At 37.1% G+C, this 144,179-nt stretch overlaps 1 long non-coding RNA gene across 1 annotated transcript; it reads right to left on the bottom strand.

The window, feature by feature from the left end:
- Positions 1-22,830: 22,830 nt before the first annotated feature.
- LOC311079740 lies at positions 22,831-24,287 on the bottom strand. Its single transcript, XR_014605445.1, has 3 exons — positions 23,913-24,287; positions 23,371-23,445; positions 22,831-23,081 (listed from the first exon to the last, which is right to left on the bottom strand). It is a non-coding gene; the product is annotated as an uncharacterized lncRNA (long non-coding RNA).
- Positions 24,288-144,179: the final 119,892 nt, after the last annotated feature.

Here is a 144,179-nt window from a genome sequence, read left to right on the forward strand (position 1 = left end):
TATAATGAGACACGCGCGGGCAAGTGACGTATGTACGCAATTTCCCACAAAAACCCTCCCAACAGGTCTAAAATATATACACGGCTTACCATAGTGAATGAGGAGGTGCTTCTCAATACTCAGATTGATACTTTCTCGTTTCCTTGCTCCTCCCAAGCCCGTGACTCGTAAACTGATCGTACTACTCAGCCATCTTGAAGGACATCTCCATTCTCTAATTGCACCGCGAGGAGGCGAGGAAGTCATGAGCGAGGATACACAGGTGTATCCTTCCCTAAAGCATCATAAGGGGGTGGAGCTGAGATGCAAGGAGAGGAAGCAAGGGAAGGAAACAAGGATGCACAAATAAGAAATGAGAAGCACAAAGAGTAAGACAGAAACACATTTTGGAAGAAGAATTCGTCATGTATTGACTCATGAATTAAATTTAGTTAATTTTGAACAAATAAAATGTCACAGTGTATACATTGGATACATTACTGTGGTCGTCATTACAATAGGCCGTCATTACATTACGTTGTTACATAAAATACATTTATGTCTTTCAAATGCCTATTTCAGTGTGAAATAAACATTGTTTGTAAAATGTTTATTTGTCCACTCAAATTCTCCACTTGAAGTAATGACATCTGTTCTGACCTTATGCATTCTGGCAGTTATTATGAGATATTAAGTTTTATCCAATGCTTTCTGCAGCACTTCCCGTAGTTGTGATTATCTTTTCAGGGATCAAACCTTGTCAAACAGTTCCCAAAATGGTTTAACACCTCAAATTGTATTTATCACTCCTCAGAGGAAAGAAAAATCTAAAATAAGATTCTTTAAGCCCAGCTCACTCCAAAGTCCCCACTACAAAGGGAGAAGTGCTTTACGTTGAGCTCTCTCGGCCACCGTAGAAACATCTGAAATGCTATTGATACAACAATGAGTCCCCAGAGTCCGCAGAGCATAGGAAAAGCAACCACTGAGCAATACATTTTTCCTCTGGGTCTTTTCTAAACGCTTTTTTGTCCAATTTTTAAGCTCTTGTGCCCATTCTATCTTTTTCTTCTTATTTTCCAGAGACAGATATATATTTATTTTTTTCTTTGAACCATTTCTAAAAGATTCTTCTCTTCACTGCTGCAGATGAAATAGTTTTTAGCATGTACTGTTCAATGAAACTTCCAGCTGAGTTCCAGTGAGAGTCTGTTTCTCAAACTAGAGGCTGTGATGAAGGCCTTCGTGTTCTCTTGGTGGTGTGCATCTGGGTCGGCTACTTCTCTCTATGCCCTGTTTAGATCCAGTTTGCTTTCTTTTATCAAGACAGCATGGAAAAGTCTTTATCTCTCAAAAGAAGAATAGACTGATGTGTTTATAGAAAAATGTGTTTGTCTACAAAATTTGAGTGTAAAGTGACCTTTTAAAAAAAACCTGCATACATATTTTGTAATGCTCATTTCCACACTTCTATTTTCAACTCGCTCAGACAAGACATCGGCAGAGACTGGATGGGTCTGGCCAGGGACCGAAAAGCCTGGCGAAGTTGTTGTGGCCTGCGTCAAAGACCGAAATACAGGCCGATTGAAGATTCACTTTCTTGCTTTTTTTTGTTTTTGTTCATTTTGTTGCCTTTTGTTGCATATTTAGTTATTTTTATATACACTCACCTAAAGGCGGGCGTACACGGTGCCAGTTCGGACCAGGTTCGGACACTCGGGAGGTTGTGAGATATTGCACACGTTGCAAGTCATTTTAACTGATAATCGCGTCAAAGCAGCTGGTACATGGCACGACTGTCCTGCACGAATTTTATCCCGAGCCAGCAGCAATCACGTGAGCTTTCACGCTAAACACAGAGACCGTCAATGTTGCATGCAGGCAAAGCTTCAGATAGAAAAAATGACAGAAATGTGTGTGCAAATGATTTGTTGTAAAGCAGAGAACAGTAGCCATTCCTTTCAACATAAAAACTTTGAGAGAGAGAGAGAGAGAGAGAGAAAGAGAGAGAGGTGTGTGTGTGTGTGTGTGTGTGTGTGTGAGTGTGAGAGAGAGGCAGTGTATGCGCACGCTGTATGGTTGCTGCCACTGAGGTATAGCCCCATCAACGTGGTTGTGTATGATTTAGCAATAGGGGACAGCTGGTGAAAATCGGGCCGGCTCCCCGAATTTTTTAAACATGTTTAAAAATTATCGGGAGGTCGGGGAGGTGCTCATAACGTGCTCGGCTCGGCTCGTAATTCCTCTCACACGCTGCGAGCCGCGACCATGCGAGCATCACCGATTCCACTCGATTTCTCCCGAGTGAAAAAAATCATCTGCGAGCTCGTAAAAACAGCAAAAATCGCACCGTGTATGCCCGCCTTAAAGGATTATTAGGAACACCTGTTCAATTTCTCATTAATGCAATTATCTAATCAACCAATCACATGGCAGTTGCTTCAATGCATTTAGGGGTGTGGTCCTGGTCAAGACAATCTCCTGAACTCCAAACTGAATGTCAGAATGGGAAAGAAAGGTGATTTAAGCAATTTTGAGCGTGGCATGGTTGTTTGTGCCAGACGGGCCGGTCTGAGTATTTCACAATCTGCTCAGTTACTGGGATTTTCACGCACAACCATTTCTAGGGTTTACAAAGAATGGTGTGAAAAGGGAAAAACATCCAGTATGCGGCAGTCCTGTGGGCGAAAATGCCTTGTTGATGCTAGAGGTCAGAGGAGAATGGGCCGACTGATTCAAGCTGATAGAAGAGCAACTTTGACTGAAATAACCACTCGTTACAACCGGGGTATGCAGCAAAGCATTTGTGAACCCACAACACGCACAACCTTGAGGTGGATGGGCTACAACAGCAGAAGACCCCACCGGGTACCACTCATCTCCACTACAAATAGGAAAAAGAGGCTACAATTTGCACGAGCTCACCAAAATTGGACAGTTGAAGACTGGAAATATGTTGCCTGGTCTGATGAGTCTCGATTTCTGTTGAGACATTCAGATGGTAGAGTCAGAATTTGGCGTAAACAGAATGAGAACATGGATCCATCATGCCTTGTTACCACTGTGCAGGCTGGTGGTGGTGGTGTAATGGTGTGGGGGATGTTTTCTTGGCACACTTTAGGCCCCTTAGTGGCAATTGGGCATCGTTTAAATGTCACGGCCTACCTGAGCATTGTTTCTGACCATGTCCATCCCTTTATGACCACCATGTACCCATCCTCTGATGGCTACTTCCAGCAGCATAATGCACCATGTCACAAAGCTTGAATCATTTCAAATTGGTTTCTTGAACATGACAATGAGTTCACTGTACTAAAATGGCCCCCACAGTCACCAGATCTCAACCCAATAGAGCATCTTTGGGATGTGGTGGAACGGGTGCTTCGTGCCCTGGATGTGCATCCCACAAATCTCCATCAACTGCAAGATGCTATCCTATCAATATGGGCCAACATTTCTAAAGAATGCTTTCAGCACCTTGTTGAATCAATGCCACGTAGAATTAAGGCAGTTCTGAAGGCGAAAGGGGGTCAAACACAGTATTAGTATGGTGTTCCTAATAATCCTTTTGTCACGGAATAGTTGAACGTGAGACGAGGATTCAAATGCAGAGGAAATTTATTAGTGACTGGCAGACAAGGTACAAAACTCAAAAACTCAGATAACAAGCGGGAAGGAAACACCAGGAACGAGTAACTTGGACAAACGAACCAGCACAGGACTACAAACACAGGGAGGCTAAATAGGGGAACAAACAAAGGAGGGTAACGAGAAAGACAGGTGGGACAAATTAACCAATAATCAGATAACAAGATGGGAGGGGCTAGACAATAGACAGGAGAGCACATGGCACAAGGAAATAACATGACAGCCATGTGCTCACAACAGACCAGACTAACACAAACACATGACAAACCGGGAGTGTCACAGCTCTGTCACTAAACCAAGAGAAAACCCAGACAAGGGTGACAGAACTGTGACACCTTTAGGTGAGTGTATATACATTGCAGATGTTTATTTTTCATTTTATATGTGCAGATGTACAGTTTCATTTTTTGCATCTTGAAATAAATATTTCTATGTTCTGTATCACTGTTGTGATCGATTCCTTTTTCTGTTTAGAAGATAACTGAGCCTTTAAATCTCCTTTGTAAAAGCTTTACAAGGCATGAATAGTCCTCACTTCAGATGAGCTCAAAAATAGTTAACTGACAACTACTAAATGTTTTATAACTACCTGAATTAATCATGAATTACAGTATGAATACTTGTAAATAAAGCATTTATTAACACACTAAGCAACTATTACTATATGTCTAAATAATAACATGAATAAATGTACATTTAAATAGTTTATTAATAATTTACTTACACTTTCTTAATGATATTATGAACCACTGACAACTCCTAAAGAACTGGTTTGTTAATAATGTAACACTTAATTTAGAAATGATAAATTGATCATTAATAAAGTATGAAAATACAATTATTATAAACATTATAGACATGCTTATAAATCAAGAATAAAGCATTTATAGCTGTATTTATAAACTGCTTACCAATGTCTATTAATGTAGGGACAATGCTTTATAAGTGATTAATTAACTATTTAGCCTACTAATGCTTAGCTAATGATAGAGTGCAGTTATTATAAAGTGTTACCATACTTTCTTACAAAGTTTTTACAAATGGACAATGCCAAAACCAAATGAATCACAATTTCAGAGCAACTGTCACAAAAGGTGCCATCTACATCAATAGTATCTTTAAATTTCACAAATGAATGTTTTGCTGGCTATATACTGTGTATATTGACAACTCTTTGAAATAAAACATGTAGGTTATGTATTTGTTAGGAGTTAAAAGAAAGACAAATATCACCTACATAAACACTTATTATATTAGACAGGGACCATTGTTGAATATTAATTCTTGTCTGATGTCTAAATAGCATACAAACGAAGATGTTGCAAAGATGTTGCATCAAAATGTTTTGCATAGTCTCCTGGTGTTATGGAGACATTCACCATAAGTGAAAAAATCCCTTTAAATTAAATAACTGGTCTACCATGCACATGCATTTGTGAATATAAGAATGAGTAGAGTATCTCGTCATCTTTCATCACTGTGAAACATTGAGGGTGCTTTCACATCTGTAGTTCGGTTCATTTGGTCCGGACCAAGGGAGAAAAATTATACTTTGTAGCATTTTTCAGGCGTTTTGGTTTCTTTTCACACCACACTTATCGCTCTGGTCCGGATCAGTTTATGAAACGAACCAAAATGCAGTCATGTGACAACATCCACATCACTCGTTGGCCAGATGGGTCTTGAACGTATTTTCATAACTGCACTTCGATTGTCAGAATTAACGTGCGGGAAAATTCCAACAGAACTCCCGGAATTAAACAAAGAGGAGGAAAATCCGGCAGACAACACGCCACTTTTTACTATGGAGAGACGACTGCGTGGGCTGATTGTATCCCTATCATAGTTTATTATATAGTTTGTCCAAAGCGAGGATGCGGCTTAAAAAAATGTTTTATACAATGCACGCGGCGAGTCACTTCAGGAGGAGGCGACGCGTGCATAACACGCCACTGTTTACTATGGAGAGACGACTGCGTGGGCTGATTGTATCCTTGGTCATATGTTATTATAGTTTACACCACTTTAGACAAACAATAATATTTGAGAATGAAGCGAGGACGCGGCTGTTAATAATTTCTCATAAAAGTTTGTGCTGATGTGTGATCTTGTATTATTGATGAAGTTTCTTATGGAAAACTCAGAGTCAAATTGCAGTGGACTACATCTTATTGTTTCAATGACCTGCTAAAGCCACATCATCTATTGTGAATGTGCAGCAGGTGGCCTATGTACATGCTCTTTGTTGTTTGTGAACTTGAGCTGCTTTGGCACATTAGTAGTCCCATGGGATGGCTGATGGGATACATGATGCTAGCCTAGTTCCATCTTGAACTTTAACAAGGCTGATGGGAGAGGTCCTCTCTGTTTTCTTTGTGTTTATATATAGAAAATAGTCATGAATATATATATATATATATGCTTATTATTACTCAGTACTTAAATATATAATTACACCATAACAAGGACACCTTAAAATAAAGTGTAACCAAAAAAAAAACGTAATGTCTGTTAAATTGGAACAACTAATTTTGTACTTAATGCACTTTAGATATCCGGAAATGGTGCTGAGGTCCAACTAAAGATATACTTATATTTGACTGTGCTAAAGTGGAACTATTTAAAGTATATTTATAGGTATACTTTAAATATCTTGCATTTAAAAACTGGTATTATATAGAAATAATACTGTCCATACTAATAGTGACATTAAACTAATTTTAGGGTTAATATTAAGAAATGTGCATTGTGCAATAAAGAGGTACTCCAAACAAAGTTTAATTATAATATTTATATCAGTAAGTCTCAAGCAATATGTCAGTAAATATGTTATTTGTAGTATACTTAGTATGAAATAAATGCATATTTATCATATAAATCATATAAATATTTTTTATACATTTTGGTATAGGTTTTTTTTTTTCCACTAGGGTATTTTGTCCACTTTTTTTTGACCATCACTGTTGAAATGTATTGGGAAGTCAGAATGTTCCCAGACAGGAGATTTATATGATGCATCATGCAGGTAGTGGCTCTATCAGCGGCTTGTCTCCTTCGCGTGCCATGATCACACCAACATGCAAGAACTGTAATGTCAGCAACAGATTTACATGCTAACTGTAATGATTTGGTTGTGGTGGTAAGACAGCATTCAGCAGAGAGAGTGAGAATCCAAACGCAGTTTATTAATAAATATAATCCAAGGTCATAGACCATACCAGGTAGAGGGTCAAGCACATGTAATCAGTCCAAACACAAATACAATCCACTGAGGCAGACGGGAACAAGAAATTCAAAACTCAGGAACAAATAAATATAAATAAACCAGGAACTGCTCAAAATGCTGACAGAAAGTGTGAACCAAATTAAACAAACAAACAAGACTTCATACTGAATGAAGGCAAAAGGCATTTAAATAGACAGGAAACAGATAAACTAATAATGAGTGAGGGACTAGGGTGCCAACATGGCAGCTGACAGATGTGGGAGTAAGTCACACATGTGCAAGTCACAAGCAAGTCTCAAGTCTTAACCTTCGAGTCTCAAGCAAGTCCAAGTCAATTTTGTGAAAAGCAAGTCAAGTCAAGTCAAGTCACTGCTTTATGTCAAGCAAGTCAAGTCAAGTCGTAGCTTGGGTCACAAGTCACTGGCAAGTCATACAAACGTTTGATGATTTCACTGAATTTATATATTAAAATAAGTTAAAACTACAGAAGTTGTGGACTATGGTTTTATTTGCAACATTTTTTTTTAAATATGCATTTCCACATACAGTGGTTACTAGCCTACAATAAAAATCTAAAAAAATAAATACAATTTCAAACTACATAGCCTAAAATATAAATGTAACTGAAATTAGGCCAACATTAAAGCGTGAAAAAATAAATATGCCTCAAACATTGCAGAAGACCATTAAAAGGTATTAAACAATTCACAATTCAAGTATAATGGTTCCTATGCCACCAAATGGCATTCTTCAAACTGGCATCCCCTTTATAGTTATATATTTTTAATTATGAAGTTAAAACCGCCAATAGGTGGCGCCAAATCACCGTCCTAATGTACGAGTCATAGAAGCATTCATTCAACTGATTTGTTCAAAACAGCAGATTCGTTCTGGAACTAAGCATCTATGGTCACTGAATCACAAATATGCATAACTCTTTCTGTGGCTTGTTTGGAACTATTGTCATTGGAGAAATAGAGCAAAAACAGAGAATATTTGGAATATTATGTCTAAAATGTCACATCACAATATTCACTCTTTGTTTACTTAACTGTTTTATAAAATCATTATCACATTTGCAATCGCGCCAATATTCTGGAAATATTTTTGAATATCTTAAGTTATAATTATAAAAATAACCCCCTGATAACATCTAACCCTGCTTTAAGAGAAACATAAAACACGACAAAACATTAACAGTTTTCTATGTTGTTTTTTGTCATTGGAAAGAACGACATATTTGGCTTTAAAGCATGATTTGAAAGAAATGTGGCAAATGTTATACAAAACATATGCCATCATTAATTATCATTTGAATATTGACAACATTAAGCTATATTTGAAAACATAATTGTTTATAAAGAGGCATGCTGTTTTGACCAATATTCTCTCTAGATTTAAAGATAGTCAAATTAACTATAACAAACAGGTTAAACAAGCCATAGCTTACTTTTAGACGTGGTTAATGAAGTTCGACTGTTCGAGGTTGTGATGGTCGTCCGATATCCCTTGCCAGTTATTATGCGTAGGCTACAGCAAATCTTCTTGTATGAATATGGTCAATTTCTAGTGTTTATATCCAAAAAGAAACGATGCTGGGAGATGTTTTTGTATTTAGCGAGCTGCCGCGCTCACCGCGATGTATGTTTTTTTCTGGGCTTGTGCAGCGTCACGCAATCGCGCAGAATCTGATGACTGGCGTCAATGGTTCCGTTGCTTTCATTTTGTTCATCAATTGATGTTGCGATGATTTATATAAAAATGTATATCAAGTCATTCTCGAGTCATACAGTTCAAGTCAAGTCAAGTCTCGAGTCATTGGATCTCAAGTCAAAGTCAAGTCAGTCATTTTCTTAATTTAGTCAACCAAGTCTCAAGTCCTTAAATTTGCGACTCGAGTCATGTCATGTGACTCGAGTCCCCCATCTCTGGATATAACACTAACAGTTGATTGGACAGCTACTCTCACGTGAAATGCATGCGGAGCGTATCCATCGACTGAACATTAGCGAACTCTGTCTGTCTGTTTTACGCGTTGTTTTTTTAAACAAACTATTCTATATATGCATCGTCAGATTTGAGATTAAACGCGGTGCAAGTGTGTGCCGAACCATGGGTGGAGACTGGTTCCATTTTTTACAGAGGACCGTTACACACACACACACACACACACACACACACACACACCTCAAAAAAATGAAATATGGCTGTTGTTGATCCAAAGAATGTTAACTATGTTCAAATTAAATAATGCTCTTATGTTTGTGCATTAAAACTAAAACAGCTGTGTTGACAGAATTAGAAAAAAAGTAATTTCTCAAATTTACACAACTCACTTAAGTTAAATGAAACGAAATGCAGTTGTTACCTCTGCAGTACAGCACTTTGGTCAACATGTGGAGCTATATTTGCGCATGCGCAATTATTTCAAAGCACGTTCAATGCATCGCTCATCTTTTAGTACTCCTCCATTTTGTGGGAATCAAATCATGCTGAAATGGAGGATGCAATCAACATTTTGTATTTATCTGGACAAACAGGTGAGTTTTTTTTTTACTTCCTATCCTTTAATATTGAGGCTGTCTGTAAATTAGAATCGTCAATCGCTGTTTTTGTTGGTATTTTATTGAAGTTGCTGTATTCCTCAAGTGGTTCTGACCTTGTTGTTAGTGTTTTTTTAGCTCTTATGTGATCATATTTAAATTCACCCATACAAAAAAAAAAAAAAAAGGCAAATTACCTTATTTTTTTATTAAATTGCTAGTTAAGAAGAGTTTCTCCATGTTGTGCCCCAAGCAGTTTTATCAAGTTTTAGTATCAAATTTAATAACCGCCTTAATGTTGAGCATTTTTATTTAATGTCAAATAATAACTGAAACTTTTGAAGAACAGAATAACACATAGGCCTATGGCAATAAGCATGTTTGACACTGACTTGAATAAGATGGCATCTAGCATCTGGTAAGCTTGTTAGGTTATCCAAAATAATTTTACTACAGTTTAGTAGTCGGCAACCTAGATTTTCTTTTGTATTATTATTATTATTATTTGATGACTCACATCTTCATTTTTTGTTTCCTCAGAATTTTGGAGTCCTGAAATGTGCAGAGATTGTGGCTCTTCTCACACATCCAGATCTAAGCTTTTAAAACACTTCAGGTTGGTACATGGACACAGACAGTTTTAAAACATGGAATTCGCTGTTGTCCCACTTATGCTCGATACTTATGCAGGTTGTCAAGGTGCGGATGGACAGAACAGATGATCTAAGATGATCGAAGATTTGCATTTCATCGCTGAATTTAAAAACAGACAGCCAGCACTCTTTAGAGGTAAGTCCTAATAATGTAATGTCTGCTGTGATTAATTACTTGGATGGTTATGCAATTCAAAATTATAAATTGAAGTCCTTTAGATGTAATTCAGGTAAATGCTGTTAAAGAAATACTGTAAGTGTTGATGGTGTATGATATTGTAAAGACTCACAAATTTATCAGCAACCAACTTGATTTGTCCTTTCTGAACCCAGCTCCTCAAAAATTTCAAAAAGACAGAAGGAACAGCGGCACAGAAGATCATAAGCATCCTATCAGTTATGGATCTGCTGTGTTCTGCTAAATTCATCATCATTTTAAATCTGACAATAATTCACTATAGATTCAAATAGTATACCCAAAGATGAAAATTCAGTCATTATTTACTCAGCTTCATGTCACCGAATCCCTTTTGTTTTTCGCTTTTCTAACTAAAAAGGTGAATTATGGCCAGTTTGTCCTGCTCATTTCTGTCCATACAGTAAAAGTCAATGGTGAGTTCCTGTTCTGAAGCTTCAAAAGTCACATGGAATTGTTTGATGCTACTGAACCTTCGGAAGAAGAACTCACCATTGACTGTCATTGTAATGACAGAAATGAGCAGGAAAAACAGGTCAAATTCAATTTCCTAGGAAGAAAAAAAAAGACTTTGGGAATTTGAATGACATAAGTGTCAGTAAAAAAATACTGAATTTTTGGGTGAAGAATCCCTTAAAGTTTGGTATATAAGCTCTGTAATGTTAATATGTACATGATTAATTCTGTTTTAATTTCAGAGCTTCATCGCTTTACCCTATTTCTCAACAGCATCAGATTTGTGATTTATGCACCTACAATTGGATCGGCTCTTACATCCAAGATTATTTAATAGCTTTTCTGTAGCAAAGCTTTTGGTTTAGAACCACTTATTTGTTTTCTTGTACTGGTTCTCTGAATTTTGAGGCCCTCACAGATACAGTTGCAGATAATATTTTTTTGGGCTCTTGTAGAAATAACTTTGGGATCATTTGTGTTAATTCTTCTGAGCACTGCTTATGTGTGAAAGTGAATGCATTCATTGAATAAGCTTATTATGAAACTGGATTATTTGTTTTGGTTGAATGTAAAAATATTAATTTTAGGATAATTGAATTTAATTGTTTTGGACAAAATTAACACTGTTAACCTTATTCAACTAAACGGTATTGGATTAACCTTATGTAATTAACTTAAGTTTATTGAAATAAATAATGTTACATAAATCCACCTGTTGACATAAAAAAGTTAATTAAAGCCAACATATAATTTTTTATATATATATATATATATATATATATATATATATGACCATTTTCCACCCTCTATTTTACTCTACATAAACTGGCCATTTCATTCTGCTGTGCCTTTAAGATTTTAGGCAAAGATTTCAGAACATACTGATTTTGCAGTTATTTATTTTTTTTGTACTGGGGAGAACATTTGAGTTATGAAAATTATGTTTCTCTTAAAGTAAACTCTTTTATCTCAAAGTATCAATGAAGATTTGATTCTGCATAATATGACAACTTTAATATAAACTTAAGTGAGCCTTTGCTCATTAGCTTAATAGATAAAAAATGAACTCTCCTTTTCCTTCAAATTATGAATAGGTTTTCCTGATTTTTTTTTATTTATTTTCAAACAGATTTTAAGAACTTGTAAATTAGCTTAAACATGTGACATTTTAAGAAAAAAGCACCACGAGATTTTCAATTTTAATAACCTTAAAAAAAAAAAAATAATAATCATTGGTTTCACATCATTGCCACATAAATGTCTTTTCAGAATAATTTAATGTTTAAATGAACTGCCCGGTTCTGACTGATTCAAACATGATGGGAAGGCTCAAAGGGATGTTAGGTCAGTGTTCATTATCCAAAACTCGAAAGCCAACAGAAGCTTTCGCTAGATCAGACAGACATGCAAATATCTCTCTGAACTTGACCAGGCTTGTAATTAAAGAAAATGTTGGCTGATATTGAGTCAGACAAGAGTAACAAAGACATACTGACATGAGCCTGTTGCATGTCTCTCTTTAAGTGGCAGTGTGTGATCACTCCTATTACTGCAGGCTGTTGTGCTGCAGAGGCCCTGGGGCAGACAAACAGCTTTAGATAGGGCCGGCTGAAGGGTTGCTATTTAACTGATAGAACACTGGATAGAACAGGGAAAAGACCCCAGCTGAGTCTCCTTTGCCTTAGGCTCTGCCACTAAGTTCAAATCATTTCTGTGATACAAGATAGAAGGAGAGAAAGAGATGGGGAAAGACAAACAGACAAATGCAAGGCCCTTATCGATACATTTTAGCTGAGTATTGTATTTTTTCTCCTTATGAGTGTCAGTGCTGTCCTGACTGCTGCCTAAAATATTAATATCTGTTCAATGAGGAGGTTTATTTGTGAAGAGGAAAACTAGGGCAGGAAATATATAGTCATGGGTATTTGTAAGAAATAACAATAATAATAATAATAATAAAAACATTTGTAGTAAATACTCTTGAGGTAAACACTGTCTGTCTGATAATGAGTCAAACTCTGAACACGAACATACTAGATGCTTCTATGTTCCATAATAATCGCCTACCTCTAAGTAAAGCATAGTGTGTTGAACTGTGTTTCATTATACATAGCCTACTGTAAGGCCAGCCAAATACCTTTTTAAATGTTTATTTTTACAATGTTTGGTTTTGTCAATGCATTCAATATCAAATACAGATTTGTTTACTAGTGGACTGTGTGATTTATTATTTTTTTTTTCATGTCTGTTAAATGTCATTTTCATATTTAATCCCTATGGCTGTCATGAAAACATGGTGGCAGCAGACTCTTCTATTCAGTGTTTTTCAGTAGAAATTCTATTGGCCAATTTTATTAGACACATTTCTACCATTGCATAGTTGTAACAATTATATCTTAGAAACACAGTTTTAACCCAAAACAAAATAAATCACTCATATACTTCTAAGATTCCACTAGATCTTTCTCACATATAAGCAATGAGTGCTGGTACAGTTCAAAGGATTTCCCCCCTCCTCTCTCTTAAGATTTAGAGAAACTAGGTCACTCACTAGTTGCTCTGTCAACATGCAAAAATGAGAAAAAGACATTTTACTGTGAGCTGTTGCCAGACTGACAGCATGCTTGTAATGGCAATCTTCTAATCAAAGTTTTACTGAAGCCTCTTATAAAGAACACTTTAAATACTCTCTCATTTATTTGTTCAGGCTACATTTAAATCAATAACATGGTTTGGTGATAACAGTTATCATACAAAAAAAAAAAAAAAAAAAAACCTGATTTAATATACAGGCAACATATTATGTGGAGGATTAACAAACTATTTAGCTTTTCATAGGCAAATGGTGTGTAGCTTGAAACTAAGTAACATGAAAAGGGACATAGCCTACTGATGAAGGATTCTTCTCTGATATTCGGATTGATAATCTTTTGAGATTAGCACATCTATAAATCATGGTTTAGTAATGCATATTTGGTAATCTGCATCTGCATTACCACCATGCATGCACACTGTATTCAGACAGCACTGAGAAACCCAAAAGGAAGCTAAAAATGAGAGAAGGGGAAATGTAATTGTAAGCCTGGTGTGCACTTTGTCTTGTATACCTGATATTGTTTATACCTGCAATAATTCCATGAACACTTATTAGAGGCAGGACACCATTGTGTTCCTATATAAATCTTTTTCTCTTTCTTTCCCCAAAGACTATCTGAGGCATTTTCAGAAGACTTACAACATGCTTCAGTATACTGTTATTCCTCTTTGCGTTTTTATCTAATTTTGTTCTTTTTAATGGAAATGCATTCAGTATGTGTTATAGTGTTAAACATGTAAAAAAAAAAATATATATATATCTTTGTCATTTTATTCAAAAACATTCTCCTTTGTGTATTTTGGTGTAATTAAGATGCATATAAAACACTTTAAATTATCTTGTTTTATTCAATGTTTGAAAAATAAATAAATAATTATTTATATTTATATATATATATATATATATATATATACACACTTTGAAGGACCAAAGTGCCATTCACAGAATTTAAACTAGTTGTGTTCGTCATTATTATTCCTATCACAGCAATCAATGGAATTTAATAGCAGGACACAGGTTTTAATTAACCTATGCAAATGAATTGTATGCACACAATTTATAATAGTTTATTTAACATAGCATGTTCCTCTTGATAAGGATTAGCGTTTTTATAACGAAAAAACTGTGAACTCATTCTTGTAACCCCCTCTGTCTGCACCAATCTGTCGAGAGAACATTGACATTGACATTGTAAGATGTTCTGTGCTTTGTAGCCAGAGCCGAAAATGTTTACCATTCAGCAGAGTTTAATTGGAACAGCCTTGTCAGGTAACAGAGAAGAGGAGACAACAACAAAGAGCAAGAAAACAGTTTTCATGTGTGAAAATACATTTCGCAAAAAAATTCTGTATACAATAAAATTGCATTGTAGGCTATATTTTGATCCTGAAAAGGTAAAAGTTGCAAAATACTGTGATATTGCCATTTTTTGATTTGCCATTAACTGAGCTCTCAGTGTGTCATTTCCAAAATTCATCAACAACCTTGTCAATGGATAATGTAAAATTTCTCTTTTCAAATATTGTGAGTACATTTCAAATAAATTTTGTGTAAAAATGTATATTTCCACACCTGAAAAATCCTTCAGTGTTGAAAGCTGAACACCGTGAATAAAATGTACAAGAATTCTGAAATGTGTAAGTATGTTTTTTAATTAGTGTAAAAATGCTTTACATACAGATTTGTACATAATGTGCACATAACAAAGAAAAAGATAGTAGTGGTTGTTTGCTCATAGTGTTCTAAATATATAGCCTTATAAGTAAATATAGAAGTCAGAATAGAACACTTAAGTACAGTATAGTAATACAAATGAAAATTGCTTTTGCAATTTTTAAAATCATCTATTTTATATGGACTTGTATCTGTAATTGGCTGCAATGTATTTTCTCATTTGTTTGTGCTGTGCATAGGTCTTTAAGAGGCCTTTGGGGACTGCAGTATCTGTGAAGCTGCTGGTAAATGTGTGGCTAATCCCAAAGCATCTAAACAATTAGCTGAGTCTAGGTAAACATGGTTATTAATACAGGCAGCTGTCACCCTGCTCTGCCTCTGTTTAGGGATTTGATCTCAATTCTGGCTCTGTACTACCATATTTTTCTCTTAGGACTGGAAAATGAAGATAATCACTTGTGATAATTTAAGTATTTACTACAAATGCACAGTAGCTGTTTATTCTTTCTCATGCTATCAAACGTAATTGTGTACAAAAGATTTGCCAGACAATATTTGCATCCTTAACTTTGTGATTATTCGTATTATCACGGACTACTCCATTTTGTGAAATATTGTCTGAGTGAGTTTTTTTTTTTTTGTCAGTTGGGAATACTGTATGCTCAAAGAAACAAAAAAGCTCTCCAGCCAGTTTGCCATTATTTTGCAGTATTTTGAGACTCCCAGCCTTTTTCTAATAAAGGCTCTACATTCCCCACTGTGAATAAACATTGCCCTGGCGTTTCAGAGTATATGGGTTCAAAATGAAAGACAAACAGCTGGACAGCAGAGCAGTCATTTACACCGCCACTCCTGCATAGACATCATTATAGGTTGCAACATGTCAGCATGCGGTACATCCTGATTTCATCTCTCACCACAGAGACACAATGAGCAAAGAAGCTCAGGGACCAATGAGTAGGGTTTCAGGATCATTGTATGAAGCATTGGATGTGGCCTTGTTTCAAAATACTGGTTTTGATTTAGCTGCCAAAAATCTTTCCTGTGGATTGCAAGGCCTGAAGCTGGATGGTTATAATAATAATTGTGGGCCTTTACGAGACCCGCTCCTTAGATACTTCCCTTTGTGCCCAAACAACAACCCTTCCCAAAAGAGACATACAGATTATTCCTTAGCAACAGTCTGGTTTATTGCACTTCCTGACTGAAATCATTTTGACAATCTGTTGTTTGCGGGAATGGTGACACAAATGCATTTCCAATCCTTGGCTCTGGGATTTCTATTAAGATGAGTACAAGAGTTGTCATGAAAAGCACAAGTCAAGTGTAAGATTATGTCTAGATTGCTTTGTTTTGTTCAGGGGGTGTGAAAGAGAGGAAGCTAAGTTTTATGTGTAAGCTGTCCAGCTTGATTCCTCTGGGCAAACTTTGGCTTCCAATTTCATTTCCTATACCTACAGTACTCAACAAATTCCTGCTATTGAAAAGATTCACTTTCACAAGAAATTGCATCAAAAAGTCCTCAAGTATCCATAGATCCATCAAATTGCTACATTTTACACTGGAATAGTTCAGAGCAAGTTTTACATTTTGTTTCATTTTCAAAACCCTCTATCTATGTCTGCTATGCACGACACTAAATAGGAATGTAATAAAAAACTGCATAAAACAGAGCAAATGAATATAGTGAAAGTTCTCACACCAGAGATCAGACTTTGATTGGATTTTATAAGGTAAATGTACATGAAAATGTTTTCAGAATTGCATAATGCATATGCATGCCTATACATTTCTAAAAATTCTTTGGTGCATTGAAATTAGCTCTATGCCTGTAATCACTTAGGGCATGGTTGAAAACAGCCATCTCAGGCTACGTCTACATTAATCCGGATACATTTGAAAACGGCGTTTTCGTTTATAAACACTCTCCGTCCACACTAGTGTTTTCAGGCGTTTTCGGACGTTTCAGTGTGGAAAAACGCCTGAAAACGCTAAATTCACCTTACTGCGCATGCGTAAAACCCCACAAAAGATCACTGATATGATTCAGATGGAAAAATAAATAATGAAGTTATCGCGCAATTCTTCTGACAGGATCATTTTATTTAGTAAAATATCTCACATTCACTGCGGTCCAGGTCGCACGCAGTCACCATATGTTTGGTCTAAAACGCTAAAACTGCTCTCATGTATTGCCGCAGGACAGCAAATGTGAGTAAATTCTGTCATCTTTGCAGGACTGTGATATGAACAGTGTGCAATGTAGAATATTTTTAGCAACAGTGTGAAAGTGAATAACACATAACAGGCACAATACTGGTGTATAAACATGAATATCTATTGGTACAATATGCGTCACATGACTAAATTTACGTCATCGTTTTTAATTACCACTGGTTTCACAGTCCACACTACAACGTGAAAACGGCGTTGTCAAATGTATCCACTTTGGAGTGCGTTTTCAAAAAAGCTTTGTTTTCATTAATAAAAACGGCGTCTCAGTGTGGACGGAAGGCCAAAACGGAGAGAAAAATATACATTTTCAAACGAAAACGTATTAGTGTGGACATGGCCTCAGAGTTGTTTAAGGATTAACAGGTGACTCTCATGATTACTGAATGAGAGTCAGTACATACTGTTGTAATCAGAATAATTGTGGCATCGAGTAGAGCAAAGTGGTGGGAGCTGGTTCTAGTATCACTTTTGCTCTTTCACAATCAGACATTTAATACAATTCCCTCTCTGTAGTCAATGAAAAGTTAGCACACACACTGTCAACGGAATTTCATTGGCATGCAAAACGCACTACTGAGCAAACATTTACAATGTGTTCCTCTTGTGAACAAATGAGTGAGACTAATGATACACAGCCCATGTGTACCACTCTGGTCCTTTTAACACTGACCCAATTTTACTTTTCTCACAACTTAGCAGATGGAACAAGCTTTGGCTACAATTAATTAAGGATAATAAGGAGCATTAATTAGAACAGAAATGACGAGGAACTCATTAGTCTGATATGGATAACACAGAAAAGCAATGGGGAGAGAGAGGCAATTGAACCCCTGATGATAAATAGTGTTGAGCTAACAGAGGAAGGGGAAAACATTCTCATTACAGCTAAATTGACTGAGCAGAGGACCCACTTTATTTTTCCAGAATTTTTCACATTTAAATTACAACCCCATTTCCAGAATAGTTGGGACATTTTGTAAAATGCAATAAAAATCAAGATTCTGTGATTTGTTAATTCTCTTGCACCTTTATTTAACTGACAAAAGTACAAAGAAAATATTTCTAATGTTTTCACTGACCAACTTAATTTTATTTTGTAAATATATATATATTTTTTTTTTTTTGATGGCTGCTACACACTGCAGAAAAGTTGGGACAGAGGCATGTTTACCTCTGTGTCACATCACCTTTCCTTTTAATTACACTTTTTTATTCATTTGGGAATTGAGGATACTAATTGTTGAAGTGTTGCAAGTGGAATATTTGCCCAATCTTGTCTGATACAAGACAACTGCTCAACAGTCCGTGGTCGTCACTGTCCGATTCTCCTTTTCATGATGGGTCATACATTTTCAATAGGAGACAGATCTGAACTGCAGGCAGGCAATCAGGCACATCCCTTCTATGGTGCAGAGTGTCTATGAACCACACAGTTTTAGCATGTGCAGAATGAGGCCTGGCATTGTCTTGCTTCTATAGGAAAGATGTCATCTTGATGGCAGTTTATGTCTCTGTACAATCCAAATATATGCCTCCACGTCAGTGGTACCTTCCCACATATGCAAGTCACTCAAGCCGTTTGCATGATGCCCCCCAATACCAGGACATTTGTTTGCTTTTGCACCTGTCACTGATGAAAGTCTGGTTGGACCATTTGGGACCGAGAACTTGATGTCTTTTTCCCAAAAAACAAGCTGAAACATGGTCTCATCTAACCACAGCACACATTTCCACTGTGTTTTAGACCATCTGAGATGAGCTTGGGCCCAGGGAACTCGCCAGCATCTCTGCATAGAACTGATGTATAGCTTTCTCCTTGCGTAACTTGCGAGATTCAAGTGGCATTTCTTGATGCAGCGTCAGATTGTTAAGTGAAAACGGTTTTATAAAGTACTCCTGAGCACATGTGGCTGTATTTAACAGAGTAGCATGACGGTTTCTCACGCAATGCCATCTGAGGGCTCGAAGGTCATGCACATTCAACAGAAGTCTCCTGCCTTGCCCTACACAGACTGAGATTTATCTGGATTCCCTGAATCTTTTCATAATATTATGCATGGTAGATGGTGAAAGACACATTCTTTGCAATCTTGCATTGAGAAATGTGATTTTTGAATTGTTTAACAATTCTCTCATGATATTTGGCACAAAGTGGTGAGCCATGACCCATGTTTTCTTGCAAAGACTGAGAAGCTCTTTTACACTCAAACACGAATCCCTCATCTATTACCAATTCACCTGCTCATTGTGGACTGTTTCAAAAGAGTTGGATAATCTTACTTGGATATCTTTTCACTTTTATTTTGCCTCTGTCCCAACTTTTTTGGAGTGTGTTGTAGCCATCAAAATCTAAATTTGTTTATATTTACAAAATACAATTATGTTGGCCAGTGGACATTTTTTAAAAACTTTTCTTTGTATTTTTGTCAGTAAAAAAAAGGTTCAAGAGAATTAATCAATCACAGATTCTTGATTTTATCGCATTTTACATAATGTCCCAATTTTTCTGGAAATGGGGTTGCACAAGACAGCTGATTTTAGTGTTAGTAGCCTATAGTATGTTTAGTATGCTGTTTATGTCATTAGTTCAGCAAATGAATATAAATTTAGACAGTGTTGTTGAAGTATTTATATAATTCATTGCTGATCTAGTCCTACCATTTACTATTTGTAGCATGGTAAAGCTAGCATTCTTCTTATAAATAGATTCTTATAAAACATGAGACTCCTTGAAGAACTTAGCAGAAACCACATGTGTAGTATAGCCTAGTGTATTTATTGGCTTCATGATTCATCAGTAAAGATATTTTTCGCTCTTCCCTGTTCATCTGTATGAATGCAAACATCCTGCTATCTCTAAATAGCACTGTGCGAATATCTGCATGCCATCATGTGACATTGTGTCGCTCTTCGCTCTTCTGACTTTGCGTACGAATGGAAAACATCATAACTGTCACGTGTTAAGTGTGTTTTGATTCATGTTTGTATTTCATTTCTAGTTTTTGCTGTCAGTTTGTTAACTAGTTTAGTTCTCTCAGTTTCCCTACCTGTTTGTCTCCATAGTAACAGATTGAGTTGAGTATAAGTTTATGTGTCTTGTCAATTAACTCGTTAGTCACTGTGTATGTAGTCCTGTTTTTTCCTTTGTTCTTTTGTTAGTCTTCTTTAAATATTGTTGCCTTGTTCTGTTCGTGTTTAGTCTGCTCTAGTTATCAGAGTATCTTGTTATTTTGAGTTTTGTTCTATTAAAAGTATTGCTGCAGCTAGATCCTGACTTTATCATCATTTCCTGCAACCAACACTGACAATAACACAGAACGCAAGTTGGTTTGATTGACAGGCGATCTGACCAATCATCAGTCAGGAGAGATAGTAGATTAACGTTGGAAGATTTGAACTTGAAAAACGGAGTGTACTGACGTCTTTCTGCGATTAAAACTACATTCCTTCTTATGTTCATTCATATTTATTTGATGCTATAAATTAACAAGAAGGAAGAGATGATCGGTTCACGAGCAGCTTTAACTGAGGCTCTACAGCGATCTGTCAGACACATTAAACAGCCACAAAACGGTATTTATTGTTTACATTTCTTTAAAAAATTACCAAATTTGAAAGTATCAAAATAGTATTCATATCAAAAAGTAACCTGGTCTGTCCTGTCTGTCAGTGCGTTGTCAGTGTCCTCTCTGCTCCGCGATGTATTTTTCACTGTGTGAGAACATGGTGGGGCGTGAGAGTGGCGTGGCTTGTCGGACATAGCAACAGTAACTAAAGGGGGCGGCTCTTTGCAAATGGTCAATTTGCACGACAGGTATGATTCAGTTTACGGTACTTCTCATTAATATCTATGGTATCCGCAAACAGTGATTGACTGTCGCACAACAAAATCCAATGTTGTAATGTGATTAGTTAAAGACACCCCGCAGATGTTATCCAAGTTAGCTGTTACGCTTTCTCAATCGGTGGAGCTACAGACCCTCTTATCTCCCAATAATAATAATAATCATTGCTGCGTCCCACTTCACATACTATCCGTCCTAAATGGTATTCGAAATTAGAATTAGTGTGTCCCAAATCATAGTATCTTGAAATGAGTATTCCAAAGATACCTGGATGGTCTACTTTTTTTCTGGTTAAAATCCAAAGTGCAGATCGATGCACACAATCCATTGCGCATTGGACGGGGATTCGATTAGAACTACAAACATGACAGATGTACGAGTCAGACAGTTAAGTAGAGAGGTTTAGATAAAGGGGTTTGAATGATTAATAATCAGTATCTAACCTGGTGAAAAGAATATGTTTCATCTGCAACAGCATTGTGAATTTTTGTTAAGATATGTTTGGTCATTAACTTTTAAATGCATCATGATGAGAGTTCTCCATGAAAGACCCACGACTGGCAGATCAATGTTTCTCTCCGAAACAGTAGGAAATTAAATTAAATTGAATGTGGAGGATTTTAACTTTGACAAGATGATAGATAGGGCAGTTTAAACAGTGACAGGATACACGTAACTAAGTGTTCTGCCTCTGTTAGAGGCTGTTTATAATTTACAATGGACATCTACGTTTATAAATATTATAATTTCGTGATTGTTTAATATTCTGTGTAAGTTTTATTTAACTGCCGCTATTATGTAAGTTCCTATGTGAGGACTTTTATTTTGACGCGTTTCCACAATGCGCATTGGGTAACAGGAAACGGCGAGCTCATGGTGCAGTGAACGCTTGAGATATGTTTGGCTGCGTCCGAAACCGCATACTCAATGAGTAGGTACTTAATTTCAATGAGTACTTACTTAACGAGCGCTAAAAGAGTAAATACTTTATAGCCAAATCTCGTTGAGTATGAATGCGAACCGGACATCTGATGATCTGCCATGTTGACGTTATCATGTGACCTACGACGCGTTATCACACGCGCAACAACTTAAAATATTTGAACGACACGTTTAATTCATCTATCTGTAAATATCTTGATATTGAAAAAATATATTAAGATATTTAACCTTGTACTAGGTTCTTTTTTCCTGTGTAAAAAATCTCATATTATGTATGCAAACCCATGATATATATATATATATATATATATATATATATATATATATATATATATATACCTCATAACATCAGTAACTCAACAGCCCTACCTAGAATGGTTTTCCTCAGCGTTTGTAATGTCTGCACAAAGGGCAGCTGTGCGAAGATTTGCCTTTGGAGAAAACTGTTGATTTTATACTCAAAAAATGTAAGTATCATTAATATTAAAAATTAATATTACCCCAGAATGACTTGCATTGCTATCCCACCCCAAAACATACAATAATAACAACGATAAATGCTGACCAATACTTAATTATATTACTTTTTACTGAAAATATTCAATTCAATAAAACAAACAAAATGTAATGTATGTCATATGACATAGCTATGCAGGATTGAATACACTCTACATGTGTATATAGTGAACATATCTACATTTGCATTCAAACAATTAAATAAAGCATTAATTAAATAATTATATTGTATTTACTGACAACAATGAGAAATATTAATAAATTAGTAAAAGAATGAATGAAAGTCACCATCACACAATAAACAAATGCATATACAAGTCAACACATGAAACAAAGCTTTATTCAAACTACAATCATGTATGTAGGCTGAAGGCGCTAAGGTTGTTGCGTGATGTGTTGTGCTTCACAATCTGAGGCAATAAGGGCAGGTGGAGTGATGGAGGGTCTCGTAAGGGCTGGTCTCGTAAGGGCAGGTGGAGTGATGGAGGGACTCATCCATGGCACCATCTCCAGGATTCAGCTCTGGGCTCTTCATCCTCAGCACTCACACCAGCCTACTGACATTTCAGATCCTACAAAATGCACAAACATAACACAAAAGCAGTCATTTTAACCGCACAATGTCATTTGATTTCAGTATTATTTAGAAGACAAAACCGCTTTTTTTTCACAAACGCCGCCATCATCTTCCCTTGCAGGTCCTGCTCCACCACAAAAGCTGTGCAGCTAATGCACAGAAATCAAGAATCAGAAAAGTGCTGTAATAGCTCTGTTTGAAATTACAATAATTAATAATAATTATAATAAACTACAACTTAAGATTTAAATAGTTGTAGTTATTCATTTCTGTAATATACTCACTCAAAGCCTTTGATGGCAGCATTCAGCTTCATGAGCCACTCTCCACTGGATAAACACACATCTGTTCATCTGTCCCTGTAACATCCAGACAAGATTCACAAGCTTGTTTTAACTTTTTATCCAACATAAATGTTCCTCAATTTATCAACAGTACTAATGGACAAATAAAATAGATAACTTATGTTTAGTTACTTTATAGATTTGTTCTACGTAATAGCACACATTCATCACTCAGATGTCTACGGTATTTCGTGTTGTGATGTGCTCTTATTGAAGATTTTCCTGTCAGATGTAAATGTACATTTAAAATAAGCGTCTTTAGGATGTATATGGTTTATGTAAATCCACTTTAGAGACGTAACTTACGTGTCCTTACTGGAGCTCCCCTGTTAGCTAACGTTATACATAATAAAACGTGTTTTTACAGCAGAATCACAACTATACTATACTGTGTAACGTCTTTACACCTTCAACAATTCAACAGTTTACTCTACAGTAGTTCAACACATGCAATTTTAACACAAGGACCCGTGTTTACTCACATTTGAAAGCACCCGCGTCGCTGATCTCTGCGATGTTTGATAATGACGTATCCTCTCGCGTGGCCTCCTGGGATAGAAGAGTATCCATCGGTCGAGCACTCGAAAATCTGTCCGGAAGCAGTAAACCATCCGGGAACTTCTCGTCTACTCTTTTATGAATACTGATGTTTCGAACGTACTGCTTCCTTCACGTACTGTTTTCGCCTACTATATAGTAGGAAAGTAGGCATATTCGGACGCACTTAAGTCCGAATCTCGCGATAATTAGTACGTCACCCAGGTAATTCTCGCCTACTCTTTTGGATTCGTACATACTTTTTCGCTCGCCTACTCTTTTTCCCATACTAAATAGTAGGGAAGTATGCGGTTTCGGACGCAGCCTTTGTGTTGCATCAATCCTTCTAATCCCCGACGAAAGCACTGGCTGTAAGTTTATCTGAATAATTTATCTGTCTAGTGTATACTGCAGGAGTTTAAAAGTGCTATAATTGAAGATGTTTATGTTATTGTCGTTCAACGCTGGTGCGTTGTATTGATAATGCTTCTAACCCGAGTTAGCAATGTATCTGTATACATTTTACTTGTTACATTGTTAATAAGTATGTCATTTTGATTTCTAATACGTTTTTTATATTTCTTTCATTTTATTTACAGTTTTACTCGGTTCAATGGCCGGTGTTTTTGCCCGTGTAAATTGCACTACATGATGTACCATTAAAGGAGCAAGACGCTCATATCCTGGCTCTTGAACAGAGTTTGGCTTGCTGTTTGTCTATGTACACGCTTCGAAAGCAAACACGTAGAGAGAACAGTACAGTAAAAAGCCATGGATCAGCGGATGCAAGAAGTTACAGATGTAATCATGGAAAGTGGAGGAAAAGAAAAGGCATCTTCAGAGGTTAGTTCTAAACGCTCATCATCTTCCTCCAAGTGTTCTGTTGCCAGTGCTGCCGCTAAAGCTAGAGCCAAGCTAGAGCCACGTGCCAAGATGGCGTTTGCAAAAAGACAGCTTGAAATGAAGCAGGAGAAAGCCAGGCTGGAACAGGAGAGAGCTATGGTGGAAGCGAGTTTAGAAGCATTGGAAATTGAAAAGGAAGCTGCCGCTGCTCTGGCCGAAGCTGAAGTGTTAGAGACTGCAGTAGCAATGGAACGTGATGACAATCGCAGTGAAAAGAGCATACTTTCATCAAATGTGATTTCAATGAGAACAGAAGAGTATGTGAAACACCAGTCTCAGGTGAGCTCTGACTTTGCTACCTTACCTCTGAATAACTCTCTGTTAACCTGTGTAAAGGAATCGACTCCACATGCGATAGGAAAGTCTGAGAGCATGACCGCTGCATACGACGGCGGCGCAGATACCGTTCAGGAGCGGAGCAGAATTTATCATGGTGATTGTCAGCAGCGAGCAAGATATCCAGAGTTACTGTACAATCTGCCTCATTCCATACCGAATACTGCATCTAAAGCATCTCCATGTCAAGATCCTGCTTCACAAAGGTACGCAGTCCATCCAGATATGCAGCATTTCTCTCAAAGTCAAGCCGTGCCTATGTTAGATTTTGCTAGATTTGTAGCGCGTAGAGAGCTAGTCACCACAGGACTTACTAAGTTTGATGATAACCCAGAGAACTTCAGAGCATGGGAGTCTTCATTTGTTAATGCTACACAAGACTTACAGCTCTCAGCCGGTGAAGAATTAGACTTATTAGTCAAGTGGCTGGGGAAGGAATCGTCAGATCATGTGAGGAGGATTCGAGCTGTGTATGTTACTAATCCACAAGCTGCTCTTTCACTGTCTTGGATGAGACTTCAAGAATGTTATGCCACTCCTGAAGTGATAGAAAGTGCTTTATTTAAGCGCTTGGATAACTTTCCACGTCTATCTCCAAAAGACAACATACAGTGAGGAAAATAAGTATTTGAACACCCTGCTATTTTGCAAGTTCTCCCACTTAGAAATCATGGAGGGGTCTGAAATTGTCATCGCAGGTGCATGTCCACTGTGAGAGACATAATCTAAAAAAAAAATCCAGAAATCACAATGTATGATTTTTTAACTATTTATTTGTATGATACAGCTGCAAATAAGTATTTGAACACCTGAGAAAATCAATGTTAATATTTGGTACAGTAGCCTTTGTTTGCAATTACAGAGGTCAAACGTTTCCTGTAGTTTTTCACCAGGTTTGCACACACTGTAGGAGGGATTTTGGCCCACTCCTCCACACAGATCTTCTCTAGATCAGTCAGGTTTCAATCAGTTTGAGCTCCCTCCAAAGATTCTCTATTGGGTTTAGGTCTGGAGACTGGCTAGGCCACGCCAGAACCTTGATATGCTTCTTACAGAGCCACTCCTTGGTTATCCTGGCTGTGTGCTTCGGGTCATTGTCATGTTGGAAGACCCAGCCTCGACCCATCTTCAATGCTCTAACTGAGGGAAAGAGGTTGTTCCCCAAAATCTCGCAATACATGGCCCCGGTCATCCTCTCCTTAATACAGTGCAGTCGCCCTGTCCCATGTGCAGAAAAACACCCCCAAAGCATGATGCTACCACCCCCATGCTTCACAGTAGGGATGGTGTTCTTGGGATGGTACTCATCATTCTTCTTCCTCCAAACACGTTTAGTGGAATTATGACCAAAAAGTTCTATTTTGGTCTCATCTGACCACATGACTTTCTCCCATGACTCCTCTGGATCATCCAAATGGTCATTGGCAAACTTAAGACGGGCCTTGACATGTGCTGGTTTAAGCAGGGGAACCTTCCGTGCCATGCATGATTTCAAACCATGACGTCTTAGTGTATTACCAACAGTAACCTTGGAAACGGTGGTCTCAGCTCTTTTCAGGTCATTGACCAGCTCCTCCCGTGTAGTTCTGGGCTGATTTCTCACCTTTCTTAGGATCATTGAGACCCCACGAGGTGAGATCTTGCATGGAGCCCCAGTCCGAGGGAGATTGACAGTCATGTTTAGCTTCTTCCATTTTCTAATGATTGCTCGAACAGTGGACCTTTTTTCACCAAGCTGCTTGGCAATTTCCCCGTAGCCCTTTCCAGCCTTGTGGAGGTGTACAATTTTATCTCTAGTGTCTTTGGACAGCTCTTTGGTCTTGGCCATGTTAGTAGTTGGATTCTTACTGATTGTATGGGGTGGACAGGTGTCTTTATGCAGCTAACGACCTCAAACAGGTGCATCTAATTTAAGATAATAAATGGAGTGGAGGTGGACATTTTAAAGGCAGACTAACAGGTCTTTGAGGGTCAGAATTCTAGCTGATAGACAGGTGTTCAAATACTTATTTGCAGCTGTATCATACAAATAAATAGTTAAAAAAATCATATATTGTGATTTCTGGATTTTTTTTTTTTTGATTATGTCTCTCACAGTGGACATGCACCTACGATGACAATTTCAGACCCCTCCATGATTTCCAAGTGGGAGAACTTGCAAAATAGCAGGGTGTTCAAATACTTATTTTCCTCACTGTAAAACTCAGGGAACTCGCAGACCTGCTCATGGAGCTCCTTGCAGCTAAAGGAGACTCATACTTACCGGGGTTAGCTTATCTCAATACCCCTCGTGGTATCAATCCTATAGTGGAGAAGTTACCAGTAAGTTTGCAAGAAAAATGGCTGTTCGCTGGTTCACGTTTCAAAGAAGAGAAAAAGGTCAGTTTTCCCCCATTCTCGTTCTTCACTTACTTCATTTGCAGTGAAGCTAAAGCCAGGAATGATCCTAGTTTTAAGCTCTCAAACAGTAGTTATACCGTCATCAGAAACGAAAAACCTCTCTATAAACATGGTGCTAGCAGAGTTCCTGTATCAGTGCACAAGACAGATGTGTCCACAAATGACGAGTCGTATTCAGTGAATGTGAAGGACACTATCAAGAGAGACTTGACGAAGTACTGTCCTATTCATAACAAACTGCATCCTCTGTCAAAATGCAGAGCCTTCAGAAAAAGATCGTTGATGAAACGCAAGAACCTCCTGAAAGAACATAAAATATGTTTCAGGTGTTGCTCTCCAAATCATGTAGCCAGAGAATGTCTCATGATCCTCAAATGCTCCGAGTGTGATTCTGACAGACATTGCACAGTTATGCATCCTGATATAGCCCCACCCCTCTCTACACCTCAGATGAAAGAACCAAGCACGGAACAACAGGTCACCACAACCCCAGAGGTAACTTCAAGGTGCACAGAAGTTTGTGGAGAAAGTACTCCAATGCGATCCTGTGCAAAAATGTGCTTGGTGCGTGTATTTCCTCAAGGACAGCAGGGACGAGCCATCAAGATGTATGTCATCATTGATGACCAGAGCAACCGCTGTCTGGCCAAAGGAGAGTTCTTTCGTCTATTTGGAATCCAGAGTAACCCCTCTCCATATTTGTTGAGAACATGCGCTGGTTCCGTAGAAATGTCTGGAAGAAAAGCAGTCGGCTTCCAAATAGAGACCCTGGATGGTCAGATGTGTCTTGATCTCCCACCACTAATAGAGTGTAACGAGATAATGAGCAGCAGATCTGAAATTCCCACTCCAGAGGTCGCCCTTGCTCATCCACATTTAAAACCTTTGGCACAGTTCATCCCAAAGCTAGATCCTGATGCTCAGATCTTAATACTGCTGGGAAGAGACATGATCCGTGTCCACAAAGTGAGACAACAAATTAATGGGCCTCACAATGCACCCTTCGCACAGCAGTTGGATTTAGGTTGGGTTATTGTAGGTGATGTCTGCATTGACAAAGCCCATAGGCCGATGGTGAGTGTCTTTAAAACTAACATCCTGGAGAATGGTCGCCCATCTCTTCTTACTCCATGCAAGAGCCACCTCAAACTGATAGAGAAATTGTGCCATGGTGGGGAGCATAAGTCTGTCATTTTTTCCCATTCGTTCAATGACGCTACTCATTGCATGCAAGACAAAGATGAACTTGGTCTCAAGGTGTTTGAGAGAACCAAAAATGATAACAAACCTGCCATGTCCTTTGAGGATGAGATCTTCTTGAAAATCATGCAAACAGAGTTTCAACAAGATGAACAGAAAAACTGGGTCGCTCCTTTGCCATTTCGGTCACCCAGACCATTACTCCCAGATAATCGGGAACAAGATTTGTCTCGCCTTAATTCTTTGTGTCGCACACTGAGCAGAAAAACTGAGATGAAGGAACAGTTTTCTGCCTTCATGGAGATCATGCAGAAAGAGCACCACCTATCCACGAGGATGAAGAATGCTGGTACTTACCCATCTTTGGAGTGTATCATCCGCAAAAACCGGGACAGATACGGGTGGTATTTGATTCCAGCGCGCAACACCAAGGTATTTCTCTGAACAATGTGCTCCTCTCAGGCCCTGACCTAAACAACTCCCTGTTAGGTGTGCTGCTACGGTTCAGGAAAGATCTCATTGCAATTATGGCGGACATCCAACAAATGTTCTATGGTTTCCTGGTGAGAGAAGATCACAGACACTATTTGAGATTCCTCTGGTACAGAGACAATGACTTGAGCAAAGAAGTGGTAGAATACCGTATGAGAGTACATGTTTTCGGGAATAGCCCTTCTCCGGCAGTGGCCATATACGGTCTACGGTTAGCTGCACAGCAAAGTGAGCAGGAGTACGGAACTGACACTTCACACTTTGTCAACAGACATTTCTACGTGGATGATGGGCTCATGTCCTTTCCCACAGAAGCTGAAGCGATCGACCTGCTCAAGCGCACTCAAGAATCGCTTTCCAAGTTGAATCTTAAGCTCCATAAGATAGCTTCAAACAGTGTCAAAGTGATGCAAGCTTTCCCACCAGAAGACCTGGCTTCTGGCCTCCAAGATCTGAATTTTGGAAATGAGACTTGGCCCACTCAAAGAAGTCTGGGTTTATACTGGGACATAAAGACAGATACCTTCACCTTCAAAGTTGCAACTAACGAACAGCCCTACACTCACCGTGGAGTGCTCTCCGCCGTGAACAGCATCTTCGACCCTTTGGGCTTGGTGGCACCAGTGACGATCCAAGGCAGAGCGCTAGTACGTGAGCTGACTAAAGAGGTGCATGACTGGGACATAGCCCTTCCTGAAGAGAAAAGAAACAAGTGGGAAGAATGGAGAACCTCACTTCAAAAGCTAAGTAACATTCACATCACACGCACATACCTACGTCATTCACTCTCTAACACTTCATACACCGAGTTGTGTGTCTTTTCAGATGCCTCGAACTGGGCCATAGGGGCAGTGGCTTACATTCGAGCTCTGACTGATGAAGGCGAGGCCAAAGTGGGATTTGTGCTGGGCAAGGCAAAGCTATCACCCCGTCCTGAGCCTTCCATCCCTCGCCTAGAGTTGTGTGGAGCGGTGCTGGCTGTAGAGATGGCTGAACATATCCTTGACGAATTAGACTACAAGCCGAATGCTGTGAAATTCTGTTGTGACAGCAAAGTAGTCCTGGGATATATCTACAATGAGTCCAGACGCTTCTTCGTTTATGTGCACAACCGTGTTCAACGGATACGCCAGTCGACTTCTCCAGATCAGTGGAATTATGTGCCTACGGATCAGAATCCAGCTGATCTAGCGTCGAGATCTGTGGTCGCATCACAGCTTAATGACACTATATGGTTCACAGGACCCAGCTTTCTCTACAACCTGTCCCAAGCGCAAGAATGTGAGTTCTTTGAACTGGTGAATTCCTTGTGTGACCAGCTTTGTTACTCAAATTGACAGAAGCCACTTTTCAGAACGGTTTCAACGCTTTTCAACCTGGGAATCTTTGCTAAGAGCCGTTTCCTTTCTGATTCATCAAGCACGTTCTCACACGTCAAGTTCCATCAGCACATCACATGCGTGCAAAGGATGGCATCAGTGCAGCGAAATACGCACTCCTGAAGAGCAGACAACTGCAAAGAGATTAATCCTTCTGCATGTCCAGAAAGATCTATATCCAGAGGAGTATGCTGCTCTGCAGAGGAACGAACAAGTTTTCCGTTCAAGTGGGCTGCGGAATCTCGACCCCAACATCCACGACGATCTTTTGAGGGTTGGTGGACGTCTGAGACACTCTTCTCTTGAATCAGAGGGGAAGAATCCAATCATCCTCCCAAAGCAAAGTCATGTTGCCAAACTGTTGGTGAGTTACTACCATTCCAAAGTGCACCATCAAGGCCGACAGATTACGGAGGGAGCAATTAGATCGGCTGGCTTGTGGATTGTTGGAGGGAAAAGACTGATAAACTCCATTCTTCATCATTGTGTGACATGCCTCAGACTCAGAGGAAAGCAGGAAGTTCAGAAGATGGCAGATGTACCTCCTGAGCGCCTCAGTACATCTCCTCCATTTACCTACGTGGGGTTAGATGTTTTTGGTCCATGGACAGTGGTCACTCGACGCACCAGAGGTGGGGTAGCTGAAAACAAAAGGTGGGCTATACTCTTCACGTGTATGAGTATACGAGCAGTACACATAGAAGTTATAGAATCCATGAACACTGCCAGTTGCATCAACGCTCTGCAACGTTTTTTTTTGCTGTGAGGGGACCAGCAAAACAGCTCAGATCGGACAGAGGTACCAACTTTGTCGGAGCTAGCCAGGAATTGGGCATGCAGCCAACAAAAGAGAACCAGACTAGTCTTCTGAAATACCTCCATGAGAATGGCTGTACGTGGGAATTCAATCCTCCACACGCTTCCCACATGGGGGGAGCGTGGGAACGCATGATCGGCGTGAGCCGCAGGATTCTAGACGCAATGCTGTTGCAGAAGAAACATGCTCACTTGACTCATGAGGTACTTTGCACTCTGATGGCAGAGGTGTCCGCAATCATAAACGCTAGACCTCTGGTTCCCGTCTCATCGGATCCCTATTCTCCATGCGTACTCACTCCAGCCATGCTCCTTACCCAAAAGCCAGGAGTACCTGCCCCAATTGAGAACTGCACTGAGAAGGATCTCCTAAGATGTCAGTGGAGACAAGTACAAGCATTGGCCAACGAGTTCTGGAGCCGATGGCGAAAAGAATACATCAGTACACTCCAACCTCGACGCAAGTGGCACGAAACTCACCGAAACTTGCACATTGGAGATGTTGTGTTGTTGAAACAAGCTCAGTTCCCAAGGAATGACTGGCCTTTGGGCTTAATCACATCCGTCTTTCCAAACAGTGACGGAAAGGTCCACAAGATAGAAGTTAAAACAACCTCAGGTGGTAACGTGAAAACATTCTTGCGACCTATTTCTGATGTGATATTACTCCTAGCTAAAGAGGACTAAGTAAGACTAACCACGGACTGTTATAGTGGCATTAATAATGCCAGGTGGGGAGTGTTCTGCCTCTGTTAGAGGCTGTGTATAATTTACAATGGACATCTACGTTTATAAATATTATAATTTCGTGATTGTTTAATTTTCTGTGTAAGTTTTATTTAACTGCCGCTATTATGTAAGTTCCTATGTGAGGACTTTTATTTTGACACGTTTCCACAATGCGCATTGGGTAACAGGAAACGGCGAGCTCATGGTGCAGTGAACGTTTGAGATATGTTTGTGTTGCATCAATCCTTCTAATCCCCGACGAAAGCATTGGCTGTAAGTTTATCTGAATAATTTATCTGTCTAGTGTATACTGCAGGAGTTTAAAAGTGCTATAATTGAAGATGTTTATGTTATTGCCGTTCGACGCTGGTGCGTTGTATTGATAATGCTTCTAACCCGAGTTAGCAATGTATCTGTATACATTTTACTTGTTACACTGTTAATAAGTATGTCATTTTGATTTCTAATAAGTTTTTTATATTTCTTTCATTTTATTTACAGTTTTACTCGGTTCAATGGCCGGTGTTTTTGCCCGTGTAAATTGCACTACATGATGTACCATTAAAGGAGCAAGACGCTCATATCCTGGCTCTTGAACAGAGTTTGGCTTGCTGTTTGTCTATGTACATGCTTCAAAAGCAAACACGTAGAGAGAACAGTACACTAAGTGACAGAGCTGTCCGTTAAAGACGCAACTATGACTAAGTATGTCCCAGAAAGCTTACCTACTCTTCTGCTACACACTTAAAAGTATGTAATTTTTTCCCCCCACAAAAACAGTAGATACTTTTAGGGCGTAGTATAAGTAGGCGAATTGGGACGCTGCATATCTCTGGCAGCACGAGCTTCAAGCAAGACCCAATAAGGTTTGTTTTTGTGCTTCAAGCAAGTAGGGTTGAGCTTCTGTCCTGTTTATGTTCGCTGATCAATATTTATATGTGAATAAAAGCCTAGATTCAATCTTTTTGACGTGTCTCTTCAGAAATTTTTTACTAAACCATTCAATTAATATGGATTAGTTTTACGATCTCTTTATTAACTTTTGGAAGCATCAAAGTGGTAGGTGAGTAGACTGTCAATGGAGGGAAAGAAATCTCTCAGATTTAATTAAAAAAAATCTTCATTTGTGTTCCGAGGATGAACAAAAGTCTTCCGGGTTTGAAACGACATGAGGGTGAGTAAATGATCACAGAATAAAATTTTTTGAGAGAACCAACCCTTTAAGTCAAATCAATTAAATGCGAATAACACATTCGCTTTTTTACACGTTGCTTCTTGATGAATGCCAGTAGTGTGCTTTTTCCGTTTATTCTTTAATGGAATTTATCGGTAGAAAACAGATATAAACTTGTGACTGTCGATCTGTAAGCTCTTGATAAATTACTGTCTCTGAGCTGATAATTGAGCTAGCCTATTTGTTGTCACTCACTAGTTAAAGTGATTTGCTTAAGTGATTGTCTCAAATACAGATTGGAAAGATTAAAATAGTTGTTTTTGTTACTGTGTTTGTTTACTATGTCTGTTTTGACCATTTTTACATAGTAAGAGGCCAATATGGAAGAAGAAAAAAGGGAGGTTAATGTTCAGGAATCAGGATTTAATCTGCAATTTCATGTCTCAACTTTGTTTAGCTTTAACAGATGTATTGCAATGTTGGGGAAGCTACTTTGAAACTGTATCTTACCAAGCCAAACTTGCAAGCTCAAGTCTGGACTATCTAATAAAATGGTGATGATTTTCTTGTACACAATCAATCAAACTCAGTAGTGTTCCAGAAGTACAAATTCTATAGTTAAGTGTGCTTGCTGAAAGCTAATAATAATTTCTTCTTATTATTATTATTAATATTCCCGAGAGAGAAATTTTGGCCAGCTCCTGCGCCTAGGCCCTTTGAGACAGAGACACCGTTCCAACTTTAAAACGTATGGTCAGTACCGGTGTAAGTTGCTCGCGAAGATGACATCACGAGTCCATGTCGTTCGTCCGCCATAGCGGATTGAACAGAAAGCGAAACTAAATTTTCACAGGTCACAAATTTGGTCCGAACTTCACGAAACTGGACGTACATGATCCTTGGACCAAGCCTCACAAAAGTTACTAGAAGGATTTTTGATTTTCGGAAACACGTTTGCCCGTCACAGCCAAACGAAATCAGCGGCGTAGTCGCCAAACCGGAAGTTGTCCATATCTCAGGAACTCTGTCATGTATCGAAACCAAACGTTGTACATGAACTCGGGACTCCAATGTGAGGATGCACAAGATCTGAATTTTTTTTTTTTTTTTTTATTTCAGGCTAATTGACAAACCCATTTACCTATGTCTATGCAAAAGTTTCACCTCACACTTTTAATGTTAATGCATTTAGACAGTAGGTGGCACTGTTGTATTACATTTCACAGAGCTGCCAAGTCAGTGTATAGACTGCATTCGTTTTTACTAGGTTTGTCTTAATAAATGCAGGGCCTGAATTTCATTTTTGCATTGGTCTAATTTAATCATCTTCATTTATTAAAATATACATATTTGTATGCATGAATTGTGCATTTCCAGTTCTCAAAACAGTTAATAACAAAAAACAAAAAAAACTTTATACAAAATACATCATGCTCTACTTCGCTAACCGAACAAACAATTCATTGTCTGTGGCTGTGTTTGTGCGCACGGGAAATATGCTGCGCATAACAATAGAAAACAAGGAGAAATGCGCAGTCACATGCTCAAACAATCAACAACGTCGCTCTAGAGGTGCGTTGTGGACTGCGAAGTGGACTTCACAGGGTTTTCCGCCATCTTAAGTGAGATTCCAATCCGAAGGGAGCGAACATGTTCAGTTCGAAGGGCACGGCATAGGGAATAAGGGAACATCGATACATCACTTCACAGGAAGTGGAGAGCGATGATCACCCAACTGTCATTTCGCGCACCACGCCATCACCAGTCAGAACGGTCATAACTATTCATACATTTCGCCATTGTTACAAATGACAGTATTTTAACGGTTATTGTTGTGAATATTACATATACTACTTTTGATGATTATAATTTACCTCAGTGAATGCAGCCAGCTTAGCTAGTTTGTGAAGTAAAGTGATTTTATTTTAGGTAGTTGTAAAATAGTGCAATTTAATTGTAAATATATAATATAATAATAAAAATTTAAATATCAATGTAGTCCTATATATATTTATGTTATATCATAATCTGCGCGACCCCGTCGTTGACTTTCATTGATGACGTTTGCAGGGCGTTTCAAATGAGCGGTTATTGTCAGTGAAGTCCACCTCAACTGATATACCGTGCTCAGGGAGTAGGGGAGCAGTGAACACTGCGTATGGACCCTGTCGAATGGAACGCACCTTAGATGTGGTTCGCGAGCGCGCCACTCTCAGCGCTTGCTGTCCCGTGGTGTCTGTCGTTGCTATGCAACCATGAACTGCGCTCTCCATGATGACAAGGAAGTATCAGCAAAAGATGAATTGATTTCTAGCCCTTGCATTAGCTTTACTACTAGATATATTTATGGAGATGAAAAATAATAAGGCGCCCTGTACAGCTATGATCAGCTGTTCGGCTGAACATTCAATGTTGTTATGCTGCAAGCTGAACAGTTGGTTCGTTGCTGCCGCGCTCTATCACTCGCACACCATAAAGAGCAAATTGTTTTTTAATGTTTCAATTTAGTGATTAAAATGACATAATTTGGAAGTGGATAATTTCTTCACAAACAGCTCATTATGACTCAATGTTAGAATGCTGCACCTACACTCAGTGTGAATAAGATCATCGCAACGCAGACCACTGCATTGACAGCGTGAAACATGATCTGTCTACAGCCAGGGCTCAGCAGAAGACAGAAAATGCCGGTCCAGCGCTGATTGAAGAATTAAATTCGAAAATAAAAGACAGTTTGACATCTTTTTTCTTGCATCTGTGAATTTATTTTTTAATCATTTGCTCTGAGATGAAGCGAATATATTTGTGCGGGAATTTCTCGCACTATAAAAGCTAACCTTGCTTTAAATTATGCGCAATCCCCACATTCCCGCACCAAAATTCAAGCCCTGAAATGGCAGCAGGATGTGTAACTCTAGCATATGGCGCATATGTCATATAAAGTTAGGCAAGGCCAAACAGCGTTATCCATGTTGTTGCGATTGCATTGCTAGAATAAGCTAATAGTGAAACTGATAGCGTTTTTCATTTAATTACAATATGAGGACTGACGGTAGGCTATAAAAATCAGCGTTTCTTTGTAGGTGATGACAACCATCTTGACAGCAGCAATTAAAGCATCGCTAATTACGGTAGACCTTAATTTGAGATAGTAAATTTGTTCCAAATCAAAGGGAACACTCAACCACAGAACAGCTGGGTGAGTTTTGTATTGGCTTATTGGATACAGTAAATTAAGACTGTCAACTTCTTTTCAATAGGCTACTATTTCATCACCCAAAACAGTCCCACTCTCTGCTGTATATTCATAACCAATTATTTCAAAACCAACAACCAAGCCACATAAACAATGCCATTGGCACTAGTCTACATTGCAGACATGTCTCTTAATGCACATAACTTTTCACCTTTTTGCACAATCTTGAAAAAAGTACTATTGTTGAAATTCTCAGATCAAGCAAACTTCAACGCACCCTTATCCACTACCTGCTAACGTTAGTGCACTGCACCCGAGCAAGCACACTTTGCAGTTCCCCCGGAAATGCATTTTTCTTAGTTTTTTTTATAGACTTTTCAAGACAGACCTATTGTGAGCTATGAGGTTATTAATCTATGATATATGCTTTTGTTGAAGCCAGACAGTGTGAATTCAACTTCAACATTGTATTTAATAGCCAAATTTTAGGTGAAGAACTACACTAATCAGGGAATCATGAAAAACAGTTCAGGCTGAAAAAGCTCAACCATAGCCAGCTGTCCACTCTCTCATCAAGCCTAATTGTGAGATTGTTTTTTGTGATTAATAAGCTACTTGATTTTTCCAGGTACACCCCTTTTGCAGTTTATCTGCACTTTGGAAAACCGGTTCTATGTAAAGATCTGAAGGGACAGATGCATACACATTCACAGGGTTAAAGCCCATATGAATTGCTTACTAATTCAGTCTATCACAATTGTTTATGTTTGCGCAGTGCTCCTGTTCTCATTTTGGTGAGCGTCATGTTGATTTGCTGCCAAAATGGGGTGTTGCAGTACATGACAGGGAATTGGAAAGAAATGTCAGATGTACTCGTTAAATCTTTCACCTCTGTTCCATTCTTAATCATTGAGTGTGACAGACCTCCATCAGAGGAGGGTGAGATTTCAGCAACAGCAGCTGCAGTAGGTGTTGAGTTGGCTAGTGTGACAACAGTTTAAAGGGATAGTTCACCCAAAAATGAAAATTCGGTCATCATTTACTCACCCTGAAATCTGATGTTAAAATAACACTTATTTCTTATTTACTACAGTAAGTTCACTTTCAGAAGTTGTATATGTTTTCTTGTCACAAAAAGAATGTGAAACACGCATGTAGGTTCATTTTAAATATATTTTAAAGATAATTTAAGTTTATTTATTTAGGTTTAGGGTTTAAGGTATAGGCCTACATTAGGTTTATTTAACAACAGAAACTGAATAATCAAATGTAAAATAAAACACTGCTTAGTTTTCACTGTATGAATTAAATATATATACTGATTCTTATTAAAGCTACAAAAGTTATTCAGTCAAGAGCAGTGAGTGATTTTCTCTTTGTCTTTTGACCCCAGTTATTGCAAGCTGTTGCGATATGCATATAATGATATATACATTTGCGATATTTTGATATATTGTGCTGCCCTAATACACATTCAACTATGGGTGTAGCAGGTTTTATTATTTGTTGTACAGACAACATCGATGAAATTACCAAAAACAGTGTACATGATAAGATTTTCTATATAGAAGTTTGTTTTCAGCTTCCAGGAATTGTGTACAGATCCTTGCAACATGGGGCCGTGCATTATCATGCTGCAACATGAGGTGATGGTCATGGATGAATGGCACAACAATGGGCCTCAGGATCTCGTCACGGTATCTCTGTGCATTTAAAATGCCATCAATAAAATGCACCTGTGTTCGTTGTCCATAACATATGCCTGCCCATAACCCCACCGCCACCATGGGCCACTCGATCCACAATGCTGACATCAGCAAACCGCTCACCCACACGACGCCATACACGCTGTCTGCCATCTGCCCTGTACAGTGAAAACCGGGATTCATCCGTGAAGAGAACACCTCTCCAAAGTGCCAGACGCCATCGAATGTGAGTATTTGCCCACTCAAGTCGGTTATGACGACAAACTGCAGGTCAAGACCCCGAAGAGGACGACGAGCATGCAGATGAGCTTCCCTGAGACAGTTTCTGACAGTTGTGCAGAAATTCTTTGGTTATGCAAACCGATTGTTGCAGCAGCTGTCCGGGTGGCATTCCACTATATCTCTATTTATGGATGGGATTACAAACTTGAATAGAAGAACTGCAAATGTATAGTTATATTATATGGTTTTATATATATATATATATATATATATATATATATATAAAAACAAATCAACCAACCATCTAGTTCTGATGCTGGGCAATGTGTTCTGTGAAATGTTCTCAGCTTTTTTAATGTCAAAAGAATTTTATTCCTTTTTGACATACCTGTTTTCTCTTATAGAATTGGATATCTTTTTGATATACCGTACTTAGTTTATGGCAAGTAAGAGAAATGGAATCCATACTTTCACCAGTTTGCTCATTCATGGTTTTTTATGCTGATTTGTGGCTGATTTTTTTTTTTTTGACGTCTGCACAACATCTGTTTCTGCAAGCGTTTATTTCTGTAGCGATTTCAGCTGACAGCGCAGACTAAATGCCAAACATGTCTTTTCATTACCTGCTACCCTCTCCATTTCCCTCATGCTCTGAAGGACTACGATTGTTTTCTGACTGTAAGTTAAATATGGAGAGCATTGATTGTTTTGGATGGTGAAACATCCGAATTAGATTATTGACTTCAGTTGGGGGGTGGGGGGGGAGCACTTTACTGCTGTTCCTGGCAAATACAAGTGAATCAGACTCTGAGCCAAAAGTGTCTGTATACATGATTGTTTTGCTAGCTGTGTCACTTACTAAAATCAGACTGTACCCAAGACCAAAGGGAAAGGCAGAAAAAATGTAGTAGCATCATTCTAGACTGTAGACTGCAGTGATTTTTGATATGGGTTACTGCAGTTAAATTATTGATTGTTTGTAATTATGTTTTTTTGTGATTACAGTGACAAGGGTTTGATTAAAATCAATCAAGCAAGATGTCATTTTTTAAAATATGCCATCTTCATAAATGTACATCTATTCCATTATTGCAAGAATGATTGAACATAGATCAATTGCTTTACACATTACAACGAGAATTATCTACACTAGGCTATAAATGTACAAATCTGAAGACAGTCTATTGAATTCCATTGAAATGTATTAAAAAAAAAAAAACAAAAAAAAAAAAACAAGAGACAATTTTCTTCAGAGGAAATAGGTCACAGATTCAATTACAGTCACTGAAGCGTGCACCCAATCTATCATGCCAAATTAAGTGCATTTTAGCAGCCTACTTTTCTCTGAATTGTATAGACGCATTTACTCTAGTGAAGATTCTGCAAAAAAATAAATTACTGGCTTTGTTCCCCCTTTAATATATAGCTGTTTTAAATGCTATGCACACTGGAGAAATATTTTTCCTCTGAAGGTAAAAAAACTTGTTAAATCTGGCTTCAGGCTTTATATGTTTTGGAAGCAAAAACACTTTCACCTTTTCTTGTTTCTCATTATACGTTTCAAAATTGCTTCTACACTGATGCAATTCAACTGTATCACCTCAACAACTGCTGAGCGCTTAAGTGAGAGAGAATGAATAAAATTTAAAGCAATGTTGAGAGCTAACTTTATGGTAAAGAGTAAAATGACTTGAATTTACAATTAGTGCATATAGGAGTAATGTTAATTAATGAATAAATTAAAATTGCCATATTTAATATAAATGGTTTATTAACACAACTAAAGGTCAGCGTGAATACAAGGACAGCCCGAGGGGGAATCATGGGCTTTGTTGGATGATTCGAGTTATGAATTCCTCCCCATCGGCTGCCTGTCATTAACTGTGTTGCTGTACATGGCTGAAGAGTTTTCTCGTAGACCCCGTACACTGTTGGATCTCTGGTGTTGCTACATTACCTCAGGGCTCATAAGAGGCCAATTCTCATATTGTTTTTCCCGATGACTGATAGTACAAGACTTCCTTGCTGTGTGAGTAGGGAAAAATCCAACCAGACATCAACTTGTCATCTAATCTCATCCTGTTAACTTTTTCATTTCCCTGTGTAGTTTCTCGTATAGGTGGTTGTCCATGGACATTACTAACACTGACCATCTCAAGAGGGCCTAATCTTTGTGCCTTGTCTTCACACTTTGACATCTCTTACCCTTGCAAGTTCATTTTTCATTAAAACTGAGTGTACACCAGTTTGAACTTTTTTTTTTCTACTAGAAACTACTTTTAGCATTAAATTTAGCTCTTATTATCCAAGGTTGTGTTTGATCTTAGGCTTGTACAGAGCTTCATATTCAGCAGTGGAGAAAGCTCCATAAAGAGTCTTCAATAATTCATGACACCAGATTTAGATTTGTGAGCTTCGCTGTTCAGAAACTGCAAAATTCCACAGTACATTACTTTGTGGAATTGGCATGGTTCTGCGATTTAAGCTTTGCTACACTTCAGCAAGTTTGACATTTTTCTTCTTTTTTTCCTTGTAGTAACACGGTTTTGTACTGGTATAAATATATTTGTGTTCATTTAGCTTTAATGAAAAAGGAAGAATGTGTAGGAATAATTTTGACATATTTAATCTGAGCATAAAGAGCATTATGTCCCTTTAAACATTGAATGAATTTAAAAATATCAAAGGAACACTTGCCTCTGTGGGTTAATGGTTATATGCTGTATTATATACTTATTCCATATCATACAATGCACAGAAAGTTATTCTTGAATGTTAACCGCAGATAGCATGAAATATGTCCTGTCCACCATTCTGTCTTCTGCTGGTGTACATTAAGGACTGTTGGCTTGTCCCAGTTCCATTTTAATGGGACAGACATGAGTGACGAATGGAAACAGCCATCTGAGTGCTCTAAACACTAATGCAATGCAAATGGAGCAACATAATGTGCTGTGAGTAGCATCTTTTTACATTTTCATCATGTTTATTGTATTCACATGCAAATGTTAAGCCTGGGTAATAGATTTTACTCAGTTCAGTTGTTGTAATTTGTCTCACCTAAACATGAAAGGTGATGATAAATTGTTGCTTATTCTGTTTTGTCTCTTTTAGTATGCATGTCTGTTGATGTACATTATGCTGGAAGTGAATAATCAAAAACAAAATAGACAACAGAGGTATTTTGGAAAACTTGATTGTATAATATAAACAAGCATGAATTGCTTTTATATTATTTGAGAGATGAAAATTCATTTGCAACACTGGCAAAATGACAAGCAGGTTAATGGAATAAATTAAAGGGAGTAATAACCAAGGAGCTCTAGAAAAGATATCTGGTAGCATTCCCCATCATCTCAACGGCAGCTACTTGGCTGGAGCAGGACACCTCGGAATTGTCACAGGAAAACCATGTCCTGATACTGCTGATTGGCTCATGGTGCCATGAATCTCAAGGCCTTCATCGTGACTATTCTGAGCTGTGACATCCAAGGCAGCAGAAAGAGAAAAATATATAAGTCTTGACATGGAGTAGGCTAATGTGGGCTAACAAAGAAGTCATAATTTGTTACAGTTGCCTACTTAAGTAATTTTTTGGAGAATCTGTACTTTAGGCCTACTTGAGTTGTATATCTGTAAAATTTCACTTCTACTCCTACATTTCCCCAAAGCATATTATGGTGCATTCAAGTCATGTCGTAAATCGTTACGAGCTTGAACGCACTTAGAACACCACCACAATGTCGTAATTACGAGTGGGAAGCTCGGGATTTTCTTTAAGCCCCGATCTTTATGAGTTGGGGGCGTATCGGAATATAGGTATAACAGTAAGGCTTTTCTATTTACAGCGAAGTAGCCTAAGCTAATTAGCATTTACATAGCATTAATATAACAATATGTAATGAAAAAGTTACTGTGGCAGCATCATAAATTATTAATGAAAAAAAGCAAAAACACACCCGATGCACATTCCTTGTTCTTCATTTTCTAAAAGTATAGTTTAAGAACCTTAGAACCGTATTTGTGTGCAATAAATTAAGAGAAAGTAGCCTACACCACCATCTTACTACGAAAGTGACTTGAACGCACCTGCCGTAGTAAACACGATCTCCCACCTCGTAAATTCGAACTTCCTAGGAGGACCTGAATGCACCATTACTAAATAACGTCGGAAGAACACAGACTGCAAGCAAGCAGGTTTGATGAATCGGTGGTCTGTGCTTGCAAGGTAAATCATTATGGAATTCCAAAGCTGCCAATATTAAAAATAAATAAATACATAAATAAATATACAAATAAATGTAAAAAATAAAAAATAAATAAATAAATGTATAAATAAATATAAACAGAAAAGCAAAAAAACGAAAATAAATAATTATTTATTCATTTATTTCCTTATTTATGTATATATTTATTTTTTCCCATATTTATTTATTTATTCTTTTATTTATTTAGACATTTATTCATTTCTACATTTATTTATTTATACATTTATTTATTTATACATTTATTTATTTATACATTTATTTATTTCTACATTTATGTATTATTACATTTATTTATTTCTTCATTTATTTCTTCCTGCGTAGGGTAATGAGGAGGGCGTGGTTTACCTCAGACATAGCAATCAAGCTCAGAGTAAGCAAAGGTGAAGGGTTGAGGCCACAGTGACACCCTGTGGCGAAATACAATAATAGCTCACTGACGTTGATACGGTCTGTGACTGCGAGGTATATGGTCAAAATCCTAAATCTTACTGTGTGACATGGATAGGCTACTCTTTATTCCGGACATGGCCGTAAAACATCGTTTGGTCTGGATTTGTAAAATGTCCTAAAACAGGGACTCTGAAACGGAAGCGCTTGATATTTTCCATTTTTCGGTCAGAACTCACGGAAAGGAAGCAGGGCACATATAGGCTACAGTGAAGTTGTTTAATTCCTTAAAATATTAATGCATTCATAATTTCCATTTCTGAATAGTTGCTATGGTCACGCAGGTTTGCGCATTAAACTCATGGCCCCGAAAAATAGCCTATCAACAATTGTTTCCCCGAACATGACACTGCTCTGCCAACTTTTTGAACATTTGGTAATTTATTTATTATTATTATTATTATTATTATTATTATATTTAAATAACGCATAGGCCTAAATAGAAAGGATCAGAAACAAATCCACAGCTGAACCGCTTCAACACGTCGAGTTGTTTTTGATTCGGTGTATTTTAAGGAATCAAACGAGTGGATTGAACTCACTCATTAAGACAGTGACTTTCTGCCACCTGGTGTCTGTTATAGTTTCATATTAAATGTAGGCATATAACTTCATTGATTCCATCATGTCATATTTATGTCTTCAAAATGTAAAACACTTCATAATATTTGTATGCACTTAGGCTAATTGCTGTGTAAATGCATTAAGATCTCTTCTGTATTGATGGCTCTGATGAAGCTCTGGTTGGATTTTAGTGGTAGGCTAACTGCTCTACAGTCTTATCCTCTAACTGAATTTATCGATGTGGATTAACGTGACGTTCATACATTAAGGTTGCCCCTGGACATGAGTTTATGGAGGTAGGCTAAAGACTACCACCGCTTAATAGAATAAAAAAAAAAATGTTTCTGTTGCTGTCAGTATTGTTTTTGGAAATTAGGCAACATTAAAATGCAATGGTCTCGTTTCAAAAGCATTGGTCAATATGCTTGCGTCGACTTCACTGTAGCCTATATGTGCCCTGCTTCCTTTCCGTGAGTTCTGACCAAAAATGGAAAATATCAAGCGCTTCCGTTTCAGAGTCCCTGTTTTAGGACATTTTACAAAACCAGACCAAACGATGTTTTACGGCCATGTCCGGAATAAAGAGTAACCTATACCAATGTCAGTGAGCTATAGCCTACTTATTGTATTTCGCCACAGGGTGTCACTGTGGCCTCAACCCTTCGCCTTCACTTACTCTGAGCTCGATTGCTATGTCTGAGGTAAACCACGCCCTCCTCATTACCCTACACAGGAAGAAATGTAGGAAGAAATAAATGAATAAATAAATAAATGTAATAATACATAAATGTATAAATAAATAAATGTAAAAATAAATAAATGTATAAATAAATAAATGAAGAAATGAATAAATGTATAAATAAATAAAAAATAAAATAAATAAATATGGGAAAAAATAAATATATAAATAAATAAATAAATAAATGTATAAATAATTATTTATTTTCGTTTTTTTGCTTTTCTATGTATATTTATTTATACATTTATTTATTTATTCTTTTTTACATTTATTTGTATATTTATTTATGTATTTATTTATTTTTAATATTGGCAGCTTTGGAATTCCATAAATCATTAGTTAAATTCCTTTGCGCATGTACAAACAAGTGCTCGCACAACCGCGGTTGATTTTATTTTCCGGGTTGCGTCCATTGCTGGAGTACGAGAGCGGTCTCTAGAGGCGAAATAAAAACTATCACTGACACCGTGCAGTTTGTTTTGACACGCGATCCGAGGCTGCACAGAGCTGGACACCTCAGAAACGGATTTAAAACATTGACAACAAAACGGTATGAATACAGTACACGTGTTTTCATGTCATTATAAAGTAATTAATTTGTTGCAATGCTGCATTAGTGCAGAAATCAGTATGTTTGCCATTGATGCTGAGAAGATGCTAACATTAGCATTACCTCAAGCAGTTAAAACAATGTGACAAAAAAATACACGCAAGTACAACCCAAATATTTAATGTTACGATTGTTACGATTGTGAGAGTAGGCCTACATACAATGTCTAGGCCTAATGTCAATGCAATGGCATTTGTGTAGATATTTAAATATGGCCATCTTTGCATGTCTTTTTGGATTTATTTGAAATGGTAACTATTTACAATAAGAGTACATTTGTAACAATTAATTTCAACATTTACTAATACATTTTTACATTTTAAAGTTGGATCTCTTAGCATTAGCTAATGCACTAGGAATTAACATAAATGAGCAATGTATAGCCTAATTATTCATATTTTTTATATTTAAAATGTAGGCTACTATTCATTTTTTTTGGTACAATGCTGTTTTTCCCCCAAATGTTTTTTTTATATAGTTCAGCACTTTTTAATGTGTTATGTTTGTTTTCAATCAGTATCCATTTTACAAACTATTGGTTGATTAATTGGTTATCGGTCAGCGTGGTCCAACCTAGTTATTGTTATCGGTCCACATTGTTAAATTGTTATCGGTCGACCTCTAGCGGCAGCACCTGTATTTACTTGCACTTTTACTTTCAACACTTAAATGGATAGTTCACCCAAAAATGAAAATTAGCCCATGATTTACTCAAGTCATCCTAGGTGTATGACATTCTTCTTTCAGACGAATACAATCAGAGTCGGGAGGGGTAGGTCGACTTGCGTATGGCCGTCTTTTGATGGTCTTCCAAAAAAATATACCCATTGACTCCCATTATAAGGCTTGGAAGAGCCAGGACATTTTTTAAAATAACTCTGATTGTATTCATCTGAATACACCCTGATGGCTTCAGGGTGAGTAAATCATGGGCTAATTTTCATTTTTGGGTGAACTATCCCTTTAAGTATGTTTAATGTATATAAAAAATATGTTTAATACTTAGTACAATTTATATCACAGGCTACTTTAAAACTTTTTTAATAACGCAAGTAATATTCTAAATGGTGACTAACTTCTACTAAAGTAATTTTCTGGTAAGATATTACTCAAGTCTGGCTTTCAGGTACTTTATCTACCACTGAGTCTTGTAGAGAGTAGAGAGTTCACTATATTTTAGTGAAATAATCGGGAGTTATATATACCTGGTCAGAATACACATTACTTTTGAATGACCGACAAAGGAGAAAGATGGTGTTTTATAACAGAAAACTGTAATTATGGCATCTACCGGCAGGGAAACTGATCCATGCTAATTAGACAAATCTTGACCCCTTGTAATGATAGCATTGCTCTCTAGCACTACTTCTGTTGGGTCTAGACCTGCTAAATGGCAGTGACATCTTACAGTAGAGTACATTAGATGGATCACAGAACAGTTATGCCCCTGAACTCTTAATCTCTAGGTCTCTGTGGGTGACCATGACAGAGATAGAGATGGGATATAAAGACAAGTGTGCACACTGCAAAAAATGCTTTTCTTACCTAGCATTTTTGTCTGGTTATCCAGTCCAAATATCTAAAAATTCTTAAATCAAGATGCATTTACTAGATAGGTAAAATTAGATAAGATATTATGTCTTGTTTTCCAGGGGAATTAATCAAAATTAAGTGAGTTTTTGCTTAAAACAAGCAAAATTATCTGTCCATGGTGTAAGAAAAATAATCTTATTTCAAACAGAAACAAGATTATTTTTCTTACCCCATGGACAGATAATTTTGCTAGTTTTAAGCAAAAACTTTAATTTTGATTTATTTCCCCAGAAAACAAGACATAATATCTTATGGCATTTTACTACTTTAGTAAATGCATCTTGATTTAAGAATTCTTTTGATATTTGGACTGGAAACCAGACAAAAATATTAAGTAAGAAAAGCTTTTTTTTTTTTCTTTTTTTTTTGCAGTGCAGGGCATTTAGAGCTCACGAATGTCATTATTTATAAGTTCTGTACCTTTTTTGCTTCAAATAAGTTTACATTAAGCATCTATATTTCCTTATGTCAATGTCTAGTGTAATATTCCCCAGTGCTATTATGACAATACATGAGGAAGATAGCTCAAATATAATATAAATATAAAGTATCTGTCAAATATCCCATTAGCTTTACTATTTGTCTTTTCTTTACTGTTTTTTTTTTTTTTTTTTTTTTTTTTTTAAACACACAAACGAGAGGAATGAAGATCATGCATATGGTGTGTGTTTGTATGGGGCTTTTCCCAGGAAAAAAAATAACCACACATCACTTAATGCGAACATGCTTCATATCAGGGCCTTTGGGTGCGAGCAAATCTTGTGGTTTTTTTTTATGTGCATGTACATGTGCTATTAGAGCTTTTGTAATTGGGGTTTGCACATGTATACAATCTCTGTACTGATGTTGTATCTTAGCAGATCACACTTATTAATTGAACCTTGAGAACATGGGTAACATGGCAATGCAGGGGTTGCACGGGTTACTGTGGTACATTTGACTTCAGCCTTTGAGCATCGTTTTGCCTTTTGTGTGTCATGCGGGCATAATTATCCATATCAGAGCAGCCAACTCCATGATGTGATCATTATACAGCTCAGCTCATTATCAAAGACTCACACTATCTTTGCTATTTACTGGGTTAGTGTTGGTAAGGCTAAAATAATGCAGTTTTTAATTGAAACACTGAATATTCTGTGACACATAGAAGCTGGATACATGTGACACACCAAACACTTATGATCTCTCTCTCTCTCTCTCTCTCTCTCTCTCTCTCTCTCTCTAAAACACACACATCTTTACGGGTTTAATGAACATTACTAGGTTCATGTGTAGGTCACAATCAATTTGCCAGACTACTGACATAGTCGCGCACACACAAACACATCATTGTGTACATAACCATAGCCTTTGTCGACCACGGCTAGCCCACTGTTTAGTGTTGTTTTCCAGTGTAAGTAGTTTGAGTGACTTTTGGCTGTACTGTGGCTTCTCTGGTGTTTTAAGCTGTAGGAGGTTCTTGTGGAGCTGGTCATCACAGTGGGAGAGGCGCCCGCTCTCTTTTATCTGTTCTCACTTTCTCCAAGACTACAGAGGACTGAACTTAAAAAAGAGATTTGGATTCAATCATAGGCGTAGATTACGCGGGGGACGTGTCCCCCCCACTTTTTATAAAATGTAAATTCGTCCCCCGCACTTTTTCATAGGGCAAGTGTGTCCACGACAAGCTGAGGTTTTCGCGGGTGTGTATAGCCTACAGCGAGATTTAAAATCCAAAGAGTCAAGGATAGTCTACATACGTGACTTTCACGTTTCCATGGTAATCAGTCACTCGTGCATCACGACACGCCCATGCTCGCACCCGCGTGGCCGCGCCCAATCCATTTTTTTCATAGAGGTCGCAATGAGTTCAAAACGGCAAAAAACTCTTCAATCCTTTTTCACGAAAAAGTCAAGCACTGTAAGTAAGTTGTCATGTGGTATCCGAATTGTTTTGCACAATGATGAATAACTCTGGCTATTTCTCTTGTTGAATAATTAACAAGTTTTGTTGTAAATTGAAAATATTCACTACCCGCACAAACGTGCACTTACTTTCAATCTTTTTTTATTCGTAATGTCTATTATTTTCACAGATGTTATCAAAGCCCTTCAAATTAGAATGAACATGGTGATTGCGAGTTTGTATTTTCATGCATTAGGCTAACAGCCTGCTTGAATCAGGCAGCGTTGTAACGTGATGACAAACTTTAAGTTCTCTTGAAAAAGCCTAACCAGAAAGTTTTAAAAGCTTGAAGTTTGAAGGTTTTCAATTGGAAAGTTTTATTTTATAAAGACAGACAGATAGATAGATAGATAGATAGATAGATAGATAGATAGATAGATATTAATAATAAATAGGGAATCACAGATAATGCAAGGATGATTCTGATTTAATTTCATTTAATGTTAAGTGGCGATTGATAGCCTATAGTTGATAATACACTGATGGTAACAAAGTTTCACTGTTTCAATTTGAAATGAAAGATGGAGCATAGGCTACATTTAATAAAATTAAGGAAAAAAATGCCCTTTATAAAGGTAAAAAAAACGTATTTCTGATAAGAGTGTTTTCCAACAGTGATGTAATGAAACATTGACAATTTAAGTTTGAAGGGAGCCTATGTTTAGTCTATAGGAAATGTAATTTTGCCAAAAGAAGAACTTTTATTTTAAATAAATGTTATTTTTAAAGCAGCCTACTTCAGTGTGATATTTTACCATATTATCATGCTTAACACTGAGAATTTGAATAATTGTAATCTGATGATCAAATATCATAGGTTTGGGTGGTTGGCGCCTTGGCGGGTGGATTATTTATTTTTAACAGCAGATTCGGGTGACTCAAAGTGCACCAGATTAATGAATTTATCTTTAAAATGTAAAAAAAAAATTCCAGGGGGGCATGCCCCCGGACCCCCCTAGAGGTACCGAGTTCCACCCACAAACACAGTAGGCTATATGATGGTCTACGAAACATACAAATTTAATTATCTTATTATTAAAATACATGATCAGGATTTTACCACCTCCGCCTAGTTTTGAGCCAGGAAAAACTCTGCATGTGCAATATAAAGTAATGAACATCTTTCTTTCTTTCTTTCTTTCTTTCTTTCTTTCTTTCTTTCTTTCTTTCTTTCTTTCTTTCTTTCTTTCTTTCTTTCTTTCTTTCTTTCTTTCTGTTTTATTGCTTTAAAAATAAATAGCATATTAAGCCAATTAAGCAAAAATCTGTCAACAAAAGTTGGAAAAAAACTGGTATTACACTTGACATTCTGTCCCCCTCACTTTTGAAATGATGGCTACGCCCCTGGATTCAATATAGACATCCATTGAGAGTCACTCTTATGGTGTTAGTGAAGCAGCTATTTCTAAGTTTTTGTGAACTCAAAGGACAGCTGTCCCGGTTGTGTATGTTCTACCTTGCTATAGTGTGTGGTATTCCAGGCATGGAAATATACTTCTGTTCAAAAATACCTTTATTTTATGTGTCTATGTTTTTTGTTTTTTTTAAATGCCCAATTTATTGGTTATCAGATAATAACCTATATCAGACTTTTTTATTATTATTGGTAACTTATTATTGGTGAATATTGGATATATATATCCATGCTCCTTTTCAATGTGTGCATTTTTTTTAACATAACCTTTTTTTTTCTTTTTTTTTTTAATCCCTTTTAATCCTTACCTTTTTTTATTCCATTATTATTATTATTATTAAGTAAAAAAAAAACTACAATAGAACAAAGCAGGTTTATTAGGCTGCTGTCACTTGTAAGAGCGAATGCACTGATCTGATATAGCCTACTGATACTAAGCGCTTTCTTTCCATTTACGTTCACTTAAAGCTGCAGTCGGCAAGTCTGGCAGGTTGAGGGGCCTTAGCCAAAATTTTTAATGTTTACAACTCTCATGCCCCTCCCCCACTACCAGCGAGCACCCTCCCATCGAGTTTGTGCTCGTCAGTGCGTGTGCACCAGATTTTCTGTGAACGCATCCGTCTCTTCAGCATCGATCAACACCATGGACTCTGAGGTAGGCTGCACTGACTAATCTACCGATAGCAATAACCGAGGAATTGGAAGCTTGTTAGTAGATTTTCTCTCCGCCATCACGCTTCGTACAATCCAACACACTTGCGAACTTCAGGCGTGTGCATGTGATATTGTAATGTGCGCGGGGGAGGGGGGATCTGTGGCGTGTGCACGAACTGTGATTGACACTCAGATCTCACACAGCCCTGCACTGATTGGACCAGAAGAACCGGGAGCGGTGGATTTTTGCAAAACAAATAACAGGCTCCAGGTGGAGGTAGAAGCGCTTTTTTTTTTTTTTCTAAAACCGACTGATTTATGTTGTTCTGTCGGAGCATGTCGGTTTCAGTGAATATGATCAACAAAATCTTGCCGACTGCATCTTTAAGACATAAACGACTGTGTTTATAAAGATACTCGCAAAGACGGGCATTTTGACATATAAGTGTTGTGTGTGTATTTGACTGTTCAAGCCCAGTAAGGCGCAAAAAAAACTTTGGTTACTAAGTTCAGTACTCGTGCTGTATGAGCAGCGGCTTTATTGCGCAGGTCTAGACAGTCTCAGACAGTGTGTTCATGTGCTAAAATGAGTCCTCTTTCACTGCGTACTGCGCTTGAACGGTTTAAAATCACTTATTTTTAAACAGCAAGGCTTAAAAACCCATTCAAACATTAAGCTTTGAGACACAGAATGGCAATGTTATGTGAGTGTAACCGCGATATATAGACGGTAGTCCAAAATTTGTCTACGGGTATATTGCCCACTCCTAATTGAAATTGCGATGAACAACAATTTGCATATTTAGAAACATATTGATGGTAGGCCTAAATGATAACAGTGTAACACTTCGCTATGAAATACAAAGAGCTTTAGACTTTATATGCAAACCCAAAAAAAAACCTATATGGAAACCTAAACAAACAGCACACGCAGAGACTAAGTTTGTGTGGACTGTGGAGCAGCATCACTGTGAATAGAGTTGCTGCATGCATGTAAATAAAGCGTCTAGCTTCACTCTGAAATACGCAGGGCATATATTTATTTCATTAAAGTGCAGCCTTTGCGATTTCACAAAAGCACTATGCTATATTATGATGGTTTTAATATATCATGCAGCCTTAGAAAATTGATTTTATTTTAAAAAAATCAAGTACTTGAATTTAAGCAAGGAATCATGACAGCCCTAAATAACACTGTTTAATGTAATCTTTAGGTGAGTCCAAATGTTCTGATGCCTAAATTCACTTTTATTATTTCAAATGATTCGTTTTTAAATTCTTCTTTGACAAAAATAATACAGACTTTGTATGCTTGCCATTTATTTGTTATTGGCCATAAATTGAAAGTAGTTATGAGCTCAATGATAGAATATGTGGAAATGTTAACATACTACTTTGCAGTAATATTCTTGAGTTTTCCACAAAAGCAGTGTGGAACTGAGAATTAATAGAAAGATTGAGTTTTATTCTGTGTTCTGAATGTGAACACATCTGTGCAATGCTAAGAAAATTAATTCTAATGCCTTCCAATTTGAGGCAGTCATATTCTTTATTATAGCCATCAAGAAGCAATGAGCTATTGCAAATATTTTATTGGAAAATTTAATGAAGCTGTGTTTCCCTGAAATTGTTGCAAAAACGGCTCTTCAGTTGATCACACTGGAAGAGCATTAGCACCATTTCTAAGTTTATTTTAGTTTTTTCTTAAATGTTTTTGCTGGACATCCTTTAGCAAATGGTCCATAGAGGCAGACTATAAAAATGAGCAATCGCTAGCGTGCGTGTATGAATATGTGTATTTAACGACTTAAATGATACTGTTTTCACTGCCATTCATCAGCATTTTCCATTATTTGTTTGACCACATTTCAAGTTCTGCCAATAAATTACTCCGAAACAATCTGATATGTTGCTGTTTTCTCATTAAAAGGCAGGTCACTCTTCTGTTTTGCAGCTGGTACGTTGTTTCAGAACATGGTGCATAAACAACAAAAATTGAATCATTTTTGATTCGCACACATCGCAAAAACAATCATTCTTAATGTCTTTAAATAATACACTTGAAACAAACAAACCATTAAAAATCCTCCATCTAGCGAAAACACGGCTCATATGATGTCTTATCATTTTTCCTCTTTCACCAAATAAAGCAATCAGTCTGTCTGTTGCTGGCACAGTTATGTACTAACAATTAATTATCATGCCATCCTATTTCCCAGCACGGGATTGTGATTAGAATAATGATGTTTGTTGTTTGAATGAGGACATCAGCTCAATGTCTCTATAGACTGTGGCTGCGCTTCCTGCTGTGCTACAACAGTGCCATCTAGAGCATATGGCCTTCAGGACCCAAAATGGCTGTGTTTGTGATATTAATTTGTTTTTCGTACAGAATGTGCATATTTATCTCCTGTCATTATACAGTACAATTGTTGAAAAGAGTTCAATTAGGTTAGAATACTGAAATATTCTTTCCATTCACTTAATCCATGTTTTTGTTGGACCATATTTAATGTCATCTCAGCTCATACATTTTTAGATTCATTATATTAATTGTAATCATTGTGTTGGAGGTTTGTATGGATATGTTAAAAGGAATTATGCTTTATTGATCTGAAAAAGGAGGTATATAATACCTAGAGAAAGCTACCGTATCTGTTTGCATTCCCATTTATCTCAATGGCAATTTTTCAGTTAGTCCATAGCCTGTGACCTGAAGGTTGTCGTTATTTTGGTCATTGGTGCTCGGTTTCAGGAACATTTGTAATGTGAAAGATTACTTGTCATAGGCAGCAGATGGGGAAAATACTTCCATTAACTTAACGTGTGTTGCTTGAAAATAAAAATGTCAGAATGCATACTTTTGATCGGCCATCACTGGAGAAAGATGCTCATAATACAACACAATCTTGCGGCAATTCAAAACCTTTTTAGATTTTTGGCAAATTTGTGTCTAATTCGTATGAATTCATATAATCTCATTCATACGTTTTCTGACAAACTGTGCTTCCCCACCCCAGTGACTGTTTTCTAAAAATTTTACGTTTTCGTATCACCTTGTACAAATTCATATGAAATCGCCACCTTGTAAAATAGTTTTTTCTGTGAGATCAGGTTGTCATAATGGTATAGTTGCAGCATTTACCAGCAGAGGCTACCAGATACATGTAGCCAGTTAAAAAAAAATCACTTTAATGAAAATATAACTAAGTGGTTTCTTAAGATGCTTACTATATTTATTGTCCTCTGAGACTGATCCCCACAATTTAGATGATTTGCAGTGTAACTGTTCTTGTAAGGACATGTGATGTGAATAACTAAAAACTATTTTATTTTATTTTATTTTATTCTTTTGTATTAATTTATAACACTCTGTAAAACTTTATTTTAAGGTGACATAGTGGCACGTTACTACATGTACTTACTATAGCAATAACAGTAAATTATGCATAATTACAAGTAACTAACCCAAATTAATTGTAGTTAATTAATATTACTCACTTATTTGAGTAAGTACAATGTAACTACGTCACCTTCAAATAAAATTTAACCTAACACTAACCCTATTATATTTAATACACCAAGTACACCTCATTTTATACATAATTCCAGTGTGTGTTCACTTGAATGCCACATTGGAAAATTTTGATCAAATAGCTTCACCCAGTGGTAATCTGTAGGTATTACACTTGAGTGTATAGGCAGTTTTTTGTTATTGTTGTGAAGATGTATGCATAGTTTTGCATTAATTTGGTCTTTACAGCCTCAAACTGTTTTAAGAGAACGGACTGACACACTGAGTACACTAAATGCAATGTCCATTTAATGTGTGGTGTATTATAATTGTTACTAATTGTAGGCACTGTCTTACATAAATAGTGTACAATATGTACTTGTAGAGTTACAGTGTGTGTGCTTGTACTGAAACTTGTCTTTTATTAATAATTAATTTCCTTTGGTAACTTTTTTTTCTCTAAAGCTCCAGTGTGTTGTTTGGCACAAATAATGTCAAATCAAAGTCAGTTCCTCCCACACACACACTACATGAATTTTTAAACATGTTTGTAATGTAGTTGTGTTGTTAGCAGTCAATGCGCTTTTTACAGTTAATTTAACATGAGTTTAGATGTTTTTTAGCTTTAAAGAGTCATGAAACCCCAAAACATATATATATATATTTTAGATGTGAACAGATACAGACTGCACATCACTGAAAACACTAAAAGCACTCATTAACAAGTGACATTTTTTATATTTTTTTGAGCAATTTCGTTCTTCCGGGTTGAAAGCAAAGTCGAAGCAACGTCACGGAAATTGAGGTAGAAGCGTGCTTTCGGAGTGTGTGACTGGCTGCTGGCACGATTCTATGTGGTTTCTAAGTATGAAATCGCATTACAGTGGAGAATTCAAACAACATGCGGAGCTAGCATGAGAGCGGTTTCTGCGCGGAACGCCGCGATGAGTCTAACAACGCTCGCAATGTTGATCATGTGACCATGGATCACAAAACCAGTCACAAGTCGCACGGGTAAATTTGTGGCAATAGCCAACAATGCATTGTATGGGTCAAAGTTATCGATTTATCTTTTATGCCAAAAATCATTAGGATATTAAGTAAAGATCATGTTCCATGAAGATATTTTGTCAATTTCCTCCCGTAAATATATAAAACATTTATTTTTGTGAGGTGAATGCAGCACATTTGCGAACATAAATGGACAACTTTAGCCTAAAGTTGTCCATTTATGTCCATATCATTTATAAGTCTTTAGGCGATTTTTAGGCGATTTTCTCAATGTTTAGCTTTATCAAAAGCTTATTTATTCTAAATCTCAATTTAAAAAAATTGACCCATGTGACTGGTTTTGTGGTCCAGGGTCACATATAGATCATACAGACCAAGGCAAGCGCGTTTCAAGGTTTTATAGACATATTTCATATACTCTAGAGAAGTGGTCCCCAACCGCATTCCTGGAGGCCCCCCAACACTGCATATTTTGCATGTCTCTCTCTGCAAACACACCTGATTCAGGTCGTCAGCTCATTAGTAGTGACTCAAAAATCTGAAATGGGTGTGAGACGTAGGAGACGTGCAAAATGTTCAGTGTTGGGGGGCCTCCAGGAACGTGGTTTGGAACCACATGCTCTAGAGCTCTAAACATGAACAATGGACAAAAAGTAACTATGTCTTCATGACACTTTAATTGTGTACTTTTTAACAAACTGAATACTGAGTTCAAAATAAAGACAATACTGGAAGTAATGACATAATATTACTTAAGTACATGCAGGTAGCCTTCCAGAAATGCATTTGAGTGCATTTGTGGGAAAAGACTAATTTAACTTGGATAGATGAAATAAAACTACGTCTTAATACCTTGTGTAACAACTAGCTCGTCTCAGGTGTGTATGGGGCAAAAGCACAACCCAATAGCATCAGTCCTGTGTACAGCAATAAACCCCACAATCGGATGTTATCAAAAGAGGCAGACAAATCCACTAATCCTGAAGCCTTCTGTGAAAATGCTTAAATGCTGACCTTAGGGAGACTGATTGCCAGCGTTTGCATTTCAAATCTCCCTTCTCATGTGGCCAGTCAATTACCAGAGATGGAAAGTGATCTCAAACTAATGAGAGACTGAGAGGTTTTCCAAGCCCCCACACTTCAAACAAAGTGCACAGGGATGGTAGGATTATTCATGTTTTAATTGGCAAGAGATTAATTAAAACTGTTTTTCACCAGGAAGAATGTTTTTGTTTCCTATTGGTGTTTTAGGCCTACTGGGTGCATTTACTGTATACAGCATGAAACAATTCAATAACCCAACCCTGAATTCCCAGTTCAACAGCAAGCAAGGGAGTGTTGTAATATTTTTGGTCTTGATTAGGTACTAATTCCTTGCACACCACCAGTCAGAATTTTGGACACACCTACTCATTGTTTATTACTATTTTAGATCAATAAAATAAAATAAAAAAAGATCAATCAAAATGGTCTTATTTTAGCTTTTTTAGAGCAGTATGAATACTGCATTGTACACTTTGGATATTTTCTAAACCAATCATATTGCAGAAGTGACTATTTATATTTGTCTACAAAGTAATCAAGGATTTTTTTTATTAAACAAAATTAAACAAAAATGAGCTTAAACTGTCTGACTGTATGTTTTACACACAAATCAAAACTTTTGTGAAACACTATTTACTTGGCTGTTCACAGTGAGTGACAAAATAGATTTAATTTGATTTGATTGTATTGTATTGAGTGGATTGTTTGGCAATTACAGCTGTAAATTAGTAGTTGGCATGCATAGTATCACAGTATTTGAATAAAAGTGTCTGCCAAATATGTAAATGTTAAAAGAATGAGGCAGAGGTTTTCATATAACAACTTAATTTATGATATGTACAGGTCAATCAAGTTGTTTTCTTTAACAACTTTTATTTTAGATTATTCAAGAAGATTATTCAACATAAAATAGCTAAAACAAGCTCTTCTAAGCTGCATGAGCTGGTTGAATTAATATTTATAATTACTGAACCTGAAGAACTATGATGTTCGATTATTCACACAGTTTACATGCTGTGGCCATTGTGAAATGAATTCAAATGGTTGCTTCCAAGACTATTGACAAGAGTAACATGAGAGAATGGAGAGTGAGTTTATTACGGGTCTTTAGGTTTATATTTACTCTGTGAAAAAGTTAAAGCCTGCACTTTATCATTACTGTTTAAAGGAAGAAAGTGTGGCGGCTGTGTACCTGATAGTCTTATATTTCACCAAATAAAACATTGATGCAGCCTCTAAAGGTGCCATCCTTCTTACGAGCCAATTCTCAGACAATAGCACTTTGCGGGTAATTTGTTTCAGCCAAGATTTATGGCATTGTAAATATTTAAAATCAAATTTGGCAAAAAGACAGAGATGAATGTCATACCCTAGGGGTGCTGTGGAAGCCTCTCTCTTTTTTCCCCCTCCCTCCATCTTTCGCTCCCTTCCCATTCAGCATCACAGCTTCCGATCCGGTTCAGTGTGCTACTCTTTTTGTTGCCTCTAGGTGGCAGCACAGCCTTAGCACTGATTTAATTTCGTTTTTTTGTTTGTTTTGTTTTTTGCTGGCATGTTCAGACAGTGTGTCATGGGATGACAGAACAGGGAAGACATCCAAACATACCCACTGTGTGTGTTTATGAGTGGCCACCACACTCCAGTGCAACCTCTCTCTGGCTCTGTGTTTGTTGGTGTTTGTGTTGGAAGATGCATTGGGAGAATTTAGAAAACAAGGCAGTCAAAAGGGGATTTGGGCCATTGATTCCAGCCTCTCTGGAATGCAGACACAGGGATACGTTACCTGAAATACAAGGGAAAAAAAGCAGTTCTTGGATAAATATATGTCTGTATTTAGTATGTGCAGAGCTTTGTGTCTGTAGAGAGCTACAGCTAGAATAAAGGTAAAGAAGCCAAAACCACAATCGGATATCATTGTAAGTGACGTAACACTGCAAGAATGGTAATATCAAGACCAGACACATGGCTTCCTGGAAGCTAGATGTTTGAAAATCTGATGTGTTTGATGTATGGCCACAGAAATGCTTCCTCATCTATCTCAGGCCAATAGTAAATGTTGAATTTTGGGGCTTGCCCCCTGGCCTGCTGTGATGGATGGCCTCCGTTAAGATGGAGGATAATGGTAGTGTATGAGTAATGTGCATCAGAGTGCACTGTAAGCCTGTGCAGTTTCTGCTCACCCCTTTATGGTGACCAACACACACACACGTCACTAGAGACTAAAGTGAACTGGTCTTGCACTGGAATGAGTAAAACAACTCCTTTGTTATAAATCAGTGTAATGCTGTCTGTCTGTGTGTGTTGTGTATTCCCTAAATGAAAGTTATGTGTGTTTTTAGTGGTGAAGAATGCACCCCTCTTTGGTAAAGTCCTGCTTCAATATTTAATGTGTCATAACAGGTTTCTTACTTCTAGATGAGACTTCTTATGTGGTGAAACATACATAATGAAAATGTACTTTTTTCTTTTAATGTCTTTTTTTTTTTTTTTGGCGGTTATAATTGATTGTTTTAAAGGGATAGTCCACTCTTCCGTTAAACACAAAATAAGATATTTTGAAGAATGTACATGAAAATACATTTTGAAATACATTGGACCCCTTTGACTTTCATTGTTAGGACAAAAAAAAACAAAAACCCTGAAAATAAAAACTTGTACAGTTTTGAAATTAATGTTTGAAAATAAGACACACACACACACACACACACACACACTATCATCGAGCATTTTGGTCTCTTTATAAGGATGTTACCAATGGGGAGGGGATGCCATGTTGTAGATCTTTTTCTACTTATTCGCATTCTCGATTTTTTTTTTTTGAAGCAACTCAAGCTAGATTAAATGGTTCCATGATGTGTTAGGCATTTGGTAAACAACAGAGTAAAGGAGGGAATGGCACGTGTTTGACTCCCCGAGAGTGGGCACACTGTGCTGGGGACCAGGTTTAGCTCTGCCCCCTGTAATTAAACCCAGCCCTGGAGCTCTAGCAGGGCCATGTTGGAGACATTAAGGATCTATGACGTGGTAATCAAATTGCATAAGGCCTTGTGATTAAAATTTGTCTGTGCCGTCTTTGAATGTGCATTAGGAAATGTGTGGACTGTATGTCGTGTATACTACTACTACTACTACTATTTTTATTATTATTGTATGCACTATATACAATGAACTGATTAAAAGAACAGGGTTGAATTATTTTTTTTTTAATGATTTTGTCTTTCTTGAATTAAACAAATATAAAAAAGAGCCTTTATAAGCCTATGTAAGCCTTTCATTCATAATATATTTCCTGATAGAATGTTCTTTAAACATTTTAATCATCATAAGACAGGATTATGATGATATCCACAAAAAAAAAAAAAACCCCAACAACAACAGACAAACAGTACTGCTAGTACATTGGATGTATTACAGTGCAACTTCACATATATCCAAGAAAATCAATGACTGCTTAAGGTATAAATAAAAAAAGTACTAGCCATAAGCCTGCCATGATGCATTCGATTTGACCGATCTCAGGCCATGTGACTTCTCCACTTGGCCTCTCTTGAATACTTTTGACTTGACTAAGGACATGAAGTAGGTTCAACACACACACACACACACACACACACACACACACACACACACACACACACACACACACACACACACACACTGTGCCGTGACAGTTTGTGTGTTATGTAGCCATCCTTCTTCTGCAGATAAAATCAGAGAGAGCACACACACACTTACCCAGACGACCTCGTCTTTGAGACGAGAACGCTTTATTAAAGTAGTTTGTGACACAGGACACAGGAAATGGATGCCAGACACGATAGTTCCCTGACCTTATCATGACCTCTGCTCTGGCCTGTGTGTGCATATATATATATATATATATATATATATATATATATATATATATATATTTATGTAGCGCCTCTGAATTAATTTAGGTCAAAGTGAATATCTCTAAGCAAACTTGTTTAAATGTATTTAACACTCAATATACTTGTTTATATGGCTGAAGTAAAGTATTGTTTTTCAGTAAAAACAATTCAAACATTCAAGTTTGGTAAATGTATTAGAGTAGCAAATTTGGTAAGACGATATTCTATATCGAGAGATTTACAGTATATTCTGCCATTTTCTTTTTAATAATAATTTCACAGAGGTTTATGCTTAAAATGAGAGAACCAATTTTCAGTTGATTTTAAAGTTTAAATTAAAAATTAATAAATCGGATTTAAAAATTCATGAGTATTCAAAAGTTAGTTAGGATGTTTCATTGGAGGTATTGAGTGGCAGTAAAAATGGCCTTAAACATTTGATACATAAAAATATAGCTATTTTATATTTTATTTTATATAGATTAAATTATGGATACATCAAATAATTTCACCTCCAATCAATATTTTATGTTCCTGTATTTATTAACAGTTAGCTGGTTATTTTTTACAGAATAATCCCTTCTTCATGTTGGTTTCACCCTCAGGTTTTTTTTTTTTTTTCTTAATTAATATCTGACTATATACTCATTAAGACATCACTTTTTTTGCAGTGATGGCCACTGAAACCAAATGGAAAAGAATTTGGTGATGTAATGATTGTAATGGAATGAATTTGCTGTAACATCATTTATGAGAATGAGCTGTTTTATTACATGTGAGTGGCCGATGCGCAGGCTCCAGTCTCAGAGTCTCCAGTGAGAGGTCAGGATGCTCTAGGATGGTTTATCTCTACGTGAGCTTTCCACTTTAATCTCACAACATCAGAACATTATGCTCCTCTTAAAATACAAATTCTGTCATCATTTACTCACTGTCATGTAGAATGACTTTCTTTCTTCCAGGGAATATAAAAAGACGTTTTGAAGGGATGTTCTTTTCCATTTGCAGATACAATAAATGTGGACTAAAGCTTTGAAGTATCAAAAAGGACACACAAGTCAAATAAAATGATCATAAAAAAGGAGTCAATACGACGCATGCGGCACGCATTCCAAGTCTTTAGAGACTTATGTGAAATATAACATAAGTATAACAATAACTCTCTATAACAGTACCAGCATAGTCTTCATAATTTATCCTATTGTGTTTCACAGTACAAAAAAATAAGTCATACAGGTTTGGAACAACGTGAGGGTGAATAAATGATTTCAGAATGAAAATTTTTTGGATGAACTATTCTTTTATGTATGTTAAGGTTTTATTAGGGGCTACAAAAGTGAACACGGGTTAATCAAAAGAAGGAGAGGGGTAGAAAGAAAGAGAAGAGAGGAGGAAAAAGGTGAGAGCGAAAAACAGGGAGGAGGGGTAGAGGAGAAGAAGAGCTTTTAAAGCAAGCTGAGCTCTCCGCCGCATCTCTCCTCTTATCTTAATAAGTAATGAGACTGCCATGGGCTGACAATGAAGTATTCTGAGAATAGTTGTAATGTATGGATGTGAATAGAGCGGCCAGGCAGTGATATATAGAGCAAACAGGGATGGAAACAAGTGAGATATTAATGACCCGTTTCCCTGCCAGTTAATGTGGGAGTTACCTGATTACTGGTGTGGGAGGGGAGGGGCTGGAAGTAGGAGGGTCATGGATGGCTGGAAGGTGAGATAGAGAAGTTTAGTGTGTGTGTGTGTGTGTGTGTGTGTGTGTGTGTACAAGGATACCTGATCTGCTCCCAGCCTGCTTGGTTTAACCTGCTCTACCACGCTCCATATAAAACCTGGCATGAAACAATATACTAACATTACCTGCAATTAGCACGAGCTGTTCATCATTATGTGTGTGCTGAAGCAACTGGTGACTTTTGTGTGCTTCCTGAGTAAGCTGGCCAGATATGTACATGATAAAAATCATCTTGGGATATTAGGTGGATTAAGCAGATACTGAGTTATTGATGCAGGTAATTCAATGGTTTTCATCATTGGTAACCGAGTTATTGTCTAGAAATATGTTACTCCCTACCCCCGACTGTGTCCTGCCATGTGTGTCGCTCTGTCAAAGTCCTGTAAAGAAGTGTTTTGGGACCTTTGGTGGTCGAGGTGGGCAGCAGTTTTACAAATGTTTTTGAAAACTTGGTGGCCAGAGGAGGAAGTGAATAGGCAAGCTGGTGGTGTCATGATAGCTAGATGAGGAGCAGTGCCGGTGTGGTGCTGGAGATGAAGAACAACAAGACTAAAAGATTGTGAGTGACCTGTGTATGGCAGGCGATTAAACATGGTCTGATCAATTAAAATGTACTGAGTTATCAAAACATTGATGTGAAGCTTGAGCCATGTTGGCAACATCAGAGCCATTGTTCTCTTATTTTTATTAAAGTATTTTATGTGTAATTGTGCGTGTACATAATTTCAATATATTTTTAAAAAAATGCATTAAATTCAGTATATGATTTGTATGAATGATTGGCTTGATGTGATAGGGTTTGTGGAGGCCTTAAGTGAAATGCTTGTAAAAATATACCACAGGAGGGCAGCAGTGTGACAGGTTGCAAGAATGTATTTATCAAATGTAGAGTAATGCAGCATCTTAAGATCTCTCTCTCTCTCTCTCTCTCTCTCTCTCTCTCTCTCTCTCTCTCTCTCTCTCTCTCTCTCTCTCTCTCTCTCTCTCTCTATCTATCTATCTCTCTATCTCTCTCTATCTCTCTCTCTCTCTCTCTCTCTCTCTCTCTCACACACATTTGAAATATATATATACATACTATTCCACTTTCAACCAAACTGTATTTCAAATGTATTTTCTTTGTCTTTGTGTTGCTTCATTGTTACACTTCTCTCTTTTTCTTTCTCGTGTTCCTTAAATGTGGTCTTTGTATTTGCTGTTTTGATTCATGTGTGCTCTGTATCAGCAATTAACTTGTCTTTTCTTTGTCTCTGCTGTTGTGTCAGTATAGCACAGAACAGATTTGAATATGGTTTCTTCATATAGATAAGTGGTTCCCCAACATTTCAAACTGCACATCATATTATATTCCTCTCAATAGTTGTCAAACATCCCCTCACCTAAACATTATGCATGTTTTTTGCAAAAAAAAGACAAATCAAGTTTTTTCCTGTAGTATATTAGAACATATTTATACATTTTCAGTTATAAATAACAATGAATATATATATATATATATATATATATATATATATATATATATATATATATATATATATATAAATATATATAAATTATTATTATTATTAATAATAATAATAATAATAATAATAATAATAATAATAATAATAATATTTTCTAAATGATGTAGTGCAGCATGAAATCTGGCTTTTGCTCACAATTTGGTTGTTTGTCTTCATTTTAATAGTTTTTCCTGCCCTCTAGAACTTTCACACCCAGTGTCTCTTGATAGTACAAGCTTGATATACACATTATTTTGAGTACAATATATAATCATTATCATTATCAAGAACCATATGTAAATATTGTAACTATTCAGATTTACTATTGAAACCTGATATTGTGACACTTCTCATTTTTTTTTTTTTTTTTGATAAATTGCTTGTGGTTTTCCTAATTTTAAGTCAATTTGGATGAAAGTATCTGCTTATTGAATAAATGTAAATTGTTTAAAAAAAAATGCTGTAGTAGTAAGTGGATTTACACTGTAATGGAATATTGACAAAAGCAATTAACCAGTTTTTAAATTCATAGGCTCAGGAATTGTATTTTGGATAGTGAATGCATAATACATTGGGTATTATTATAGTAATTATAATCAATATTAATTCTGTTATATATGCATTGAATTTCCTTTGTCAGATTGATAGATTGTGATGATCAGATTATATATTAGATGCAACTGTTTGAAAGTGTTTATATAAAAAAAAAAAAAAAGTGTTTATAATCATGCTGAGATGAATGCTACTTTGGCGCTTGAATGGCTGCTGCCAGTAAAACCTCAATAGAACCCTGACTTGTGACATTGAGTAGCCTATGTCAAATTGCTTAATTTATATTGAGACATACTTTCTGCGGGTTTTTTTCTTGCACAATCCTAGAGGACACTCTGCACATCTCTAGAAGTGTTTTCATCAGAGTTTGTGAACCACTGATGTAGATGGATAGCTGCATATGCATGGAATATGGAACATGAGGTTTAGAACAGCAGTGACGTTCTGGATTAAAAAGTTCCGTTCCATAATAACAGTGGCACACGGGATGCTTGGAAATGCCATTCAAGCACTGGAGAGGTCAATAGTTACAATAACTTTCTCTGTGAAAAAGAAGAAAAAAAAAAAGAAGAAAAAAAAGGAGTAAAGAGACTTGGCCGCATTATCACAAATTGCTTCCAGATTCTTTCTCAAAGCAAATTATTTCTGAAATTAAGTGCAGACTCTAACACTGTTCCTGCGGAATCAAACAGAGGACTTTGAAGTGCAGAATACAGACTCGTCCATGGAATCGGAGAGCTACACAAGCCCTTAAAGTTCTGCCTCATTTGCACTATCATTCGCTTACCCTCCTTAACTCCCCGTTTTAGTTTGCTTTAATTTTCAACAACAAAGGGAAGATCAGGAATGATTTTTGATCATGGAAAATTTGGGGAATGCTATAAAAATCACTCCTGCTTTTTTCTGCCATTCTACGCGGAAGCGTAGAGGGAGACTGATTCACTCCATATTTGGGTGGATTGTCTGATAAAACACACTTTTATCAAAATACAGAAAGGGCTGTTAGTTGAAGTCACTGTCTGCAAGTTAAATCTTTCCACATGATGAAGTCTACATTCAAGAAAGCCTTTGTGTGTATGTGTGTGTGTGTGCTTGAGATTGGGGAGTTGGTGGGACATCTGTAAAGAAAATTAATTGTAAACTGCATGTTCCATACAATAGTTTGCTCTATACTTTCCTAAAACATTCTTGGAATTTGTCAAATTTAATTTGAGCAGCATTTAACATGGTATGACTGATCCAGTTACATGCTTATGTATGACAACATCTTACAGATTTAACAGATTATCTTTTCAAAAGTACTATGGCACAGACTGACCACTTTAAGTACTATAAGCTTGTATTTTAATAGTAAGTGTGGGCTTCTGTTTTGTTATGTGTGTGTTTTTTAATGGTCTTTTTAGTTTCAAACCTTGTAAGATTGTCACAAGTGAATCTCCTAAATGCCATACCCTATAAACACTACATTTATAGAAATATGTCCCGCTTTCTCTCTAGTCATCACGTGGTAGCGGCCTTAACTGTCTGAAATTAACAGAGGAAAAACAAATTCAAGGGTGCTAAAAAAAAGGCAGTGCAACACCCGAAACTTTGACAAACGTCTGAAGAGGAGGAATCGTCTGTGTTTGTGTTTCAGTGCTTTATCTCCTCTAAATGCGAACAGAAAAGTTGCTAACACCACACTCTACTCCTTCATGATGATGTCTGTGTGTATGAGAGCGAATCCTGCCATGTTTTCTCTGTCATGCTCACAGAACTGCCCTCCTCAAGCATCATCATCAAATTAATGTACATTAAATAGGAGCAGCTTAATCAAATAACAACAGCTCAATGTGTTCACCTGCGTGGGCTGTACACATTTCAGCTGTAATATCCTGCTCCGGGGTCATGCTAACTATGAAAGAACACACTCCTGCCCCGTGTTGTGCCCGTGGCTAAAATGAAAAGCAAATATTAATAACGGCTTGTGCTTGGGAGTTCAACAACTAATTTCTCCCTGCTACTGCAGTAAATATATTATAAATGCTGAACAGACACTTCAAAGTGCTGAGGATATGGATGGGAGTCTTCATAGAGGCACATTTTTTTGGATGGAAGAGTGCAACTATTCAGCGTTGAATTGCAAATTCAGGTTTACATTAGAAATAAATTGTTTGTCATTTGTTTAATATTGTTTCTATTAAACAACATTTGATAAATGTGTAGCTTAATAATTAGACCTATCAAAAAACAAAGACTTAAAGTACATTTTCGGCTAATTAAATCCGCAAAAACAACTTTGCACAAATATGCTTTTTATATTGATAATGATGCATAGTATCTGGTGGTGATTGTGGTCTAATGATCATTTAGTTACTGCTGTGACTTTTAAACTAATTTTCTGTATCAGTATAATTCATAAAGGCAATTTTGGTCCTTTTCTGGTTAAAAATGTGATTCTTTATTGATTTTATGTATTATTTTTAGTGCATTGATACAATACAATTGTACATTGACGTGATACAGACAATGTGGTAAAAAAAAAAAAAAAAAAGATTTGGAAAGGAAAAAAGACACTGCTCAGAGTTCACTGCTGTTGTTTCTAGGTACATTTTTCAGAGTTTCCTTTGTAACAATCGGGGACCATTGCAATGGAAAACTAGCCGCAATACATTTATTTAGACCAGTTGCCATTGTAATACAACAGTTTATCTTCCCTGTGTTTTTCCAAGTAATTTTTACACAGTTCGGAAGAAAGATGAACCGTTCACCGAATAGATGTACCTAGGCAGCTCTAAGCGGTAATCTCCTAGGGCAGAAAGTGGGTTAGTATTGGACTGTATTTATGAGGGAGAGGGCAGTATGTAATCTTGGATCCAATAGATGGTCCTCACTTCAGTGCTCCCACATTACTACACCAATTACTATGTCTCTATGTGTGTGTTATTAATGGAGATAACCTGCTGGATTGAGAGGGCTCCATATTACCCAATCTGTCTGTGTCCATGGAGACAGAATTAACCCTGCTGAGGTTGAACGGGTCAAAGAGTCAGAATAACCACTAACCACTTTCATTGCCAGTGTGTGGGTGTGAGTGTTTGTGTGCCTGTTGAACACTGACCCCTTACACCCCTTGGCCTTTGCATGCAATTGCCAATCATTAACAAAACGGAACAATTATGGTAATGGTGTACAGAAAAAGCTTCCACAACAGAAATAAATTGGTTATGCAATGATTAGTGCTGTAGTAAGATTACTGGTCGTGACTGTGTTGGTCAGTTTTGTTTGTGTTGTCTTGTATGTTTTTTATTTATTAATTTTTTTTCATAATGATTTGTTAAATCACACCCATAACTGCTCTTAAAGGGATAGTTTACCCAAAAATGAAAATTTGTCATTCACTCACCCTCATGTCGTGCCAAATCTCAATGACATTGTTTCTTCTTGTGAGAAACAAGACAAAAGATGTCGTTTTGAAAAATGTCTGGGTTGTTTTCTACCCCATTGACATTCACTGTTTGCACAAACAGCTGAAATATCCTTTAAAATATCTTTCCAGAAGAAAGTCAGTCATATTGGTCTAAAACAATATGGGATGAGTAAATGATGACAGAAATGTTATATTTTTGAGCTATCCCGTTAAGTTTTCATATGCTTTAACATAACATTTTGTAATATTGATTTATGTATTTTGGTTACTATAAACTGATATCATAGGAACACGGCTTTCTTGACTTCTGTTCTCTTTTACATGCCAGTCACTCTTCTTCAGTCTGTTCTAACCTACCAGTTAATAGTGACCGGATTGGCTGTAACAAAGTTTAGTCATATTAGCATGGCTACGGGGTCCACGTCCTGTCAGCATGCCTTGAGTTATAACCCTCACTCTCTCCCTTTGTGGTTTTTAAGTTTTGCCATCCAGTTTTAAAAACATATTGGTGTTTATGCAATGCACTCTATAATGATCCATCATATGGTTAGAGTCTGTGTTTAAGTGTCTGTATGTGTGTGTGTGTCCCCGACAACACATAAATAAGAAGCAATAGGGCCATCTGTTTGAATTTCTCTCTGTCTCCCAGGAGATACCCATCTGCTTTTACATTATCCATTACAGTTCACACACACACACACACACACACACACACACACACACACACACACACACACACACACACACATACACACACACACACACACATACACACACACACACACACACACACACACACACACACACACACACACACACACACACACACACACACACACACACACACACACACTACCCTCACTGTGACTGGCAACATTGCAGCTCTGCTAACACCCCACAACCTCCCAGACACCCTCCACCTCTCTCGATCTCCTTCACACACATAAACACATACACACAAATCATTCTATCTTCCCTATTTGAGAACACGACACTCATCTCACCCTCCCTGTGTGGAGCATGTTCATTTGAAAGCAGATGTCTGGCTTCCTGCTGGCATGCTCGGTGAATTTTCTCTGTTGGCAAAAAAGAAAGTAAAAGGCATTGTGGTGTTATTTTACCGTAGTCGCTTCTGATTTGAGGTGTCACCCATATCAGCACGCTGTACACAATGTTTTCAAAGCTGTATTTGCACAGTTCTTGATTAAAGAACTTGTTATTGAGAGGGAGCATTCTCTGTATGTACACAATGGGGTCTATGAGCACTTGTCAGGGTTCCTGCGGGGCTTAAAAAGTTGTAAAAGTCTGAAAACCTTTTTTTTTTTTTTTTTTTTTCTGTGGAAAAAATATATCATCAGCATAACAATTTAAATTAAAATTTGTAATGAGAACTCAGGGCTCAACAGTGAGTCTGGCCCAGGGCCAGTGTTAAAGAGTTGATGGAACATTGTTACTGTATGTTACATTTGTTGTTTATTTTATATGTATTCTTGTCTTGCAAACCTGCAAACATTTAGTTTTCTATGACATTTGGTTGTGCATTCTGATGTTATTATTACAAATTATTGGCTTATATAGATATAGTTATATGGATATGTATGGAAGTAAAATAATGTCAAATGTTTTTGAAATAAAAAGCCTGTTGAATTGCACTACTTGAAAAAAAATAGGCATTGCATTAACCATGCTTGCATTTTAATGCATTGTATTTTTAGGGCTTGCATTTTTATGGGCTGAAATTCAACATGGTTGTATATTTAAGCTGTGAATATTTCAATTTCATTATTAAAAATTCAATAATCCATATTCACCTTTTATATTTCACTTCCAAAATATTCAAACTGTTTTAAAATACAACCTATAATATTCAACAGGCAATTTTCGGTCCATTTTATTTCGCTTTGCAAATTCGCTTCCACAAATTCAGTGGTTCAAATTTGACAGTAAATTCAACATTGACGTCCAGGAACTGCAGGAAAAGCAATAGATTGCCGAGCATACTCTCCATCTGCTGTTAGTCAACCTCACCAGTAGGTGGTGCAAAAGCGCGTGTTGTTGACGAAGACCAGCAACAGTTAGAGCAAGCCATTCATTCATTAAATGAAAATGATTATGTGTCAGTATATATGCGGAAAAGATGATAAAGACACAAAAGCTGTGTTTATGTTTCATTCAATAACTTCATTGTTACTTTCCCTGTGTAGCCTACATGTTATCAGCTTTCTCTACCATGAGAAGGATTATTTATCGGTTTCCCTCAATACCTCATTCCGTCGGGACAAAACGCTTGACGTAGCTTATGGACTAATACAGTGATATAAAAGTCCAAACTCGCACCTTATTGGGGATGTAGGCTGTAGGCTACTATATAGGCTAGATGGACTAAGAATATGAACTATATATATATATATATATATATATATATGTATAGTATAGTAGACTATGCCTACGTGTATTAGCTTAAACTGGGAAGAGTCATAGCACTTGCATATTGTTGTCCTCCTATTGTTAGTTTAACTGTAAATCGCTTTGGATAAAAGCATCTGCTAAATATATGACTAAATGTAGCCTAATGTAAAATTGGCTTGACATTGGACATTCGCACATTTAGGGACCGTCTCAAAAGTTGCATACAACATTGACATACACGTTTCTAACTTCAATAGCAAACTTTAATTTATTTGAATAAATATCAAAAATCCAAAGGGTGCGCATTATGCCTGACACCTACATGAACACTTTACAGTTGTTTTTATGACTGTAAGTCGTTCTATTCAAATGCTATTGAAGTTAGAAACGTGTATACCAAAGTCGTATACACTTTAGAGACGGTCCCTAAATGTGTGAATGTCCAACATCAAGCCATCTTTATGCCAGTCTATCACTGGGAAACGTTTAGCATTAAACTTTGTGCGTTATTTTGAGTCCATCTGCTTGCCTGCGAGTTTGGTCTTTTACATCACTGTAGTCCATTAAGCCACGTTGAGCGTTGTATATGTCCAGCAGGGGAATCCTGAAGTATTGAGGGAAACCCTAATAGCCTGCATGCAGCACATCGCCACAATATAAAGTTAAGGCAACTAAACAACCAAGAGAAATATATGTCAACCTCAAAAATGTAACATTGGATCTGTATATCCGCATCGGGGAATAACATTATAATCTTGTTCACGGTAGAGAAAGATGCATGTAGGCTACACAGAAAAAGTAACCATGAAGACACTGAATTTAACATAAAACCGCCGTCATAATAATCACAAATACACTTGCATTGGTGTTAAATGAGTTTTATGAATGAATGGCTTGCTCTAACTGTTGCTGGTCTTCGTCAACAACACGCGCTTTTGCACCTCCTGCTGGTGAGATCGACTAACAGCAGATGGAGAGTATGCTCGGTAATCTATTGCTTTTCCTGCAGTTCCGTTGAATTTACTGTCGAATTTGAACCACTGAATTTGTGGAAGCGAATTTGCAAAGCGAAATAAAACGGACCGAAAATTGCCTGTTGAATATTATAGATTGTATTTTTAAACAGTTTGAATATTTTGGAAGTGAAATATGAAAGGTGAACATGGATTATTGAATTTTTAATAATGGAAATGTGTTTGAAATGTTTTTAATTGAAATATTCACAGCTTAAATATACAACCATGTTGAATTTCAGCCCATAAAAATGCAAGCCCTAAAAATACAATGCATTAAAATGCAAGCATGGTTAATGCAATGCCTATTTTTTTTCAAGTAGTGCAATTCAACAGGCTTTTTGTTTCAAAAACATTTGACATTATTTTACTTCCATAGATATGGCTGATGCATATGGGGAAAACTATTTTTGTCTCTGAATACTGAAGCCTGATGGATTTTCAGCCCACCAAAACGAGTGGGGCCGTCTGCCTATTTAAGTTGCTCCATATCCATCAGAATTTGTCTCCTTTAAGCGTGTAGATCATCTCCTCTCTGACTCCGCAGAGAAGATAGAAGTCTCAAGCAGCGCTTTCTTTAAAGTGAGCGATCCCTTCTTGCACGCTCTCCCGTTCTCTTCCCCTCTCAAGCTGAGATGGAAAAACAGCAGAGCTGTGGGGTGAAGCACCAGTGCTCATCACCCGCGAAGACCAATGCCCCTCATCTGGTGCGAGCGGCATGGTTTCATTTGGCGGCTCCGAGGAGGACTTTGATGATGCTGTCTCTGGCTTCCTCTGAAGCGGAGGACTGGGCGAACTCCAGCGATGACTCCCACCCAGCGGCGTCATTCAGAGTTGGGGACAGCCATCCCCTAAAATTGTTTAACAAGCTACTAAATCTTATGGCAACAGCCTCCTCAGTAGTTCCCTTGGGGCTATTACATATGCAGCCACTACAACAATGCTTGAGGTCCGCCTCATTCTCAGGGTGACCCACTGTTGTACCAAAGCCCTTGTTCCCTGAAAATTGCCCCATCTGTATCAGCTGGGGGTAGTACTGGGCTTGGTATCCAGAAGAAAAGTAGTCGTGAGGGGCAGAATATTATGAACGATGGCAGGCCAGCCTTTGGGTCCTGGATGGAGCAGATGACGAACTGGCACATCAACTCCCTGGAAATGGTGGCAGTACTTCTGTCCTTCAATGAGTTCCAGTCAGAGCTCAGAGGGCACCATGTCCTGGTCTGATCAGACAGCATGACATATAAATCACCAAGGGGGTCTCAGGTCTCGCCCGCTGAACAAGTTGGTGTGCCGCCTCCGTCTGTGGGCAGAATATTATGAACAAAAATCGACAAGCTAAAGAACACTTAAGCAAGGAACGTTTGTCTGTGGTTTAAAAATGACATATATAAACAACTAGCCTAACTAATATACATTTCAAGCATTATTAAAGATAAGTAAACACTGTAATTAAAAAAATAAAAAATAAAACATTTGCAATCACAACAAATAGATACAACTAAACAGTGTTTTAAGATTTTCAGGTATTCAGGTACAGAAACTGTAATCAAATGTAAAATAGCACTGCACTTTATAAATAAAATATACATTACAAATATAGTTACAAAAGTTATTCAGTCAAGAACGAGTGAATTTTCTCTTTGTCTTTTGTTGTTTGATTAGTGTTATTATAGAGATGGCAGCAGGAATATTAGGCTGCTATAACTTTGCACTGATCCAAAATAGTTACGCATCGCCTTGTGCTTGTATGGCTTAAAATCACATTAAAATAAAATTTTCTGTGAGCGCGCTTTGGATGTGTGCACGTAATGCGAGTTGACCATATTGAAAGGGAATGTTTTCGTTTACAAATGTAACCATAGTTCACTGAGATAACGGGAACGAGCATTGCGTAGCTTGCCGTGCTACTGCGCCTGCACATGGGTTGACACTGCCGCTCCTCAGGTGAAAAAACATTCTGATAAAAATGTCTTTCAGCGCAACTTAAATAGGCCTCTGGCATGCCCGATTTGGCGGGCTGAAAAGCTATTTGTCTGTGCAGGTACACAGACGTGAACCAATCAGGCTTCAGTATTTGGAGAAATTTGCAGTATACGGAGTTTTCCCCATACGTGTCAGTTACTGAAGCAATGCTTACGTTAGTGAACGAAAACCTATCAAGAATCACTTATGAAGTATGGAATAATTTTTCAGCAAAAGTGTTTATGTACTTGTGGCTGTTTTTGAAGTTGGCTGTATAATTATAATACCTGTATATAATATTCGATGAAACGGAACATAATATTTGATGAAAAGTTTTATAATACAGTACTGTGCATAAGCATGTTAGTATTTTCACCCAAAAAAAATTGTTTAAGCCAGTTATTTATATATTTTGCTTTAGTGTGTCAGTTGGAAATATCAGTTTACATTTCCAAACATTCATTTAGCCATTTATTATAATAATCCAGAGAGATTTTTGTACACACAATGGGTCTCATTAATGAAACATTCGTAAATATACGAGTAAATATGTGTGATTTGCGCATAAAGAGACCTTCCCGAAAACTCTTCTCCTGATTCACAAATACTTCGTAAACGTCAGATGTGAATGTGATAGTGAAATGTGTGTGTTAATGAATTCCAATCAGTCGTAAATGGGACGCGCTTGCACGCTCATTCTCAATTACCATAAATCCCGCCCATTAAATCCGACTGACAACTATATATGGGCATCATGTTATGACACCAAACGAAGGATTTCAACATGTCTTCTCAAAAGCGAATGAAAAAGAGAAATTTCTCAGATGCAGAAATTGAAGTTTTATTATCAGAAGTTCATTCAAAACGCCACATTTTATTTTCAAGCGTACATAGTGGCGTATCAGGTCCTAAAAGAAAGGAAGCTTGGCAGCATATTACAGATGCAGTTAATGGAGTTTCATCTGTTAATCGAACAGTCCCAGAAGTGAAAAGAAAATGGTTCGACATGTAACCCCGTCAAATAAACCTGATTAAAATGCAGCCTTATTAATGAGCAAAACGTTCGGATGTTAAACGCACTATTTATGCGTGGCTGGGAGCAGGTGTAGATTTCTTTCGTACCAACTAACATTTGGAAAATACGAACATTTTAATGAATCCGAAAATTTACGCCAGAACCACTTTAAACACGATTTACACACAAATTCGTTCTGCTCGTGTTTCATGAATGAGACCAAATGAGTCTGACGACAGCCGGTGTGCTCCACACGGAGATATGATCTCACCATCATCGAATCCCTCTGGGATTACATGAAGAAACTAAATCCAGAAGAACTGCAGCACCGTCTCCAAGATACTTGAAGAAACCTACCTGCAAAGCTAACTGAAAAACTATTTGTTTTATTATTATTATTATTATTATTATTATTATTATTATTATTATTATTACAATTAATGGAAAAATGTATGTTTGGAAATGTAAACTTATATTACCTACTGACATACTACAGCAAAATATATAAATAACTGGCTTAAAACCATTTTTTTGGGTGAAAATACTAACGTGCCTAAGACTTTTGCACAGTGTATACGTGTGATTTATATAGAAAATATATAATAATTTTAAAATAAAAATGATCATTTTAATGTTTTAAAGAATAAAATCAAAAGTTAATCAAATAACAAAAATGTATTGAAAAGATATGTGAATTTGAGGATTTCTTAGTATTTGTCATTTATACTTTTTACTTTAATGACAGCAGCACACAAGATTTGGGTCATCTCATGATCTGAGATGATCATGCTCTAAGAAGAGCATGTTGTGCTTCAATGGAAGAAAGGACATTTGGTCATCTTTGCAATCATCACGTGTACCTCACTGCTGTTCCTGTGTGCGTACAGATATGCTCTATATGTGTGTGTGGGAAACAAATCTCAGCCAGTGGACTTTGACACCCATTCAGAAGTCCACAGGTGCTTTTTGTGAAGAGTTCATGAGCAGTTCAGAATCTGTGTGGAAACAGCAGTTCTTTGCAACACTTCTCACAGATCCCGTAGATCTAACGCATCTCAGCAAGCCAATAATCCCCTTTTCTCCATCCCTGCTTCTCCACCTAGATCAATCCCCGATCGAAACATCAAATAGAACTGTGCTCTCTTACTTGGTTTTTAGCCTCCTTCCCATTCTCCCTCATGCCATTCCAAAAAAAATCACTTACTAGGTGGTATTAGACAGGCTCGCAAAAGTGTCATTACCAGAGGGACCTTGGGAAAGGGAGGCAAGATAGATTCCTGTCGGTTTGTGGAATATTTCCCGTGTACTAAGCCCCTGCGTTAAGAGTGTGGTATTATTGATAAGACCATCTTCTCCGGACCGTCCCACTGCCTGGGGACTTGGAGGAGAGCAATCCACCCGAGAGCTCTTTTATGTCCTTCTGTGCAGCAGAACAAAGCGAGGATTAAAGCACTTTCTTTCATCCAGGAGTGGAAGTGTCAGAATAGGCATCCGGGAAAAGAGGCAGCAGTGGCAGAGACAGTGTCTGGGATGAAGTGGCATAGCGAAGATGATCTTGTGAGATCTGGGCCCCTGGCAGTATGGACTGGTGGCTGAAATGACATTCTGAGAGAGGGAACTAAAAATGCATTCACACACGACCGATCTAGAAAGGCTTGAATGGCCTCTTTTTTTTTGTCTTTTTTTTTTAATGTTGTACAATGTTTGGGTGCTGCAGAGGTAAAAAGTGACCCCATTTCAACAAATGGCCTTACACATTTAAAAATAACTTTTGACATATCAAATTTGGAATACGATGTAATTTGTTATTTGGGATTCCACATATGATTAACTTGAAAAATTGGAGCTTGTGGATAAAACATTTGTGAATTTTGGTAGATGTTTTTATCCAAAGCAATTTACAATGCAATCGAAATATACTAGGTTCAAAAGTTTGAGGACAGAATTTTTTTTTAATACTTTTATTCAGCCGTGATATATTAAATGGATCAAAAGTGACAGTTGAGAAATGTATAATGTTACAAAAGATTTCCATTTTAAATACATGTTCTTTTGAACTTTCTGTTCACACACCCATTTTCTGAAGGATCATGTGACACTGAAGACTGGAGTAATGATGCTGAAAAATTCAGCTTTACCATCAAATTAATAAATTACATTTTAAGATCTATTCCAATAGAAAGGTTATTTAAAATTGTAGTAATATTTCTCAGTATTACTGATTTTGCCTTGGTGAGCATAAGAGACTTCCTTCATAAACACTGAACCACATTGTGCGCAAATGGAAACATCAAATAACACATCATTGTTGACTGATAGTTTGTGTGTATTTTTAGTCATATATTTATGTTAGTTTTCTACAGGTGTTTATCGGATGGTCAGTAACTGGTATTTTCAACTCTAGGCCTTGATACCTGCGTTGGAAACGCAGTGCACACCTTGTGATCTTTGGGTGTATTTCGGCTTCAGTCTTGTCAGTCAACATGCATCGACAAAGTAAATTGTTTCTAAAGGCAAATCCTGGTCTGATTCTGAGTGGAAGCACAGATATGGAGGAAATCATGCCTCATCCATACGGCGGTTCATAAGTAGATTACCTTTTGTAATTCGTTTTGTTACAGCAGTCAATAAGCGCCCAATGCAAATGCGGTTCATTTGTATCTGAATTGATGTCCTGTCCCCATTAGCTTATGCCTTTAATGCATTCTGCTACATTAGTGAATAGACCTTAGCCGGATTAATCACAAGTTCATTGGGATCATTTGCTTTCCTGCTGCCTAATCGAATCTCTGACATTGGTAATAAGGGCAAATCTCACCTGTCTCCTCAGCCTCTCACAAACAAACAAGAGTGATTCTGACTGCCGACTCCCGATCCGTTTCCATTATTCCCTTCCAACAACATTTTAACATTGATTTTTGACACGCAGACACAAAGAATGATATGAGAGTATGACTTAAGTGATTCCTGCAGCTGTTTGTCATTAGTTTGTGTTGTCGTGCTTCATTCTGAATTTGATATTCAGGTGGACATGTGCTGCCTAGAGTTGAAGTAGCACTTAGTGTCTCTTATCAGACTCTCTTGCGCCGAGTGTTATAATTAATGACTTTTATGTCTGGAGAATAAAAACCTCTAAATAGGCTGCTCCCACATTATTTATTTAGGGCTAATTAATTAAAGTGGACCTGTATTGAATTCAACAAGGCAAGAAAAAAAAAAAGAAAAAAATAAGGGTGGGAGAAAAAGAATTGGAAAGAGAGGAAGAAAGAAGGTCTCAACCCTTCTCTCACTAAAAAGAAGCATTTTAGTTTGTGAAGGTGGCGTGACTCTTATAGCACTCGCAAAGGTGCTCTGGACAACCACTGGGGACAAAGTACATTTGAAAGTGGACCTCAATATGTCCTGCTCACTCCAAACCGTGAATACTCCTGAGGCTGCAGGGCATTATTGTCTCAAATTCATACTTGGTGTACCCTGAACTAATCTATAATGTTACTTTGATAATGAATAAATAAATAAAATAAAAAATAAATGTGTGTGAGTGTGTGTGTGTGTATATGTGTATATATGTATATATATATATATATATATATATATTCGCTGATCAATTTTGGGTGTAAGAGCATTTAGTATCAGGAATCTGATCTTAAAATATCTTAAATAACTTACCTCAGGTCCATCGTATGGACACTTTATTTGTGAAGGGATTCAGTTGTTCACTTTCATTTTGGACATTTTCATTTCTTCTTGAAATTCTTGGCGCTTTTATCAGTTCTGCACAGCTTAAATAAATTGTTTTTATTTTTGACATTACCACAAATGTTTAGGCCATTTTAAATCATCATATTCACAGCAGCACAGATTTTCCAAAACTGTCCCACACACAATAGTGCTAATACGACAATTTGCTAGTGTGCGTTGAGATGCGTGTCGTGAATTATTCGGGTCATTTCAGTGCGTGATGTGGACTAAGCAGTTGAATCAATGAGCCTCTATCTGATGCTCTCTGTGAGGCCTGCTCTCTAATGGCAGTTATAATGGCCGAGCTGTGGAGCCAGGCAGCAGTGTTTTATGCGTTATGGTCATGCTTGGTGGATGCTTTTGGGCAGGGAGAGAGTGTGTCTGGAATAAAAAAGTCTGCGTATTGTAACTCACAAGGCCATTGAGAACATGACCAGGAATAACTACAAAACCTCTTGCTTCTTGCCAATTACCACCCCACCCCCCAGACTTTTGCATTGCCGTTCACTGACAGTTAATAACCAATCAGAATCAAAGGATCAATGACAGTATTTTCATAGGGGATGACAATTTAATTAGCTAATGAGATGTTCTTATATCTCAGAAGAATTTTCTCCTTGGAATTTCAGGAAATCTGTATCAAACTTCTGCTTTGCAAAATATCATGGAAATGCCATGCATATATAGGCTACAGTATGTTTGAGTTTGACCTCACTTTACAACATTTTATTAAGACTTCCAATTTTCAGAATATTATTACAGTACTGGCCTTGATTGAATGTGAAATAGATACCACTGCAGAATTTAACCGCAGTCATGACATTCTTCTGGTCAATGGCTACTTTGTGTAATGCAGAGACAATATAAGCCTTGTTTTTCTTCTTTTTTAATTTTTCAGTACTTAAATACTATTTTTTTTTTATTTTTTTTTTTTATGTTATCAATTCTGCCCATTCTGAATTTGTGTGTATGTGTGCGAGTTGGAGAAGTGGTGTCATCTGCATCTTTTTCATATTGTGTGGTTTCAGACTGTTATGCTGTGTGTGTGGTATCTTTTCAACTTCCTTTACAACGTCGTCCATTGTAAAAGCAGCCTTAACCCTCCAATCAGTGCTGTGGGTTCCCTTTGTTTTAAAACCAGTCGACCATCTCCCTTCTCTCTGACCTGCATGCCTTCCACATCCATCAGCCTAATGGAGGCATGGGAGAAGCTCACAGTCTAGGAGCAGCATAGGAGAAGTGCAAAGAAAACAAGACCACTTTGACCCTCTAAAAATCACCATCAATAACCCCTAGTCAAATGATGTCATAGTTAAGCGTTTGGTGTTGTTGACACTCACCGGCATGAATGTCCGACACACACAGAAATGTGCATGCAGGTCTGTTTGATGAAGGATGGAACCGGAAAATCCTGACACTAATGCATCGGTCAGCGGAAAATATTTCAAATGAATCTTTACACGCATATGTACATGCACATAGCCAGATGAAAGTAACACAGACATACAGGCACTATCAAGCCCTGCTATTTTGACATTAATACAAAGGCATTGCAAGTTAGAATAATGAAGACATTTCCTTTTCTGTTTTTTTATTTTGTCATTTAGAGTATTTATTTGGATTTTATATGTACACTACTCTGTGTGTAAATATATTACACACACACACACACACACACACACACACACGTGTACATATATTTTACACACACACAAAAAATTGTACACACATTATTAGGGGTTTATATATAAAATGATTTTATAAATAAATATAGGCCCTATGTAATATATAATAAGATTTGTTTTTTATTTTTTTTATATTAAAAAAATTATACCTTTCACATTCTCTTTTTCTCTTTCTTGGTTCACAGAGAAAATGAAGAAAATGATAATGAGATGTTTTAATGATGGTTGACTTTGACTCAAGCTATGTATAATTCATAATAATTGATTGCCCTGTTTTTAAGGGATACCTTTTCCCTTGAAAAATGATCCCATTAGCGAGTGTTTAATCCAATCAAAGCTGTCAAAACACACAGGTTCAATTCTATTCTCCGCTCTGTTCATCGTCATAAGCGCCTTAGATTGATCACCCTCATTTAACCATTGCATTTGGATGTGACATTTCATTCATAATTTTGGCGTTTTTCCCCTGTTGATCCATTTTTTACATTTTAGTAGCTTGAGGGAGATTTTAGCTAAATCACTTCTGAAGATACATTTTCATGAAGAAAGGTGCTATTCATCTTAAATTTGCTGAATCTTTGCTTGGCTTGAAATGATTTATAACATTTTGTGGACCATGCAAACAGGTATTACTATTTCCCATTAGAGGTAAAGAGAATTTCAAATGTTAATCTAATTCACTTTTTTTTTTTTTGTTAAAATGGAAAAATTGAGCATCGCTTTTATTTAAAAAAGAAAATAATGGTACCATGATAAATCTCAAAGAGCTTAATTAGTTTCTTGTCTCTGAGAGTATGTTATTAGATGTGAAACTTTCTCTAGGTTTCCTTTTGTGTGTGTGTGTGTTAGCGCTTAGGCCTTTGTCTTTATTGCCTTTGATCGCGCTCTTCCCTCTATCAAATCTCACCCGTGCTGTCTTTTAACAATGCAACCTATATTTCAAGCACACCCCATGATCAATACCTGTTAAGAGAGGTGTGGGAATGTAATAACACTGTGATTCATGTGTTTTAGACTCTAGCTTTATTTACTATCCTCCATCTATGTCCTTTGTTTGGTGCTGGTGTTTTAACTCACTCAGAAATTGATTGGTGCACAAGGTAATCAGGCACGTATGATCAGATGGAAACTAATGTTTCCCTGTTCATCAGCCTGTATTGTGGGCAAATTACAGCTTAGTCCTGACCTTTGGGCTTAAAATTTTTGACACGAACATGTTTACAATTTGTGTGTTGCCGTTTCTCGGTAAATGTGTTACGTGAATGCCTCCCAGACAGACAGCAGGGAACAAACTATTCCGTTTACATGTGATTTAATATTGCTAATAAATTCTAAACCGTTTTTGACCCGGTCATAATTGTTTTAACCCGTTTACCTGGTCTTACATTGGAGTTGAAGATCATTACTTATTTGATTGAGTCCAAGATCACATCATATTAGAACATGGCAATAATGCTGGATTTGTTTTTAAGTCAATCATCTTGGCACCCGCGATGAAGAAGTGTTGCGTTGGATTAGGACCGTGAGTTATCGTATAGTTTGCGTGAAGATTTGTGACGGTTGTGCGTGGCGCTCTGTCCGACCGGGCAATTCTGATAAATAAGAATTGAGTTTAGTAGCAGCTTTGACACGTTGATTGATAAAAAAGCTCATGGCTAAAGCCTCCCCTCTCTCCCATCTTATTCAGCTCGCGTCAAATGGTTTAAAAATCAATACTGGCCTTGTACACAAGCATCTGTGTTGCTGCTCTGGGGAGGGGAAAGAAAAGAAAAGCAGGGAAAGAAAAACACCTGCTCTCACCATGATGATTACTAATTTTTCCTGTCAGAGATGTTTGAAGACAAAATAATCATTGTGCGTATGGTTTGAGGGCAGGAGAGATTATTGTGTGATCCATTCAGATATCCGGTGAGAGAGGAAATCGCCCCAAAGCAGATGGATTGAGCGGTTGGGTAATATGTCAGAGAGCTGAGGAAATAACTCAATGAATAGACACAATAGAAACCACACAAACCCAACGTTTTATTTCTGCACGAAGCTGAGCAAGATGCTTTTTTTATTGTTGAAATCGTAAAAAGGCCAAGTTGGCCAGCACGGAAATACTTGCATATTTCAGGACGTGCTCAAATACATTTTAGAATGATTTTGCTTCAGTATTTTGACTTGGAAATGTTTTATCCGTAAGTACTAGGTTTCCACTTTTTTCATTATTTAGGATTTTTTTTATTTCTATGGCGTTAACATTTTGTCAATAAACCTCATTGGTAACAATTGCAGCTAAGAAACAAAAAACTTGTGTTATTTTAATTAAATTACAGTAATAATCTGGCACAATGGTATTGTGCTGCCAAGACACATATACACCAAAGTGGTTGGATTTAAAAACTGTGTACAGCCTGACGGGAGACATGGGTTAAAGGTTTAACCCTGCATCTGTTTTGACCACTTGATGACACATATGGCTCGTTGTGGTAGAGAGGTCTTCCAGGGTCTAGTCAAACCCCACTCTCACTGCTGGACCTGGGTCCTCAGGGGCCGGGGGGTTGGAGCCTGTGGATAGAGAGATGAGTTGTGGATTATGTGTGAATGTAATGGATGGGCCTGTCTGAAGGAGAATGGCTTCAATCACGAGTGACTTAATGATGATGGGCTGCTTGGTTTTGACAGTGACACACAATCGATCCCCTCAGTGTTAGATGACAAACTGTTTTTGTGAATTTCAGTGCTTGGCTCCTATTAATTTAAGAAACCTGACGTTATAATATGTGAATGACAGTGCTCTGCCCTCTGAATAAGAACTTGCTCTACGTGCGTCTGTTCTTCCCTCCTCCAGCTTTCTTTGAGATGAAATGCATATGACTTCTTTAGAAAGAAGAAGGTATATGTATATGTGTATGTGTATGTGTATGTGTATATGTATATACATATACATATACATATACATATACATACATATACATGCTTATCGGGCTGATGCTACTCTGAATAATGCCTGAACTTCGTATTTTGAGCACTTCTTGCGTTGTTTTTGCCTCTTCACTATGACTCGCTTAACTTAGTCCTAATTTGTAAGTCGCTTTGGACAAAAGCGTCTGCTAAATGACTAAATGTAAAATGTAAATGTATATGTGTGTGTATATGTGTGTCTATGTGTCCTCTACCCACTCAGTAAATAACTCTTCTGCTCAATAAATAATTTTGATGATGTTTATGAAAAGTAATGGCTATTTATGAGGGGGCAGTTAGGCTTTTGAAACCGGGGTACATGCAAGGGGAACCAGGCAGGCTGTGATTGTAATGAGTTTATTGAAAAATAAAGTTTAAACCACTCTGGATATTACAGTTAACCTGTCTGCGCTGCCGGGCTCCGTCGTAAAACACGCGTCTGCCGCACACTTGCATGTCGACTCCTGCAACCTTTAATGGAAAGCTGAGATGTTCATGTAGAGTGTTTATCAGACTGACTGTCTGTGCCCTGAGGACAACCCTCTATTGAAACACTATACACATCATAACGCTGTCTCAACCCTTGTATGGAGCTCTTCCAACCCCTAATGGCTTGGAAATATTTATTTATTATCCTTTCGCTGCTGGAATGGAAACTCAATTGGACTCATGTGATGCGGCTTTGTGCATTATGTTCCACAAACATGGTAATGAAAAATGAAAAGCATATTTAGCTGTAATTGGCACTTGGGATATTTGCCAGGTTGTGTTTCCTAAGTAAATGCTTAGACTGTGATCCCTGCTCACGGTTGCCACAAACCAAATGAATGCATGTGAGGATCAGTAGGCCATCATAAATCAAAGCAGACAGAATTGTTCAAGCCTTTAGGTATGTGTTCATACTTGGACAGTGGGGCACTGAGGAGAATAAAATCACCAAATTTTCCTCCTCATTTGTAAGAGTGAACCAGGAAGTACCTTCTCACTCAGCACTCAATTAGCCTGAAGTGAAATGGTGCAGCAAGGGAAAAATGTCCTCTTTATTATAATTGGTGCAGAATTCCCCTGCAGCATGTCCGTGTTTGTTTTAGGGAAGTGAGTTTATGGTTTTGGAGGCTATTTTTGCAGCTGTCCCTGCAAAGAACCAATAAAAAGGAAGAGGAGGGGCAATTTGTTAAATGGGTGAGTTCAAGGGCCACAAGACAAAATGACACTTAAGTTATGTTTCAGTAAAAGGATGTGATTTACTTCTGAATTTATAATTTTACTCAGACTAAGAGATTGTTTGCCGAGTATAGTATTATTATAATATAATTTAATTACAAACATGCTGAAATAACTTTTTACACAACTTGCACAAACATGTAACTTCCGGTGTGAATATGCTGTGTGCGTTTGTCTGTTTTGATCCTGTCTTCTTGTTTAAATGTATGTTTTATTCCGCTCTGGTGCTTGCTGTGGTGCTTCATCTGGCCTGCCTACTTGACGGTGTTTGTAGTGTGGTTGCTGCGGGCAAAGCGTCTTCGACGGGACGATTTTGTGGTGTGGTGGCCGTCATCATCGAGTGTTCCCGTTTGGAGCCCTGGAGTTTGCACTCATTCGGGCTGTGTGGCATTCAAGAGACAGTTCGACATTCTGTTTGGACTGTTGGTCAGAAATGTGTATATTTTTCAATCTGGTCTATGCAATAAATTACAATTTATTAATTGTAAAGCAGACTGAGCTTGGGAAAAGCGTTATATAAATTAAACATTATTATTATTATTATTATTATTATTATTATTATTATTATTATTATTATTTAAAATTTTGTCATTTTACATTAGAAACTGAAAACATCTAAATTATACAATCTATCAGTTAGACAATCTACATTCCCAAATTGTTAGAAAAATGGGCTAGTCACCCCGGTTTTCAAGGCCGGTGAACCGACTAATGTGGCAAACTACAGGCCAATTTCAATTTTATCAGTAGTGACTAAAATAGTAGGAAAAGTAGTAACTAAGCAAATTGTTAATTTTCTTAATATACAAAATAACTTATTGTGCAATTTGGATTCCGAAAACTACATTAGACGGAACATGCTGTATGTTATTTTAAGGCCAAAACTAGACTGTCGCCTGACATCTGAAAAGCATGTTAAAAAAGCATAGTTTGTGCAGTTACACCTCATCTAGAAATTTTTAATTTATGTGTAGTCAACTTTCAATTGAAGCCGCAAGAGTGTTTTTGCATTATATGATTTTTCCCCATTTTCCTTATTGTATTACATCATGGTCACAAGCAGGAAAATCTAGCCTACTCTCAGACCTTTACATAGCTTATATAAACGTGGCTTAAAAATATTTGACAAGAAACCAAATAGATATCACTATTGTCATATAATTTAAAAAAGTTTAATGTTTTCACTTTTTTGATCATTTTTGTTATATTTCACATTTATTGTTTAATGTACAAGATTGTTAATAATCTTGAACCACCACCCCTGAAAGAATTTGTCTCTTTGTTTGCTGAAAACCCAAGACAACCAAGAGCTTCTTCTACAGCATTTTTCTGTAAAAGCTGTTTAATAACTGGAACATAATACCAATCGACATCATATACAGTGTTCTACTTTCGCACAGTTTAAGTTAAATTGGAAAATATGGTTAAAGGCGAGTCAAACGTGATCACTGAACATATTGTGTTTTTGGTTATATAATTTTGGTAGTTTTATTTTATTATTATTTTTCCCCTGTCTATTTTAGATGTAATAATCATTATAGTGTGTTTTTGTGAGTATTTTTGTACTATATTATTTGGATTGTATTTTCAATTGTTTGAGTTTTATATGTTAATGACAGTCTATGTTATGTTATGTTATGTTATGTTATGTTATGTTATGTTATGTTATGTTATGTTATGTTATGTTATGTTATGTTATGTAATTTTCATGATTTATAACAACTTTTTTCCTTTGTCAAACTTTAATTCACCGATGTTGTTCAGATGATCTAATATTCTGAGTTTCTGTTGATAAAAACAATATCTTTTTTTTTGCATTAACTCAAATATTTATTTTCAATGAACTAGTAAGTAACCTGGTTGCCTTAAAATGTTAGGTTAAACCAAGAATAATATTTTACAGTGCAGTGTGTCATTACAAGAGGTAACAGTTTCAAAAGATGATGCACTGTGGCCTGTGTAGAAAGTGCAACTTTCTTGAAGTTCGGTTCCATGTACAAAAACACTTTTATTTCTCGAGTGAGCGATGAAAATGAAGACTTCTGGCTGAGAAATTATAAGCCTGATTCTAGGTGGTAGATATGGCTTTATTTCCTGTAGCAGGAAAACAATGACTTATCCATAGCTGCAGGGACGGCCATTCCTCACACGGTGACATCATCATCAATCATCAGAATTCGGCAACTCTCAGAGTGGAGTGGTGAAAAACTCAATCATGATTCTGAAACATCTGAGTCCCACTGTACTCATCTGCACATCCCTAATGCATCGCACTATTAATGAAAAAATAACATATCAAAGAATACAAATGAGTGCTGTAGGACTGCAAGTGCTTCAGAAATGGAGAGATAATTAGACTGTCTGCTGCAGATTGATGGATGCGCAGTAATTGCCTTTGTGTTATTATTTCAGGTCCAGACAAAAAGAATACGTACTTCTCTTGTCTTCCCACTATTGAAATTCATTAATCTCATTAATGTGTGGAATTAATATCATTTTATCAGACATTCCAGAACTGCTGGATGTGTGTGTGGCTACGCTTGAGATCTAGAGACAGATCAATCACGAGCTGCTCACATCTGTGTTTGTGTGGCTGCGCGATTGTATGAATGACTTGGCGTGTTTATTCTGTTTAGCAGCTCTGCTCTGGGCTGGTTTGTTAGCAGGTGAGCAGCATGTTTTATATCTGTAGTAGTACAATTGTTGTTGTTTTTTGTGTATAATTTCTTGTTAATTCATAATGGCTTGCCTAAAGGATTGCATTAAGACTGATTGCAGCTTTCTGGGAAAACACCTGCTGTAAATACACCTGCTTGTGTCAGCTGGCTTCTACTGTTACGCGTTTATTATACACTAATGTTCACAAGTTTTTTAATTCAGCAAGGATGCAATAAATTGATCAAATATGGCAGTACAAATATTTATAATGATACAAGCTATTTCGATTTCAAATAAATGCTGTTCTATTGAACTTTCTAATTATCAAAGAGACCTGAAAAAATGTATCGGCAGCACAACTGTTGTCAACATTGATAATGATATGAAATGTTATTGAGCACCAAAACAGCATATTAGAATGATTTCTGAAGTGACACTGAAGACAGGAGTAGTGATGCTGAAAATTCAGCTTTGCCAGCATAGGAATAAAATACATTTTAGAAATCAATCATTGTAAATTGTAAAAACTTTCATACTGCTGTTTTTTCCCCCTATATTTTTTTATCAAATAAATGCAGCTTTGGTAAGCATAAGAGACTTCTGTCAAAAACATTAGTCTTACCGACTCCAAACATTCGAATGGAATCAAAATACCTTTGTAAATCCATTCACATTTACGTTTAATACCCTTGTTGGTAATGTAGTTGCAGATACATTTAACACATTTGAAATTGTTGTTAAGTGTTATCCAAATGCTCTCTCTCTTTCTGTCTCTGTAGATCGGTCAAGACCTGTACTGAATTATTTGTTTGTATTGTTTTTGTGATAGCTTGTAGTGTAGGCCACAAATAGAGCAACCTCTCATTGTAGATATCTGATATATAGTTTAGGATGTGTGTTTTTTGTTATAGTAGTAGAAGATGTGGTCCAAACACAAGGCACTGTCTCAATTCATTCACCACTAGAACAAATACACAAAACTGTAACTGCTGCATCTTGCACTTATTGCATTAATCAGAAAGGTATAGATATATGCGTATTCTTTAATAGTGCTTTATATAATATAATACTAAGTTTTATGACTTTTTTTATTTTTAAGTAGATCTAGATCCATGAAAAGTTCCCATCATTCTTTACATGTCCATGTTGATATCTTTATCCATGTGAGTGGACGTGCTGTCTGTTTCTCATTGCTCTTCTGCTGGAGAAACACAGGGCGCTGGACGGCACGGGCTGATTGAGTGCAGTGACTGCAGGCCATATCTAGCATGTCAGTGGTCACAGCAGCTCCTGTGATTTAGTGCGGAGGAGCATGTCAGGGGAAGGGGGATTGTGAGGTGTGTGTGGTGTCAAACAGGCCTTGGGTTGTAAGTTATTTCAGGGTTAGCATAGGTATGGCGCAGAATTAAATGAGTCTGTTTATACATCTCATTGTCATTAATAGCCAATTTTTTTACTGTTGGAAGTGAACACATTTCCATTTTCTGGAAGTGATCAAAGCAAAGCAAGTTACATTATAGAATTCATTTCTCTAAGGGTTCTATCATATTCTGGCTTCTATTGTGATAGCTGAGAGTATGTAAAACTGAGCCAGATTATTTTAAGAAGTATTCTACCATAAAGAGGATGGTCAGACACGTAAGCAACTCTGCATGTAAAAAATATTCTTAGATTCAAGCAAAAAATGGTGGAATTGATGGAACAGCTTTCAGGAAGACATTCTCATTTCATCTTTTTTTATTGTGCTGTTTTCAGATATTTTATTGTGTTGGTGAGTATTCATGTGATATGGTCTATTCTTATTATTTTCTTATTTTTTTCTTATTATTTTTGTCTGTTATTTAAAGGTGCAATAGGTGATCTGGGAAATGCAAACTTTAGCCTGCATGCATTGAAAGCATATGATCCCACCCTACCCTGCAAATCACCGCCCAAAGCCACGCCTCCTCCAAAACCCATGAACGCGCACAGACCAGAAGCGAGACCACCAGAGACAATGTTGTTGGATTACATCATGTGTCATTCATTGACATAAAGGAAAGAATGCACTGTATTTCAGCTTTACTCACAGTCGAATGATCTCACTGAATTATCTGCATAGGTCAAAGTCAGCGGTACGTAGAACTCTACTGTCAAACCTGAAATGTAGATACTTGCCACTTGTTAGGAAAGTTAGGTTGTTTGCCTGCCATTCTCGCTCTGTCTGCACAGAGTACAGTGAAATGTGCTGATGACGTATGATGTCTGCGTGAACAGGCTGCGCAATGGTGTGCAAACTTGACTGACAGGGAACACATGCTGTCATTTTCATTCAGACCGAATAAAATGATTGAAAGAATATTTTATGGTCCTACGCCTCCCACAGATTATATATATATTCATAAAAATACATTTAGACCACTTAACATAGTTCTATCAGGATATGAGGAGACTTTCAACCAGCATAACAAAAAAATTAAAGCTTTTTTACAATGCTAATTAAGCCTCTTTTGCTTTTCATAACATTTACACTACTGTTCAAAAGTTAGTTTGGGTCAGTACGATTTTGTTTAAAATAAATTAATTATTTTATTCAGTAAGGACACATTCAATTAAAAAATAAAAATAAAATAAATTAAATTGATCAAAAGTGGCACTAAAGACATTTACATTGTTACAAGATTTCTATTTCAAATAAGTCAAGTCACATTTATTTATATTGCGCTTTTTACAATACAGATTGTTTCAAAACAGGAAAATAATGCAACAAAGTTTGTTTCCAGAAGAAAATAGCATCACAGTCCAGCTTAAGTAAGGTCAGTGATGTTTCATTTTTGTTGTAAAAAAGTTATTAATTTAGTTCATAGCCGCTCTGGAGAAAACCATGATGTCGTCGTCTAGCTCAGTTCAGTTCTCATATAATGGTGTCAATGCAGGCAGATCAATATTGTTGTTGAAAATTAAATTAAATGTTAAATTTAATGTCCCCAACTAAGCAAGTCAAAAGCCATTGTAAACAGAGGGTGAAAAAAGGTGAAAAAAGCAGTGGCAAGGAACCAAAACTCCATCAGGTGGCAGAATGGAGAAAAAAAACCTTGGGAGAACCCAGGCTCAGTCGGGTGGCCAGTTCTCCTCTGGCCAATGAACGAACAGTGTATGATTATGATTCAGGCAGCATTTCAGGTCAGAAGCCAATCAGAATATTATCCAGTTCCATCTGGTTGAAGATCAGAGTCATCACACCGGTATAGAGACGGGCTTGTTGAGGATCAGTGCCAATGGCTGTTGTGTTGGCCTTCACAGGGGAGAGTCTAGTTGACCCAATCTCTGCTGACACTTAAGGGATGCGTTGTGGTCGTGTCTAGGTGCAGGTCCACCATCTGATCTGGATACGGCCCGGATCCGGCTGATTACAGTAAACCTCGGAATAAGCAGAAAGACTAACATTAGCGTAGATGCTAGGGATGGCGAAAACTAAACATTTTCTTGACCGACCACCGAGCCTCATTAGCCGGTTGAAACCGGTTAACCGATTAGTTTAAAATATGCTACACTATTTGAAATAACAGCTATTTCGAGCCGTGCCTGCAATTTCGCAACTGTCGCATCTCTCTGCCGCTCACACACACACTGCCGCCCTTCCACTCACGTCACTTTTTTTAAATCCCCTACAGCGCGAAACATGAGTCCCGCAAACGCGGCGCCGAGGAGCTTGTATGTGATCAGAGGACAAATGGCTCCTTAGTTTCAAAATGGTTTGGGTACAAGGTGATCGAAAATAAAGGCGTTTGTCTAGCGTTAGAAGCTCATTTGAAACATTGCCACGGCTCATTTAAGAAAATGACAGCTCCGAAGAGACGTCGCTTTAGTTTGAGGTAGTGCTAACAATAATAAAGAAAGATGATGATCATCATCACCTTATCTGTTACCACTGAAATGTAGATGTAATGTATTTCCAAATCTAAGCCCATCTTATGCGGATAGATGATGTGCTACTACTGTATTTAAGCACTGTATCACACAAGTTGCAACTTAATACATCTGTGTCATTCTTTTTGGTGAAATGGTCTCACACACTACTTTTCTTTGCACGCTTCATCGCGTCGTCTGCCCTGGCTCTAACCTCGAGTGTTTTAGCCTGTAGCCTTTACTTTTCGCAAACCTTGTGAGCGCGCAAACCCAAACGCTGTGACCTCGCGCCAAATGTTTTTATTGGTTTATTAAGTACAAACAGGCGAGTTATGAAAAACAGAGTGTGAGGGATTTGTTCACTTCACACAAAAAGATCTTGGAATGAGATGGCTAACTGTAGTAGCGTTTAGTCCACTGTCTATAATAGCCTAATTTAGAGATTTTTTTAATAACCGACTACCGACAACTTTGATCGGTTAACGTTGATACGGTCAACCATCGGTCAAACTGTCATCGGTTAACATCCCTGGTGTAGATGCCATTTTTCTCATGATGTAACGAGTACATCGGGTGTTATAGGAAGTGTTCTCGGTTCCGGCTGACCTAATTCATGCAGCCTAATATCATTTAACTGATTTAAATAATAGGAATGTATAATTTTCTATGGGTATGTCAGGTTAAAGAGATGTGTTTTTAGTCTAGATTTAAAATGACAGAGTGTGTCTGCTTCCCGGACAATGTTAGGGAAAATAAATGCTGTTCTTTTGAACGTTCTATTCAAGAAAGAAAATGTGGCGCGGGCGCGTTTTGCTGGATTTTCTCCACATTGTAGCACTATAAACTTAAATTACTCCGTCATTTATGGTCATACAGAAAAAAGAAATATAAAAAAAGAATCTGTGATATTTCTACTTTTGTATGCGTCCACTTACAATCAAATCAAAACATTGTGCTTTTGTAAAATAAAGAAAATAAACAGGGTGTGCGTTCTGCCTCTCCGACGCTTTTTTTTCTTGAGCACGTCTATAAACTGAAACAAAACTCAGCGAATACTTGTCACACATTTATGAGCCATATACCTTTATAAACATTTAAGTGTGTACTTTTAAATGATCGGATTCAAACTAAAAACAAATATTCTCTGTTTAAGTAATTTGTATAAAACCAACAAGATGTCCAGCTTCTCAAACGCTTCCTAATTATTTTTAATTTGACCACGCCCACGAGCGCAAAAGAGATTCACATGCAAATCTCCACATGGAACGCGATCGCGCTCATTACCTCAAAAACAAAACACCAAAACACTTCACAAGTCTCTGCTTTTCGTCGAGTTTGAAAGACGCGCCTGAGCTTACATTGGATTTACCTCAGAAGAAGAAGAACGCGATTTGAAGACAAGAAAGATGTAAGGTAAGAAATTCGTACATATTAGTTTATTATTGCATAAATTTCACATTGCAGTTGAACTGTTGCTAGATATATGGTGAATATTATAATATTTAGACCCGTGTTTACTGTTACTGTGTTTGTGGATATCTGCTCAAACGTAGATATGTATATGGTAACCATAATGTTTTATATTTGAGCGCGATCGCGTTTGAATGTATCATATTTTGGATCGTGATCGCCTTTGAATGTATCATATTTTGCAGCGCGATCGCGTTTGAATGTATCATATTTTGGATCGCGATCGCATTTGAATGTATCATATTTTGGATCGTGATCGCGTTTGAATGTGTCGTATTTTGCAGCGCGATCGCGTTTGAATGTATCATATTTTGGATCGCGATCGCGTTTGAAAAGCAAAACGCACCAAACGGCTTCATGTTTTTACTATTATCTCATTTCATATCATAACGAATGGAAACATTTGAAGTAACATGATAATCAATATATTTTTCTCTAGCTTAGTTGTTACTGAAATCTTTTGGAAGATTTATACTGCTATAGGTTATTGTTATTATTATTTTATCCAGCACTGCGCATAGCTTATGCCTACAAGGCACAACAAACCTGGTGTTCATTATATTATATATTGTTGGAAACATTTGTGTGTGTGTGTGTGTGTGTGTCTTGTTGTGTATCTTTGGATTATGTTGTGTTGTAAATAAATCCAAACAATTTAAAAGCCATTCTTTTTTAAATCTCCTCATTCATTGTGCAAGGTTGTTCAGAATGACAGGGCCTGATAGCTCCTAATAGGGCCGTTAGGGGAGGGTCTTTGTCTTTCTCAGGTGTAAAAAGCTTACATATTAATGACCTCCCGCATAAAGCTTTCTCACACAAAACACGTCGTAAAAATTTTAAATCAATATATTGTCTTATCTGAATCAGAGCATGTGAGCGGAGTGGAGCAGGAGCGAGCGGGGAGCGGGAGCGGGCGGATCTTGGACAGAGCGCAGAGCGGCATTTTTAAAAGGACGGAGCGTCGCCTTATTTCCCGCTCCAATTTCGCTCCAAATTCGCTCAGCTCACACCACGAGTCTGAAGCATGCTTAGTCAAACCTAAACCAGGATCCATCTGTCTTGCATAGTCATCAACAGTAGACTATTTTCAGTCAAAACTCGGCTCAATAATGGAGTTCAAAAAGTAGGCTACTTCAAAAAGGAAAATGAGAAGTCACACAGGTCTAGGCTACTATTAATATAATAAAACTAACTAACAATGATAATGTGGTACAAGAAAACGAATGTGGAGACATCGTTTCAGTCAGCAAAGATTCATTTTGGAATTTCAAAAGACATCTCTCGAAAACATGAACGTGAGCTACGCGAACACGCTGGGAAGAAAACAAAAGGTTAGCAAATTGAATATGGTAACTTGTAACAAAGTGTAAATTAAATATAGCGTAATATTCAAACAAATTCGTTTTTTTTTTATTCAAGTAGACCTAATGGTTCGTTTTATTTAGCCGAATTTGTGTCGTCCGTAATAATATTTATATTATTAGGACCATTTATTAGTTTAATTTTACAGCAGTTTGTGTGTATGGAAGCCAATTTAAATTTTAATCGTGCGCGTTGCGCAAAAGTTCACTTATCAAAATTCTGGCCTTATAGTTAATTTACTTTGAAAAAAAGTATGCATATTTTTGTTTATATAATTTTTATTTATATTATTAGGCCCATTTATTTGTTTAATTTTACAGGACTTTTTGTGTAGGCTATATTCCTTCTTACATAGGCCTGTAATTTGAAATAAAACATTTCAATTTGAAAAATGTTGTTACTCATTAGTTCTTTAGGAGGTAAGGCTGTGGTCTAAGCTAAAAGTGATATAGCCTACATGTAGATTTTTTTCCTTTTTTGGAGCGAGCGGGGGGCGATTTGAGTGGAGCGCGAATTGAGCGCTGAGCGATAATGAGCGGAGCGGCCTGATGTAGCTTTGAGCGGGGGAGCTCCACTCACATGCTCTGATCTGAATGAGCAGTCAGGGTGATTTTCACATAGTTTTAGAGCAAATATTCTAGGCTACGTCATACAATTTTCAAAAGTCTTGTGAAGAAATAATCAGTATGGGTTTCATGGCCTTATTTCAGTGAGATTTTTTTTTTGTATTTTCACAAACCACGCATAAATGTCATTATCTCAAAACTACAAACTTTTACATACATGCTGCTGATATATTATTGTAGCAGAGTTTGTGCTGAATACAGTGTAATTAGACTTTACCATGAAAATGTCACAAGTAACAGAAATAACCACAAATGTCAGAGCATGTCAGAACACCTCCAGGGCCCAGAAAACAGCTCAGACCCCAGAGGGTTAAACTTTTAACAGTAGTGTATATTTAACCATTTAAATGTAAATAAAGGGAGAATTTTGCATTCAACTTTTTTTTATACTGTACAAATTAAAATCATCTTATAGATACATAATCTAAATATTTGATTCTTCTTTTTCAACATTTTCATCTGCAGGTAGTGGGGACATACTGTAATGGATGGCAGTGTACCATGGTGACGTCATAGCCCATCCCTGGACAGGTGTTTCAGTTTGCGAAATAGCAGAAATGGGATCTTTACACCCAATTTGAAGTGAAGTGAGTGCGCATTTACATGGAGGATATCCCGTGACCCCAGCATAATGACTTGCAGACTACAGGTGGGCTCGCTCCTGAGTGGCACTGATGGTCCCTATAAACACACTTTATCACACTCCTCTCCTCTCCTACAGGCTCTCTTTAACTCTGGATACTACTAATGAGTCAGTAAACCATTTAAGTCACAACATTGAAAATGAAAAGTTTAACAGGAATGTTGTTTGCATCTTTTAGATGAAAAATAATCTTACAAATAGAGTTTTGTTTGGAGTGCGAAGACTTGCGTTCATGCACATTTTGGTAATGAAAGACATGATTGAAAACAAAGACTATAGATATAGAAAGACAGTTCACTCCCATTACTTTGAATGGGAGAAGTGCATATGGCAGAATATGTCCCATCTTCTAAGTAAAAGAGCCAATCACTGATTGGTAAAGTCATAGCGTCACTGTGTCACTAATAGAAACCTGAGACTCGCGCTTAGGACTTCACATGTTCATTGGGTGGTCTGGCCTGAAAAATAAGCTTTTTTTAACACTATTTGAGCATTAGACACAACATTTATGGGATAGTTCATGTCAGATTTTGTTGCTGATTTGAAATATATTATTTAATTGTGAGTTCGTTAAGCAGTTTTTGAGATTTCATGATTCCCCCATTCAAATAGATAGGACTTGGTCTTGGATGCCCAAAATAGCTGTCCGGATGCGTTGCAAATATGGCTGCAGAGTGAACAGACTTTCCTTGAAAGGGACTTTGTTGAAAATCACATTCTTTAACTGTAGTGACTTTAAACCTTAAATTTCAGGACAACCAAATTTTGAGAGTTCATATGTGCTGTATGAACAAGACTACTGTGTATGACTTGTTAACTCATGTTATCATTGTATGCATACATAGTATGTATTATCATAATGTATGCATGGTATGAGGAGTATACGTCGTAAGATACTCTTTGCTGTCAATTACCAATGTTAAGGCTGCTGTCATCCTTTGTCAGCTAAACATTGAAAAAAAAATAGCTATAGTGTGATTGCCAAGTGAAACAAAATTCCTGTAGAGCATCAGGTCACATAGGAAAAAAATAACTGTACTTAGTATGCTGTTCAAAAGTTTTAGGTCAGATTTTTTTTGGGAAAAAGGTCTCCTATGCTCACCAAGGTTGCATTTATTTGATCAAAAACACAGTAAAACAGTAATAATGTGAAATATTATATACTGTTATAATAACTGTTTTCTATTTTAATATATTGTAAAATGTCATTTATTACTTTGATGGAAAAGCTGAATTTTCAGCATCATTACTCCAGTCTTTGGTGTCACACGATCCTTTGCTGATTTGCTGCTCAAGAAATAGTTATTTTTATTATCAATTTATTATCAATAAGAATTTTTTTTTACCTTTTCAGGATTCTTTAATGAATATAAAATTAAAAAGAACAACATTTAATTGAAATCTAATTATTTGTAACATTATAATATGTCTTTACTGTCACTTTTCATAAATTGAATGCATTCTTGCTGAATAAAAGTTTAAATTTCTTTCAAAATAATAATAATAAAACGTATTAGGCTACGTTCACACTGCACGCCTTAGTGCTCAGTTCTGATGTATTGCTTATTAGGCTGTTCACAATATATATTTTTTTTAATGTGGCCAATATCAGATTCAGGGTTGCCAAGTCCTCGGTTTTCCCACGTAATTGGTCTACTTTTACACTGTTGCTGCGTGGTGTTGTTTTTTAGTGCGCGTGTTGAAGCGACCCCCCCCCCCCCCCCCACGCGCACACACACACACACACACACACACACACACACACACACACACACAAACTTGATTATTACGGATTTTTAATAAAAGAATTGGGCTAGTTTTGCATGTGAAAATTCAAGTGTGAACACGTGCAAAAGAACAATAACAAAGACAGCATGCAGCACGGAATTAAAACACGGAAGTAAACGCAGAGGTTACTGAAGTCAGCATTTACACGTTCATTTATAAGGCAGGCAATAAGGAGGACGCAGACGAGAATAAGATGATGGAGATCAGCGTTTTTGATAAGGACCACATGTGGAAGACACCCAAATGAGAGTCGAAAAGATCAGATTAAATGTGGTTTGTGCTGTTCACACCGTTATGGGGGAAAAAAAAACACATATGAGCAAAAACATTTGGGCCACTTTTGCCTGCAGTCTGAACATAGCCTTACTGAGCCCAATCTTTTGAACAGTAGTGTAGTTTTTGGCAACAAAGCTTTAATATTTAAACTTGCCCTATTACTGTGCCTTACATCAGTGTCTCAATCTACATGTTTCTATAAAGTGTAGTCACCTATTAAATATAGCACTCATGCTGTGATGAGTGGGAGATCATGCTGTCATTGACTAACTGTACCACCGATTCATGAGGCAACACGAGGCTACTGTAAGCTCAATAGCGTGTCGTTTTTCCCGCCCTTTCTTCTCCTACACCCTTTCTCTCGTTCTCGGTCTCCATCCCTCATCCCAAGGCATATGTTGGCCATCTGAGGAGTAGTTTGGCGGGCGTGGCAGAGGCTTGTGGTATTCCCGCACTGTGACTACAAAAGGGAAACATGGCAGGCAGTGTAAGCCAGCACTGAAAACAGCTGTTCACGCATCCTTTCTCCTTTTAATGACACTTCCGCGGCTGCCCACGGGCAGCTCCAGCTCTGAGTACAACAGCTACTTTTTCCCCTAAGTAAAAACGCTGTCTGTGTTTAATTGTTGGCAGATTTTTTTTTCTCTCCCTCTCCCTCTCCCCTTCCCTTCTCTCCCTCTTACACAGCCTTGTATCTCCCCTCTCTCTCTCTCTCTCTCTCTCTCTCTCTCTCTCTCTCTCTTTCATATCCAGCGATGGGTTAAGGGTGTTTTTTGGAGAGGAAAGAAGCCTTGAGATCTTCAGTAATGTATTTGGACCCAGAACAATACTGAGATCCAAAGTTTTGCGTTCTTCTCTGATCCTTACAGCATTGTGGAATTTTCCTGCCACATTTTGTCTGAGACAGTCTGAGCTCATGGTTTGGTCCCATATTATATCAGGTGTCTTCAATTTAAAAATAAGTGTATACAATGTACTTATTGTGTTTGATGTATTGCAAAACACTTTTACTGCTATTGAGATGAGATACGGGTATGGTTTGGGACAGTTTCATTGTATGGTTAGTTTTAAGGGTGGGTTAAGGGGTAAGGGAAGGGTCAATAGTGTAATTATACATGTAATTACAGTAATTAATAACAGCTGTAATTTAATGCATATGGTATTGTTTTAAATATAAGTACAATGTAAAATGTGTATGCATATAGTAAGTTTATGGTATTAAATGATTCATTTAAATGTTATTATATTGTTGTCACTGTTATATTATATTTTTGACTTTTAGAAAGTGTCCTACACAGATGTTCACTTAAACAGTAAATATAAAAACCTAAAGCAGCTGATATGAGATTGGCGTGGTATTGCTTTGGAACAAATCCAGATATTTGTGTCATTTTGTCAGTCTTCAGTTTAGTCTTCCATGTGGGTTTTCAAAGTTGCAGCAGTGCAGTCCTATTTTACAGCCTGTCTGCTTGGACATCAATAGATGTTGTTGACTAAGGAAAAATGTTGAGCTGTTTGACGTCCAGCTTTAAAGCATTTTAGACCTGTCGTTGCTGATGTTTAGAGGCAGCATTGGCTCAGAGACGATGAGTTTATGAGAGAGAGAGAGAGAGAGAGAAAAGGTTATCTTTGGGGACTGCATCATATGAATGTCAAATCTGTCATCCAGCCTTTAATTGGTGGTCATTAATCATGCACTGTCCTGCAGTGAACAGGCCTGTGTTCAGACTCCTGAAGGTTTGGCCTGGCCTTGCTTTCTATGCATGTGTGCAACTTTCTCTAATCTTTCAGAGACGAATATTAATTTTGAATGATTAATGCATTTTTTTTTTTTTTGTCCCATGGCAATTTAAATGCATCTTTTTAATTGACACTGCTAACTAATTGACAATCTCTACAGCTGTACCTAAAGTCAAAGTTCCTGATCATAGTTTAGAAGCCAGCAATTATCCTCCATAATGAACAGAGCTATGTTAAAGGTGATGTGTTCTAAAATGTATTCTTTAAAAGCATTTCGCATTGCATTAACACATGTATTAAAGCCTTTTAGTTCAGTGGTATAAATTTCAGAGTTCAGGCCGATATCATGACCCTCAACTCAGCACAATAGATCCTTTGAGCAGATAATCCATAGAAGCTGATTTGTGAGTCATCAATGGGGTGAATTAAACCCAATCATGTCTGAATTAATCATTTCTGCTCTCCCACAATAAACCACTGGACTGAGATTGACTTAAACATTTGAGTCTTGCCTTTTTCTTTTAAGGTGTCTTAAATCTTAAACCCTCAACCTTAAAGTATCTCAAACATTAAAACACAGGGTTTAAAATAGTCAATTGTCCAAATTTATGTGTTTGGATTTTAATTAAATTAAATTGTATTTTATGTATTTATATATTTTTGTGTGGTTTTGATTATTTGTAAAAAAAAAAAAAAAATGCTATTGGTTAGATTTTTGTTTAGTTTGTTTTAAATTATTTTATTTCAGTATTTTTAAGAGTTGACTTGGCAAAGACAGAAGGACTCATCTTTAAAATGTGTTAGGAAATGAAAGATTTGAATTAGTTGGTCCATGTTAGTAGACCCAGCTGCGCTTACTCAGGTAGTTAATTGTAAGGTAACACCACCGCTGAATTCCACTGTGCAATGTTTGGAATGTAATTCTGAAAAAAGTCATCAATCATATTTTAGTCCACTCTTCTCACCTTCTCACCCAACTGAGTTTGACCTCTGTCCGGCGAAAAGATTTTGGAAATTAAAAAATTTGAAATAACATTCCCTCAAAGACTTCTTTTTCCTCACTGCTTTTATAAGACGTTACCTAGTTGGAATGTTGGACATATTATGGTTATGAATACCTGCTCTTGTTATTAGCTGAGAGAGTTTCTAATGTGTGAGGTGGTGCATAGCTCTGGCTTTAGGGTGGTCAGCCAAGGGTCAGATCTCATGATGGCTGAGCAGATACCTGCCCATTATTTGTATTCAATTACCGTTATGAACTGTGTAAATAAAAATCTAATGCCATTTATTGAATAAACAAAAATGCAGTTAGTTCCAATTTCAGTACATCTCTGTCATACCATGTGAATGGTAAAGAGAAATGTCACACATGAGGACATCTGAAATGAAGATTAGTTGAAGTACAGAACCATTACAAAGAAAGGAGTCAGAGAAGTGATGAGGAGACATTAATCATGAGCTCTGAGTGTGGTTCGTACACACACACATTCTCACACATGTAACACCATGTGCAGACTCACACACTCAGAGTACACTGAACTCTTTTGAGTATACTTTATTATGGTTTTCACTCACATTTTCATTTAAAATCTGCATGTTTTGGCTACATGATCATTTACCATTCTACACAAACTGCACATTGAGAAACTTGTGGCTCTGAGCGCAACCCATGTGACTGTAGTAATTGAGCTGGTACCTCAGGGAGGTGTGCGTGTTTGGTGAAAGGTTAGAAGGGTCATGCATAGTCAGATGCACAACAGTTGGTCCATTGTGCTGAACATGTATCAGATTTTTATGGCTCAGATATAAATAATATACATGGCATTTTATAACTCAAACATGTTAACTAAGATTTTGAGATTCTCTATACCATAGGCGGAGGGTGAACCAACTCCAGGGTAAGGCCAAGGAGATGCGCTTCCTCTTTAAAAACATTTAAATAGAATGTCATGAAATAGTTTCAAGTTACGGGTCGCCTAGCAACAACCTACACATCCCAGCATAAACGCTTACAATAACTTATGTTATTTAAGCTCACAAACCACTATCATTTGAACAGAAAAGCAAGCATACTTTATGCGTGATTTAGCATATCAGCCAATTTGAATAATAAATAACCATTGCCCTAATGCAGCAAAACAAAAGTTTTATTCAAATTCTGAATGGATTATATATCGTCTAGAAAGCACTCATAGAGTGCTCCCTTTATAATCACTAAAAAGATGCCGCTCATCTCAATTCATCGTAATCTCACAAAGTTCCGGTATAATCAATGAAGCTGAGTGCACAATGAATCTCTTGTTTAGCCTACATAATGTCTACACTTTGTTTTAAGTTAACTTATTAAGAGAGGATTTGCGAGAGTGCAGAACTCGGCAATGGACAAAAACTATGGCATTTTGAGAGATGAGTGGATTCTAACTAAAACATGTCCGTTTATAATTGGCTACAGTACATTGGTCAACCCTGCAAAACCTTAGAAACCTTTGATACACTCAAGAGCGCAAACACAAAATCTGTTTCGCCAATATGCTATTATTACAGGGAAAACTGACCCTAGACCAGCAGTTATGGGCAGCTTTTCCCTTTAAAAGCAATCATAAGCAGCAGCAGGCAAAATTCCAGGCTAGTCTTAAATTTGTGGCTTGGCCAGGGGAAGGCTAAGCCATGTCCAACCTTACACATAATCCGCCTATGCTCTATGTTCTTTATGTCTGTGGGCCCAGAGACCCCAGTGATGTAATGGCTATATAAAATAAAATATAAAATGATACTATATCATACTATATCAAATATTAAAATTTTAATAAAAATTAAAATCCAATAGACAGATAATGACATTTCACTTTGAAAAAAAAATGCCTTTATCTCAAGAAAAGCCTCTTGTCCTGCAGTAGTTTCTGTTTGGGGTCAAATTGATATAACATAAAATAAATAAGACAGTTGTCATGAGTGCATTTCTATAGTGTGTACATCTTTCAGAAAATCTTACCATGTACAAATTAATTGCATTTATTAATGTTTTGGGTCTCTGAGACCCCAAACATAATTCATTCAAAGTGAATGTTTAATCCATGTGGAAACTGTTTTCATAAGATTAGGAGATTAAGTATCAACCTGGCTTCAATGCTAATAATGTTTTTGAGCTATTAAAATTTCCTCAGGCCCCAAACAGAACATGAGGACCCTGGAGATGACCACTACTGAGTCATCTGACTGATTGTTGTCTGAGTGCATGTATGAGTAAATGGAGGGCTTGAGAAAATAAGAAAAAGATAGATGGCCGAATGTGTGTGCGTGTGTTTAAGAGCGAGCGAGTTCATTTTGGGGTTAATTTTCCATTCATTTTTCATTTTTGTGATCATTTCTAATCACTGGCCTGATGAGAGCAGCCTCTGGGCAGTTTGATAACTGTTATTCCATAGTGAATAGCCTCCATTTTTAAACAGAGGATGTTATGATAGCTGGGGTCAAATGGAGAGGTCACTCTTCATTCAGATAAAAGGAGGAGGAAATGACACGTTAATGGCCACTGCCTGTCATGGTGGTCCCACACAGAGTCATCCAGCTGTTGCTTGGGTCAAGCAGAGAATCATGGGTAAAGTGTAAAATGTCTTTCAATGCCCTGTTTCACAAGGGTTTTGTGTAACAAGTTACTTTTGAATATGAAGCTTCTTGTTTTGGTGATATCCAATATCTAAGCATCCTAAAAGACAATGTTAACATCTCTTATTATAGATCAGTGGTTGCTACTGGCCCAGCTAAAAATTTGTTACAGGTCTATTCTATTTGGTGCATACATTTTTTTTTTTTTTTTTTTTTTTTTTTTAAAGAAATTAAAGGGATAGTTCACCCAAAAATGTAAATTCTGTCATTAATTACTCATCTATTGACAGATGATGAATTAACACTTTGAAGGCCCAAAAAGGTAGGAAAGACATCATTAAAATAGTCCACGTGACTACAGTGGTTCAACCTTAATTTTATGAAGCAACGAGAATACTTTTTGTGTGCCAAAAAACAAAATAACGACTTTATTCAACAATTTCTTCTCTTCCGTATCAGTCTCCGACAAACTGTCCCTTTAATACTTTTACTCAGCAAGGACACGTTATATTGGTCAAAATTGACATACAAATATTTATAATGTCACAAAATATTTCTGTTTTAAGATTTTTGTTTCCTATGCTATTTATTTGTCTGATCAGTGGGAGATGGGGGGAGTGTTTGGGTGACCTGTTTGGAAACAGTCATAATTTTTACAATTCCGTTTGGTGCTGCTAGTGACAGAAATTACAAAGTTCACCTTTAATTCAGCTAACTACAGGCTTGAGGTTTGAGAGGTTGAATAAATGTAACTTCAGTTATGCTCATGTGCAATGTGAAGTCTTAATAGTATAGCTGTGGTGTTATTATCTTTGGGATAATTAGATGCACACATCTGCGTGTCTCTATTCTGATATACGTGTGTGTGCATGGACATAGACACAAACACATGCATACTTATGACCTACAGGCCTGCCTATTTACAGCCCCATATGCACAATTACATCAGACAAATGAAAGGCTTCAGTTTGTTATTATGGTTCAGTTATTTTGGTTTGTTGTATATGCAGTCTTTAATATCACCAACTTTAGCAAACATACTGTACACACTCACAGCACGGCCGGCTAAAACGCCACCGTCTCCATGCAGCAGCCACAGACATACCATAATAATCATCCCGTATCCAGGCCTGCGGGGGGCATTCCCCCTTCCTCCCTGCTCTATGATGTGTTGAGTGCCGTCCTAATCAAAAATCAATGCCCCCACTTGAGCTGGCCAGCCTGGCCTCATGTCAGCCGCTTATGTAATCTGATAATATCAATCATAACTGCGTTGGAGGCCATCCGTCTAGTTCCCACTGCTCTGGGGTCGTGCGGGGGGAAGTTGTGTCTCCCGAGCCATCAATTATTGCTTATTATGGGCTGTGGCTCAGGCAGAGAGCAGAGGAGCTGCTCCTCCATAAATAATATTAACAGCATCACCCCCATCAATCAATAGTGGTACAGTTGTACAGCAGCAGAGTTAATGGTCTCTCTCTCATCCGCACCTCTCTCTCTCTCTCTCTCTCTCTCTCTCTCTCTCTCTCTCTTCATCTTTTTCTCTCTCAATTCCCTCTCAGCCAAGATCAATGTGTGTGGCTCCTCTGTTGTACTGAAAGTAGGTAAACTGGGTAAATCTAACCCCTCTGCTGCGCTGGGGAGGTGGTAGCCGATGAACGTGATCAAAAAGGACGGTGATGGGACTTGCCAGTCTCTCTCTGTCGCGCTGTCTCCGTCTGTCAGTCAGCCTGTCTGTCTCTCTCCCACCCTCTCTGGTCACCGCTAAAATCATGATGGCTGTTTCTCTGTCATGAATAAGATGATCCTCTTAGTCTAGTTTTTCCAAATCGACTTGTTGACTAATTAGTCTTGAGGAAACTGAATAATTAGGTTGGTTTTGAGTTCACCTGACTTTTTTCCCCATAGCATTTTTACATTGCGAAAGTTGTTTTGTTATAGCACCATCTTTGTTTCCATCAATTTAACAATTTTGCAAATTTTTACTCAATTTGAGAAATTGTTATAGTTTCTGCTCTATTTGCTTCATTATTAATGAAATACAAAAGTGAAACTTCACAGAAAAATGAAAATCACAGAAGTGTGAAACTTTTTTTATTTTTTTCTCAAACTATTAAGGCAATTCTACTTGAGATTAAGATACGTATTTTTGGATGTAGCAACGGTGCATTAGTTACAATACCAAATTTTCACTGCATGATTATTGTCTCCAAAAAATACAGTAACAATATTATCATGATGTCTATAGAATGTTTGGAGAAAAAAAAAAAAAATCAATCTCTGTGTGAGACCTTGTAATACTAGTGGATAGTAAATCAAAAGTTGATGCTTCAAAAACCATGCAAAGCAATCACGACGGTAACCCATAAAACCCCAGATAATGAATCAATGTTTTCTGAAGCGAAATGATAGGTGTGTGTGAAAAAAATACTGATATTTTAAACTTTTTAAACTGCATCACTTCCAGCCAACTGGCACGTTCATGAGTTCACGCTTCACGTAAACGTCAGCATGTTGTGTTGTTTAGCGTGACTTAAGTGCATTGTGAAACTCGTGCAAAAGTAACATGGAAGCACAATGGACTGTCACATCTATGACAAGTTTCACAATGCATTACTTTACAAAAATAACTTCTAAAACCCCGTCTTTTTTTCCGAAATCCAAATAACTTCCACAGTGGCAAGGCTTTTTTTTTTTTTGTGCTTTCTCTTCTGTCATAAATTTGTGTGGCAGTAGAAGCCAGCTACACACTACATCATCATCTTTTTTCTTTTTAATGATAGGTGGCAACGTTAAGGAGAAACACTGCCACCTACTATGAAGGGTTGTCAACCAGTTACTGGCACTGGATCATTTATTGTTTTATTGTATGTGTTGTATTAACATGACATGTATATTTATTCTACAGTTCTACAGTTATCATTAGAGCCCGACCGATAAAGGATTTTTAAGGCCGATACCGATACAAATATTTGGTGATTTAAAAATCCGATATTCCGATATATCGGCCGATATATTTTTTTTTTTTTACAAATCCAGAAACGTGTAACAAAACATGAACAGATTTTCCCTAACATTAGTTATTTGTAGTTATTTAAGAGTCCTCAGCCTTACTAAAATAATATAATGCAGTTTAAAAATAAACTTATTTTTTAAAAAATTAACTTTATTGTCACAACAGAACAGAATATATTAAAGTTCTGATAAATATAATGTATATTAAAAATACAAACTTAAGATATGAAACTTAAAGTCCTTTGAACAAAAAAATCAACTATTATTATTAATATTGACAGTAATAATTAAAAAAAATCAATGATGATGATATTATTATTATCATCATCATTTGTATTATTATTAAACAAGACAAAGGTCACTCCTAATTCTATCCATCTATTGCATCAAGCTACAACAAACCATTTTCAATCATCATTTGCTGCCTGCCTTCTAAAATCTACGACTTAGTGATGCACTAAATACATTATGTGAGGTAATTAACACATGGTTACCGAGTCGATCGTTCCCTGGGATGTGTTTTCATGAAAATCGAATGTAAAGAGTTTTATTTCTAAAAACAGATTAACGTTAGCTTATAACACTAGTATATGGGGCACAGAGTAAGTAAAAGTAAATCGCTAGTTAATACCACTAGCAAGGCTCAAAATAGCCTCACACTAACACGGTAGCATAATGAGGGTCCCTACATGCAAACTAGGGATGTCCCGATCAGGTTTTTTTGCCCTCGAGTCCGAGTCATTTGATTTTGAGTATCTGCCGATACCGAGTCCCGATCCGATACTTTTATAATACATAAAAAAAGAATAAAGAAGAGCGAAAAAACAGATCCAGCATGTTCCTTATTTTTTATTTAATTCACCTTATTTTACCATGCTCTAACCAAGCATGTTTCCCAAAAGCATCACTGGTCATCTATGGTCACAAGTTCCATTGATAGCAACATACTGTAGTTCAACAATACAATGTTTCCTGAATTTTAACATTCAACAACTCTGTTAACAAACAGAGCACTTCTGTGAGGTAGCTTGAACAATCAAGTATACATAAATTCTTCACTTTTGGACTTTAGTGCAACAGTAAATATAAAAAAGTCTAATATATAAACAAATAGCACCTCAACTTAAAATACCTGGCAGGCATGTAAACAAATAAAAAATAGAAGTGCCACAGTGTTTGCAAAGCCAGTAATGTGCTTTTAGGAACTGCACTCTTATGCCGGTTTCACACAGCACTGTTCGCAGAGCGTGCAGCACGTATTTTTTTCGCCGCCCATGTTAACAGATTATATACAGATATTAGAGCATGCACACCGCACGCAGAGGTGGCACGGCTGTGCGTAGCAGAGCAGAGCATCTGTGCCGCGATCGTTTCGGCGCCGAGTCTATTTTTGCTACGCCGCTTTTGCTGAATTAAAGTGACAATACATTGATCATGGCCAAAATACACCGCAGTGTTATCCAAAAAGTGCATTGATGATATCTATTGTGTTTTAAACAGTCAATCAAATGACCAACAGCAATTTAAAAAGAAAACAAATGTCCAAAAACAAACTTGTTGCCATAACAATAAAAACAAAGATGAACCAAAAGTTATATAAATTAAATTATTAATAAAATAAGCTTCTTGACAAGTCTTTTCTCTTAAATGTATTTGAAAACGAAAAAAAGCAATGCCAACTTATCCATTGTAGAGTACTGTCTGTACACAACCCGCGGTTCAGCCGCGCGTGACAAACGCTGCCATATGAAAGCAAAACGCGTGTGTCCTGCTCCTGCTAACCATACGCACTGCTCCTGCGGCGCTTACACTCTGCTAACGCGTGCAGTGTGTAACCGGCGTAACTCTGTGCCACCGCATAACTATAGATGTGTTAAAAAATAATGAGAATATATATCCGAGTCCTGATCGGGAGGTAACGTCTGATTCCGATCAGTCTGAAAACACGTGATCGGGCCCGATTTCCGATCACGTGATCGGATCGGGACATCCCTAATGCAAACCGAAGCATTGAGAACTTTGTAACTGTACAGACAGTTTAATAAGAAGATACTTTATAAAGACAGTACATTACGCGTTTACAGACAGGATCCATCTTGGAAAACAGTCTCGACTAATCGAGTCACGAACGCCGTGCTACGTTAGATTTCACAAACGTAATTCCTATCGACCAGCTCACTTAGCACGGCGTTCGTGACTCGATTAGTCGAGACTGTTTTCCAAGATGACGAATGCCTGTAAACGCGTAATGTACTGTCTTTATAAAGTATCTTCTTATTAAACTGTCAAGTTCTCAATGCTTCGGTTTGCATGTAGGGACCCTCATTATGCTACCGTGTTAGTGTGAGGCTATTTTGAGCCTTGTTAGTGGTATTAACTAGCGATTTACTTTTACTTACTCTGTATCCCATATACTAGCGTTATAAGATTATCTGTTTTTAGAGATACAACTCTTTACATTCGATTTTCATGAAAACGCATCCCAGGGAACGATCGACTCGGTAACCATGTGTTAATTACCCCTACAGTAACGCACACTTGGATTTCACACACGTGTAAAAGAAAAGCTAACTTTTATGCACAGGCTATGTTTGATACTTTTTCTCTATGTCTAAATGTTCACTCCTCGCGTGCCTAACTTACGTTTTACAATGCAGGGACTGGAACTACAGATATGCTAGTTATAAATACAGTAATCATTACTTTATTTAGGCAGAATAAGTTTGTTGTGATTTCCAAGCTCATTGATGTTAGCAGTCTTCCTTGTAGAGTGCGCTCTGGTGGACAAACTATGCAGCGCCAACACTCATAACATGGTTGCAGGGTGTTTCGTCCGCTTTTATTATTATTTTTAAATATTCATTTATCGGCCGTTATAAATGCCGATACCGATAGTTTGGAAAATGCCTAATATCGGCCGATAATATCGGCCCGCCGATATATCGGTCGGGCTCTAGTTATCATTGATATCGGTATATTGCGACAGCCCTACTCCCAATGCTTAAAAAAACTGATTTAGAAAAAATGTGTGGCTCTCACTAATTGATTAGTTAGTCATTGGGGGACTAGTTGGCCATCATGACCCGTCTTTATAAGGCACAGAATGCTTTTAATGGTCAACACTGTGTTTGTTGGATCGGAGCACATTTAGCACAGGATTGAGCTCTGTAGAGAGCCGTTAGCGCTGGGCTCACGTTTAAGGTCAGTGAGTTGTAACACTAAGAGGAAATGTCAGAAATGGATGTCATGGAGAATAATTAGGTGGAATTAATGAGTCACTAAAATCCCCATCTCCTACTTTCCTGTTGCTGCCTGCTGAAATGGTGCGAGGCTCCGTGTCTGTATGTGTGTGAGTCAGCCTAGCACGCACAGCATGAACCAAGACATCAGGCGGGTGTGAGATGAAGGTGTTTTATGTGTGTATGATGGGAGAGACGGAACGAGAGTGTGTTTGATAAATGCTTCCCATTATAAGTTTTTAACTTCTTTGGTGAGATGGCGAGAGGTAGCTGAAGATTACAGGGTTATGGGATAAAATGGTAATTATGAGCATATGTTGTCTCAGCAGTATAGTTCAAGCGGGATTAATTGGCATAATTATCATCATGTGACTGACAAGGAGACATTCATGAGTGGACGAACCCTCATCCCCCGCCACTCACACAAACACACACACAAAAATCCCTGTTGAAAAGTCCATGAGATGCAAACTCTCCCATCGGGCCTCTCCATTAGGCCAGCAAGACCTCTTGGTCAACTGTCTTGGGAAAGAAATGGGCTCCTGAGCAAGACCACATAAACCATTTTGACCAGCATGGAAATTCATGCTGCATGCTTGTCTTTTCAGTGGAGATAATGGACTGTTCCTTCCACGTCTCAAAAGGCAAAATTCAGATCTTGGGACACATTGCATGGTAGAGAAAATTCAATAATTAAATCATAATAAATATAATAACAAATATGTTTTTTTATGACAATTTATATTGATTATAATAATTTTTGAATTCATATTTTATGAATTCAATGCTTAATAAAATAAACATTTTCTGCAGGTACTTGTTCTTTTATTATGTATTTTATCCTATGCTGTACAAGCCACGTTTTTGTTACATACCTCCTACCTCTTTCCCCTTCTCTTTCTCATTCTTTTTTCCCCCCGCTGTCTATCTATATACCTATCTTTCTCTCTCTGTCTTCTACTTGTGCCCATGCCAAGTATATTAGCTCGCTGGAGCCCTCGGCAGTGCTTTCAGAGACAGATGACCTCTTACTGACTTGTTCACATCAAAGCCTGATCAGCTAACCCAGACTACACATCCCTGTACCAGCAATTTGTTTAACAGGAGAGGGCTTTAGAAAGAAATAAGGGAAACAGGGAGAGGAACAGTGTGTGTGTGTGTGTGTGTGTGCCTGTGGAAGAGAAAAAGCTACTTTGAGATGCCCTGCTAACCCTAAAGCACATATTCCCAACATGGACCTCCGCTATCCATTCCGTTTCGCAGGATCTGTATGGATTTGGATCGTCATTTATGTTGAGCCTCTCGGATCAGACCGCGGCCACTACTCTGCTCCCAGGACAGGTGAATTCATTAGAAGGGGTTTCTCAAGGCAGATGGGCTGTGTGTGTTTGCTGAGCGTCAGGCCCATGTGAATAATGAGACTTAAGCTATGAATGTGTAAAAGGTGTGGCAGGAGATTACACTTTTCCGCTTTCCTCTTTCTTCAGATGCTGTTCTCCTTTTGAATAAATAAAGGTTGGACAAGGGCACAAAATTGCATCCATAATTAATGAAAAGACACATTAGTGCTGATGCAGTGTAATCCATAAAACAAGAAGAAAGACGTCTTCTGAGAGAAAGAGAAAGAGATGTGACAGAAATTGGTCGGGAGGTGAGCCACTGAAGAGGAGGACACACAGAGACAGGAAGTTTCTGTTATGAAGTGTGAGTTCCCACTGGCGGTTTCAAATCCATATCTGGAGCCAGGGATGTTCAGATGAAGATTGTCGGTCTGTAGACTCCAGTCTCTGTGCCTCCAGCGTGCCATATGAACCCATATTGACTTACATCCACTCTGCTGCTGGCTGCACGAGCTACAGGCAGCCTGTCGGACCACCTTAGACATTTTACTCTGTGCGTTTAGACACAGTTTTTTGCTAGATTTTACTGTAATTCTTCACTTTTCCTTTAATTTGTATAATAAATGTGAATTTAATCACAATAGTCTAGCATTTAATCACATGCGAAATGCTTGTAATTAAATATAGACGATGTAATACATAATCCTCAGTGTCTTCATAATCATATCACATACTAACACCTCTTTTCCCTTTCCTGCTGTGTAATACAGAGTCAGACACCAGCAATCATTGTCGGCAACATCTAGATGGAAATCTAGACATTAGTAATCAGCGCAGGCTTCTAGATGAGGATACAGTGTAAAGCTACGTCCTGTATTTACGTCTGTGCTCGTTACAGCTGGCTGAGAGCTGTCAGCTGAAGATGTATTACTGGGGATTTAAAATGGACATAATTTCATGCTGAAGATGGAAACTGTTATTGTTGTTTGATTGTCGAACATTTTTGGGACAGGCGTAGTATGCCTTTCTGCGGATGAGGGGTCAATTTAAGTCTCGGTTATTTATGTGCTCAGGGAAATGATGTTTTGAAATCTGCCCCCTCTTTAAACACTGTAAACAAAGGTTATCAATCATAAACCTTGACAGCTGTAATTGTTACCAGATCAGCAGAGGATGCTTGATGAGCGTAATGCAGTCGTTCGCATACATTGCATCCAGTGTGACTTTGAAGTCATACTGTAATGACTTTAACATTCAATCATAATATTACTAAATAATTTTTTTTACTACTTTTTTTTTTTTTATCATTGTTTAATAGGGTTTAGGGAACAGTAATATTCAGTGTTTTTATCTCTTTCTCACATGAAGCAAGTGAGTGAATTTTGAATTGCAATCTACTTCATTATTCTCCTTTCTTGCTTATTTTATGTAGAATAGTTCACACAGATGTATGTAAATGTTTTGCAATAGTTGCAACTCTGACTAATGTCAGGATATATTTGCGCTGTGGTTAAATTGTCTTTTACATTAGATGACATTATTTATTTATTTTTATATTTACTATTGATTAAATTGATCAGGGTCAGAAATGTTTCAGGCAACTGATCAAGATGATGAATCTGACAGCACACGCAATCATTCAGACTAATTGTTGGAAGAAAACAAAATCAGTTTACTCTTAAATTGATAAGTTTTAAATGAATACAAAAGGTTATACATTATGGTGATTTGACGGAGTTTGTTTTGCCCTGAAGGACAACAGAACAATTAGGAGAAATTATTTTGAGATATTTTGTCATTTCTTAAAAAGTCATAGATCGGCATGAGGCAGATTTTTTTTTTTTTTTAACAATGAGCTATCACTTTCTCCTCCCTACCACAATTACCCCCCCCCCCCTCTCTCTCTCTCTCTCGCTCGCTCTCGCTCTGTCACTCTTTTCTATAGCAGTCCCTGATTGGCTATTGCTCCTTATTGATCATGTTGCGGATAATGTTCCATGCTAACTCAAGACACAGTATGTGTGTCTGGGTGTGTGTATTTTCCTCCACTTGGAATCATTTTACTGATATCATGAGCTCTGCTAATCCTAAACACTAGATCAAACTTTTCAGAATTGCTTTTTATGTGAAGCAATATCAATACCATCCGTGCCCCAGAGAGAGTACAATGATCTGTGTCTGTGTGTATGAGAAAGTGAATAAGAGTTAATAGTTGTGTGTGTGCGCACTCTTACCATTATTGAACGCACTAGTGTGGGTTTTTATGGAGCCAGGGGGCCTCCGTATTGACCTGTGGCTGACATCCACTTTTTACTTTCATAACATAATCAGCATTTGACATATGATTATAATAACTCCATTCTCTTTAATGCATTCTCTACCAACAGATTGATTTTTTTTTTTTCAAGCCCCCGAACCAATTACATAAATATGTGTGGCATAATTAGTTTACACGTTACTGAATTACTGACAGATTAGAAGTGAAACCCCACAGTTCATACAAAAGCACATAACTGCCAGAGAGGAAATTAATATGGATTCAAACCCTCCTTAGAGACTCATGCACACACATACACATGCAGAGTAAAGAGAGAGTTCTGGCACTGGTTTGAACTGGATATAAAGAAAGAAAGAACTTCAGATGAATAGAATAAGAGAAAGAAAGAGGGAGTACGGCAGAGAATAAAGGGAGGGAAACAACTGAAATCTTGGGTAATGGGAATTGTGGAAGGAAACACTGTTTGCTGCTGGTTTCCAGTTTCCTACTGAATCCGTTAATCCGGGTAATGTAGGTCATAATGAGATCAGCATATTAATGGCGGGAGTGAGGGAGATGTAATTAAAGGCCGGGGGAAAGGGGTAGATGAAGATCATGTGCAAGGCCCAGAATGTTTAAATGAAGTTCACAAACAAAACTTTTGAGCGATTCCTCTCTCAAATATCAGAAATCTAGACGAAATTGCACTCAGATCTTCAGCTGGGGCCTCATTCACGATACAGGAGCTGAATGAACGTCTGTGTAAATCGTTCATAAAACCTGTCATATGCAAATATTTGCATTGAATCCAATGCCGATTTACGTAAGTATGGATTTACACAGAAATCCGGAAGTTGATCCTTGGATTTGTACAAATATTCTTCCACACATATAGACTGCGTAACACACACACACAGTGTTTTCCTTGTTCCTTGTTGCCTGGATCTTCCTGACCTTTGCTGGCAGTATTGATCCGACTTTTTCCCCGGCCTTCTCTGTTCAGACTAACACATATAATTGCTATTGGGTTCCAATGACCCTCTCTGCATGTCTGGGGATGCTTTACTGCTGATATAAATCAATTCACACTCACAGAAACAATATGTGGCCATTACTGCTGACGAGGGTTTGAAAAGCCTGCAGAGGGAGAGGCTTCAATAAAGGATGATTAGAGCACACAGATCTATGCTGAAGGAAGTGATAGTAAGCAAAAAGCAAGCAGAACGACAAGCAAAAGTCAATCATTCTTGATTTTAGCTTCCGTGTGCTTGAACAATTGTGATTGAACTGAAGTTGTTTTGAATTAATGTTAAGATAAAGATCGGTGAGATGTTTGTTCCTTTCCCAAGAAAGACAACAGCTTCCAAGCTGCATTGATGCAATGGAGAGTTGCGCATGATGATCTTTTTTCCATAAACTTTTGTATGAAAGGTTCAGGCAAGTTTATCATCATTCTTCACTTTGTGTGCAACCTAATTCTTACACATGGCTCTGCTTGTGTTTCCTTCCCATCTCCTGTTCACACTGCCTTCCTGAACTAGTCTCATCTCAACAGGTGTGACTGTATAAAGAGGGAAAATCATTTTTAAACTTTGTAGCTGGCGTCGTACCCACACCTCCATCTCGCTTGGATATCTCTCACCTTTTCATATGCAAAAAGGCCTCTAATACATTTATCAAAGGTGTGAGGCTGTGAACACACAGCCCTGGAAAACATTTGCATAATTATTTTGCGTAATTAATATGCGTGCGATTTTATGCAGCAAGGATTAAAAAGTTTTTAAGCCTAGGTTGTTGTCAGCGTAACCTTTTTTCTTTTTCCAAGTAGTTTAAATAACAGCATATAGGTGCTGATACTTTTTTCCTTGCAGTTAAAAACACGTCATTGGAATTTGAAACAATTTTCACTTCCTAGCTAATTATGTCATTTCAGTTCTTATTTTTGAACATAGGAAGAAAATTTAAAAAAGTGTTAATTAATTCAAGACAAATTAACAACATACATTTTTTTGATTATGTCATTATGTTGATGAACTGAATTCTTTATAAGAGTAACAAAAATATTTTCTGGATTGTCATTAATGGTTTATAAATCTCTCTCTGCTCAGAAAGACAATGAATAGATACAAAGTAATGCTGAATTTTTCTTTGTGTTTCTTAGAGAGGATTGGTCCGGTAGTTTTTTTGTTAATAGCTGCTTCTGATGTCTACCTTCTGTATTACACCCGGACTGAAAGAAACATCCTCACAGCGGTTGCAGTTTGTGTGTGTGTGTGTGTGTGTGGATATGACTGACTTGCGTGCAAAGTTCTCATATTCCAAAGTGAATGCATTCACTCTCTTTCAAGCATGAAAAGTGCCATTGCTCAACTTATTATGGATTCCTTGTTAGCCATGGCAACACCATTACTGTCGTATTTTCAATAATTAATCATTAATGTTTTTAATATGACTTGTCCATTCATTCTTTTCCGTAGCACCTTAATGGTTTTAGGCTGTTGCAGATTTGGAGTCTTTCTTGTACCTGTCCGCAGAACATTCCGGGTGTTTATACAGCTGCCGTGTGACTTGCTGTCCTCTCTCAGGCCATAGGACCTGGTCCCAAATATTTCATTTCCCAACTAAAACAACCCCCCCCCCCCCCCTCAAACACACACACACACACACACACACACACTCAACACACACGTGTATACACACACACACACACACGGTGATGAATGTGTAATCACACTGATTAAGTTGTTATTAGAGGGCAGGAGATCCTCTGTAGGAAATGGGGGTGAGACACACAGATGATTATTTACATCCCTCTATTCTAACCACAGCTGGAATAGAGAGGGGGAGGCAGAGAAATATGAATGCATGGCTTAGTGAGGTCTAGGTAAGCTTTCTGTTTTCATTACGCAATGATGAAAATGATGAAGAGTATAATTTAATGCAATCACTGTAAAGTTTTTTCATTTTTTTTTATTTTATTATTGTTCACACTGCCTTCTATTTCCTTACAGTTTATCTCCTTCTCTGGTGTCTTGTTTTCCTCATACTTTTTCTTACCAGAAGGTGGCGCTGCTGCATCTTAACTATGAAACAAGAACAGATCAAGCTTCATACTGCTTCCTGGTACTCACTATCTCTCTCTCTGACACACACACACACACACACACAAATGGACACAGAGTGGTGTACAGTATACCCTGATTAGGGAAGAGAAAGAGATTAATGCATATTTAAAATATATATAAATATATAAGTTTCTGGTTGGCTCCTGACTTAAAGTGTTCGTTGAAATAAGTAGAGATTTCTTGCTTTTGTTTTGGTATAAATTAGTATAATTGACATGATTGAAAAAAAAAAAAAATATGTAATTACCGGCCACAACATTTAGCGGTTTTCTGACTTTTGCTCTTCTTTTACTTCTCTCACACGCTCTTTCTCTCCCTCTCTTGTGTGCCGTGTTTATTGCAGCAGCATTTAAGTCTTGTTCTGTGACACTGACTCTAGCAAAGAGATAGAAAGAGAAAGGAAAGAGAGCGAGAGAGAAGAAAAGAAATTGTTGTTGGTCTCGGAGAGAGTGAGGGGCAGTCGAGCAGTGATGCGGCGGGAAGCACCGGTATCATGGAGTTCTCAGTATTCAGAGGAGAGAGGTGTGTATTTGTTTAGTGTCTTTACTGATTGTAGTGTGCTAGGGAACTGTTCGGTATGAGGCCTACTCATTGAGGATGACCTCCACTACTATTATTGTTGTTATTGATAATACTATTTGTAGCATTATTTTTGTCATATATTATCGTCAACATAGCTTTTTGCCTGTAAATCATCTGCCATCAATATTAATATTATTAGTATTATTATTAGCCAGGAAATAGGCTGCATTTGTTTGTTTTGAGTTTGGATGACTGATTGATGTTTTATAGTAATTTATATATAGTTTGACAAGATACAAAGATTTGTCTTTTAAATTTCAGAGATAGAAAGACAGAACAGAGAATATATATTCTCTCACTCGCACAAAAAGTTAGGGATGAATTGACAGGTTTCGATGGGATACCGTGACTACACGAACAGGTGTGAAAAGAAACTATATTTAGGAGAAATTAATAAATGATCCTCACCATATATATTGTTAATATGAATTAAGTTTTTATTAACATTTATTGTGAAATGCTGTGGAAAGACGAACTAGAAATGTATAACGTTTCACTTAAACATAATGATGTGTAATATAATGTCTTAAAGTTTAACATTTAATACGTCGAACCTTTAATTATTGTACAAATGTACGTATTATTAAATATAACTGATCAAAACAGTGACTAAATTCAGATGTGCTGCAGCTTTCACCAAATACAGTATCAACATCATTCCGTTCGTATGCTGGGGTGTGTTTGTATGTTTTGTGACAACCTCTCTCTTGACATTCATCTACATGTTGACAATGATTTTAGCAGTTTAAAACCAATCTCTCAATCACTGGGTTCAGAAGAGAGTCTCTTCACAGTTTGGCTGTCTTATAACTGTTGATTGTGTGGCAGTTCTGTCACCACTTTTCTCTTAGCTGACAGCTAATGGAGTGTATCTTTGGAGCACTGCAACTCTATTTTAAAGTTACAATTAGGGTGAAGTTGTCATTACACAGTGTAGTCATTTTCATGAAGTTAATTGGAAGAGATTCTTGAAGTTGTTTTGGCTTTTCTTGCAGTGAAAATGGTGCTCAACAGTCTGCCTAATTTTCCTGTCTTAAACTGTGTGTTCAGGTGTGCTGGAAGTCTTATGGCTGAGAGGGTAGACACACACACACACACGCATGTCAGTAGCTTCGTCTAGAATTGGATGTCACAAGCCTCCAGTCATGAGTTTTCTATCTAAATTATCTTATATACCAGATTCCACCGCCATATTAAATCTGGGGGAGCTCTATTATTGGGGGGGGGGGAGGCTCTGCGCTAATCCAATTGTGCAATTAGTGAAGGAATAGAGGGAGAGGAGAGACAAGGGGAGAGGATCTTGGTCTGTACCATTGACCTTTGACCCCAACATGAGCTCAGCTAATGCCGTGTAGGAGATGAGCAACTTCATCTGCGTTCTTACATTGTGACCGTAATGTGTAAAGAAACTGTGGATTGGTCAAGGACAGACCGAACCTGATGCCACCCTTTTGACACAATTATATTTAAGCAAACAAAAAATTATATTTATAAATGTGTGATGTATAAATCACTATAATTAAACATCTGATTTTTAACATCTGTATAACAAATTTTTTCAACTTTTTTCATTTAAGAATTTAATAGTATTTTTAGTCACATTTAAATACAGCTTATTTAAAACAAAATGTCAATTTTGTACTTTTACATTAATATTATCTTAACATCGTTGGACTCAAGATGATCAAATTCAAGCATTGATGATGCGTTTGAGTATTTAGTATAGGTTACACTTAATTTTAAGGTGTCGGTGTTACGGTGCAATTATACATTTAAGTACTGAGTAATAATAATTAACTACATGTACTTAATATAGGGTTAGATTTTAGGGTTTGGTTTAGGGTTAGTTGTGTGTAATTATGCATAATTTAAAGTTATTACTATAGTAACTACATGTAACATGTAACTACGGCACTGTAAAATAAAGCGTTACTTTAGTATATTAACATATCCTTGTATAATGTGCATTATTTAGATTGTACTGTAATTATTCCTCAGTTATTAGAACTAATCCAAAACTCTTTATGGCTCGTCCTTGTGCAACCTTTCACAGACAAACAAAGCTGTAGGATTGTAATAATCCTATACAATCCTTTTGCTCACCACAGGTTTTCGTGTGCCATAATTGTACGTCTTAAACTATATTCCAGAAGATCTTTTCATGTCGCCTATTTTCACACGTATAATGCCGTCATGTTGCCTAAACAAAACTGTGTCCCAGCTACTACTAACAATTTCCAAATCAAATTTTATTCTAGTGATTTTCTTTTAACTTGCGCACTGGGAATTTAGAGTGTCTTAAGTGAAACTTAAAAAATAAATAAAAATGTATTCAATGTATTTTCAAATTTGTCCTAATAATTAGTAGAATACGTGTGTTTTTTAACGTGTGTGTGTGTTCTCAAAGCTGCCCTGAAAAGGAACAGGAATGTATCTGAAATATACATGTGTCATGTAAGCGTGTTCTTTGTAAGCTATGAAATGGTTTGATATTTCTCTGGGCTAGTTTCAGCAAGCTAATTGCTGCGCATTCATTTTTATTGGTTGCCGAATGCTGTGCCTGTTTTAGTATATTTAAATCCAACATATGCCAACATACAAAACTGCCGTGTTGTGAGGTCAATACAGTAATTGTTTGAGACTACCGTACCGTAGAATCTGAACTCTTTAAATATCATGTGATACTTATTTGAGGGACCAGAATTACTAAAATTTCAGTCGAAATGCCAAATAAACGCTGCCTCCCTTTACTTTCTCTCATTTATTTGGAAAAGGATCTGGTGGGGTCTGGGTTTCACTGTTATAGTCTGGTTTACATTTGGGCTCTTGTTTGTACATGGCTGTGTCTCAAAGAGCAGACCATCTCCCACCCTGTTTACGACAGAGCATTTACACACATTCTCTCACTGGGCTGCTACAGCGTTTCAGTACCTGACACTGCCAAGTTTTCCCTGCTGAGAGTTCCTTTAGCCCCTAACCAGCATTTGGGTTAATCTATTATTAGTGGGATTCATTTTCTGAACAAAGGCCTGAAATTAGACCTGCTAGTATAAGAGATTAAACACTTTCCCCCCCTAATTTCTTGAAAATATAAAATGTCACCTGTGCGGATAATAAAACAGATTATGTTAAAATATACATATTATATGTACAATAACAGTAATATTAAAAGTATGTAGATGATACATTTTGTGTGTGCTACTGCTGCAATAGTTTTTTTTTTTTTTTTTTACTACATCAGTCAGCCCAGAAAATGTCATTCATAAATGTCTCTGTTATTTTTCAAATGCTTAAGCACTGAAAATGCACCCAAAGTAATTCAGCTTCTTCATTTCACACTTATATTAAGAAACCTTCCTCTTCAGTCTTCAGACTGCTTTTGTTTCTACTTTTTTAACCAGTTTTCAGCAACCCGATTCATCCACGCAAACTATTGCAGCGCAAATAGTGTTTACTGGAGACCAACCATGACATCTGTTATCCCTAATACCCAACAGACCAAACAATATGGTTTCAAATAAGATTATGATCGCAGAATAAGCCTTATCTGTGTAATTCAAAAATATATATTGATTTAAATATGCTTTGTAGATGTAAGTAGATTAGGTAATCTGGAGTCCCTATCTGCTCTCAGGTCTGTGCTGGTGGGGGGGCACTGTTATAATCCCGTGGAATAATCCTATGATATCCACAAGCTGTTTTGTGTTATTAAATGTCGAGTGTCTGAGTTGATTTAATGTCATATTAATCCCGTTAACCACCATTTGCTGTCTGCCACAAAAGAAACAGACACTTGTCTTTTAATTCACGTCTGCATACAAAGTAATTAATGTGGCTATTAATTCAATCATTGTCCTGTTTGATGTGAATATTCCAGTCAGAATGGATTATCATATCAACGCACATGTTAAATGCAAATCAAATGGTGATTAAATTGAGATTAAGTCTATGGGATGCCTTGAAAGAGTCAATCAATCTTTTATTATATATTAATTCCCTTCTCCGGTTCTACATTGTCCCTGTACTCTAGTAGTCTGATTTAAATTAAAGATTTATATTTCATGTTAAAACATGAAATATTCAAGATCATTTAGTTATCATTATTGCTTGCTTTTAATATATGTTAATAAATACTATTATATTATCTTATATATTATTATATATCAAATACTATTGTATAATAAATACTATTATTATATAATATAAACGCTTATAATATTAGTAAAACTGATTATATAATTATATAATCAGTGTTATATAATTATATAATCAGTTTTACTAATATAATAATATATATTTTTAATGAATTTTCATCTAGATTACTTTTAATATCATAGTGTTGTCATTTTGCAGAATTTGAAACTTTTTATGTATGTATCTATAAACAAATGACTGCAGAATATGTTATCTTAATCTTCTTCGAAATAAGAAGTGACAATAATTGTATCTTTTGCTGTATTGCATCTGTATACTGTAATTAAATGCTGACCTTTCTGTCTTTGACTTTTCAGCAACATCTCTCCTGGACATAGCAGGAACAAAATCCATCAGGTGGCTCGTGGAATTTGCCCTAATTGGTTTTTACAGTCATACCTTGTTGAATATAATTGGACTGTCATATAAGGTTTATCCTGGTTGTTATGTTGGACTATTTTTACCCTGTTTATTGTAAGTCAATTCAGTTCCTGGAAGATCCCTTTAATGCCCTGACTTGCATGTCCAATATTATTAGGTGCTATGAGTTCAGCTTGTGCAAATCGCTTAATGCATAAGTCGGTAAGAGGCTCTGTGCTGGCAGGTCAGACTGAAGGTACAGCAGATTAATATTTGATCATGCAGGAGGGTTTGTAATCACAGCTGATTGATCCTTCAGCTGAGTGCCCTGGCAATTATCATAATTGTTGTTGCCCACCGTACCGGCCTCTCTCTCTCTCTCTCTGTCTTGCATGTCTTCCTCGCTCTCCCCATAGCGTGGGCCACAGGTTGAGAGTCTGTGAGACAGGAATTCCTGAATAATACTGCCTGTGTGTGTGTGTCTGAGTGAATAATGCAGGAGAACTGTGGGACGAGGGGTTGGATCAGGATCCTCAGAGGCGAGGTTTCCCTCTCTAGGATGACTTTGTTTGTGTCTACGGGGGCAGTGGGACGTGGTTTGCTTGTGTTAGTGTTTCCGAGGACACACACATGCTCTATTCTGGCAGTGTTCAGAGTTAATCCCCACTCAGCCACGCTCCACGCTCACGCTGCGAGGCGGCAATGTAATGCACACGTACACACAAACACTCAGGAAAAAGATGGAACAGGGTCTCTATTAACACAAGACTTTTTTTGAATCAAGAGTTCATGGATTTTTTGGATATCTCTCCTCCATGATTTACTTCCAAACGCTGTGTTTTTCAAGTGATTTTACTAACTGATGCTGAATATCCTTATGGCTCATAACCTGTAATAATAAAGCTTGTATGTTATTTCAGAAATGAATGTTGAAAGAGTCCAGACATTAATGTGTGTTTGAATTCATCACAACAGACTGTGCTTTATTATACCAAATATTTCCATTCATTCGAGTAACCTAAGTGGCTTGAATTTGATTTCTTTCTTTTAAAAGCCTCTTTGTCTTAGTGGAAAAATACCAAACTGTTTTCTAGCTCATCTGCCTTTGAAGCTGAGGGGTATAAGTGCCACTGAATGTGTGAGGCAGCCAGTGCTGTGCCACACTGTGTGTGGGTACTTCCTGTGCCATGTTTTGTGGAGGTAGTTTTTTTTTCTTTTTCTCACAGCCTACCCGGTTGAAGGGCCAGGAAGAGGTTTTCTATGCCAGCAAACTCCCTGTGAATGGACCAGCGCAGGAGATGTGACCAGTTCTGAGGTATGAACCGCTCCGTTTGTCCCTGTGTGGGCTTCCGTAGGGCATAATTACTGTAGGTAAAAGACGACTGACTGAAGACTGATGAGTTTTGCCAAAAAAGGTCAATGCCACACACGCACACACGGGCCGTGTGCACACATGGCCTTGTACAGGATTGTTGTGATGGCTCACAATAATTCAACTAGGCTTGTTAGTTTTCTTGTCTTGTCCTGTCTTCTATACAGTATATGTAAGTGTGTGTGTATATACTATACACACGCACGCACACACGCACACACACACACACACACACATTCAATTGATCAAAATAAATTATTTTACAACGTTACAAATGATTTCTAAACTTTGTATGAATCAAAGAATCCTGAAAAAAAAAAAATATATATATATATATATCAGTCTTTTTAAATGCACAAATGTCTTTTACATTAATAATATAAAATGTTTCTATTATAATGATTTCTGAAGGATCATGCGTCACTGAAGTCTGGAGTAATGATGCAATCAGGAATAAATTGCATTTAAAGATATATTGAGAAAGGAAACGGTTATTTTAATTTGGAATAATATTTCACAGTGTTACAGTTTTTACTGTATTTTTTGATCATGCTGTCTTGGTAAGCATAAGAGATTTCTTTCGATAAATCTTATGAATGAAATGTATTTACTGCTTGGAATTTTTAGCTTTGTCCCAGTGTAAATATTCAACCTAATAAACCTGCTAATTTATAAAACATTGGAATTTGAAGGCAAACAAATCTGTAGATGGATGTATTTAAAAGAAGAATAAAACAAGCTTGTTTCAGATTCTCATTGTCTTGTCTTCTCTGATGAAGTTATGCTGTGTCAGACCATTTGTCATAAAACATGTCTTTAGGAAAAGTCAGTCTGCTCTTCCTGAGAGAGAGAGTCATCTATCTATATACACACACACACACACACACACACACACGGGATGCAGGACACACTGGGAGATGGGCTATCATTAATCTGCTGTGACTGGGGGAAATTGTGTCTTTGTAATGAGTATTAGGTGTGCATCTACATGAATTAAAGCTAAATGAGTGTCTGATTGATCACCAGTACTAAATGAGACAGAGCAGAGCGTCATTATGCTTTAACAGTGACTGTATCATATCGGGATGATTAACACACTCGGCCTGTCGGAAGAACATGTTTATGTAAACAAAAGAGAAGTGTGGCTAACGGAAGTATCTTTTGCCTGCTTTCAAAAGCATCATAGTGGCATTTTTTCTTTTTCATAATGTGTTAAATCCACTTGTGAATTATTTTGTTTATGTGTGTGTGCTGATCTCTGAAACACAGCATGATTAGTAGTACCCCAGATGCACTGATTCCAGCTGTTTATTTAAATTGGCTGACAGTATTTATGTTTATATTTCAGCTTAGTGTTGAACTAATTGAATTTTACCTATAAACAACGCTTCTAAGTGTGCTAAGGATACTCCATTTATCCTGTGAAACATCATTTATGTACATATTTTCAAAATACTTGATAACTAAAATTATTATTATTATTATTTTATATTTTTGAGAGAGAGAGAGAAATTAATACGTATATTCAGCAAGGATGCTTTAAATTGATTAAAAGTGACACTGAAGACTTTTAAATTGTTACAAAAAAATAATAAAAATCTCCATCAATTAAATGCTGTTCTTTTTAACTTTATTCCCAAAGAATCCTAAATTATCTAATACCACAAAAATATCTGTTTTTTCCACAAAAAATGTTTTTGGATTTGATGATCAGTATTAGAAATGTTTATTTATTTATTTTTTATTATCAGCAAATTAGCATATTAGAATAATTTCTGAAAGTTCATGCGACTGGAGTAATGGCTGCTTTACCGTCATCAAAGGAACAAATCGTATTTTAAAATGCATTCAAATAGAAAACAGATTTTTAAAAATTGTAATATTTCAAAATGTTACTGTTTTTACTGTATTTTTTAGCAAATAGATGTTTCCTTGGTGAGCATTAGAGACTTCCTTCATAAACATTAAAACATCTTACCGATCCCAAACTTTTGGGCGATAGTGTATTTACATTATTATATCTTGAAAACATGCCTAGTTCTTTTGCGGAGTTGTTTCTATTTGGATCAAAAAGAGACAAGAGCTCTATTCTCTCTGTAGTCACTGGCACCCTAACAGATGAGTGCGTTTGATGTTTCGGCCAAATTCTCTCAGGTGTTTTATGTACAGTCTGGCATTTACGTGCTCCAATTGTTTTGTCTGCAAGCACCTATACAACACACTACTCCGGCTTCTGTTACTTCATAAAGTCCAAGCAAGCTGGTATGTTGGAGGTCTGAAGCTTAACTGGAAACTATGGACACATCAACAGTCTCTGTGACTCACAAATACAATTGCTGAAGATGTATAATTAGGTGCAAACCTTAAAAAAAAAAAAAAAAAAAAACTGCTTTGTTTAAAAAGAGAAAACCCATGGCAGACACTGTAATTTTCTAAAGCCCATTAGGGCACAATTTCACAAGGGCAGACATTCAGCACACATCAGGCTGTGAGGGGCGCAAGGTCGCGTCACCTCAGGTCCCGACATATTTACTGTACCTGGACACATTAATGTTCCACTGTAACCACGGATACCATAATTATTCTGTCATGCTCCCTGTTGGGCTAATTGTTATAAAAACCGTAATTAACAGGCATCAGGACGTAACTCCTCTTCCACCTTCCTGAAACTCTTTTTTGCACTCTTTTTCACACTCATTCTCTCTATCTTCATCTCTTTGATTAATAAAGCCACTACCACTTGACAGGCTCATAAATTTGACACTTTAAATTTACACTTAATATATTCCCTTAAGTGGTTAAAATGACAATTTCATTGAAATTACAATTGAAAGTTAATCAGACTTAATAAATAAAGGTTCTTTATTGGCATTGATGGTTTCATGATTCATTTTTAACATCCATGGAAACTTTCCATTGCACAAAAGTTTCTTTATATGGGAAAAGGTTCTTTAGATTTTTTTAAATGTTCTAAGAAAAGAAAAAAAGGTCACTGAAAGATTATTTTGGGGAATGAAAATTGTTCTTGTATGGCATCGCGGCAAAACCCTTTTTTGGAACCTTTATTTTTTAAGAGTACAAAAGAGAAATGATGTAAAATATTACATCGATTTTTTTTAATTATTTATTTATGATAAAATATACAAAATAAAAACAAAGGGAATATGTTTGACTAGATTATTGAGAGACTGAAAAGTAATTCAGAAAATACATTTGACTTGTTGTCCATGTTGTTTGAGCAGCATGCAGTAGAAAATCACTTACCATATTAAAGGCAGGACGCATAAAATAAAAGCAGTGGTTTTGTTTCCAGGCTTTCACTCATTTTGTGCTGCTTTTGCTTACCTTAAATTATTCAGTGCTTTGGCTTTTTTTCTGTCAGCAACTGTGTGTTTCCCAGTGACGATATTCTGGCTGTGCTAATCGTTTCCTAGCGTCTGCCGTTTTATGACTGACATAGCAATAAGCAGATTGTCCTGATATTTATGCCTTGTGCAGCTTAGAGAGATAATTAAAGTATATAAATTAATCAAGTGCAATTAATTAGGGGCTTTATGTTGGCAGCGGTACATCCTCGCATGTATAATTTATATTTATTGATTTGTTTGCTTTCATTAGCCTATGAGATAACAGTTGAAATGCATTAGCGAAGAGGGAAATGCAGAATTAGAATGAGTGCTGGCGGCAGGCGAAGCGTGTGGTCGGTCAGTAATTGATAGATCAGCGGCCGCTCAATGCTAATATGCTGCAGTGTTAACTGTCATAAGTGCACAGGATCGATGACTGATATTTTCCTCCATATCTGGTGCTTGATTAATGATGTTTTTGAAAGCAGCAACCTGGTTAATGGTAAGTTGATAGGCATGCTAAATTTACTGTTTAATCAGCTTGTGGATTTATAGTGGCAGTACAGCCAGGGTAGCTGGCCTGAAACGTGATGGTGCTCTAGAAGACTATTTGCACCAGTCAGCAGCCTGTATAAGCATTTAGGGCTCTCCACTGATTTCTCATTGACCCTACAGCTATCATTCATCAAAAACCTGTTGAGAAAGAGAGAGAGAGAGAGAGAGAGAAAAGACAGTTCTTGCATTTCATAAATATTTTATGGTACATATAATACTTCAACATATAATAATCTATCTATATATCTTCTCTGAGAGAGAGCAGAGAGATAGATAGATAGATAGATAGATAGATAGATAGATAGATAGATAGATAGATAGATAGATAGATAGATAGATAGATAGATACTGTAGATAGAATCTTGTGTTGCTGTTGGTTCCATATTTATTTGACAAATGTCTCAAGTGTCCGGTCAGAGGTCGTTGTCATGGTAACCTACAGGAAGACAGATGATGGTGTCTTAGGCCTCATTGTACTAATTGCCCAGGTAGAAGGATTGATTTTTTTCTGATCACTGTGCAACAGAAGAGCTCCTCAAAACCACTCATGTGAACCTAGCAATAATAAAAATATTATTATTATTATTATTATTATTATTATATGATACACATTTTGGGATTTTGAGGAGCTGTCCTTTTGAAATATGAATTATCATTATACTTTTATTTCCTTTAATATTAATTTCTCTTTTTTTATTGTGTTTGAATTAGACAGTGAAAATTTTGAATGGTGTTGATAAATTTGCCATGTATTAATAATAGAAATGTATCAGTTTACCCATCAGTAACGGAAACCTTTTAACCTTTCTGCTCTCTGCTATAAGTGCGCTCACACACGCACACACACACACACACACACACAGAACACTATCCTTTGAACAGCTGGACATGTTTGGTGTGCCGCGCTCCTGCGTCTGTCCTGTATCAAAATGTGTGTGTGGGTAGAGAAAGAGAGACCATATTGACAATACTAGCTGGCTGTTTTTTTTTGTTTTTTCTCAAACCCACTGTGGGCTATCAGGTTTCCCACTATGGACCCCCCGGGACTAACATGGCTTCCACTTTTCTTTACGGCTGTGGAAGTCACCGACTGAAACCAACCGGGGGGGGTCAAATCAATCTGAGTATTTATGACCCAGAAATGTGACACTGTTTCTTAAATGCTGTTGTTCCTTCTTGATTTAGCCTTAAATGTGCGGGTGTGTGTGCGCGTGAGATTCATATGAGTGTGTATCGTGTCTCTTTGTGCATGTCTGGCAGAGACTAGAGTAAAATGCTTTATGACTGCTGCACCAAATTGTCTTTTCCCCCGTCTCACCCCTTGTAAACAAAGATGGGTTAATACGTTCTTTTGATGACAGTTTTATGGAAAGCTTTTAGTCCTTGAGTATGTATCATATTTACTGTAAGTATACTTCAACTACAAAGGCATGTCACGGGCTCATAAATTTACTCAGGGGGGTTGTTACACAAAGCAAGTCATTTATTCAAATATAGTGCTGAAGTATGATTGTTATCTTATTAGATGATGACATGAAACCTTTGTGTTTTGCTGTACTGTATCAAAACAAGAGGAATTGGACACTGGCCGTCTCCTCTTCCCGCAGGAAGTGATGCAATACTATAACTCTACAATAACAGGCTTATTTGCTGCTAGACAGTATGAGGCTAAAGTTGCCATAATTGGAAACAATTCTGTCAGGTGAACAAGGCAGTCAGGTTTGTTTAAATGAATATACATTTCACTTTTTCTCTCGTTCACTCTTGTCCTTTCTTTTATGAACACCTATCCTGTCTAGTTTTATATGATCTTTGTGTGATTGGTTTATTTATAAATAATAGTGGGATTCATACAGAAAATACAATGTTTGAGGAAGAATGCAGGCAGAGCAACAAAAATGTGAAAGCAGGAGAGAATGCAAGAGCCCGTCAGCTCAGTGTGAGGATGATTTTGAGAGGCCCTTGGAGCTTATTGAAGGAAAGGCAGTCTGACAACTCATCAATGTTCTCTGCCACCGCACTAAACTAATGAAAGTGCTATTTGATCTCGGTCTGAAAAGGCTCAATACCACTTCTGCTATCATTTAAGTCCCAGATTTCATCCAAATCTTTCTTCAGATCCCCAGAAATCAGGCCAAACATGACTGAATAAACTGTATTTATAACAATCGCATTGCGAGTTGGGTAGCGGAGGGAGAACTATTCTCTTTTTGTTTGATGGTAAATGTGAATCTGTATATTGATTGTGTGAATTATTCAATGACTTACAGGGGGCTACTTTTTTATTTTTTTGTCTTGTGCAATGCAAATGTCTTAAAACGCCTAGTACAGTTAGCTAAAAGTCATCTACCTTAAAGACATTTTTAATAAAACGCAATTTTTTTTTTTTTTTTTTTTTTGGAGATATATTTGTGAATTTATAATAAATTGATTAGTAATGACAGCAGGCTACTTGCGTTTGTTTTGTCAGTGTACCATCCAGTATTAGTATTACTTCAACAAAGAACTTTAGTATACTGTTCAAAAAAATTGGAAAAGGCACTCAGTAGGTTACCTACTGAGTGCCTTTTCCAATTTTTTTGAACATTTAACCCTTCCAAGAGCACCAGAGGATACAAGGGATACCAGCAGCGCTCCAGTTCCCCTTTGTCTAACTTTAGTATACTGTTGCTATAGCCTCAGCTGACAGCAACTGTATCTTCTTTGTGTATGTAGAAGTATGCTACTGCTTGCTTTTATGTAGAAATATGTTATATATGGAAACATGTTATATTGGTTAACTTTTATCCATTTGAGATGTAAAGTGTTCAAATGTAGAGATTTTTATGATTAGAACTTAATACACTCCCATTCAAATGTCGAACAGTAAGATTTTTGTTAATGTTTTAACCATTATCCTCGTTCTTATGCGGACACAAATAAATGATTAATCATTTAATCATTTATTTGATTACAAATCCAGTAAAAGCAGTAATATTGTGAAATATTACAATTTAAAATAAAATGTTTCTTTATTTATATATTTTAAAGTATAATTTATTCCTGGCCAAGCTGAATTTTCAGCAGTCAGCAATCATGCTGATTTGGTGCTCAACAAACATTTCTTGTCATTATTCATGTTTTTGTGGATAATTAAAATTTTGTTATAATTAAAAGTTCCAAAGAACAGCATTTATTTGAAATAGAAATCTTTTGTAATAATATTTAATTTCTTTCAAAAATAGATAAATAAAATGTTACGGACTTACTGACCCAAACCTTTGAATGGTTGCATCTATAAATGTCATTTTTCAAATCCTATAATTTATCCTGTGTGCATTGTCAGTCCAAGGATGTTAGAAGTTAATAATGTGCAGTTTTGGCCTTGTCTGTCTGTGCATCACAGATTCATAATCTTGTCTTGTGCTCCTGATGGCATAACGCACACCAGGTTATTCCCACACTGAATCATAAGGAAAACAAAGTGTTTCAGTAGAGATGTATGCAGGCCACCCTGACTGTAGAGAGAGACAGAGAGTGTACTGTAAGTTAAAGACTTCATCAGAAGCACATAGTAAAGGAGAACGAGTGTAGTGAGGGGAGACCGAGAGACTAAGGATGACAGATCTGACCCAAGTCTGGTCCAGGGAAAGGGGTGATGCGTCATCGCCATACTTGAGTCCTGCGAATGAAAACAGCCCCATGCATGCACTTGAACTAAAGTGTTTCAAGGTTATGCTAACCGAAACATTGTGAAGTAATAACATAAACAGCTTGATAACCAACTGTGTGGGAGATTTCTGTCATAACTCATGATTGTAGAAAGCCTAAAGACTGATTTTTTTTTCCACAAGCAAAAAGTTCGGAACGAACAATATTTTCATTTCAAAACGTTTATTTTACATTCTTTTCGTTGCATGTTCATAAACATAATCTTCCCATATTTGATGTTTAAAATAACCTCTAAGTAACTTATTACAAGTACATTTAAGCATCTTTGTTGTTTCTCTATTTCTCTGTGTGTGTGTGTGTGTGTGTGTGTGTGTGTGTATATATATATATATATATATATATATATATATATATATATATATATATATAATAAAAAATATATATATATATATATAATAAAAAATATATATACACACACATACACACATGCATACATACGTACATACAGTACACACAGACATATACACACACACACATGCATACATACATACATATATACATACATACATGTGATTGCCTGGGATATCTCAACAATTAAGACTTTTTAAAATATTATTTGTGTTTTCATCCTAGTAAAGATGAGGACAAGGTGAGAAGGGCAGAGACCAGTGAAAAACGTGTGGATGCAGTTACAGATTAGATTTTTCGCCAGACCTAACTGTTCATAAGGATTTGCCCTGTTAATCTCTACATTCTGCATTGTGTTAATCTATATAGTCTGCTAATTAATCCTGATTATTCCCTTCACCTTCCTTGAGCTACCCTGAAGTTAAACTACTTAATGAATCAGACATGAATCAGGTACCATTACAGCAATGTGCTGTGCATGCTGTGGTTGAAATCCCTGGAGACAGAGGCCACCAATAGCTCCTCATTTCTCCTGGTGTACTGGTTAGTGTCAGGTCAGAGAGTAGTAGTTTGTAGCATGTTAGAATTTAATCCTTTGAATTTTAAGAACCATTCTGTCTATTGAAATAAAGTACATTGAAATGTGCATTGAACACAGTGACAGCTTGAAACAAAGATAAAAAAAAAAAAGATTGTGAGTGATGGTTGGCTCTGTTTCACTTGGCTCCTAATGTTGTCTTCTGCATAGAGAAGAGTGCATTTATAGATCTGCTGTTTGAAAACTAAATTTTATGGGCGAGCAGGGATGTTTGTATCACTTTTTGTTTTTTGTTCATTTATTCCAAAATGTTAAAACTCAATTATATACAATTGTAATTATAAGGTATGTGATAAATATAACATATAAAAAGGAATTATATTTTGTGATGTGAATAATTCTATTTTACATAGACTCATTAGTCAATACACACCCTCAAACCTGCATATATTTTAAGATTGTGCAGGATGTGCTTTTATAATGGTATCAGATCAGACTATTAAAATGCAGTTCTTATTAAAAAAGAAAGACCGTTTTACTCTCTCCGTTGTTCTGGGAGGAGGTGGTGAATTGAATTGTGTGTCCACGTACAGCCTGTGAGTGAGTTACAAGTCGTATATTTATTGAGTGTTCCACTTATCCCAGCTCTCACTTTACAATTGAAATAATGTAATAATGAAATGTATTTGGTAGTTCTATTATATCTCAAATCTATCTTTCTCAGTGACCCGCTGGTGCTCATGTGTCTTGGAGCGGCGGCACACACATCCCAAGAGACGATCTCAGTTGCTTGCTGTCTTATTAACCAGTCTCCATTCAGGACCCCCGCTCACCACCCCCATTAACTCAGTCAAGGTCAATCCACCAAATCTACTGCTCCGCAGATGAGGACCAGGCCAGCACACTGATAACTGACCTGCCCCTTTCCGTCCGGGTCAGTGGTGTTGAGCGGAAAGGTCGTCCGCAGGCTGAAGCCGAAACGCTTAACAAATGAACTTGGCCCGCTGATGTTGGGGGTTCCGCCATCCTCGTTTACGCCAGCCTGTCCTGAGAGATGGGATTGTGTGATGCCGAGATTGTTTCCTCGATTAGGCAGTGGCAGAAATGGGGAGAGAGAGAGAGAAAGAGAGAGAGATCTGGATCTCTCTCTCTGTCCTCACAGAATCGGCTTCATTCTTCGACCTCTCGGAAAACAATACCCAGCTGTCCCTCTCTACTTTGATCAGCCAAATGAAAGATGCTGGCATTTCTTATGGAGTGGAGATTGCTTATCGATCTATATCAAAATATTCATGTTAATCCGTGGGCAGACTGAGCGTATTTTCAAGCCAGGTTAGCAATCACAGCTAGCCGGTCTGTCTAAGGCAATTGGCAGAGCCATGGAAGATAATCAGACTGGGGTCCAGCAGTCAAATGCACTTTGCTGTTTAAATTTAGACCCCTGACAGTGATGGAGGAGTCCACAGAAAGGTGTTGACAAACCAAATTGTTTGTTCCAGCATTATTTTGCCAGAGATCAAGTCCAGAGTAATGTGGATTTGTTCATTACAGGGGCAGGCTATTGAAAAGGATTGGGATACAGAAGAAAGTGAGGGGGGGTCACGAGTAGCCCTAGCAATGAGTGTGTTAGCGTGTGTGTGACAAGTATGAGATTAAACTGTTTGAAAGGCTAAGGAGGACATGAGCTCACCTCGTTTTGTGCAAAGATTGTTTCGCTTGAAAGGACTAATGAGAAAACTCTGAAGATTTAAAGTATGAAATCCACCGACAGATTCTGCTGTGCTTTGGAAATATGTCATGGCAATAAAACAATATGCATTTGAGAGGAACATAACCCTGAAAGTGTTTTATGAAGAGACTAGATTAATAAAAGACTCACTTTCCCAATTGAATAGTACTGATTCATCTGGTTCGGTTTAGGCAATCGGTTTAGAGTTCTCAGTTATGAATAAAAATAATTCAAGATCAACTGCTAGTATTTATTAAAATATTTATTTTCAGTTTAGCCCCAGTTTTCTGGGGTTTTCAGCAGAAATCATCGTAGTTGGGTGAAACGTATATATATAGTGGTAAATGGAAACTACAACGTGTGTGTGTGTGTGTGTGTGTGTGTCTCCAATAGCAAAAGAAAAAAAAAAATATACTTTTCTAAAAGAGGAAAAATTATCATATTATTGATAATGGTTGTCAGAAGAGACAAATTTGAAAAGTAAAATTTGCCATCAATTCCTCAGCCGTTGTGTTCCACACCCACACCCACACCCAAGGTAACATAACACAAAGTATTCATCTTATTTTTCAATGCGGAACTAAGCTATTTTCTGTGAATGTGACTTCTGATTGGTTTGCCTCTATAGGTCAATAACTGGAAAAATAAAAAAATGCTGTAAATTGAAAAAAAAAAAGCCCTACAAAACAGTGTTTTGATTATGATACTAAATTTGAATAATAGAGTAACAGTCAAGCTGTATAACAAAGTTTTGTACAGCTAAAATACCTGGTAGTGGATGAAACCGGAAGCCTTGACACAATCAAGTTACAATGGCTGTGCCTGATCTCATTAAGAATAAGGCGAATAGTGTTATAAATGTACATTCAATTTATTTATCTTTTAAATCTAAACAAAATAAAACTTTGCTAAATGTACAATGTTAATAACATGTCATCAGTCTGTGAAAAGGGTCCATAGTAAACATGCAAGTGTGCAGGAGGCCTGTGTATGTATTAGTATCTGTGTGTCATAAACACATCAAATGATGTACAGCAAGATTGCTGTTTTCCACCATCCTGTCCAGCTATTTTGTTCGTAGATTACAGTAGATTATGTATCCTGATTTCCTCTTACGAGCTGGATTATGCCCCGCCCTCTTGCTGTGACACACACAGCTCACTAAATCTGTCTCAATACGTTAATACTGTCATGCAATTATTTCTCTAAAGAAATCTGTGAAGAACCAGCAGTGCCAGAAAGCAGAAGCTAATCCTGCTGAAGGCCAAAGGGGAACAACTAACGCCATATGGCCGCACACGCGTAATGACCAGCGTCCTGCTTTCAGGTCACTCATACAAAAGTATTAGTGTCAGGTGCGGATTAATGCAGTGATGTTCCTTCACCCTCAGACAAAACACTCGCTACCTGATTCTGGCACCTTTCCAGGTTAGGCCGACATTTGTACAGCTGTGTTTACCACTCATGCTAAATCTAGAGTTCTAAGCCTTCGGACCTGAAAAACCAATGCTGTTGTTGATCCACTGTTTTTGTTGAAAAGTGAGCCGAGGGATATTATTTGTGTGATTGTTTATTTTAAAGCGCACAATTCCAGTTAAACATGATAAACGGTTCACTTAAAGAGCAGTAAACCGATGCATGCAGTAGTGTGATATGCCATAATAGCTAATCAGTAGTCACATCTTTATTTCAGCACTGATAAACATATCCCTTTTAATGGTCAATTTTATAATTACTATGAGGATTCATATTAAAAAACATTAGCATAAATATATTGTAGCAGTATACATTTTTGAATTACGGTGATACCTTAAAAGCATCTCATTAAGCTCTATAATATAGAATTGTAGATTGTGTGTGTGTATGTATATATATATATATATATATAAAATTTATTAGCTCACTCTATTATTTACACATGCAAAAATATATCCATCTGTTATCACACACAATCACTCCTGAGACTCACTCTCACCTTTGCAGCAAACCCTAAAGATATAGAATAATGCATATTGTACAGGCAAGTTGTTTCCTGATGTGAATACGGGCGGATGCAAGTGACATACAGATTGGCATACTCAAGATATTAGGTGTCAACAGCCTGTTTCTGTCACCTTATGTGCTCAAGTGTACTTGTGCATCTGTGTGTACGTGTCTGTGAATGTGCATGTGTGTTAAAGGTTTGCTGTAAAGGTGAGAGTGAGTCTCAGGAGTGATTGTGTGTGATAACAGATGGATTTGCTTTTGCATACATATAAACAGCACAGTGAGCTATTAACATGCCTCTGTACAGATGGTGAACCATAATAAAGAATAAACCGTAAGGCTGCCTTTTTTCACAAACTTGTAGAAACCTAGGTTTATATGGGTGTATTTGGTTTAGAATAGTGTTGTTTGTCATAATTCCGGCATTAAAAAGGGATATTGATAAAAAATAAAAAAAAGTAATAGGGTCTTGGGGAAACTGTCTCTTATGCTCACTATGGCTGGATTTATCTGATCAAAAATACAATAAAACAATATTGTAAAATATTATTAAAAAAATCGATTTAATATATTTTAAAATGTCACATGATCCTTCAGAAATCATTATTTATGCTAATTCTTATTATTCCCGTTGTTTGATAAACAAAAAGTTCAAAATAACTGCATTTATTTGAAATAATTTTTTGTAACAAAGGTCTTTACTCTCACATTTTATCAATTTAATGTGTCCTTGCTGAATATAACCATCAACAGCTTTTTGGATAGCTTATTGTCTTGTTTGTAGGATAAATACCCTACCTCGTGGTATTTTGTGTGTGTGTGTCTGTGTGTGTGTGTGTGTGTCTGTGTGTGTGTGTGTGTGTCTGTGTGCGAGTGTGAGGATTGCGTGCCAGTGTAAATGAATTCATCTCTTTGTGCATGTGGTATCGCTCCAAAAGCAACGGATATGAGGAAGAGAGAAGGAGGGAGAGACTGTACTACAGCTGAGCCTTTTCAGGAAACCTACATAGAGCTCACTCTTAACACGTGTCATAAAGATAACTAAATTATGTGTGCACATCCAGGTGTGTACTGCATATGTATGTGTTATAATTCTGATGATATTCATTCATACAATTGCACGTACAACTCAAAATTGCAGGTCACCATCTCCCATCATCCTCATGTGACAAATTGCTCTTGTGTACCACACATGCTGTGCACGGACCTCCTGTGTTTAACCCTCACATATCCCGTCAGATTTCCCCCTCTCACTATCTTAAACAGTGTTGCATACAACTCATCCTCCCATCTCACACTCTCCCAGATCACTCTACAGTATAACAGTGTTAAACAAACAACCCCTTAAATAGTCACTAATGTAGTGAAATGAAGGAATGAAATGAAATTTTGAAAGGTTAAAATCTTTTCTTGGGCATTTTCAGAACAACAGAAAATGAAAACGAAAAATGTCTTGAGACATATTTTATTATTATTTTTTTGTTCAGTTTGGCTTTGTATTTCCTGTGTAGCCTTATTAGATATTCAGATTGGAGGTTTGCCAATGGCTGGCACAGATCTTTCATGTAAATGAATGTTTAACAACATGTTCCAAAAAAAGCTTTGAGATGAAGAAAGATACCTCTAGGAAGTGTTGTTCATTAAACGTGTAACTTTTCTTCCACACACTACAAAAAATTCTACAGAGATTGTGAGAAAAGGGTTTCTCTCTCTCTCTCTCTCTCTCTCTCTCTCTCTCTCTCTCTCTCTCTCTCTCTCTCTCTCTCTCTCTCTCTCTCTCTCTCTCTCTCTCTCTCTCTCTCTCTCTCTCTCTCTCTCTCTCTCTCTCTCTCTCTCTCTCTCTCTCTCTCTCTCTCTCTTTCTCCTCTGACAACATTTGAAGTGAAAATTGGCAGAGTTCTTTACACATTTCCGTGTCTTTTCGCCATTTCCTAAGAATTTCCAGAGTCTTGTGTGATGCCTGCCTCCCAGCTATACTGCATATGTTAAGAGTTAACCACAAAATTCCAAATGTAAGGAAAGATGCGGCTGAATGCTTGGACGCGGCAAGCTGTTTGATATTTACTAACCAAAATGGTGTCTTAAAAGTTGATAATACTCTATATTGCACAGTTAAGCATAATGTAAGCCTTTGCTGTAAAAAAAAATAAATAAATAAATATTTTATGCATTTGCATGATAAAGGAAAGAGTGATCCTGTGGCAAGTAGACCTCTGATCTTTTACACAGTTTAAGAAAGTTTGTCACAATCTGTCTTTTTTGTCTTTTCCCCAATCTCAGCATTTGCATAGACTAATGTACTTGAGTCTGTAGCACTCAACAGGCCCACACACAAACACACACACAATAAAACATGGTTTGGCCAATTTATGAGCCTTTGAATTGTGCGGACCTCTTCAAATATCCTAACAAACCGTTTCACTATGCTTGTAAGGACATTTTCAAAAATGTATTTAGAAATGAGAAATTTCTGAATCTGTTTTATTTGCCATTATGTTTGGGACAATGCAATTTATCTTGAATGTGCACATTACAGTACAGTACACTGATACACATTACATTATGCATTTTGAAGAATTGAAAGTAAAGGATAGAATAGAAGAATAGTAATAGTATCTAAATGTGTGAAGTCTACACCTGCCCTGAGACCTGTTAAGAGACACACATGTAATGACACACATTATAAATATTACAGATTATTCTGACAATTAGTCACCTCCTTTCTAAAGACTTGATTAAACCCCGACATTCAAATCTCTACCAGCTCAGCATTTATTTGTGTGTGTGTGTGTGTGTGTGTGTGTGTGTGTGTGTGTGTGTGTGTGTGTGTGTGTGTGTGTGTGTGTGTGTGTGTGTGTGTGTGTGTGTGTGTGTGTGTGTGTGTGTGTGTGTGTGTGTGTGTGTGTGTGTGTGTGTGTGTGTGTGTGTGTGTGTGTGTGTGTGTGTGTGTGAGTGTGTGTGTGTGTGTGTGTGTGTGTTTACTGGGAAAGAGAGAGAGAGAGCTGGCCTCACGCCTCAGAATATGGCTGCCTTTGATATCCAGCAGTTCCGTTTTCAGACCTTATCTGCCTCTATGAAGAATTATATCAGCGTATGAATCTCAAGCTTTAATCATGTTAACCTGCGATAGGACCTTCATTGCATAATGAGTTTATGGGGTTTGTAATAGACCTTAGAGGATTTCTTTCTCCTCTTCCTCTCCTCTACAACGCCTCTTAGGCTTACTTAAAATCAATTTATTACATGCAGGAGTTTAAACACACAAATATGCCTTATCTATACTATATATAGGAATTAAAATACTGTGTACAGTATTCATTACAGTGTGTTGTTGGTAGCATGTAGTGCACTGTGTGTTTTTAGTGTATAGTGTTTATATTGCTGTATTTTTATGGTGCAGGTTTTCGGCGATCAATGAAGTAGTGCATGCTTTTTATTAAACATTTTTAATGTGCCATGGCTCATGGCTGGCAGCATTTCCTGGCTCGGTATGGCTGGCTGGCTTGTGTGTGTGCCATCCATTTGATGCCAGACCTTCTAATTTCCTATCAGTGGTTATTACAGGTGTTTCCGCTGTGTGTGTGTGTCTGTCTGTCTGTCTGTCTGTCTGTCTGTCTGTCTGTCTGTGTGTTTGGCACCAGTGTAGTGATATTGGTAATACTTGAGAAAGGAAACCAATGCAAAATGCTTAACTTTTTGTCAGACTGATAAAGGTTTGCAGTGCATTTGATTTGAACCTCCAGGGGAAAAGGTTGTCAAATAAAAAAAAACTTGAAAAGGACTGTCCCAATAAAAGGGATTTAGAGGTATGAAATCACCTGCTCTAATTTGAGAATTTGAATTTTAAGTCTGCGTTATTTTTTGTTATAAAGTGCTGTTCAGTCGACACAAAACAATTGTTTAAATTTGTATTTTAATTATTATTTTTTTTAAACACAATACATTTGTATTATTAAACTACTATTTTATTTTAAGTGTGTGATTTGGTAGAATGAAACTGAAGTGCATTAAGGTCTGCTGGTTTTGAGATTCTATAGGTCCATCTTGTAGATTCTTGTTTTCAGGGATAACAGGAGTTAGGAGTTTTTTTTGTTTTTTTTTTAAGTGGGTCTGGGTATGTCTAACTGAACTGTACAATTGTTTTAGTAATATTAGTGGGTCATTTAAGGTGGCTTGGACAGGTATAAGGTGAAACCAGTGTGCTAAGTAATCTTCTAATACATTAAACTCCTTAAGAATCATTCTAATATATTTGTGTCACAATTAAGCAGAAGCAGATTGTGCCAGTCTTATAGAGCAACACTAAGGCATATTGTCATTAGATTAATGCTCCCTCTCTGCACAGCGTCCTCCTTCTTCCCCCAGTGCCTCGCTCACTGTGAAATATGTTTAATAAGTGCATAATTATGACATCTGTTAGCCTCATTGTACCTTTCAGTGGCAAGTGAATCACAGGAATAACAGGTTTAAGTGCGTGTTAACACTATGATAGCATGTTTAATTGAAATATGACTGGGGAGCAATGAAGATTAAATTAACCCTGAAGATAATCGCCTCACACGAAGATAATTGAGTTGCAATCATCCTTGCTGTGCAATGAAGAATAGCAAATAGAGAACAGGAGAGAGAGAGAGAGTGTGGCAGTAGCTGGGGGCCATAAATAATCAGGGATTTCTCCATCTGAAATAAACCTGTTTCTTGCTGATAGCAGAACGATAATTTCAGTCGTCAGATTAAAGTGTGATTAATCAAAGCACTAATCCTGCATTTGAGTTGGAATGAGAATGGCATATGTCTGTTTTATGTAATTATGTTGTGCTGAGAACATCAAGGCTTTTTGAGATCTCCTCATCATCTTTGCGTTTAAAGATGAGTTATCCGATTGGAAAGACTAGCAAAATGTTTTCATCTCACTCTCTTGGTCTCTCTCTCTCTCTCTCTCTCTTCCCGCTCAAAATAGTGCGAGGGGGCCTGTGTTTTTCATGAGGCATATGGTCCCAACACAAGTGGCCGTGATAGTTGAAAAGAGATTAGAGAGGCGCTATAGCCGATTCTCTCTCAGACATACAGCATTTGTCCACGTCTGAAATGAAATGTATCTTAATATATTCATTAATGTAAAATATCTGCTGAGCTTTTAGCATGTGTGTTCTTTTTACTTACAGCAATCCATGATCTAATATCACTCTTCCATCTTCTTTATAACCACAGTGTTAATTTTTCTGGGCAGATTCAAAACATTAGACACACCACTTAAACAAGTACTGTTGTAGATGGGAGATGATGTATTAATTCATTTATTATTATTTTTTTGCTTTTGCTTTTGCTTTTTATAGCAACTCTTTGATTCCCATTTAAGAGATTTGTCTAATGTCAGTTTGAATATTGCATCAATAGCAGTGATTCTATGTTCTAAAACTAAGAATTTTGTTCAATGTACAAATCCTGGAGAGACATGCATTTACAATTTACTATTTGGTAATGCTTTACAATAAAGTTTAATTTTCTAACATTAGTTAATGCATTAGGTATCATGAACTAACAATTTGTTACAACATTTATTAATCTTGGTAACATTTTAAATACACTTTTGTTTATTGCTAATCCATGTTCAATCATTATACAGTCAAGGAATAGTTCTTCAAAACAAAAAATAAGTTAATGTTATAAAACAATCATGTCTCTTAAGAAGATTTGTATTAAAGCGCTCAAATCATATGGGTTTCTTTTATGATGTCTTTATGAACTTTTTGAAGTGCCAAAGTTTTGGGTGAAAGCACATTTAATGGAAGGACAGAAATCTCTCAGGTTTCTTTAAAAATATCTTCATGGATGTGAGTAAATGATGACAGAATAACTTTTTTTGTGAGCTATCTTTTCATGTTAGTTTATAAAACAAATATAAAATATAATATGAACGTGTATTACTACTTTTACGGATTAATAAATGCTGTAAACGTATTGTTCAACATTAGTTGATGATATCCAATGCATTAAATAATATAAACAAATTGAACCTTAATTTAAAACGTTACCCATTGTCTTACACCCCTGACAACATGACACATCTCTTGCAAGCATTAGCGTTTTGAGTGAACAAATTAGATTCCTCGGGCAGGTTGCTAATTATATATATAAATAAGCTGGGGGCAGAAAAATCATTTTTAAAAGGTCAAAGGTCATACTTTATGGGCTAACACACAACTATGAATAAGTTAAAGGGCTCACGCTCATTCAGCAGTTCTGAATATTATCTGTGTATAGTCAAGAGGCTGTTTCATATCTGTGAGTGAGATAAAACAGTGGCAGCAGTAAGCCGGCTCATCTTTTACTATTCAGCGGGTCACATTTTCACAGCCTGTCTCTCTGCCTCATGCATTAATTAGCGATATTGATTGTCTGGACCTTTCTGTGGAGATTAAAATCATAAACACTCTCAGGACCAAGGACACCACCTGAGTGTCAAAACTCATAATCCCTGAGAGTCTGATAAGGCCTTACATATATGCAATGCACATCACATATATCCATAGACAAAATACAAGCAGCACACACGGAGTAGGAAATGAGGACCGGGCACAGACTCTATCACACGCACACGCACACGCACACACACACACACACAAATGGAAAAGAGGCGAGTTATCAGTGAATCGACTGCCTGCTATTGATGTGAATGTCATTATCTGAAGATTGGCTCTGAATTAGAAGAATGGCCACTCCAAGCCCATGTCCTCTGGGCTGAGCTGCATGTGGAAGACATTAGAGTGCTGTCATTAAGCCAGGCTGACCAGGTCAAGACTGTTTCTCTGTACACTCAACATGCTCTAATTGACTGAATGACTGGATTGTTTAAAAATGTCTTCTTATCAGATATAGAAATAAATACTTATGTTTATAAAATTAAGAAATTATATTCATTAATAAATATACACTACAGTTCAAAAGTTAATACTTTTATTTAGCAAGAAAATATGTACCAAAAGTGAAGACATTTGTAATGTGTCAGCATATTTCTATTTCAAATAAATTCTGTTCTTCTGAACTTTCTATTCTTCAAAGAATCCTGAAAAATATGTATCATGGTTTGCACAAAAATATTAAGACTGGAGTAATGATGCTGAAAATTCAGCTTTGACCTCACAGGAATCCATTACAAAATATATTTAAATAGAAAACAGTCACAATATGAATATATATCACAATATGAATGTTTCTACTGTATTTTTGATCAAATAAATGTAGCCTTTGTGAACATAAGAGACTTTCTTGCAAAAACGTTTTATTTTTTTTTACCCCAATCTTTTGAATGGTAGTGTATGTACGTAGTATATATAATTATAGTAATTATGAAATGCCAAATTATGTATATAAAGTAATAAATTATAGTAATATAAATACTAATTAGCAACTACTAAAAGAATGTTGATTAAGGTAATACCATATTTGATACAGTAATTTGCATGTATAAAACTGTAAAATACAGTTAAAGTATCATAAATGAGTTCTTCTGGTCTGCATTTTCAATGTCTTATTTGTTCTCACAGAAAACAGTATAAACGCGTCAGTCCGTGGTGCATTTCCTGAGAGACAGAAAGCTGTCAGAAAGATGTTGTTGCGCCTTAATACCTCGACTAAGACAGTGCACAGAGTCATAAAACCAGTCCAAACATTCCAATGTCACCATGGCACCCTGGCATACACACTTCTGTGTGTGCTGTTTTGAAGTCGCTCCCTTGGGGAGGATTCACTGCTCTGCGTGGAAGTGTCCGCCAAGAAGCTGCAAAGACCAGCCCTGTTCCCAGGAGCGAGGCCTGTAAGGCAGTACAGACACCGCCACACTCTCCCCTTGAAGGCTGGGAACCAGAAAGATAGCAGCAAATCAGTGTTTGTTCAGCCTCTCCGCAAATATCCCGTGTGCAGATTAGTAGGGGTTTCAGGAAATAGCACCGCGTCCACACTCTGAGCATAGAACGGTGGCTGTCCATGACTCTACCGAGTGCTCGCGCTAAACACGCTAATAAATTTAACATGTCCGGCTTTGTTTTGGTTTCATTAGAGCTAATCTCCAGCGCAGAACAGAGAGTGTGTTTACTCTACAGGCACTGATGGATGGCTATAGCTGGCTCGCTCTTCTCTTTGCATTTCCATAACTATAATGAATGAAAGACCCACATTGTTAGAGGCAGAAAACAAGCGTGGATTAACAAATATAAAAGTTATCATTTGCAGTTGGTCAGATAGGCAATCACAAAAGCTACTGCGACCTGTCCTAGTGACATGCACAGGAAGAAGTGCATTCTCTTGTTTTTCATTTATCTATTATATGTTGTTATTCATGTCAGTCATTTGTGTGTGATACTGGCACAGAGTATTTTGTACTCCATTATCTCCCGACAGGCAAGGCCAAGCGAAAGGTAGTGGTGATTCAACTGAGGGTTTTTACAAACAACGACATCCCTAAAAAGATACTTTTTTTTGGTCCCCATGAGGAAAACACCTTATACATCATACTAAATTATTAATATTTACTTTTTTTAATGTAAAAATGCAGAAAGTTGTCTGTGATGGTATGTTTAGGGCTAGGGGTCTCTCTCTCTCTCTCTCTCTCTCTCTCTCTCTCTCTCTCTCTCTCTCTCTCTCTCTCTCTCTCTCTCTGTCTCTCTCTCTGTCTCTGTCTCTGTCTCTCTCTCTCTCTCTCTCTCTCTCTCTCTCTCTCTCTCTCTCTGTCTCTGTCTCTCTCTCTCTCTCTCTCTCTCTCTCTCTCTCTCTCTCTCTCTCTCTCTCTGTCTCTCTCTGTCTCTCTCTCTCTCTGTGTCTCTCTCTCTGTCTCCTGATCGGACTGCTGGTTCTTGCAATGCAACGGACAAAATTAGCCAATATTGCCATGTTGAAGATTTTAGTGTCAAACTGTTAAATTACTACAATAGTGATTTTAATCATTTTGAGTCATCTTCCATTATTTTACTAATATTTTTTTTCTGTGAAGAATGGGAGAGTCTGTTGGCAAAAAGAAACCACCATTGACAAAAAAAATTATCAAAGGTTGTTCCCATGTTTCTCCATGTTTTTTTTCCTTTTTCCTAAAAAAAAACAGCCTTACAAAGAGCGAGTTATTACAAAATGGGAGAAACACTTCTTATTTCCCTGTTGTCTTGGTAGTTGGAATGTGGAATGCTGAATAATAATGTCTTCGTTTTTCCAGTCCATTTTATTCTTATCGATGTATTATATTATTATTTTTTTATGTATATCTTATGGTATTTTAAGTATTTATTATTATTATTATTATTATTATTATTATTATTATTATTGTTGTTGTTGTTGTTGTTGTTGTTGTGGTGGTTATTAAAGTACTTTTTTTGTAAAAACACCATACATTTGACAAGCTGTTTGGAAAATGGATGGATGTATAAACAACTGAACCATAATAATGCGTTTCCACTTGATTTGGCAAAATTTGCTTCTAGCATATTTTTCTATATCCGCATGTTATAGACACATTCCTCTCATTTCAGCTGATAACAAGACACCCTGAACTATATATTCCCCATATTTATTTATCAATCACATATAGACAATTCTAAGATTTTTCAATTCCACTTATTTATTTTTTTCTCTGCTTTTTGAAGAAACAAAATTAAATCAATAAATAAACAAATAAATAACTGCTTAAGAAAAATCTTAGTCCACAACAGAACATGTCACAGTCACAAAATGTCTGAATGGTCAGTGTTATGTGAGGGTCATAGAAGGTCTTGTTTGATTGGCCGTGGTCAAACAGGATTTTACTTGATTGGCTCAAGCGGCAGGTCATACTGTGCCACGTGGCCTTTGTGCTAACTCTTAAAATGTTCAGGAAGTTAGCTTCACCCTTTACAGCCTGGGACATTTCCTACTGCAGGAGTTAAGCACTCTGGACAGGAAGCTGTTCACTCCAGCTGTAAGATCTTCTTAATGGGTGTCTAACTGGAACCAGACTGTCAGAGAGAGAGAGAGAGGGAGAAGGAGAGCAAGTTTTGGGTCTCTCCATCGTAACTCTCTCTTTCTCAGGAGTCTTTTTTGACATGAGAGCAATAAAATTTACAATGACTTTTTTTTCAGTCCGATACAAGGCAAAGTGTGGTCAAGAGAAGGTAAAAAGAAGAGATGAAAATAGCTTGCAGATCTTGCTCGAGCAGTACGGTGTAGTGTTTGTGTTTAAACAGAAGAAAGGTTAAGAGGGGAGCACATGCAAGAAAGTCAAGTGGCCCCACAGGATTCGGATTTGTTTGTTTCCTTTTTCATAGCTGTACAAGATATCAATTGGCTTGGATAGTGTTTCTTTGTAGCTCGGTATATATTCAACATATATGAATATACATATTATATTTTATACATACATATATACATACATATTTTATATGTAAAAATGATGAGAGTTAAATCATTCAGATGTAAGTAGTGTCTATCAAAGAGCTCTTATAGTTTGACAATGACAGACTGGAGTTATTGACATGCTGTGACGGGCACTGTGTATTTTTCATTAGTGTTCATGTTTCAGTGAAGACACTGTGAAGAAATGAAATATCTTCATGTAGATACTAAAACACTGATTAATGTAAAAATAAATCTGTTGATATTAAATCACTGTTTAAAGACCAGAGATATAAAAGTAGTTAGGAAACCACAATGGCACATTTGAGTCAAAAGGTAATGGTTACCTCTGTGTGTGTTGGGGGAAATGAGGTGGGACTACCACAAGGGAGGTGTGTATGTGTGTGTGTGTGTGTGTTTGTCCCCCCCAGCAGACTCAATCAAGGCAAAAGTCTCTCTCTCCAAAAAAATCTGTCCACTTTTTTTTTCCTAATATGCCACCCTGTCTGTCCGTCTGGTTGAGGTGACACACTTCAGTACTTTAGTTTCACGGCATTTGGTCCCCCAACCCCTTTCTCTCGCTCTCCTTCTCTCTCTCTTCAAGGATTTAAACAAACCCAGTCAGAACTAATTAGTGAGGAGTGAGAACAGCGCAGGGAGAACTGACTCATGCTAACTTTGTTCAG

The sequence above is a fragment of the Abramis brama genome, assembly GCF_963993115.1.
Source record: "Abramis brama genome assembly, chromosome: 3".
NCBI lineage: Eukaryota > Metazoa > Chordata > Actinopteri > Cypriniformes > Leuciscidae > Abramis > Abramis brama.